General features: G+C 44.0%; 1 protein-coding gene across 2 annotated transcripts; it reads left to right on the forward strand.

Moving 5' to 3' along the window:
• The first annotated feature begins 21,750 nt into the window (after positions 1-21,750).
• Positions 21,751-81,994, forward strand: LOC139575982 (inhibitory synaptic factor 1-like). 2 transcript variants are annotated; one of them, XM_071401516.1, is made up of 3 exons: positions 21,751-22,409; positions 23,005-24,889; positions 80,599-81,994. In XM_071401516.1, the coding sequence occupies exons 2-3, from the start codon at positions 24,740-24,742 to the stop codon at positions 81,448-81,450; spliced, it is 1,002 nt and encodes a 333-aa protein (XP_071257617.1). In that variant the 5' UTR covers positions 21,751-22,409; positions 23,005-24,739; the 3' UTR covers positions 81,451-81,994. The 2 variants fall into 2 exon arrangements, with proteins under 2 accessions (XP_071257617.1, XP_071257619.1); XM_071401518.1 differs by having other exon boundaries at positions 23,102-24,889.
• The last annotated feature ends 62,185 nt before the right edge of the window (positions 81,995-144,179 follow it).

A 144,179-nucleotide genomic window follows, 5' to 3' on the forward strand; every position in this document is an offset into this window, starting at 1 on the left:
GAGAGAGTGTGTGTGTGTACAGTATGCAGTAACGTCAACATGCTACCTCTGCCCACTCTCTCTCCCTAGGGAGAGTAATACCCCGCTAACACACACATGTTACATATTTAAACCTTGTGCCTTTTGCCCAGTCTGTGTGTGTCCCCAAACCATGGGAGGTCTCAGAGTGACATGACTCTTTGCCAATAAAAGAGAGAGAGAAAGATAGAGAGAAGAAAGAGAGAAAACAAAACGGAGAGGGTGAGAAGACAGAGAGAAACAGCGATAGAGAGAGTAGATTGCACAGGGAGCATCGCAGCTCTGATTGGGTTGTTAACGAAACACACCAATCTGCTTGCCCTCTTCACTCTCAGAACAACACAACACAGAGAGGAGGAAAACAGACAAAGTGATTATTCGTGTTCTGCCAGCTCCATGTGGTTTTCTTTCACAGCTCATGGAGAGACAGCAGGACGTACATTCTAATTTTCTCTCCCCCATTTGAGCAGCGAGATGGATATATCCATCCACTGACTGACAAGCAAGTGGATGTGTCAGTGAAAAACGAGCTCTCTAGATTCAAATCTCAAACATGACTATTACTCCAATAGCGATCTGATTATGCACATCTCTTGTGCACATCTCTCATCTTTTCTGACATCTCAGACAAGACATTACCAAGCTTCCAAATACAGCTGACAGGAAACAAACACATTACCCCGTCCTTGAAGTTCATTATCATGCTCCTCGATAGATTGATTGGTGCAATGTCCTCTCCCTATAACGTAATGCTATAGGAATGCAGAGTTTGCTAAGCATGTTCTGCTCCTGTGGTGTACATTTACATCCATCTCTGAGAGACCGGGGGTGTCTGGGGGTTTGGCAGTCCAGAACTGTCTCCAGACGGAACAGGCTGATTGGTTACCCTGGCTGAAGCTAGCCCGGTGGAAGGCTTTGAGGAGGTAGACTAGAGCTGCCTTGGTGTACAGCCCCGTGGGCCTCACAGCCGGAGTACCCAGGCCAAGCATAGAGACCACAATTGTGTGTGTGTGTGTGTGTGTGTATGTGTGTGTGTGTGTGTGTGTGTGTGTGTGTGTGTGTGTGTGTGTGTGTGTGTGTGTGTGTGTGTGTGTGTGTGTGTGTGTGTGTGTGTGTGTGTGTGTGTGTGTGTGTGTGTGTGTGTGTGTGTGTGTGTGTCCACTGCCTGACCAAGGGAACAAACCACTGCAAGAACTGCGCTGGTACCCAGTTCAGGCACGGCATCCAGCCTTGCTCCATGGCCGGAGCCTTCTTCTGCGCCGATGCTCAGTCCAGGCACGGCGTCCAGTCCAGCTCCAAAGCCGGAGCGTTCCTCTGCGCCGGTGACCAGTCCAGGCACGGCGTCCAACCCAGCTCCATGGCCAGAGTCCTCCTTTGCGCCGGTGCCCAGTCCAGGCACGGCGTCCAACCCAGCTCCATTGCCAGAGTCCTCCTTTGCGCCGGTGCCCAGTCCAGGCACGGCGTCCAACCCAGCTCCATTGCCAGAGTCCTTCTTTGTGCCGATGCCCAGTCCAGGCACGGCGTTCAGCCCGGCGCGATGGCAGGATCCGGGGTCTGGATGGCAGGATCCGGGGTCCCCCCTACCCTCCCCATTTGGTTTCAGGTTTTGCGGCCGGAGTCCGCACCTTTGGGGGGGTACTGTCACGCCCTGACCATAGAGAACCCTTGTTTCTCTATGGTGTAGTAGGTCAGGGCGTGACTAGGGGGTATTCTAGTTTATAATTTCTATGTTGTGTTCTAGTTTATATTTTCTATGTTGGTGTTTTGTATGATTCCCAATTAGAGGCAGCTGGTATCGTTGTCTCTAATTGGGGATCATATTTAAGTAGCTATTTTTCCCACGTGTTTGTGGGATATTGTTTTGTGTTTGTGCCTGTGCACCACGTAGTCATGTTTAGTTGTTTGTTTATTGATATATTTGATTTTTGCTTTAGTTTCACTTTTCAATAAATATGTGGAACTCAACATCCGCTGCACCGTGGTCCCGTTCTTACGACAACCGTGACAATCTCTAACCACATATTCAAGCTGATCAACAGCTGATCATGAAGGAAAATCAATCAAATACGTACATGTAATGTACAGTGGTGGTATCCAAAACCCCATCCTGTGTGTTCAGTGTCATTTGGATGTAACTACAGTAGTATGTCCTTTGGCTAATCCTGCAGTAGCTGTATGCATGACTTCTCTGAGTGCCTCAGTAAAGCTTAAATTATTCTTCACTATACTCCTGAGGTACCGCAAAGATTTTTTTCTGTCAAATGCATAACAATCCTCAACACCAATTCCCCTGGCTTTTCCAATTGTGCTAGCTTTTATAAATGCACTTATCCTACAAGAAAAAAACGCCACATATAATTCAACCATAAAACTGACCTTTCAATTCACTCCCAGAAACCCAATTATATTAAAAGTGTATTAATTATAACTTTTCTTTTATGGATTTTTAAATCCAACCCACAATCCACTCTGTTCTGACACCTGTTGTTTGCTCCAAACTGTACAAACAAGGAGCTTGTTTTGTTTTTGGGATCACTTCAATGTGATTTTATCAGGTATCAAGGTAAGACCCAAGTGCAGACTGTGTGAAGTAACAATGTTTATTGTAACAACAGGGGCAGGCAAACGACAGGTCAAGGCAGGCAGGGGTCGATAATCCAGAGTAGGAGCAAAGGTACAGGACGGCAGGCAGGCTCAGGGTCAGGGACAGGCAGTGTAGTCAGGCGGGCAGGTACAGGGTCAGGACAAGCAAGGGTCAAAAACCAGGAGGACGAGAAAAAGAGAGGCTGGGAAAAGACAGGAGCTGACAGGAAAAACGCTGGTAAGCTTGACAAACAAGACGAACTGGCAACAGACAAACAGAAAACACAGGTATAAGTACACATGGGATAATGGGGAAGATGGGCCTGGAGGGGGTGGAGACAAGCACAAGGACAGGTGAAACAGATCAGGGTGTGTCAGATCTATGTGGTCTTTAATAATATATAGTCTTGCAGTTTACAAACGCCTCACTCTACGGCTATTTTCACCAAAAAAGCTTTTATATAACCAAGCAGGACAAAACGTTGCCTTTTTAAGGCCCAGAGTGCCATTAACAAGATGTCCGTTTATTTTGGCACATGAGGAGAAAAAGGCTCATCTCTCTTCATGGCCCGGGGACATTAGAAGAGCCATCTCTGATCAACATTGGGACATCAAGTTGGGAGTAGGGCAGCTGCCCAGTTTATTTCAATAAACTGTAGACACACACATAGAAGTTTGCCCTTGTTACAAGACTCATACAGATAATATATTTCTTAGGTTTCTGCACATTTGTCACACTTAAATGTTTCAGATCATCAAACAAATGTCAATATTACACAAAGATAACCCAAGTAAACACAAAATGCAGTTTTTAAGTGATGATTTTATGTATTAAGGGAAAAAAACTATCAGTAATTGCCCCCCCCCCCCTTGGTAAATCATGAATTTACTGTGGTTAATCACATTTTTTGGAAAGCTGAGTTCAATTTCACTAGCCACACCCAGGCCTGATTACTGCCAGACCTGTTGAATCAAGAAATCACTTAAATAGAACCTGTCTGACAAGGTGAAGTAGGCCAAAAGATCTCAAAAAGCAAGACATTATCCCGCGATCCAAAGAAATTCAGGAACAGATGAGAAACAAAGTAATTGACATCTATCAGTCTGGAAAGAGTTACAAAGCCATGTCTAAAGCTTTGAGACTCCAGCGAACCACGGTGAGAGCCATTATCCACAAATGGAGAAAATTTGGAACAGTGGTGAACCTTCCCAGGAGTGGCCGGCCTACCAAAATTACCCCAAGAGCGCAGCGACGACTCATCCAAGAGGTCACAAAAGAACCCACAACAACATCTAAAGAACTGCAGGCCTCACTTGCCTCAGTTAAGGTCAGTGTTCATGACTCAACCATAAGAAAGAGACTGGGCAAAAATGGCATCCATGGCAGAGTTCAAAGGTGAAAACCACTGCTGACCAAAAAGAACATAAAGGCTTGTCTCACTTTTGGCAAAAAACATCTTGATGATCCCCAAGACTTTTGGGAAAATATTCTATGGACTGACGAGACAAAAGTTGAACTTTTTGGAAGGTGTGCGTCCCGTTACATCTGGTGTAAAAGTAACACAGCATTTCAGAAAAAGAGCATCATACCAACAGTCAAATATGGTGGTGGTAGTGTGATGGTCTGGGACTGCTTTGCTGCTTCAGGACCTGGACGACTTGCTGTGATTGATGGAACCATGAATTCTGCTCTCTACCAAAAAATCCTGAAGGAGAATGTCCGGCCATCAGTTCGTGACCTCAAGCTGAAGCGCACTTGGGTTCTGCAGCAGGACAATGATCCAAAACACACCAGCAAGTCCACCTCTGAATGGCTTAAAAAACCCAAAATGAAGGTATTGGAGTGGCCTAGTCAAAGTCTGGACTTGAATCCAATTGCTGTGGCCTTAAAAAGGCGGTTTATGCTCGAAAACCCTCCAATGTGGCTGAATTAAAACAATTCTGCAAAGAAGAGTGGCCCAAAATTCCTCCACAGCAATGTGAAAGACTCATTGCCAGTTATCGCAAACGCTTGATTGCAGTTGTTGCTGCTGAGGGTGGCACAACCAGTTATTAGGTTTAGGAGGCAATTACTTTTTCAAGGTTCGGATAGCTTTTTTTCCCTTAATAAATAAAACCAACACTTAAAAACTGCATTTTGTGTTTACTTGGGTTATCTTTGTGTAATATTTAAATTTGTTTGATGATCTGAAACATTTAAGTGTGACAAATGTGCAAAAAAATAAGAAATCAGGAAGGGGGCGAATATTTTTTCAGAGCACTGTATACTCATTGCATGTCTATTCAGGGCACATCAAGAGATGCTTGTGTTGTTCTCACTGTCCTTTGTGATTGTGTAGCCTGTCTCTGTGTGTTGTATGTTATGTTGGTTCTCTGTGTCTGTGACCCGTCTGCAAGTGTGTTACACAGTGCATGGTGACTTAATTCCAGGGCAGTGGCAATGGGAAGGGCGCATGGCAGTCCTGACCTGTCACTTCTGATCAGGCCGGTGCCATTGAGATGGACAAGAAGAGGGCAGTGTGTGAGCAGTGAGGAGACAGTCTAGCAGCCCTGGCATTGACAGACAGACATTCCACGTCTGCCCCCTGTTAGAGCCCTGTTGACATCATGGGGAGCCAAGCCTACCAGTGCTGCATAGCCTAGCCCACCAGTGCTGTGTCTGTCGTTACAGACACACAGGAACACAGCCACTGCTGCTGCCTGCCATCAATTGATACTGCTGTGGCCTTGATGCATTTACAAGTCATCATAGGCAGCATTCAGCTACCATGTATAATGGAAAGCTGTACTCTCATTCTCTCCTCCTACTCGCTCTCTATATTTTTCATATTTCACACACACACACACACACACACACACACACACACACACACACACACACACACACACACACACACACACACACACACACACACACACACACACACACACACACACACACACACACACACACACACACACACACACACACACACACCATTACAGTTACAAACAGCCATACTTCACCTGAAATGGATGCCCAGGAGTAAAAAAAAAAAAAAAGTACCATAAACTGAACATGAACTGAGAATAGCTCCAACCTTGATAAATGCAAAGCACATACAGTATAAAGTCAGTGTTATATAATATATGGGCCCTCCCTGGGATTATTAGACATAAGGAAAACTGATTTTACACTGGGTGTCAGCAAGATTCCTTCTAGCCAAATCTCTCACTGCAGAAAAACCCTCAGCATCATCACTAGCTGTAATATACAGAGAACACAGGAGGGGAGAGGAGAGGAGAGGAGAGGAGAGGAGAGGAGAGGAGAGGAGAGGAGAGGAGAGGAGAGGAGAGGAGAGGAGAGGAGAGGAGAGGTAGAGGAGAGGAGATGTAGAGGAGAGGAGATGTAGAGGAGAGGAGATGTAGAGGAGAGGAGATGTAGAGGAGAGGAGATGTAGAGGAGAGAAGATGTAGAGCCTGCCTGGGAGTCCACTGTTAGTTTAGGAAACTGGCGACAATCAAATATGCACCAAATGTAAAGGTTTTCCTATAAACTGCATGATCTAGTTTCGGATGTCCCAGTAACGTAATGCTGCACTTAAATCATTTCCAAATGGTGAGCATCTCTGTGCTGTGTGGGAGAATACCAATGGCTTCCAGTCACAATGAGAGGGATTCACAAAATGAAAAAATAGACATTCACAAAATAGACATTCCCATTCTCTTCTTCTCACTTGTGTAATCCATAACGAGGGGAGCCAGGGAAGTGAAATGTTCACCAACAACCCTCAGCCTGCTTAACTTACATAACTATCAAAGGAAATGACTAAATGAAGACATCCATAGTAACAATGGGTACAATAGTCTATAAGGAGCAGGTACAGTGGCCATCTCTAAAGAGGATACGTGGGAGAGAAAAGGACAAGGTAAGGGACAAGGGTTAGTTGAGGTGGTGAGGTAATCTGTCTCATCAGTCAGCCTTTAGAGCCAACTCCATCCACGCTTCCCCCTTCGACCCTTCATAACCATCAGAGGTGAAACAGGCTCTATCCCCAGAATCTCCAGAAGTGACATTCACCAGGCATACTAGTAACAAACGGCCCCAATCTTCTCCACCATATCATAGTCCTAGTAATTCTGGAAGCATTACTGTCTATTTTCACACATTTAGATATTTTACAGTGGAACACTGAGGTGCAGCAGAATACTAAGGTTGATAATCTGTTGATAAAAACAAACAGATTCTAATATATTGTGTGTGTGTGTGTGAGTGTGTGTGTGTGTGAGTGTGTGTGTGTGTGTGTGTGTGTGTGTGTGTGTGTGTGTGTGTGTGTGTGTGTGTGTGTGTGTGTGTGTGTGTGTGTGTGTGTGTGTGTGTGTGTGTGTGTGTGTGTGTGTGTGTGTGTGTGTGTGTGTGTGTGTGTGTGTGTGTGTGTGCGCATGTGGGAGTGCTTGTTTGTTTTTGTTTAGGGAGCCCAGTAACATCCTGTCAAAGCACGGGTCAGGATGACAAATCTCTCCTCTCCATCTACAGCCATGCATCTCCCTGCTGTTCAGTCATGGCCATGTTTCCAGCTCTGCTCTGACACCTGAGCAGCCAGAGCCTGTTAAACTGCCCTGGCCCCAAATGGAGTTCTCATTTTCAAGGGGAACGGCTCCATGGCATAATGTACTTTGTCTTGGGAATGACTTTTTCTGGGACGTGCTTGGCTCTCTCCAGGATGGACATGGCTGGCTGGCTCCAGGGGAGACAGATAGAGGCTGATGGCAAGGCTGACACATGTTGAGAGGCTGTGATGAGTCAATGACTGAGGCAGGCTCTGCACAGCTCTGTCTGGTTGATGGGTGGAGGGGACAGGACAGGGTGGGGTGGCTCCCCTGCATAGGTCCTGCTCTGCCCCGAAACCACCAAGCATAGGTTACCTATACACCTTGCACTCCCTAGACTAGAGAGCTGTAATCATCCACCACTACAGTACCAATCCCCTGTATCTCAGCATATTACAAGGACATGATTACAACTTTAAAAGAGCCGAAGGGATAATGTCAGGACCTGGGCACAATGCAGACTCAACCCTAGAGGGGAGGTCCCCTCACGCCCCAGTGTCTCACTCCTAAACCCTGGCCTGAGCACTATCGCGACTAGCCCAGCTTTGTTTTTGTGTGAGTGTGTGTGTGTGTGTGTGTGTGTGTGTGTGTGTGTGTGTGTGTGTGTGTGTGTGTGTGTGTGTGTGTGTGGGGAAGGGGGGGGGGGGGTGATCAGCTTAAATATTGCAGATATGTGGCTTCTGTCAATGTAATTATCGGCATCATTTCCAATTCCCCATATATTTTTGGGTAAATATCATGTATATATATTTATTTTATACATTTCCTTTCCTTCTATATTATTTTTCTAACCCTACCAGCTCACCCATAATTGGAGTAAACTAATGGACAACAACACTTAGGCTTCTACTTCCAGCTTATACATACTATATACATTTTATGGACAGAGTATATTATACATTAGTTATCTTGTTTTTTTTGTGTTATTTTTAGTCCCACCCTTCAGCTCCCATAAACCCTTTCTCGGCTTAATAATTTAGCCTATGGATCAAGGCTCCAGCTCGTATGTATATTCATCTTTTGACTGGGAACATTTCTCCACACCTCTGCTGTAATCCCTCCCTTCGCTGTCTCAACACACCTTCCACTTCAAACCCAGTGCATATCTGAGTAAAGTAATGACTCCTCTTGAGGAATTAAAAAGGCATCATTAGCCAGCACCTGAAGGCCACATCTGATGTGCTGCTAGAAGAATGTTCTAGCTGACGCTGAGAGGGGGGAGAAAATCCATCCACATTAGTTTTAACTGTGGCAACACTATTTGTTGAATTGAACTGTGGTACCCCTGTCTGTCACTTAAATAGCAATCCATCACCCAATCAATCCATGCATGTTACCGAATTTCATGTTGAATTTCATGTTGTATAATTGAACAGTTCAAACACCTGTTATTAGGGGCTTTCCTTTTGTTGTTGTAAGTGCCGTTTTTAATGTCGCACACTTCCTTCTCCTTCTGCGTTCTCCCTCATAAATGTATACATCTGGTGTATACATCTGGCCCTTCTTTGGACACTGTGCTAACAAACCTCCAAACGAGCCTCAACGCCATACAACACTCCTTCCGTGGCCTCCAAGTGCTTTTAAATGCTAGTAAAACTAAGTGCATGCTCTTCAACCGATTGCTGCCCGCACCCTCACGCCCAACTAGCATCACTACTCTGGACGGTTCTGACCTAGAATATGTGGACAACTACAAATACCTAGGTGTCTGGTTAGACTGTAAACTCTCCTTCCAGACTCATATTAAGCATCTCCAATCCAAAATTAAATCTATAATCGGCTTCCTATTTCGCAACAAAGCCTCCTTCACTCATACTGCCAAACATACCCTCGTAAAACTGACTATCCTACCGATCCTTGACTTCGGCGATGTCATTTACAAAATAGCCCCCAACACTCTACTCAGCAAACTGGATGTAGTCTATCACAGTGCCATCCGTTTTGTCATTAAAGCCCCATATACTACCCACCACTGCGACCTGTATGCTCTCGTTGGCTGGCCCTCACTACATATCCGTCGCCAAACCCACTGGCTCCAGGTCATCTATACGTCTTTGCTAGGTTAACTTTTACTGCCTCAGAAACCCGGATCCGGGAGCACCCCCCACCCCCCCCCCACCCACTGACTAGCATAGCTAGCATAGCGTCACAAGTAAATTGTAGCATCTAAATATCATTAAATCACAAGTTCAAGACACCAGATGAAAGATACACTTCTTGTGAATCTAGCCACCATTTCTGATTTTTAAAATGTTTTACAGGGAAGACACAATATGTAAATCTATTAGCTAACCACGTTAGCAAAAGACACCATTTTTCTTTGTCCACCATTTTTTCTTTCCACCAGTAGCTATCACCAATTCGGCCAAATAAAGATATTGATAGCCACTAACCAAGAAAAAACCTGATAACATATTTATTGTATAGGATAGGTTTTGTTAGAAAAATGTGCATATTTCAGGTAGAAATCATAGTTTACAATTGCACCCACCATCACAACTCGACTAGAATAAATACAGAGAGCAACGTGTATTACCAATTTACTCATCATAAAACATTTCATAAAAATAGACAAAGCATAGCAATGGAAAGACACAGATCTTGTGAATTCAGACAATATTTCAGATTTTCTAAGCGTTTTACAGCGAAAACACAATAAATCGTTATATTAGCATACCACATGTGCAAACGTTACCCCAGCATGAATTCAAGGCAACGGGAGCGATAACGTTATCATCACCAAAATATATTAATTTTTTCACTAACCTTCTCAGAATTCTTCCGATGACACTCCTGTAACATCATATTACAACATACATATAGAGTTTGTTCAAAAATGTGCATATTTAGCCACAAAAAAACGTGGTTATACAATGAGAATAGTAGAAAAACTGGCCTGAAAATGTCGGGCGCCATCTTTGAGAGTGATCTAGTCTAATCGATAACTAATCATAAACTTGACAAAAAAATACAGGGTTGACAGGAATCGAAAGACAAATTAGTTCTTAATGCAATCGCTGACTTACATTTCTAAAATTATCCTTACTGTGCAATACCGGGTCCGCCAAAGCGAAGCTACACAAAACAAAATGGCGATATATGCGTTTCAAATTTTTCAACAGAACAGCGATTTATCATCATAAATAGTTCTTACTATGAGCTGTTCTTCCATCAGAATCTTGGGCAATGTATCCTTTCTCCGGTCTAATCGTCTTTTGGTCGAAAGATGTCCTCTTGTCCCGTCGAAATGGCCACTAACGTTCGGTATGTACAGGAAACGTGCCCAGCTCATGGAAGGGCGTCACAAATAAATGCCTCAAAATCGCACTAAACGGATATAAATTGCTATAAAACGGTTTAAATTAACTACCTTATGATGTTTTTAACACCTATAACAAGTAAAAACATGACCGGCGATATATTACTGGCTAAACCAAGGCTTGGAAAGAGGTCGGTCCAACGTCCATCGTGCGTCGAGCGCAGGGTCCAAAAGAAAGCTACTTCCGGTCTTTGGTGTTTTATACAGGCCCTGATTGCGCAATCGACTCCATTCAAATTGTCACCACTTACTGACATCTAGAGGAAGGTGTAGGCAGTGTTTGTATCCTCATAGCATTCACAGGGACATTAAAACTGACCTGGGACCAGAGGCCAAGATTTCTGAAATCTCACTCCCTGTCAGGAAAAGTGCTGTAGATAGAGTTCTGTTCCACTCAGAGACATAATTCCAACGGTTATAGAAACTAGAGTGTTTTCTATCCAATAATAACAATAATATGCATATTGTACGAGCAAGAATTGAGTACTAGGCAGTTTAATTTGGCAAAGTCAACAAAAAAAAAGTGCTAACAGCTCCCCCTATTGACAAAAGGTTAAGCCCCGCCTTATCTCAGTTCACTGGTCACCATAGCAACACCCACCCGTAACACGCGCTCCAGCAGGTATATTTCACGGATCATCCCCAAAGCCAACCCTTCCTTTGGCCGCCTCTCCTTCCAGTTCTCTGCTGTCAATAACTGGAACGAATTGCAAAAATCTCTGAAGCTGGAGTCTTATATCTTCCTCTCTAACTTTAAGCATCAGCTGTCAGAGCAGCTTACCGATCACTGTACCTGTACACAGCCAATCTGTAAATAGCACACCCAACTACCTCATCCCCATATTATTACTCACCCTCTTGCTCTTTTGCACCCCAGTATCTCTACTTGCACATCCTCATCTGCACATCTATCGCTCCAGTATTAATGCTAAGTTGTAATTATTTAGCATCTATGGCCTATTTATTGCCTACCTCCCTACTCTTCTACATTTGCACACACTGTACATAGATTTTTCATTTTTTCCCCCTATTGTGTTATTGACTGTACGTTTGTTAATGTGTTGTTGTTTTTGTCGCACTGCTTTGCCTTGGCCAGCTCGCAGTTGTAAATGAGAACTTGTTCTCAACTGGCCTACCTGGTTAAATAAAGGTGAAATTTAAAAAAAACTTACCTCATCCTTTTCTACTGTTCCCATGTGGAAGAGGTAGGTTAATGAAATATTGTTCCATGAAATCATGTTAAAACACTTAGAATGAGTTTATATGGTCACTGACAGTGTTTTATAATGGTCTCCCACCAATATATTGTATTTCAGTCATTTATTAACTTTTTATCTGTTGATTTGTGAATGCTGTACATGCTAGCTAGCTTCTGCACTTTCTGATGTAGGCTACATGTTGTCATTGGGCTAGCATGACTATTCATGTCCCCTTACTTTGTTAATTTGTACTTTGCAGAGGAGTTTGGCATGTTAGGGCAGCACAGTATTTGTTCATGGAGGTTATTTATGTTGATTATCAGGTGTGCCATATGTTGATGATATTTTACTGTTAGTTTGCAAGAACACATCATGTACTGTACCTAACGGCTGTTAATTATGAAAGTTGGCTAGCCAAGGCCCATAGGCTATACTGTACATTAGCTACATTTTATACTGTACACAGTATTTGTTCATGGACGCTTTACCTGTCATTAGAGAATAAAAGATCAACACCAACTGTCACGATCGTGTTGACGTGAAAGAGAGGACCAAGGCGCAACATGACTTGAATACATCTTCTTTAATTATAACGACGAAGAATGAACACGTAACACTTAACACACTAACCAAACAACAAACGATCGTGAAACCTAAAACGCAAGTGCACACACAAACTACTTACGTCGACATATACATATACAATGACCCACAAACAGCTAAAGCCTATGGCAGCCTTAAATATGGTTCCCAATTAGAGACAACAGAAACCAGCTGTCTCTAATTGAGAACCCATTCAGGCCACCATAGACTTTCCTAGAAAACTACACACACCCATAGACACAGCTAGATACATACACTCAACACAAACCCATACACTACAACCAACACCCCGCTCTACCATATAATACCCCAAAATACACACATAACCCATGTCACACCCTGACCTAACTAAAATAATAAATAAAACAAATAATACTAAGGCCAGGGCGTGACATAACCCCCCCCTTAAGGTGCGAACCAGCACATAGTCTAGGGGAGGGTCTGGGTGGGCTTCCTTCCACGGCGGCGGCTCCGGCACTGGTCGTGGTCCCCACCCCACCATAGTCATAAGGGGCAGCACCGGGATAAGGGGCAGCACCGGGATAAGGGGCAGCACCGGGATAAGGGGCAGCACCGGGATAAGGGGCAGGTCCTGGCTGAGGGGCAGGTCCTGGCTGAGGGGCAGGTCCTGGCTGAGGGACTCTGGCAGGTCCTGGCTGAGGGACTCTGGCAGGTCCTGGCTGAGGGACTCTGGCAGGTCCTGGCTGAGGGACTCTGGCAGGTCCTGGCTGAGGGACTCTGGCAGGTCCTGGCTGAGGGACTCTGGCAGGTCCTGGCTGAGGGACTCTGGCAGGTCCTGGCTGAGGGACTCTGGCAGGTCCTGGCTGAGGGACTCTGGCAGGTCCTGGCTGAGGGACTCTGGCAGGTCCTGGCTGAGGGACTCTGGCAGGTCCTGGCTGGACGGCTCTGGCAGGTCCTGGCTGGACGGCTCTGGCAGGTCCTGGCTGGACGGCTCTGGCAGGTCCTGGCTGGACGGCTCTGGCAGGTCCTGGCTGGACGGCTCTGGCAGGTCCTGGCTGGACGGCTCTGGCTGGTCCTGGCTGGACGGCTCTGGCTGGTCCTGGCTGGACGGCTCTGGCTGATCCGGTCTGGCGGAAGGCTCTGGCTGATCCGGTCTGGCGGAAGGCTCTGGCTGATCCGGTCTGGCGGAAGGCTCTGGCTGATCCGGTCTGGCGGAAGGCTCTGGCTGATCCGGTCTGGCGGAAGGCTCTGGCTGATCCGGTCTGGCGGAAGGCTCTGGCTGATCCGGTCTGGCGGAAGGCTCTGGCTGATCCGGTCTGGCGGAAGGCTCTGGCAGATCCGGTCTGGCGGAAGGCTCTGGCTGATCCGGTCTGGCGGAAGGCTCTGGCTGATCCGGTCTGGCGGAAGGCTCTGGCTGATCCGGTCTGGCGGAAGGCTCTGGCTGATCCGGTCTGGCGGAAGGCTCTGGCTGATCCGGTCTGGCGGAAGGCTCTGGCTGACCCGGTCTGGCGGAAGGCTCTGGCTGACCCGGTCTGGCGGAAGGCTCTGGCTGATCCGGTCTGGCGGAAGGCTCTGGCTGATCCGGTCTGGCGGAAGGCTCTGTAGGCTCTTGGCAGACGGGCGGCTTTGCAGGCTCATGGCAGACGGGCAGCTTTGCAGGCTCATGGCAGACGGGCAGTTCAGGCGCCGTTGGGCAGACGGGCAGTTCAGGCGCCGCTGGGCAGACGGGCAGTTCAGGCGCCGCTGGGCAGACGGGCAGTTCAGGCGCCGCTGGGCTGACGGGCAGTTCAGGCGCCGCTGGGCAGACGGGCTCAGACAGCGCTGGGCAGACAGATGGCTCCGACGGCGCTGGGCAGACAGATGGCTCCGACGGCGCTGGGCAGACAGATGGCTCCGACGGCGCTGGGCAGACAGGCAGTGCAGAAGGCGTTGGGCAGACGGCCGACTCTGCCCTGCTGAGGCGCACAGTAGGCCTGGTGCGTGGTATAGGCACTGGCTGCGCTGGAGAGGAGGAAAGCTCTGACAGCGCTGGACAGGTGGGAGCAGCTGGAGAGAGAACCCGGAGAGACAGCCTGGTGCGGGGGGCTGCCACCGGTGGACTGGTACTTGGAGGTGGCACCGGGTATACCGGACCGTGAAGGAGGACACGTGCTCTTGAGCACCGAGCCTGCCCAACCTTACCAGGTTGAATGGTGCCCGTAGCCCTGCCAGTGCGGCGAGGTGGAATAGCCCGCACTGGGCTATGCTGGCGAACCGGGGACACCATTCGTAAGGCTGGTGCCATGTATGCCGGCCCGAGGAGACGTACTGGAGACCAGATACGTTGGGCCGGCTTCATGACATCTGGCTCGATGCCCAACCTAGCCCTCCCAGTGCGGCAAGGTGGAATAGCCCGCACTGGGCTAAGCACGCGTACTGGGGACACCGTGCGCTTTACCGCATAACACGGTGTCTGACCAGTACGACGCTCTCTCACTCCACGGTAAGCACGGGGAGTTGGCTCAGGTATCCTACCCGGCTTTGCCACACTCCTCGTGTGCCCCCCCCCCAAGAAATTTTTGGGTCTGACTCTCGGGCTCCCAACCGCGTCGCCGCGCTGCCTCCTCATACCAGCGCCTCTCTGCCTTCGCTGCCTCCAGCTCCGCCTTGGGACGGCGATATTCCCCTGGCTGAGCCCAGGGTCCTTTACCGTCCAGGATCTCCTCCCAAGTCCATTTCTCCTTGCGCTGCTCCTGTTGCCGCTGGTCATGTTGCTTGGTCGTAGATTGGTGGGTCATTCTGTCACGATCGTGTTGACGTGAAAGAGAGGACCAAGGCGCAACATGACTTGAATACATCTTCTTTAATTATAACGACGAAGAATGAACACGTAACACTTAACACACTAACCAAACAACAAACGTGAAACCTAAAACGCAAGTGCACACACAAACTACTTACGTCGACATATACATATACAATGACCCACAAACAGCTAAAGCCTATGGCAGCCTTAAATATGGTTCCCAATTAGAGACAACAGAAACCAGCTGTCTCTAATTGAGAACCCATTCAGGCCACCATAGACTTTCCTAGAAAACTACACACACCCATAGACACAGCTAGATACATACACTCAACACAAACCCATACACTACAACCAACACCCCGCTCTACCATATAATACCCCAAAATACACACATAACCCATGTCACACCCTGACCTAACTAAAATAATAAATAAAACAAATAATACTAAGGCCAGGGCGTGACACCAACCCTGATCCTTTGGTTAAATTCTTTCTGTTAGAGGATCTGATCTGGAAAACCATCAGGTGAACAGTGGGAAACATACCACTCATCTGTAAGTGAAGAAGACAACGTTTTATCTTGACAGAAGACGAATGAAGTCTGCCATCAACAAATAGGCTAAAGAGTATGGCCTATGTATAAAGGTGAATAGAGTAAGTGTCTAATGGTTTTTCATTGAAGTACTAAAGAACGTAGAGATATGTGTGAAGATAAAGTGCACAGTAGAACTACATGTGATCGAATTGACATCTTCCTATTACATTGAATCTCACCTAAATCTCACCTGGCTGTCACTATTCCCTGGGCTCAACAAAGTCACCCAAGTAACCAACAACAACACAACTGTAGTTTAAAGCAGGACTTTTATTCATACATGTTATTTCATCAGAGACACAAGGAAAGAACAGCCAAGAGTATAATGCCAGCTAGCCCAGGGGAAGGGAATAGGTGTGTCTGAGAGAGAGAGTGAGAAAGAGAGAGAGGAGAGCGATATAACGGCAGGGCCGATGAACCACATTGGCACGCCTCCCTCTCTATGAATGCACAATGAAGCCACTGGGCTTGTTAGCACTCGTCTGGGAAGCCAGGAGCCAGGGGTGAGGGGCTATCTCGGCTAACCCCTCTGCAATTCTATTACACTAGTTTATAGCTCTTGGCAAGCGCACGGTGCACCAAAGATACTGAGAGAAGGGTGGGATTAAAGGGGGACTGCTACGTAGCATCCCACAAGGAGAAAGAGAGGGCACACAGGGTAAAGAGTAGAAAAGGAAAGACAGGGAGAGAAAGAGAACATGACCTACGTACACACACTATTGTGCGACCAAGAAGCTTGACACGGCATGACACAGATGTAATAAGTATAAGCGGGGAACGGACAGTTTTATATAGCCTGTTAAACTGCACACTCATATACAAATCACACACAAGTACAACAGGTGGAGAGGACAACCTTTATATTCTGCCTTCTTACTACAGAGAGAGAGAGAGAGAGAGAGATGTGCAAAACACATGGTTGTGGTTCCATTTGTACCTGGCCTTAAAATAAACGAGGCTAGTCTGCAGGGAGGTAACCCCCAATGTAGTGTTAGCAGTGATCCATCACACTGTGTCCTGTGTGCGTGTGTGACTTGCCCTGCTCGTTGCTCTCGTTGCTTTCCAACACACACATGCAAACACACACACTCAGCCTCAACCAAAAGGTAATTGAGGAACAGAATAGGCTACAGTGTGATTGCAAGAAAGGCGTTTGGGTTCGTGTTCCTCTGTGGGTGTGTGGTGTGGGAGGTCTGGAGTAAAGAACAGGGCAGGCAGAGCACAGTAAACAGGTCATGACTGAGTGTGGCCAAGCGTAGTGTAGCAGCCAGATGCGCCATCCCATCCTGTCCCCCGGCAGGCGCCTGAAAGAGAGCTGTCCCTGAGGTACAGAAACAAACAGACCAAACTGGGCCGGGAAATCAAACCTCAGACTCATTTTAACTCCCATACATAAAAACAGACAGACCCAACATGACAGAGACTCAACAAAACACATTAATACCTGGGTCTGGGAAAAGGCCGTAGACACTTTATAGCACTGCGTCTTCACAAACTGGTATGATATTACAGGAGATGATTGGTGCCGCCACAATAGAGTATAGACCCTTTACTCATATGCCTCTAATGTAGACATAACCCTCTGCTTCTCCAAAATAGCACATTATTTTATCAATGTCTTCCAAGAGATTTGTGAATTCATGTATCCTGTAATACTAAATGATGAATCCTTGTACACGCGTATCATAAGCATATTATTGTTGCCTATGATTATATCCACTGCTTTGTAATGCTATTTTAACAACATGTTCAAATATCCTTTTTTTGTGAACTTCTGATGTTTCTCTCAAGCCACCATTTTGCTATTGACAGACAAAAGTGAAAAAAAAGCTACCCACGTCACAACTACACCACAGTGCCACACAGTGGAGAAGAGAGGAACAACAAACCCCTCTGTAAATAAAATCAATTAATGACTGTTAGATTATGCCACAGAGGGATTTTTATGGGCATGTCCTTTTCCTGTTAAAGTTTGATCACTCTCCAAAGGGATTCATGATTAGTTCAATCTATGTGGTGCTTGATACTCTACAACACTCACAAATCATTCTGCTCAGACATCCAAGTAACTGTCCAGTGTTTCCAGATTTCTATTAAATATGACCTATAATTAATTACAATATGAGTTTAAATCGTTTTCCTTCCAAAAAATGGTTATTAAGCATTTTAAAAAGCAGCTTTTCTGTGTAGGAATGGTGTGGGAGTACCCCAACAACAGAATGGTTTTGGTATATACCGGTCATGCGAGCAGACCGCTGATTGGCCAGCTCATCCTCCTCAGGAGAATGACATCATCCTCTCTGAGGAAATAGCAAGCATTTTCCAAACAGTCTGTTTGAGATACAAGTTTGAGGTGTTTAAAAAAAAAGAAGTTTTTACTCTAATTTATGCTTTTACCACAATATGATTATAGGATGAGTCAACAACATTATTTGGGTGTGAGTTAACAGAATGTGAACTTTTAAAAGTGAGCTTTTTACTGGACAGATACTTTAACATGGAGAAGGAGGATAGACTACCTTCATTGATCCTCTGTGTTCACCTCTCTCAGGTTTATTAGGAAGAATAAATCCTACTGCACGCGTCCTGAGCAGAGCCAGCCAGGGGGCTGTGGGGTAGACAGCAGCCACGGAAGGAACTGTAATAAAAAGAGCCTTGATCCTTGAAGTATCATATTAGTAGACTATGAGTGAGGTAAACAGAGGCAGTCAAGACAACCCACCCAGACCCAGACTCGTTATAGGTCTACATTAACAGGCTGATTTCCCCTGGACCAACGGCCACTCAGCACGCCCCTCAAGTAAAATATTGGCTTCTATAAAACTTCTCCATAAATGGCCAGGCACAATAAATCCAGGGTAGAAATATTACGTGGAACCAATATTTCTCTGGACTCGCTCCAGATTCATAGTAAAACCAAATAGTCGGGATGACCTTACCGTTAAAATATATATTGCAGCAGGAAATAATGGCATTTCTTTCCAATGAAGGCATCCCTGAGAGGGAACAGTTTTCAACCCACTGGAATTCCACTGGTGACAAATCCAATAAAATAGACTATGAATACACTTGCAATAGATGTGGTCACTGTTCATAACAAATGCAATTATGTATTTTTTAAAATATTGAAACAGTTATTGCGTTTAAGAGTAAACCCATCCAAGTCAAATACTGTACATGTTTAAGGACACCTGTTTTTTAAAAAGAGAGCTACTTGTGAAAATTCTGGCTCTGCGCAAACACACACACACACACACACACACACACACACACACACACACACACACACACACACACACACACACACACACACACACACACACACACACACACACACACACACACACACACACACACACACACACACACACACACACACACACACACATTCTTCCGTATACATATACAGTGGAGTCCAAAATTAATGACACCCTCGATAAAGAAGAGCAGTCATGACTGTATAAGATAAATTGTACAAATACTGAGCTATAGTGAGGTCCAAAAGTATGTGTCCCAAAACTTTTGCAGCTCAACTGTAGCTCGGAATTTGAATGATTTATTTTATACTTTCTATTTTCATGTCATTTGACCAAAGCACCGGTTCCAATCCAAGTGCCAATGCCGTTTAGCAAACTCCAAGCGATTACATTTGTCAGACGACATGAAAATACAGCTCTTTGGCCACGCACAACACTGGTGGGTTTGATGTTGAAATAAGAATGCTTAAGCAGAAAAGAACCCCATACCTACTGTAAAATATGGTGGTGGATCTTTTGAGTCTATAGGGCTATTTTGCTTCCGCTGGTCCTGGGGGCCTTGTTCCGGTCAACACCATCGTGAACTTTATCCAGTACCAGGACATGTTAGTCAAAACCTGGCTGCCTCTGCCAGGACCCACTGGGCACAGACGTCAATTCAACATCTATTCCCCTTTGGTTCAACGTAATTTCATTGAAATGACGTGGAAACAACGTTGATTCAACCAGTGTGTGCCGAGTGGGGAGGCTGAAACTTGGCAGCAAGTGAATCTTCCAGTAAGATAATAACCACAAGCATACATCAAAATGGTTTACTTCGTATGGCTGCAATCCCGGTAACGGGATGATATGACAACAGCCAGTGAAAGTGCAGGGCGCCAAATTCAAAACAACAGAAATCTCATAATTAAAATTCCTCAGACATACATGTTTCTTATACCATTTTAAAGGTAATCTTGTTGTTAATCCCACCAAAGTGTCCGATTTCAAATATGCTTTTCAGCGAAAGCACTACAAACGATTATGTTAGGTCACACCAAACCACAATAAGCACAGCCATTTTCCAGCGAAAGATAGCAGTCACAAAAAGCAGAAATATAGCTAAAATTAATCACTAACCTTTGATGATCGTCATCAGATGACACTCATAGGACTTCTTGTTACACAATACATGCATGTTTTGTTTAATAAAGCTCATATTTATGTAAAAAAATCTGAGTTTACATTGGCGCGTTACATTCACTAGTTCCAAAAACATCCAGTGATAGTGCATAGCCACATCGTTTCAACAGAAATACTCATCATAAATGTAGATGATAATACAAGTTATACACATGGAATTATAGATATACCTCTCCTTAATGCAACCGCTGTGTCAGATTTCAAAAAAACTTTACGGAAAAAGCAAACCATGCAATAATCTGAGACGGAGCTCAGAACAAGAAGATTATTTAAGATACTGTTTAAAGGTTTCAGGTAAGAGGTAAGTGGTAAGGAAGGGTTAGAGGTAAGGTTTCAGATGTTTTCAGAAGATGGGCAGTGACTCTGTTGTACCAGCTTCAGGGGGAAGCTGTTTCCACCATTGGGGTCCCATGACAGAGAAGAGCTTGGACTGGGCCGAGTGGGAGCTGCCCTCCCGTATGAGTAGGAGGGCCAAGAGACCTGAGGTGACAGAACAGAGTTGGGTTGGGGTGTAGGGTTTGAGCATAGCCTAAAGGTACGGAGGAGCAGTTCCTCTTGCTGTTCCATAGGTAAGCGCCATTGTCTTGTAGTGGACGCAAACATCGACGGGAAGCCAGTGGAGTGTTTGGATGAGCAGAGGAGCGGGGTGACATGAGAGAACTTGGGAAGGTTGTAAACCAGGCGGGCTGCAGCGTTCTGGATAAATTGGAGGGGTTTGATGGCACAAGCGGGGAGCCCAGAAAACAGCGAGTTGAAGTAGTCCAGACGGGAGAGGACAAGTGCTTGGATTAGGACCTGCGCTGCTTCCTGTGTGAGGTAGGGTCGTACTCTACGGATATTGTTGAGCATGAACAAGCAGGAGTGAGTCAATGCTTTGATAAACATATGTAAATTAAGAATTGATCTAAGAGATATACCATTACAGGAACACAGAGACATATTTCAATATGGTATAGTATTTATCACTGATGTTTTCAAAAGGAGAAAGAGAACATGCAAACCTGATGTTATATTAATCAAAGCAAATGTACAAAGGGAATACATGTTCTACTGTAGAATCCTCCCAATTAGCCCTTCAAATAAGTGGTACACTGTCTGTGATGCTGGCAGCCCAAACCACACTGGTCCTCACTACAAACTCATCTGGACCTGGATCCACAGCAAATCTCCCTTAACAATTATGCAAAAGAATGCAAAGGCCTCTTAGCACACTTACCCACACTTACCCACAGGAAACCTACATTCACTACCTGCTGACAACTGCCGCTAAAACATGCCATTGTTGCTTTGCTAAAAGACACACAACGTGTGTTACAAATTTCACGTTAAGATAATTGCCTCTGGAGGGGTTAGATAGATGCTATGATCAAAACATCCTAATGAGGAGAGCAGGGAGAGGGAAGTTAATGCAGTCCCTCCCTGATGAGGTCATAACCACCCCAACCTGCTTTATGTGTTAATGATGCAACAGCCAGCAATTTTTGGACACTCGTTCCCTTAGTGAAGGGTCGCTTGTCTGTGAGTGGAGGAATAGTCCATTATGAGAAAAGAGAGATAGAGTGATACATAGAGGGGAAAGAGAGAGGGGAGAGAGGATCCAGGCAGAGGACACTGTAGCTACCTAGCTAGTGCTGTGTCTTTAAAACGCCAGGCCCCTCCTCCCTCCACACAGTCAGAGCGGAGCAGCAGAGCAAGTTGTGCTGGCAATAGCCTGAGCCCCACGATAAACCCTGGCATCAGCCTGCCTTCATCCGGCAGTCAGCGAGGACACTTCAGGGCGCAGGGGCAGAGAGACGGGACGGAGAGAGAGTGAGACAGAGAGAGAGAGAGAGAGAGAGAGGCGTCAGGAGCAGCCTCCAGAGGGCTCTGACTGATACAGATCCTCTCCACAGCTCTGTACGCAGTAGCTCTTTCTGCTGTTTCCCGACGCCGGCAGGGTTGATGAGGATGGCGGGTGGCTTCTTCCTTTCCACAGTATCGTCACTAGAGCAACGGTAGCATCAGCATCTACAGCAGCAACAGCTTCAGCCTCAGCATCATCAGTAGCAGCAGCAGCCGGATCTATACTCTGCTGCTGGTCCCTATTCTTCAGCCGCATCCTCTCTCCTGTGTCTAAGAGTGCTGCTGTCAGGGCCGTTCAGCCCACCTCCTCTTCCAACTCCTCCTGTCTCCTCCTCCAGCCTGCCTCCTCCTCCATCCCGCCTCTTCCTCCACATCTCCATCCTCCACATGCTCTCCTTTCTTCCTTCCGTTGAGACACGGCACTGAATGAATTCTTCACCCTCTGACTGGAGCTGCTTTCTCTGGGAAGACAGTAAGTGATGTAGGGAGAGTGAAAGATACAAAGAGAACAAGTGGGGGAGCATGTGCGTGTGTGCGTGCATGTGAGTGTGTGACTGAAAGAGAGAGGAGGGTGTCAGTGTGTGTTTTGATAGAGAGATTGAGACTGCAAGAGAACTAGCAGGATGTGTGTGGCTTGGATGATCCTCCTGTGCATTTAATCAGTCAGTATCACCGAGGAGCATAGACTGTAAGCCCTGGACACAGCTACAGCTGCTGATGTAGAGTGAAGGTAAGTGTGTGTGTGTGTGTGTGTGTGTGTGTGTGTGTGTGTGTGTGTGTGTGTGTGTGTGTGTGTGTGTGTGTGTGTGTGTGTGTGTGTGTGTGTGTGTGTGTGTGTGTGTGTGTGTGTGTGTGTGTGTGTGTGTGTGTGTGTGCGTGTGCGTGTGCGTGTGTTAATGAGAGGAAGGTGGGAGAGTCCTGCTGAGACTAGATGTGTATTTTCATAGCAGCTAAAAAAATCGTAAAGTTCCAGCACCGCAGTTAATTCCTGTCTATCTCCCTGCCTTCCTCCCTCTTCCTCTCTCTTCTCTCTTCCTTGCTCTATTGCTGTTGTGTTCTATTTGCAGTGCTGCTGAGTCTAGAGAGGAGAAAAGAGAGAGGGAACGAGACAGAAAAAGAGAGAGAGGAAGAAAAAAACAACTGCTTTCCTTCCCGTCTCTCCAGGTGTCATGTGTGATTGGCCAGCTTGACCTCTGGCAGTAGCATCAGCCTGGATTCAGTGTGTGTCTCGCACCCCTGCCTGTGCCTGGGCTCCGGCTGTCCCTGGGGACGCGCTACTGGGATTTACCTCTTCCTGCTGGATGGAGATGGCGCAGGGCTTTCTGCCTTTTTGAAAACTGTTCACAGAAGGAGAAATACACAGATAAAAAGAAGGAGGAAATATAATGAATCAATCAGCAGCACAACCAGGCAGACTGCTGGTCTCCCTTAGCAACAACTCAGGGAGACTAAGAGAGAAGTGAATTGTCTCTTCCTATCTTCTCTGGTGTCTGGTTTCTGGGCGCACCCCTGCAGACCAGAGTGGACCAACAGTCGGATCTGAAAGGGCAGGACAAGGGGCACTGCAAGGGCACGAAGGACACGCAAGTCACCCTAACGCCAGGGGAAGGACCCTCCTCTTCCTCCTTTTTCACCGCCTCCTGTTCATCACCATGTTGGTTTGTCATTCTTCCCCTGCACATTCTATTCATTAGTCACATTTTACTCGCTAAGACATCCGTTTATCCTCATTCCTGCCAACTGGAATAAGCCCTGCCACTGAAGAAAATATTGGACATTCTTCACACACACACACCAACAAGCACAGAGAGACTCTCACCCCTCCTCCTACCTTCCTTCATCCTCTCTTTGACGAGAAATGAACAACACATGTCGGTCATCATCTGAGCATAAAATGGATGTGTGCAGAAGTTGCTTTTGATGTGGGCTATTTCTTTATTCCTTCAAGATTAGTTTATTCTCCCGTCACTTCTGAGAGAAAGGGAACACTGCACAGCAGAGGACACAGGAGGAATATCTCTTGTTTTCAAAAGGATTTGTCCTCCTCTCTCCCTAAAAAAGACAGAAGCCAAACTGAGGGAGTATACTTAGATGGCAAAGCTTGTCCCTACTGCCTACCAATAATGTAGACCAAGATCATGAACAAAAAAATAGCAACTGCTGGGAGTTCTACTTTTCTATTATGCTTGGATATTCTGATCTACAGGGGAGGTTGAACATGAACCCCTTGTTCAGCTTGACAACCTGGGATGCACTCTTTTACAGTAACCTGGCTGACACCAAGTCACTGCATCGTACCCGCTAAATAAGATTGTAAAGGGAGGTGAGTGGGAGGGGAAAAGAGCAACTCCCTCATACAGACGATCTAAATAAATATCCTCCTCAGAGACCGATGCAAACGTATACACTGACACATGAGATGAGTACGCTCTCTGGCTCAACACTATTATATAAGGTGTTTTCACAGACACCATCTTAGCTCCTGTTCTTTTCTTCTTCCTCCTGTTCCGTGGATCTAACTTGAGTTTTTTCATGTTTCTTTTGGCTTCATTTTTGATACTATCCATCCTGGAGCCATGGATGGCGGAGGGTAACGCCAGGGGGTTGAGCGCTCAGGCCAGGCAAGGTCTTTTGGCTGTCCAGGGGCTTTTAAGATGTTGAGGTCTCCCTACGTGGCCGGGGCCCCTGTTCGGATCAGTAGCACTGAGGCTCCTCGCGGCCAGAGACATGGACCCCGACTCGGCTCCCCCCCGCCCCTGCCCTCAGCCCGCCAGCCCCTGGCCCCAAGTCGCCCTGTGAAGGATGTCCCTCAGCAGAGCTCCGGCCCGGGACACCTCTGAGACCCCCAGCCAGACCCCCAGAGAACGGATCCGCAGCCACATGAAGATGGTGATCAACCAGCTGGACGGCATTCTCAAAGAGCTCAAGGATGTGGCCAAGGAACTCCGGGAGGTGAGGCACTATAGCGGGCAGCATGCGCCACTGTCTCACCTTACTGGAGACTAGGTTCCGGGGATGGGGGTGGGGGGCTGCGGGGGGGGGATGGGGGGGTAGATGGGGGAGTTACTCCTTGAGAGGATTGCATTGAATGAAGTGTATAGAATGCATTTCACAGAATAGAGATGCTTTAAATTAGGATTTGAACGAGATGACAACACTTTGGCTTTGGTGCAGGTGGCAGGAGAACATCGGTTTCTGCTTCCGTAATTAGAAATACCATCTTCCTTTTGGCATTCAAGGGCTAATTCCGATATCATCAAGTACACAACAATACGTGTCGTTCAGATGTATTCGGCGTCCTATGAAACCCTCTTTAAATAGTGGCTGCAGAAGAAGCAGGGCAGAGCCAGAAATAGGGCTGCAACAGAAACACAGGGGAGAGAAGAGGTGTGCTTAGGTAAGACACAGGACTTGGCACTGCACTAGTTATGTAACCATTTTGTTGTCAGCTGGATTTCTACTGTATTTTCACAACTGCCATGGTAACGCGATGAAAAGATCAGTGCGTGTCTGCATCAAAAAGGGATGAACAAACAGGAAGAATATGTGTGTGGAACGTATAGTGGGTGACTGTGTGGGTCTCTATGGAATGTCTACTGTACTTTCGAAAATTCATTGATATTAGAATGCAGAGTAGATGTGTGTGTATGTGTGTATATTTTTGTGCGTGTCCATGTGTATATACCTGTGTGTGCAATGTGCATACACATGTGTAAATTCAATTAATCTGTACCAGCCCATCACTGGTACAGTAGGTTCAATAGGTTCCTGTAAATCTCGTCAAAAAAGGAAAAAGAGCAAAGGGTTCTTATTAAACCCCTCCTCCATAGGATGTCCTCCCCCCTCTCCCTCCCCCCTCTCCCGCTCTCCCTCCCCCCTCTCCCCCTCTTTCTCCCTCCCCCTCCCCATCTCTCTATCTCTATCTCTCTCAAGAGTAAGTAGTGGCTCTCTGACACATCCCCACTCCAACCCCACCCTGTCTGTAATCAGCTGCCTCCCAACCTCCATCTGATCAGGGGGCCAGGAGTGGGGGGCCGGAGGCACACCCAGTGACCTGGAGACCCAGGGAAGGATAGAGTCCGACCAGAGCAAGGGGAGGGTTGGAGGGCGAGGGGTCATAACTCACTCCATCACCACCACCTTCCCCTGACTTCCCCAGTCTTTCGCCCACTCACCTCACCTCTCCCTCCTTCATGTACTCACATGGGGAGAGGTGCAAAGGCACGGCTCACATCGCTCCGCACCGCTCACACACAGCTCACGCACAGCTCACACACAGCTCACACACAGCTCACACACAGCTCACACACAGCTCACACACAGCTCACACACAGCTCACGCTTCCCTCTGAGCCCAGAAAAACACAACGGGGGCTCTAGTGATTGATGATTATGGGACGCCTGCAAGTGGAATAATGCTGGCTGGAGCTATTTATAAACAAAAACACTAGCTACCTCTGTCTAGCTCTGCCAGCACTAACATATACAGTATTATGGTTCTTATTTCAGAGCCCCAAAAAGGCTTCAATACAGCAGCCGATGTATCATCCGTTCTGAAGGGAACACAAATTGAAATATTGAAATTGGTAGCAAGAAATTGCATTATCCACAACACCAGTAGTGGCGGCAGTATCAATATTTTTCAATTTGCTAATTTATTCCATTGTGGACTGTATTAAATGCAAAACGTTAAAAAACGTTTTTTTAAATGCATTAGTGCTCAATGTACCGGCAGATGCATGGCTGCCTAATGTTCTGGAAAATCTCTCATTCTTGGCCACATGAAATGAATAACATAATAGATAACATCTGTCACATAAATAAATTATGAATTACTGGATCTGTTAAAAAAACGAATAAATAACGGAAGTCAGGGTTGACATGGTGAGTGAAAGTGAACTGGACTGACTGGGTGGTGGATCATCACTCCATGTTGGAGTGTTGAAGCCTGATGGCTTATGGCAGTAGATGTAAAGATCGGATTATCTCTAGAGGTCCGTAGGGAGCTGGGCTGATTTCAGAGCTCCCAGGGTTATAACCAAGCAGAGCTCCCGTCAGTCCACATACTGTATCAACAGCTCATAAGTGACTGTCTCCACAGCCAGGCCTGAACCCTGGTCATACAGGACCAGGACAGTACGTGGCCCTGGGCCCAGCCCTGCATTCAGTATGTGAGTTATCTCAGACATGCTCCATGGCCACAGCAGGGAAGGCTATCGTACCGTCACCCCATGCCTTCACAGAGTTTAGGAGAAGGGGGTTAAGGTAGCGGCACCACGGCAGAGCCAACAGAGAGTGTTTTTGGAAGTGGATCTAAAACGGTCAATTATAGTATAGCTAGACCCACAGCCTTTCCTCATCTCACTTCAGCCATTGGTCTGTGCTGGAGGTGTGAAGACAGGAGAGGAGATGGAGGCATGATACAACAACGTTACATACTATACATAAAACGAAACCAAGCCGTAGAGAAGAAGTCATCATAACAACTGTCAGTTTAGAAGGCAGCGCAATCACATAGAGAGATGCCATTCATCTTATTTACATCCCATTGAGAAATGTATTACAGCAGCTATATACTCGCCGCGCTTCAAGATGTGATGTTTCAAGCATTACCATTCAATTGTGTCACATTTTTGAATCCCATTATGCAATATCACAGAATGAATAAAACAGAATCTAAATGAAGACTCCAAAATGAAATACACTGATAATATAGTCTTCACACATCAACAGCAATAGCAAAGGAATGTTTAAAATCGGGTATCATGTCAACATTACCCTTACAATCTCTGACAGCCCAAAAAATGGAACCAAATGAAAATCACAGCATCCTCTGCTATTTTCAGTGTGAAATATAATGTTTGCTAAAACTGAATCCCAAAGAATAAAAAGCTATTTCAAATAGCTGAGGAACAGCAAATGTAAGAAAACATCCATATTGGGTATTAGAGAGATACAAGACTGGTAAATTGAAAGCATTAAATGAGGCGGTAAGGACAGAACAATTGGAGAGTGGAGGGGAAGAGCAGGCACACTGCAATACAGAGAGAGACGAGTGGTAGGCACGTCTTTAGATGGAACCAAAAGGGAATAGGGAACTGTTATTATGTGGAGCTAGTCATTATGTAGAATCATACGAAGAGCAGAGGACGGAAGATGTCCATGCTCAGTGAGAGGAAAATGCAAATAGGGCGGCCATGAAAACCAGTAGCGAGAATTAACGTAGCTAAAGAGAGGGGTGAAGAAAGAAAGACCGAGAGCAATTATCACTGGAAGAGCAATGTGCACCATTTCCAAGAACTCGGAGTCTGACTGCCCAATCATTGATCTGGGAGAGCAGGACAGCCGTCTCTATCAGTGGTAAGCAGAGGGTCCATGGTAGGGTAGCTAGCTCGCCTAACAGCAGATCCATTTCATAAGCGTGGCTGTGGAGATTGGCTGTTACTGTGCAGTTCCAGTTTGTTCTAGAGACAGGGCATGATTGCATCAGCAGCGTCACTATCCATCTTCTCCCCCAAGCTGTGTCTGTTTCTCTAACAAATGGACAGTTAAGCTAAGCTCGCTATATTGGACTATGCTCATTCACATGCACTGGGTCTGAATATGAATATTGCATTATACAGGCTGGTGATAGAAGCTACCAATTCTCACCGTGGCTCAATGATCCCCGAGCAGCTAGGGCCCCCTCTGATTCATTATTAACAATCAAGGGATCATTGCAAAAATGAAAACGGTCAAAGGAAAATGATCTGATTAGAAAGCAGTTTCCAGGGGAGCACTTTTATGTTTTGTGGCATACTATAAACGGTGCATTGTTTGGGCCCAGTATGATGTGGTGGGAGGAATACAACACATAAACAGCTGGCTGAAGATCAGTCAGAGAGCCACTGAGCCTCCGTCCTGATCCAGTCTGGACTGGGCCCCAGCACCACGTTGGGGGACGGCAAGGGAGTCGGCACACTCGGCGAACTGCCACAGAGCTCAGCACCACTCACATTTGGTCAGGGAGTCACAGGAGTGCCCTAAATCCAAATCAAAGGCTGCTGTTTCTGCATGGGACGTCTATCCTCTCCTCTGTTTGCACCGACGGTGCCACCATGGCAGGCCAGCCAGGGACGAGGCCACCTGACAGCTGTAGTGTCAAAGGTTGGACACTAGGTGTGCAGTCACAGTGACACTGCTTGCCTAGCAGCACAATTATGACAATTGTAAATTGGTGCACCAACCCAACCTCTCAGGTCTGAAAAAAAGATGATCAGTGTGAGAACAGGTGCCTTAATTGGAAAGGTCTTTGTTGAATAAAAAAGAAAATATACAGTGTATGTGTTAAAAAGATGCCCCTGTGGCCACAAACTAATCATGTGTTAGCGCTGCAGGTGGTGATGCTGGTTTCCTTTAGTTTACCTGAGCCCACTTATCACAAATTACAATCAGTCTCTGTGCCCTGGTGGACCGTTTCCCAGAAAGCAACTGTTTCCATTTCCCTGCCAGTTCCCTACTGTAGGTTGACTGCCCAGTCTACCCTGGCCTGCTCTAGTGCTCTCCAGTGAGGGTGCCCCAGTCCAGCACCCTGGTAGCGACTAGCGAGGCAATTTACTGCAGATTAACGGCAGGATTTGGCCAAGCTAAGGGGCTGGAGAAACGCTCACCAGCCGCCCTGCGGGCACGTGGATTTCACTGGGCAATGCTGAAGGCTTACCGTCACCTCTGAGAGGGGATAGGATCATTAAACCTGCCACAACTGGGCCAAAGGGTTTCCTATAGATAGCTTCACGTCCAACCAGAGATAAAACAGCAGTGATGCAATACTAGGTCAATTTGTTCCTCCTTGTTTGACCTCCTATGTGTGCTGAAATTAAATTCTCAAATTTAACTTGGTGATATTATGCCTCCAGCAAAGTTCCTTAAATTCCACACATGAACAACACGACAGAGTCACTTCAATATCTTCTGTATTGACTTCAGTCAGCAACCCCCCCCCCCCCCACCCTCCATCTCCATACCTGTGTTCCTCAGTCAGTGTCACGTGACCCGGAAGTGACCTTTGGATGGACCTCATTGACCAGTAGCCAGGCTAGTTCCTCCTCAGAATGACCCATAACGCTCCTATAATAAAACAGAGAGACACTTTAGCAGTGGGACATAAAGAGTTAAAGCTTTAGTGGCTTCTAACCTTGAGAGGGAGCTGTGGAGAGGAGAGAGAAAAGAAAACTGCACCAGGCTGGCATACCGTTCCCCTGAGCCAAGCACCGCTGTGGTGCTATAGCTACTTTAAGATGCAGGGCCAGTGTGTTGACCAGCCCAGCATGCCTGTAAAACCCAGTGGATTAGCTGGCTCTTTGAGCTCTCCTTTTCTGTGGACCCTGCACTCAGCATAGATGATAATGAAAGTTCCTGGTTATAGCCCAGGCGAGGTACGAAATTGGCCCTTATATCAAAGCAGTCATCATACCAAATCAACCTGGTAAGCCACATATCTTTTCTACAATGCCAGCTATCTGTGACTAGATACCATTACATGAGGTAGAGGATTGAGGGGGCTTGCTATGCATCTTTGTACATAATGTGAGGCTGCAACCCTTCCCCTTCCTCCAGGGGAGGATAAAGGAGAGAGAGGGGAGGGAGAGAGCGAGAGAGAGAGATAATGGTTCCTCCTGCTGTACAGGCTGGCGACAGACCGGTTGAAACAGCTTATATCAATTGTTGCAATTGTGCTTGTGGGCGTTTTTAGGATTGTTTTTGGCCTATCTTTGAGCTGTGAATAAAACCAGTGGGCTGTAGTTAATGGTGTGAAAAATGGCATCCATTGAAGTGGACAAGCAAGCCCCAGGAATAGAATAGCTACATTACTTGATTGTCTCTGAGCATATTGTACATACGCTGACAAAACCATTTTCATTGGACTTCCAGTGAAATTTCTGTAAGGTTGAATGTCACTGCACTGAAAGGGCACAAATACCCAAGAAGAAATTGGAGACATGTAGGTTATGAATGTGTCTAAAAGAATAGCAACCCAAATTAATACAGTAGGTGACCTACTTCTCAAGAGAACAATTTTTCTCTCCATCGGCTGTACCAGGAAAACGCTAAGGGCAGCTAGATCACTATTACATTATGGTTCATTGTGACAGACTGAGGAACCTACAGTATTCACGTGGTTTTGGCCAAACTATTAATATCTGCTTTGCTCTGATTGGGTATCATGCATCGACCCAGTTTAGAATGAGCCTATAATGTGATTGTTCTGAGAAGCCCAACGTCATATCAAAAGCTTTAACAGCAGGCAACCAAGCATCTGCGGCCTCAAACATTTAAAAACCTTTCAATCAGGCATTTGATTCATTTGATCAATTCTGGCAATTCTGTTATAGGCCTACCAGACAGGGCATGCATTGTCTGGTTCTTTTCCGGTTTTATGAATGTTTTTGATGATTCACACTGGAGTGCCCTTTAAGTGAGACATTCCACTCCATTCATATCCTCTCATCTGGCGCCAAACTCAGCATATTCCTTTTTTTGTTTTCAAGCACATTGCTTTTACTAAAATGTTTGTAGACTAATATGCATTGCAGTTGTTATACAGAATAGATTATGTCCTGATACAGTGGAAGTCGAAAGTTTACATACACTTAGGTTGGAGCCATTAAAACTCATTTCTCAACCACTCCACAAACTTCTTGTTAACAAACTATAGTTTTGGCAATTTGGTTAGGACATCTACTTCATGCATGACATAAGTAATTTTCCCAACAATTGTTTACAGACAGATTATTTCACTTATAACTCACTGTATCACAATTCCAGTGGGTCAGAAGTTTACATACACTAAGTTGACTGTGCCTTTAAACAGCTTGGAAAATTCAGAAAATTATGTCATGGCTTTAGAAGCTTCTGATAGGCTAATTTACATTATTTGAGTCAATTGGAGGTGTTACTGTGGATGTATTTCAAGGCCTACCTTCAAACTCAGTGCCTCTCTGCTTGACATCAAAAGAAATCAGCCAAGACCTCAGAAAATAAATTGTGGACCTCCACAAGTCTGGTTCATCCTTGGGAGCAATTTCCAAACGCCTGAAGGTACCATGTTCATCTGTAAAAACAATAGTACTCAAGTATAAACACCATGGGACCATGCAGCCGTCATACCTCTCAGGAAGGAGACGCGTTCTGTCTCCTAGAGATGAACGTACTTTGGGGACGAAAGGTGCAAATCAATCCCAGAACAACAGCAAAGGACCTTGTGAAGATGCTGGAGGAAACAGGTACAAAAGTATCTATATCCACAGTAAAATGAGTCCTATATCGACATAACCTGAAAGGCCGCTCAGCAAGGAAGAAGCCACTGCTCCAAAACCGCCATAAAAAAAGCCAGACTACGGTTTGCAACTGCACATGGGGACAAAAATCGTACTTTTTGGAGAAATGTCCTCTGGTCTGATGAAACAAAAATAGAACTGTTTGGCCATAACGACCATAGTTATGTTTGGAGGGAAAAAGGGGGAGGCTTGCAAGCCGAAGAACACCATCCCAACCGTGAAGCATGGGGGTGGCAGCATCATGTTGTGGTGGTGCTTTGCTACAGGAGGGACTGGTGCACGTCACAAAATAGATGGCTTCATGAGTAAGGAAAATTATGTCGATATATTGAAGCAACATTTCAAGACATCAGTCAGGAAGTTAAAGCTTGGTCGCAAATGGGTCTTCCAAATGGACAATGGCCCCAAGCATACTTCCAAAGTTGTAGCAAAATGGCTTAAGGACAACAAAGTCAAGGTATTGGAGTGGCCATCACAAAGCCCTGACCTCAATCCTATAGAAAATTTGAAGGCAGAACTGAAAAAGCGTGTGCGAGCAAGGAGGCCTACAAACCAGACTCAGTTACACCAGCTCTGTCAGGAGGAATGGGCCAAAATGCACCCACGTTATTGTGGGAAGCTTGTGAAAGGTTACCCGAAACGTTTGTCCCAAGTTAAACAATTTAAAGGTAATTCTACCAAATACTAATTGAGTGTATGTAAACTTCTGACCCACTGGGAATGTGATGAAAGAAATAGAAGCTGAAATAAATCATTCTTTCTACTATTATTCTGACATTTCACATTCTTAAAATAAAGTGGTGATCCTTTACTGACCTAAGACAGGGAATTTTTACTAGGATTAAGTGTCAGGAATTGTGAAAAATTGAGTTTAAATGTATTTGGCTAAGGTGTATGTAAATTTCCGACTTCAGCTGTATGTTGTAATGTATTATGTATTGGTCATTAATATGACAACTATTGAGAACTATTCATTGTGAAGGGAATTGTTAATTGATTAAATACCTGTTTAGGGCTTTTAACATGTTCAGGTGCTCATTTTCAACCCCTTGAGTTGATGTCAGCATGGAAATCAAATTAGCATAATAAAGAAATCCCCATCAAACTCTGTCTGTTTAAGCTAGAGATATATTTTTTGCATGAGTTGCGTCTCAATCCACCCCATCCGCCAATGTCCGCTTCTGTGGTGGAAGGTGGCAGGGCTACAGCGCTGTTCGCCAGACCAGGACACATCCCGAAAATCGGTCTTCTCACAAAAACTTTTGCGGAGTCCGAACGGTTTGGGCTTGAAAGTTGAGACTGTCACAAACGTGATGGTATTCTCCGTTTTGCTCTAGGACCCCCACAAGCTTCACGGGACTCGTCTGAAGTTGGTACTGGCAATGTGCCAACTTCTGTCTGCAGTGTCCGAACAGTTTGGGCTACAAACTAATGTGACCCCACCATCAGAAGTTGAGCCCCTTACGAACACGCACACGGCGGACAAAAAATTGGACGAATTGGATAGGACATTTCCACGTCAACGGTATATGGGTCATTCCACGCAAAAAAAAATATCCGAAAAGCTTTTTTAAATCTCTCAGATATAGGACAGACACTTCAAATCATACTTCCTTTTTTTAATGTTCTTGTTTGCTTTGTTATTTTTTGTTGTTGAGGGGGTTACAGGTACAGTATTCATGTTAATTTACACACTTTATACCAAACTGTATGTACTCATAGGCTGCCACATTAAATAATAAAAAGGTAAGAAATACATACAGAGAAATTATCATATTGATCACACAGGATTTTGTACTAATAAAATTGGTATGTAAAGAAAAATAAACAAAAAGAGGTGGGCTTACACCCCCAACCCCCCCCCCCCCCCAGTCCAACATGTCTCCATCCAATCCCCCACATCCAACGAAATCCCCCCCACGCTAAATATCCTTTAGATTAATTTTTAGACTGTTTTGCCATGTAGAATGTGGTTTGTAAAGCATTTCTGTGGGCTAATAGTACTAGAGGGTTTTTAAGAGAGTTTAGGCTGGAGTGACATGTTGTCCCAGGGTTCTGCTAAACTCAGCTGTGGAAGCAATTTTTTCTGCCTCATCTACAGGTGCTGAACCTAATTTGAAGGCACAATGCCTTAGCTTCAGTGAATGGGCAGTTTTGTTTATCTGTTTGTTATTAAGTGTACGTCTATGTCAGTGTTTGTCAACGTCTTGTACATATTTTTGGAAGCAGCTTTTTTCACCTTCTGTAACGTTCGTCGTTAAGGGTAGACCAAGGCGCAGCGTGATTTGGGTTCATCATACTTTATTTAAATGTGAACCAGCGAAAATAAAATATAAACACAACGAACGAAAAGCTTCGTCGTGCAAAATACATGCAACCAAACAAAGACAAGATCCCACAACTGAAGGTGGGAAAAAGGGCTGCCTAAGTATGATCCCCAATCAGAGACAACGATGGACAGCTACCTCTGATTGGGAACCATACTAAGAAAAAGAAAACATAGATATACAAAAACTAGAGTACCCACCCTAGTCACACCCTGACCTAACCAAAATATAGAGAATAAACAGGGATCTCTAAGGTCAGGGCGTGACACCTTCTCCACCTGTAAATACGCAGCCATAATTATTGTCACCCTTGGTAAAGATTAGCAAAAAAGACCATGTAAAATAAAATAATACAAATACTGAGCTATATTGTATGCTCCAAAACATTTGGGAATTCTATTATTTTATGTTAATACAATTGCTCAGATAAAATGATTTTGTTTATAAATTAATTTAAAGAAAAAAAAATAGAGGTCAAAATTATTGTCACCCCAATTTTCAATACTCTAGCACCCTTGCAAGGATAAGGACACTGAGCCTTAAATGTTTTATGAGATTGGAGAAGACATTGGGAGGGATCTTAAACCTCCTTCCTTCTTACTGAATCTTTCCAGATCCTTGATATCCTACGTCTGTTCTTATGGGCTACTTTCTTCAATTCAAACCACTAGTTTTCAATAGGGTTTAAGTCTGGAGACTGCAAAATGTTGATATTGTGGTCAATTAACCATTTCTTTGTGATTTTGATTCATGCTTGGGGTTATTGTCTTGCTGGAAGATCCACTTGTGGCCAACTGCCTCCTGGCAGAGACAACCAGGTTTTTGGCTAAAATGTCCAAGTACTTTGTAAAGTTCATGATGCCATTGACCTTAACTCCATTGGTCCCTTTTTGAGTGAAGAAAAAGCTCACATTGAAGAAAAAGCTCACATTTTCTTTTAAGGGCTACAAGTAGAACACAAAACGATTTGACATAAACAGTTGCATTCATGAGTTATATTGAAAAATGTCAAAAAACATATCAGGTCCGCCGAGCTTCAAATGATCTCCAACTAGTCAGTGACAACTGTGTAGAGTTTGGAGTTTGTGACAGCATCTACGTGAGCGTATTACAGTATTATAGACACTTTGTCCTGGGATTTCCTATGATCTTCTATGTAGACGAACCGTTTACATTCTAACGATTCTTGTGTGGCTCTGTGTCGTTATCCTCACAAGGGTAGGGTGCTGGTGTACTGAAAACAGGCGTGCCAATAATTATGTGTTGTTTATTTTACACAGTATTTTTTGCTCATCTTCATCAAGGGTGCCAATAGTTATGGACCTGACTGTATACCACCATTTTGCACCTGAATCCTAATGCTTCACACCCTCCTGACAACACCATATGGTCCACTATTCTACAATGTTTCAGTAACATTTTAGCAGGCCAACAATACTGTTATACCTTTTTATAATGTCGTTCACAACATCTCGTAAAATCCCCTTGAACGCCCCTCCAACCGGTGATTATTAGTAACCTCTGAAGTCATTTGTCAATAAGACAGCAAGCATGGCAGCAGCTTCAGCAGTTTTTGTTAGTAGTAAGAACAAAATACAAATTGTTAATACACAATTGATTCCGTTCATCTTCCTATTGATTTAAAAAGTGAAAGCAGGTTTTTATGAGCGGAAAATATTTAAAAAAAATCACAAGCCTTTCAATGACCTCCATGTTTGATGGCATTTCCAAGTACAAGCACGTGAATGCACCCAACTCAATAATTATGACTTCACAACTGAAATTTATCACAGTTGGTTATGAACGCAACATTATTCCCAGAATCCCCAAACTTAAATGTCATTCATTACCTAATTTCTATTCTTGAGTAGCCTGTGTGCATATTTAGTCTAAGTAGGGTCTTAGAAGGCAGGGGGGAGTTTCCTAAAACCTCTGAAGCACTAAAATCATTTGAAATCTATTGGTAGGCAAACTTAGTCTTAGTTCACAAACGTTTTGAGAAACCCACCTCAGATCAGTTGATAGAGATAGGTGTACAATTGTTGACTGACTGCAGGAGCATGGGCCTGGAACTTCAGCCAGACATTTCCTTCCACCCAGAGAGAGAGAGAGAGATCCAAGCCTCCTCTCTCTCTGACTATTTATATGCTGCTGTAACCTTGTGGTAGCAGTCACACTCCGCCTGCCACCTGGCTCCGCATGGATGACTGCCACCACTGTCATTGTCAATAGTGTTCAGATGCAGGCGTCAGCTGCGTGCGGGCAGGCAGGAGACCAGGCGGGACGGTGGGGAGGGAGATGAAAGATGCACAGACAGACGAGGGGACAGATTAATTATTCAGGGACACAGGTAAGAGCAGACAGCGGGGAAGGATGTGTCAACAAGCTGTTTTGATGATTCATATTTGTGTCCCGGATCATTTGACAGTGGTGGTGAGGGTATGAAAGGGCATTAGGGTTTCGTGTGTACTCAGTCACCCTCTAACAGTCACCTGCTCACCTCCACCTTCAGTGAACCTAGACTCACCCCAACCCGCGACAGGGCCACGAGCACAGCCTTCATACCAAGTCCCTCTCTGCCTACACTCTTACATCTGCAGGCTGGAAGTGAATATTTGGTTATATTGTATCTGTGTTGTTAATAGTCTAGGGTGAGTTGAGCTGACTTCCAGGTGGCATGGCAGAATTTATGCAGGATCTCTAGGGGGTGCACACACACCCCCTGCTAAAGTGACATGCCATTTTATATGTAAAGCTACAGAGGCTGACAAGAGACTGACAAGAAAAGCAGCTCCACTGTCCTCATTTCAACAATGACTCACGTCTTCCTTGCCTTGCTCTTGGTTCTGGTGCAGAGATTATTCAGTGGAAATTATATAGCTAGCTGATGGAGATATTGCAAGAATGACTTAATGTGTTCTGATTTTGGGGGTGAAACAAATAATAAGTCGCTCACTTTGCAGCTGTGTCAGCAAGTAAAGCGGAGGTACAGTAATATTTTTAGCGCGCCAACCGTTTCCCATTCTTCCTGTACTATCACTGATCATGTTCTTACACGTAAAACGTCCATCCGTGGCATTAGGTTGCCTGAGTCGTTAATCAATACAGTGGGAGTAGAGAGGGATATGGATAGATGTAGAAGCACACGGTGGCGAGGGTGGGGAATGATGGAGGTTTAGGGGTATCATGACTACAATGACCCTCACAGAGCTAAATCTTCTCCCCCTGTCAAATAAATCTCAGCCCCTGACCCAGAGCTTTCACTTGATTATTCATTCTGTGTGCTCTTGTCACTTGCCAAAAGGCAAACTACATGACTCATTGGCAGAGCGTTTAAAGTCTAGCTGTCCTTGTTTGGCTGAGAGCTGCTGCAATTGACATGGGATGAAATAAAGGATGGAGGGATGGGGGTTGGGGCAGGCCACAACAATGCAATGGACATCTCCACTGTGCTAATGTCATGGGTTGAATTATAAACCCCAGAATCAGCTGTTACTGTTGGCAGAGCAGAAAGTCCAGGGTGATGAAGTGCTTTGCCCAAAGTCAGGATTTTTGGCTTGGGTGAAGAGACCCAGGTCAACACATTGTTGTGTTTGGGGGTCGGTTTGTATCAGCATAAAAAACAAAGAGCAGGCTACATGGGGACAATGGCACAGCATCAGATCATATGTACTGAACGAGGCTGCAAGTGTGCAGACAGTAGACATGTGAAAAACTGTGAAAAACAGAGAAAGGACAAGATAATGTGTGTGTGTGTGAGAGAGAGAGAGAGAGAGAGAGAGAGAGAGAGAGAGAGAGAGAGAGAGAGAGAGAGAGAGAGAGAGAGAGAGAGAGAGAGAGAGAGAGAGAGAGAGAGAGAGAGAGAGAAGCTTATCTCTGGCTGCAGGCAGCAGTTACTCCCAGAACCATGCCTGGGACCAGGAGGGGGGGTCAGCATGTTTCAGTCTACAGTTCTATGGATGTGTCAGTGGCAGACGCATGACAATAAAAACTGGGCCTGACTATTAAACACCTGTTATTCCTGAATCCACACTGGGAATTCACAGCAGTCGCTGCCTTCCTGATACAGGATTTAGTAGACAAAAATAATCTCACTGTTGATGCTGACAAAACTAAGGTCTTTATGAATGTACTCACGTATTTGAAACTGCAAAAGCATGATTGTTTTTCATGTTAAGTAGAGCTGTTCAAGTATTGAGGGCAGATATACTTTTTTATGCCTTTAACATGCATACGTTACATTCACTTTTACAGCGCACCAAATCCATATCCACCCATCCATTTAGTCTCAACCTCACTTGTGTGTGCCATGGTTGACTTTGCAAAAATAGCATAACTCTATCCTTTCCCATCTGCCATGGACCATAAGAAAAGCAGGTTAATTGATTTGTTAGGGAACAATCGAGTGGTGACATAAATGCGAGTTACCCAATCAACAATCAGTCTGCGTCTGTAGTCATGCTAATCAGGTAAATCCGGACGTGGTCATGAACTGCAGGTTAGTTTGGGTTGTTGACTTGTCCTGCATGCTCAACTCATGGAGCATTATGCATTCAGTGAAGTGCCCACATTCCCCAATTAATTTCCTTAACGAGCCTTGATGTGAGCAGCAATGTTATCTTTTCCCATTTGCTATGTAAATGACATCCTCATCTTTCTACTTATCATACCATGTTGGTAAGATCAATGAGAGATTTATTGGGAGCTCGGTCCTGCAGAGTGATGAATGAACAGCAAAGCTGCCATTTTGGTCTCGCATCTTTGATTCATCCAAAAAGGCAAACGGATGCCATCTGTATAGTGCATCAAATATGTTCATGTTCTTTCTTTGAATTGAATCAAGTTATTAGGTAAAGAAGAGTTGTAGAGAGAGTTAAAATGACATATAGCCTTTTTAAGAATTGTGGTGCAGTGCAGAGCAGTATTTGGGGTATTTTTATAAAGGCGTTGGTCTTTGGTTAGGACTTAGAAGAAAATGGTGTGTGAAGAACAAAAGACAGTGGTGCTGATGTAGGGATGATGTAAATCTGCACAACGGGAAAAACACAACGTGAGAGACAGTCAGGAGTGGTGTCTGTTTTAAAAGCTTGTTTGACAGGGCTTTACCTTGACACCAACAGGAGACACTGTGTCCTTTGCACGCACGCTAGCTGTAAATGTCTCTGTAAATGTCTCACACACTCCTTTCCAGCAACACTAATTGATGCCTGTGGCAAAAAGAATCTTCAGCGTTGTAGGCTATGACACCTTTGCAGAAGGTTTTCACTGGCACGCAATTCACACACCGTCAAAAACTTTCTCCAACTGCCTGGACCAGCGGCAGAAGGCAGGACGGCCAGCCAGACAACTGGACCAGGTTGACCATTACTTCTTCTGACTGCTGATTGCTAGGACAGAACTTTGCCTCCTTTCAAAAGTGTCCTGAGCCCCAAATGCTGCAGAAAAGGTGGCAGAGAGACTATGGCAGGAAGTGTCTTAAGACTCTCTAAATCTCAGCCCAGTTCAACACAAACTGTTCTTAACTTAAATTCTGCAGAAAAATTGGCAGAGAGACTATGGCAGCCATGCTCTCAGACTTGTTAAAGTGAAGGGCATATCTCTGGATGATTGACTAGATGATACTGTATACGGTCTCACTCTGGCCTCTCCTAGCTGCAGAAGGGAGGGATGAAGGGGCCGTGTGGGGCTTTCCCTCCCCAGGGCTCCGGAGGTTAAGAGCTCTGGGTTCTGGTTTGAAGAGTGGAGCAGAGCTCTGGAGACATGGTGTCTAGTTAGAACGAGGCCTAGTGTGGAGAGTGTCTAGGTAGAATGAGGCCTAGTGTGGCGACAGAGTATCTAGTTGCCCAGGTAGCACATTTGGTTTCTTGAACGTTGTGGGAATGTACATTTTTGGTTTCCCATTGGTTCTGGGAACGAAGCCATAAGTTACCTGATGGTTAAAACGAAACGTTTTTAAACGTTCTGAGAACGGATGTGAAATTTTGGTCTGTTCTGGGAATGTACATTTTTAGGTTGCAGGGAGGGTTTGATAACGCTATTCTGTGGTTCCTTGAAAGATTTCCTGGGATGTTTTATTAACTTTATGAGAACAAAAATGATAGGTTATTTGAAGGTAATTAAATAACGTTCTGAACATGTTTCAAGAAGAATTTACAAAGCTGTTCATTTTAGACTATTCAAACAGACCCTATTTAAAAAGAAAACAAGCACTCATTGAGATCAGGTGTGGCCAGTTAGTTGGTGCGGCCAACACACCTGAACAAACTTAACATGAGAGGATAGAGAGAGTTTTGTTGATAATGAGAATGGAATGTAGATGTTTTTAAATAACAATCTTACAAAGGTTATTTAGGCGCATTAACACTGCACATTAGCACAGGGTAAAGAGCCTCCTTAGCCCTGGGCTAAGCGAGTGTTCACATTTACACATTCTAAAGTGGGCTAGCACCAGCCTTAGCTCAGGGCTAGCGGACCCTGCTCCGGAGGAGGGTTAGCACCGACTTTTCGTGGTTAGCCCCAGAAACACAGTGCCAAAATAGCCAGTGTGAAACAGGGTCAAGAACAATACCTATAAAGCTCACTGTCCAATCACAAAAGCTGCACTATCACTTAATGTACATATGCTCGTGATGCCTGTAATGCATTTTGATAAATAAATTCATATTATTTCATCCTTCCATCTGAAGACAAAAACAAAAACTTTCATCCGTACAAAAAATTGGTTGCTATGCCTTAAAAAAATGGTTGCTATGCAGGCTGGCTAATGTCTTCTCATCTAGCCAACTAAAGTTACAAACTCTATAGTTGGAAAGGCAGCAAACCCTCCATTTTTGTCATTTTTCATAGCTTTCTATTGTCATTCAATTGGATTTATCCATGATAATAATATTGTTGCATGTTTTCGCCTGGATCAGAAATGTTAATGTCTCGTTCATGCACAGCATTTTCCGTACAAGGGCGAGATCGAATTTTAAAAGTGAAACATTGTTTCCGGGGTCTGACAAGCAGACAGCAAGGTTTATACAAACCATCACTGTTGGAAATAAAATGCTAGGCTAGAAGCAAGAAGAAACAATGTGTTAAATTGCTTATAACATTGGTCGCGTGTCAGAGACAGAATGTTGGTCGCATGTTGTGTTTGTCCGTTAACCCAAGGCTTTGGAATACAAGTTTGAATGCTTAGCCCAGGGTTAACAAATGCTTGTGTGAACAGGCAAAGCTAGCCCGGATCCAATCTAGCCCGGGGCTAAGAACAATGCAGTGTTAAAATGCATTTTGTAAAAAGACCCCTGTAGATATAAATATATGTAAAAATGATTTGATTAAACATTGAATTTGGCCTCACTGCTATTATCCCATACAAACACATTTAATAACATATTCATACACGGAGTCAAAATAATTATCAAAATAAAGTTTGTTTTGAAGTGTCTGTCCTATATCTGAGAGATCAGGAAATTATTTTCATTATTTTTACCCATATTGAACCCCTTTTTTTGGGCACTAAATTACTTCCATATATTCTTCCATCCATTGGGGTGGCAGGTAGCCTAGTGGTTAGAGTGTTGGACTTGTAACCGAAAGCTGACAATGTTGTTCTGCCCCTGAGCAAGGCAGTTAACCCACTGTTCCTAGACCGTCATTGAAAATAAGAATTTGTTCTTTAACTGACTTGCCTAGTTGAATAAAGGTAAAATTAAAAAATGTATTTCTTTAACTGGTACCAGCTACCATCAGATGAGAATTATGAGGCTTGTGGGCATCCTAGAGCAAAACAACATATTAATATGGCTGAGATCCCGTTAACGGGATCGACTTGACAACAGCCAGTGAAAGTGCAGGGCGCCAAATTCAAACAACAGAAATCTCATAATTAAAATTCCTCAAACATACAAGTATTTCACACCATTTTAAAGATAAACGTGTTGTAAATCCAGCCACAGTGTCCGATTTCAAAAAGGCTTTACGACGAAAGCACACCAAATGATTATGTTAGGTCAGTACCTAGTCACAGAAAAACACAGCCATTTTTCCAGCCGAAGAGAGGAGTCACAAAAAGCAGGAATAGAGATAAAATTAATCACTAACCTTTGATGATCTTCATCAGATGACACTCATAGGACTTTATGTTACACAATACATGTATGTTTTGTTCGATAAAGTTCATATTTACAGTGAGGGAAAAAAGTATTTGATCCCCTGCTGATTTTGTACGTTTGCCCACTGACAAAGAAATGATCAGTCTATAATTTTAATGGTAGGTTTATTTGAACAGTGAGAGACAGAATATCAACAAAAAAATCCAGAAAAACGCATGTCAAAAATGTTATGAATTGATTTGCATTTTAATGAGGGAAATAAGTATTTGACCCCTCTGCAAAACATGACTTAGTACTTGGTGGCAAAACCCTTGTTGGCAATCACAGAGGTCAGACGTTTCTTGTAGTTGGCCACCAGGTTTGCACACATTTCAGGAGGGATTTTGTCCCACTCCTCTTTGCAGATCTTCTTCAAGTCATTAAGGTTTCGAGGCTGACGTTTGGCAACTCGAACCTTCAGCTCCCTACACAGATTTTCTATGGGATTAAGGTCTGGAGACTGGCTAGGTCACTCCAGGACCTTAATGTGCTTCTTCTTGAGCCACTCCTTTGTTGCCTTGGCCGTGTGTTTTGGGTCATTGTCATGCTGGAATACCCATCCACGACCCATTTTCAATACCCTGGCTGAGGGAAGGAGGTTTTCACCCAAGATTTGACGGTACATGGCCCCGTCCATCGTCCCTTTGATGCGGTGAAGTTGTCCTGTCCCTTTAGCAGAAAAACACCCCCAAAGCATAATGTTTCCACCTCCATGTTTGACGGTGGGGATGGTTTCTTGGGGTCATAGGCAGCATTCCTCCTCCTCCAAACACGGCAAGTTGGGTTGATGCCAAAGAACTCCATTTTGGTCTCATCTGACCACAACACGTTCACCCAGTTGTCCTCTGAATCATTCAGATGTTCATTGGCAAACTTCAGACGGGCATGTATATGTGCTTTCTTGAGCAGGGGGACCTTGCGGGCGCTGCAGGATTTCAGTCCTTCACGGCATAGTGTGTTACCAATTGTTTTCTTGATGACTATGGTCCCAGCTGCCTTGAGATCATTGACAAGATCCTCCTGTGTAGTTCTGGGCTGATTCCTCACCGTTCTCATGATCATTGCAACTCCACGAGGTGAGATCTTGCATGGAGCCCCAGGCTGAGGGAGATTGACAGTTCTTTTGTGTTTCTTCCATTTGCGAATAATCACAGAAACTGTTGTCACCTTCTCACCAAGCTGCTTGGCGATGGTCTTGTAGCCCATTCCAGCCTTGTGTAGGTCTACAATCTTGTCCCTGACATCCTTGGAGAGCTCTTTGGTCTTGGCCATGGTGGAGAGTTTGGAATCTGATTGATTGATTGCTTCTGTGGACAGGTATCTTTTATACAGGTAAGAAACTGAGATTAGGAGCACTCCCTTTAAGAGTGTGCTCCTAATCTCCGTTCGTTACCTGTATGAAAGACACCTGGGAGCCAGAAATCTTTCTGATTGAGAGGGGGTCAAATACTTATTTCCCTCATTAAAATGCAAATCAATTTATAACATTTTTGACATGCATTTTTCTGGATATTTTTGTTGGTATTCTGTCTCTCACTGTTCAAATAAACCTACCATTAAAATTATAGACTGATAATTTTTTTGTCAGTGGGCAAACGTACAAAATCAGCAGGGGATCAAATACTTTTTTCCCTCACTGTATATGCAAAAATCTTAGTTTACATTGGCGCGTTATGTTCAGTAATGTTTTGCCTCCAAAACATCCGGTGATTTTGCAGAGAGCCACATCAATTTACAGAAATACTCATAATAAATATTGATAAAAGATACAAGTATTATACATGGAACTTGAGATAAACTTCTCCTTAATGCAACCGCTGTGTCAGATTTCATTTTTTTTTAACGGAAAATGCACACCATGCTATAAAGCCCAAACAAGCCATACAGATATCCACCATGTTGTGGAGTCAACAGAAGTCAGAAATAGTATTATAAATATTCACTTACCTTTGATGATCTTCATCAGAATGCACTCCCAGGAATCCCAGTTCCACAATAAATGTTTGTTTTGTTCGATAATGTCCATAATTTATGTCCAAATACCTCCTTTTTGTTTGCGCGTTTAGTTCCAAAATCCGAAAAGTAAAAAAATTCCATTACAGTTTGTAGAAACATGTCAAACGATGTATAGAATCAATCTTTAGGATGTTTTTAACATAAATCTTCAATAATGTTTCAACCAGAGAATTCCTTTGTCTTCAGAAATGCGATGGAACGCAGGTCACTCTCACAGGAGCACGCGTGATCAGCTCATACCAGACACCTGACTCAAAGAGCTCTCCTTCCCTCATTCTTCACAGTAGAAGCATCAAACAAGGTTTTAAAGACTGTTGACATCTAGTGGAAGCTTTAGGAAGTGTGACCCCAATATGGGGTCCCAAAGACACTGTATATTGGATAGGCAATCCTACAAACCTCAGATTTCCCACTTCCTGGTTGGATTATTTCTCAGGTTTTTGCCTGCCATATGAGTTCTGTTATACTCACAGACATCATTCAAACAGTTTTAGAAAATTCAGAGTGTTTTCTATCCAAACCTACTAATAATATGCATATCTTAGCTTCTGGGACTGAGTAGCAGGCAGTTTACTCTGGGCACCTTATTCATCCAAGCTACTCAATACTGGCCCCAGCCATAAGAAGTTAATGTGTAGCCCAAACTGTTCGGACGCTACAGACAGAAGCTGGCAGATCGGCGGTACCGACTTTTGACGAGTCCCGTGATGCTTGTGGGGGTCGTAGAGCAAAACGGAGAGTCTCCTCTTTCCACAGAGGGCTATTATTAGTTTGTAGCCCAAACGGTTCCGACATTACAGACGTTTTTGTGAGAAGACCAGTGTTCGGGATGTCTATTGGTTTGACAATCACCGCTGTAGCTCTGCCAGCTTTCACCGCAGAATCGGAAGGCCGGCATTGGCGGATGCAGTGGATTGAGACACAGCCCAGAAAACAGAGATATCTCTACCTGCAACAGACAGATTTTGTTGTTCTTTTATTATAATTCTAATTAGACATCGACTCTAGGGGTTAATGTTCTCTGAACACTCTGAGAACATGACTTTAAATAGAATCATGAAGAAACCTGTAGAAAACGGTATGATGAAGTACTGAAATTCCCACAGAAAATTTTTGTTTCTTAACATTCTCTGAACAATTTGAGGACATTACTTTAAATATAACCATGAGGAAACCTGTAGGAAACATTATAGGAAGGTTGCATGCAAAACAACCATAATACAACCAAACTCTCACCAAGCTCTAAGAAACATATGGTTCTCAGAATGTTATGTGCTAGCTGGGTAGAATGGAGCCTAGTGTGGAGACACAGAGTATCTGGTTACAACTAGGCCTAGTGTGGAGACTGTATCTGGTTAGAAAGAGGCCTTACTGTAGCTACTGTTGGTCAGGCAATTAGATAGACACTGTGCGAAACACTACCTCACGCTGTTCTCAACCCATTGCTGCATGCCTGCCTGCCTGCCTCAGCACAATAAATATGTATGAGTTAAAGCTGAAATGTAGGGAGGGACTAAATAAACCATCCAAATGCCAAACTATTGTCATACCCATATATGTTGCTGCGGAGTCAGTCTTTTGTGACAAAACTGGCCTAATGGGTTATAATGTACAACAGAGGATGTCTATAACTTGAGTGCCCCTGAGTCTCTATCCAAAATCACTCTGCATACCAATCTTTCATCTTCAGCTTGACTTTTTAATGACTCAATGGCTCTCAGCAAGCTTGTTTTATTCTGATGCTGTACTAGCTCTTCTGATTTCCAGGCAATGTCAAACACACACACACACACACACACACACACACACACACACACACACACACACACACACACACACACACACACACACACACACACACACACACACACACACACACACACACACACACACACACACACACACACACACACACACACACACACACACACTGATCTGAACTAACCTTTGGAATAGGCATAGCTTGCATTTAGATAGGCATAGATGCATTTAGAGCCAATCTTAACATAGAAATAAGGATAACAAGATCAATATACCCTACTTTTCTATTCACAAAGATGTTATTTTTTTATCTGGGAGGCTAGTTCAGACAGAATAAACTTTATTGATCTCTGACTCCAGGACACCACAGAGTATCCTTGAAGAATAACAAACTTAGTTAGTTACATTCAACCCTTAACTTTGCACACTGTCTAATAGTCTAACAACCATGTTTGGAAACAGTAGTGGATCATTGAATTGCAAATCAAGACCAGACAGCATCCACCCGCTGTGTGAAGCCTTTAAAAACATGCAATAAAACTTTACACAGACCACAGACAGTATTTAACACTACAATAAACCCAGCTAGCACATTTGATTCCTTGGAAGTTGTGGGAACGTACGTTGTGGGTTTCCCATTGGTTCTGGGAACGAAGCCATATGTTTCCTGACCGGTAAAATGTAACGCTTTTTTTTTTTAAACGTTCTGGGAACCGAAGTGAACATTTTGCCTGTTCTGGGAAGGTTTATTTTTAGGTTGCAGGGAGGTTTTACTCTGGGAGGTTTTACTGCTCTGAGGATGGAAATTATAGGTTATTTTGAGTTTTTTTTATAACTTCCTTAAAAAATTCACTGAATGTTTCACTAAGACTTTTAATAAAGCTGCTAGCTCATTTAGGGTTAACTTTTTTGAACTCCAAACTCCAAAAGCACAGATAGGGCATAGGGAAATGAATGTCCTTAGGCACTAATCATGCAAACACATTTTTATTGTGGCATGGCATCAGTGAGATTCAAAACTATAATCGTCTGTTTTCTATCCATGAAATTAGTTCACCGTGCCACCACGAGGGAGCTAGCGTGCATTGTTTTTTTATGCATACAAAGCTGTTCAATTTTGTCTATTTAAACAGACCCCATTTCAAAGGAAACAAGCACTCCTTAACATCAGGAGTGGTCAATTAGATAGAACACACTTTACAAAATAGAGGACAGAGAGAGTTATTAAATATGCTGCAAATGTTCCAAAGCCAAGCAACTATCCTGCACCATTCCAAGAAAGTTGTGGGAAGGTTGTATTCTTTTCGTGATCAGTACACATCAACGGATCATGAATTTTCAGATATGTGAGGCAATCCTTTTTATTTAAAAAACCCCTGAAATATCACACTTACATAAGTATTCAGACCCTTTGCTATGAGACTCAAAATTGAGTTCAGGTGCATCTTGCTTCCATTGATCATCCTTGAGATGTTTCCACAACTTGATTGGAGTCCACCTGTGGTAGATTCAATTGATTGGACATGATTTGAAAAGGCACACACCTGTCTATATAAGTTCCCACAGTTGACAATGCATGTCAGAGGAAAAACCAAGCCATTAGGTCGAAAGAAATGTCCGTAGAGTTCTGAGACAGGATTGTGTCGAGGCACCGATCTGGGGAAGGTCACCAAAAAATGTCTGCAGCATTGAAGGTCCCCAAGAACACAGTGGCCTCCATCATTCTTAAATGGAAGAAGTTTGCCACCACCTAGACTCTTCCTAGAGCTGTCAGCCCGGCCAAACTGAGCAATCGGGGGAGAAGGGCCTTGGTCAGGGAGGTGGCCAAGAACCCGGTGGTCACTCTGACAGTGCTCTAGAGTTCCTCTGTGGAGATGGCAGAACCTTCCAGAAGGGAAACAATCTCTGCAGCACTCCACCAATCAGGCATTTATGTTGGAGTGGCCAGACGAAAGCCAATCCTCAGTAAAAGGCACATGACAGCCCGCTTGGAGTTTGCCAAAAGGCACCTAAAGACTCCCAGACCATGAGAAACAAGATGCTCTGGTCTGATGAAACCAAGATGCAATTATTTGGCCTGATTGCCAAGTGTCACGTCTGGAGGACACCTGGCACGGTCCCTACGGTGAAGCATGGTGGTGGCGTCATCATGCTGTCGGGGTGTTTTCAGCGGCAGGGACTGGGAGACTAGGCAGGATTGAGGGAAAGATGAACGGAGCAAAGTACAGGGAGATCCTTAATGAAAACCTGCTCCAGAGCGCTCAGGACCTCAGACTGGGGCGAAGGTTCACCATCCAACAGGTAAACGACCCTAAGCACACAGCCAAGAGAAGGCAGGAGTGGCTTCGGGACAAGTCTCTGAGTGTCCTTGAGTGGCCCAGCCAGAGCCCGGACTTGAACCCAATCGAACATCTCTGGAGAGACCTTAAAATATCTGAGTTTCCAAAGGCACTGTATATCTCAATACTGGCCAACATTAATTGGATATTTGAGTGACATAAAATAAAAGTGAACTATACCTGACAAATATAAGTAGATTAGGTTAATGTCCCATCATTTGTGGGCTCTTCCTGTCAAGCAGCAGAAGGCCAATGTACTGTTAGCTGATAATGTTTACTTTGCAAGCTATCGGTAGAAACTGTGTACAGTTGGCTAAACATAGTGGTAAGTAGACCTAATGTACTTTTTCTCCAACCAATGTTGGCCTACCTAGCGAAATTAGCGAACATTATCACCTGTCAATTGTTTTTTAAGAGTCTTTAGTCACGATTGCTGCTGACAGACATGGGCTACATTGATTGATTGACCAAATCAAATTGACTAGCTAGCAAATAGCAGATCATGTCAATATTGATAGTTAACAAATCAAATCAAATTTCATTGGTCACATAAAAATGGTTAGCAGATGTTATTGCGAGTGTAGTGAAATGCTTCTGCTTCTAGATCCAACAGTGTAGCAGTTTCTAACAGGTAATATGTAACGATTCCACAACAAAACCTAATATCTAACAAATTCCACAACAAAACCTAATACACACAATCTAGTAAAGGAATGGGATGAGAATATATAAGTATAAAATATGTGGATGAGCAGTGACAGAGCGGCTAAGATGCAATAGATAGTAAATAATAGATAGTGAAGGATACAGATACATATGAGATCAGTAATGTGAGATATGTAAACATTCTTAAAGTGGCATTATTAAAGTTACTAGTGTTCCATTTATTAAAGTGACCGATGATGTCAAGTCTGTAGGTAGGCAGCCACCTCTCTGTGCTAGTGGTGGCTGTTAACAATCTGATGGCCTTGAGATGGAAGCTGTTTTCAATCTTTCTGTCTCAGCTTTGATGCACCTGCACTGACCTCACCTTCTGGATGGAAGCGGGGTGAAAAGGTAGTGCCTCGGGTGGTTGTTGTCCTTGATTATCTTTTTGGCCTTCCTGTGTCATTGGGTGTTGTAGGTGTCCTGGAGGGCAGGTAGTTTGCCCCCAGTGATGCGTTGTGCAGACTGCACCACCCTCTGGAGAGCCCTGCGGTTGTGGGTGGTGCAGTTGCCATACCAGGCGGTGAAACAGACCGACAGGATCCACTCAATTGTGCACATGTAAAAGTTAGTGAGGGTTTTTGGTGACAAGCCACATTTTTTCAGCCCCCTGAGGTTGAAGAGGCGCCTTGCGCCTTCTTCACCACACTGTCTGTGTGCGTGGACCATTTCAATTTGTCGGTGATATGTACTTTCCACCTTCTCCACTGCTGTCCCGTCGATGTGGATAGGTGGGTGCTCACATTGCTGTTTCCTGAAGTCCACAATCATCTCTTTTGTTTTGCTGACATAGAGTGAGAGGGTATTTTCCAGACACCACACTCCGGGGGCCCTCACTCTTCCCTGTAGGCTGTCGCGTCGTTATTGGTAATCAAGCCTACCATTGTAGTGTTGTCTGCAAACTTGGAGACGCGCATGGCCACGCAGTCGTAGGTGACCAGGGAGTACAGTATAGGGCTGAGAACGCACCCTTGTGGGGCACCAGTGTTGAGGATCAGTGGAGTGGAGATGTTGTTTCCTTCCTTCACCACCTGAGGGCGTCAGGAAGTCCAGTTGCACAGGGTCTCAAGCTTAATGATGAGTTTGGAGGGTACTATGGTGTTAAATGCTGAGCTGTAGTCAATGAACCGTGTTGGTTTTGTCCTCAAAGTGCACAAATAAGTTATTTAATATGTCTGGGAGCAAGACGTCGATGTCCGCTGGTTTTCTTTTTGTAATCCGTGATTGTCTGTAGACCCTGCTGTTGAATTGCGACTCCACTTCGTCTCTATACTGACACTTTGCTTGTTTGTTTGCCTTGCGGAGGGAATAAATACACTGTTTGTATTTGGCCATGTTTCCAGTCACCTTGCCATGATTAAATGCGGTGGTACGTGCTTTCAGTTTTGCTCGAATACTGCCATCAATTCACGGTTTCTGGTTAGGGAAGGTTTTAATAGTCACAGTGGGTACAACATCTCCTATACACTTCCTTATAAACTCGCACACCAAGTCAGCGTATACGTCAATGTTATTGTCTGAGGCTACCCAGAACATATCCCAGTCCACGTGATCGAAGCAATCTTGAAGTGTGGAATACGATTGGTCAGACCAGCGTTGGTTAGACCTAAGCACGGGCGCTTCCTGTTTTAGTTTCTGCCTATAGGAGCGGAGCAACTAATGAATTCATGGTCAGATTTGCCAAAAGGAGGGCGGGGGAGGGCCTTGTATGCATCGCAGAAGTTAGAGTAGCAGTGGTCGAGTGTTTTACTCGCTCATGTACTGCAATCGATATGCTGATATATTTTAGGTAGCCTTGTTCTCAGATTAGCTTTGTTAAAATCCCCAGCTACAATAAATGCAGCCTCAGGATATATTGTTTCCAGTTAATCATGAAACTTACACCCCCGCCCTTCTTCTTACCAGAGAGATGTTTGTTTCTGTCGGCGCAATACACTGAAAATCCCGTTGGCTGTACAGACTCCGACAGCATGTCCCCAGCTAGCCATGTATCCATGAAACAGAGTATGAAAGCAACTCTTGCCCTATTTTCGTTGACTTTGTTAACTAGGGACTGGACATTAGCGAGTAATATACTCGGAAGCGGTGGGTGGTGTGTTCGCATCCGAAGCCTCACTAGAAGACCGCTACTGCACCCTCTCCTCCTCCAGCGGCGTTGTTTTGTGTCGGCCTCTGGAATCGGTTCAAATTCCCTGGGAGGTGCAGACAAAGGATCCGCTTTGTGAAGGTCGTATTCCTGGTCGTAGTGCTGGTTGTGCTGGTAAGTTGACGTCTCTCTGATATCCAATAGTTCTTCCCGGCTGTATGTAATAACACTTAAGGTTTTCTGGGCTATCAACGTAAGAAAAAATACATAGAAAAACAAAATACTGCACAGTTTCCTAAGGACTTGAAGCCAAGCTGCCATCTCTATCGGCACCATCTTGCATCTTGCTAATAAGATAACTTTCAAGGGATAAACTAGAAGGCTAGTTTATCAAATATTGTTTGATTTGCCTGCCATCTATAGTGGTGATGACAGTAGTCTGACTGACAACTTTTCTAGGATGAGGACTTGCCGATATCAATCTCTTTCTTGAAGTCTAGTCTCTGATGAAGCAATCTAAATGACACATGTTGTTTGCTTAGCTAGCTACATGCCAAATGGATAGCCTACGCTCACCTATCTGAAAATACGTGATCAATTGATGTTTACTAATTGTGAAAAGCATGCAGTTACTTGCTGTATAATCAAAAATGTGTTGTTCTGACTATGCTCTTCAAGATGTGATGATATTAAAACCAAATAGTTCCAACATTTATTTAACAATCCCCTGAAAACGGCACATTATCAATGGTTTTATCTGAGCTGTGGGTCTCCTTGCCCCCCAGCAGCCAAATGGAACGCTCTGCACTGTATTGTGACGTTTTGTTGATAAAGACCTATCCAAACAGCTTCAAAATTGGGATTGTGTTCTGTTTATATCACAAGGCAAATATTGATCTTTCCTTATTTGATTTGGTTTTGAATTGACAAACAAACCAACAGCCAACAGATGTCAGAGCAGTCATCAGCCAGAGGACAGAGTGGGGACACTGCCCCAGGCAACGTCTCTGGAAGGGGCATTAGGCCATTAAGCCAGCTTTAAAAGGGCAATCTGCAGTTGCTATCTATTTTTGGACTTTAATTCATTATATTTATCCATTGATTTTTGAATAATATTACTTATACAGTAAATGCCTCATGAGCTTAGTTCAACTGTTGTACCCCATCAGAACCCAAAATATAAGCTTGCTCTACTCCAATGATTGATAAACATTGTAAATGTAAACACACACTGTATAACCTGAAAACTATACATTTGATATCTTCGATAGGCTGTTATTTCATCCATAGCTCTGTCTATCATTTGAGAGTAGTTACATTTATCCAGGCCCATCCCTCAGTGATCTGCAATGAGAGAAGAACAGTGCATTCGGAAAGTATTCAGACACGTTGATTTTTTAAAACATTTTGTTAGGTTACAGCCTTAATCTAAAATTGATTAAATTGTTTTTTCCCTCATCAATCTACACACAATACCCTATAATGACAAAGCAAAAACAGGTTTTAGAAATGTTTGCAAATTTATAACACAAAACAAACTTAAATATCACATTTACATAAGTATTCAGACCCTTTACTCAGTACTTTGCTGAAGCACCTTTGGCAGCGGATAGAGCCTTGAGTCTTCTTGGGTATGAGGCTACAAGCTACAAGCTTGGCACAACTGTATTTGGGGTGCCAAATACAGAGAATCTTCTCTGCAGATACTCTCATGCTCTGTTAGGTTGGATGGGGAGCGTCACTGCACAGCTATTTTCAGGTCTCTCCAGAGATGTTTGATCGGATTCAAGTCCGGGCTCTGGCTGGGCCACTCAAGGACATTCAGAGACTTGTCCCAAAGCCACTCCTGCCTTGTTTTGGCGGTGTGTTTAGGGTCGTTATCCTGCTGGAACGTGAACATAGTGAACCTTTGCCCCAGTCTGAGGTCATGAGCGCTCTGGAGCAGGTTTTCATCAAGAATCTCTCTGTACTTTGCTTCGTTCATATTTCCCTCGATCCTGACTAGTCTCCCAGTCCCTGCAGCTGAAAAACATCCCCTCAGTATGATGCTGCCACCATCATGCTTCACTGTAGGTATGGTGCCAGGTTTCCTCCAGACGTGACGCCTGACACTCAGGCTAAAGAGTTTAATCTTGGTTTCATCAGACCAGACAATCTTGTTTCTCATTGTCTGAGTCCTTTAGGTGCCTTTTGGCAACTCCAAGCGGGCTGTCATGTGCCATTTACTGAGGAGTGGCTTCTGTCTGGCCACTCTACCATAAAGGCCTGATTGGTGGAGTGCTGCAGAGATGCTTGTTCTTCTGGAAGGTTCTACCATCTCCACAGAGGAACTGTGGAGCTCTGTCAGAGTTACCATCAGGTTCTTGGTCACGTCCCTGACCAAGGCCCTTCTCCCCCGAATGCTTAGTTTGGCCAGGAAGATCTTGGTGGTTCCAAACTTCTTCCATTTAAGAACGATGGAGGCCACTGCGTTCTTGGGGACCTTCAATGCTGCAGAATATTTTTTCTACCCTTCCCCAGATCTGTGCCTCGAAACAATCCTGTCTCGGAGCTTTACAGACCTCATGACTTTGTTTTTGCTCTGACATGCACTGTCAACTGTGGGACCTTATACAGTGGGGAGAACAAGTATTTGATACACTGCCGATTATGCAGGTTTTCCTACTTACAAAGCATGTAGAGGTCTGTAATGCAAATTAATTACTTAAAAATCATACAATGTGATTTTCTGGATATTTGTTTTAGATTCCGTCTCTCACAGTTGAAGTGTACCTATGATAAAAAATTACAGACCTCTACATGCTTTATAAGTAGGAATACCTGCAAAATCGGCAGTGTATCAAATACTTGTTCTCCCCACTGTATATACAAGTGTCTTTCCAAATCATGTCCAATCAATTGAATTTACCACAGGTGGACTCCAATCAAGTTTCATCAATGAAAACAGGATGCACCTGTGCTCAATTTCGAGTCTCGTAGCAAAGGGTCTGAATACTTATGCAAATAAGGTATTTATATTTTTATAATAAATTTGCCGAAATGTCTGAAAACCTGTTTTGGCTTTGTCATTATGGGGTAGTGTGTGTAGATGGATGAGAATAAGAATAAGAATAATAGAATAAGGCTGTAACGTAACAAGATGTGGAAAAAGTCAAGGGGTCTGGATACTTTCCGAATGCATTGTAACTATTCTACTTGTTTTTATTGGGGGAGTTGTTTCTGAAATAGCTATCCATTTGTATCCACTTCATTAGTAGGAACAGAGTGTTGCTGTTGTCTGCTGTGATGTGGTGGATGATGAGTATCTTGAGGCGAGTAAATGGCTTCTAGTGTGTAGGAGCATCTGCCTGTTACTGTACCCCTGAACTTCTACCACATCATCATCATCATCACCTTCCACACTGAGGACAGAGCGATGATGGACTGCACCTTCCACTTCCTGGTCATGTATTACAAATCCCAGATAGACAGGCTGCCTGCCTGCCATCCTCCCCTTGCTCTCCACAGCCCTGGGACTGCTAGCAGTAAAGTTTGTTCTCCCTTTTGTTGTTGTTTACTCTCGTGGAACCATTTCCAAGTCACCTCTAAGTGTATGATTAACCAACTGTTTGTTCAAGACTGAAGGGCACGATTTGATGCACATCCTAGTAGTTAATAGGGACCATGTTGAATCAATCAAGAGGCTTCTGCACCCAGCGTAAGAGTCCTTTACGTGATCTCATTGTTCACCGGGTGTGGAGTCCATTTTACCTTACTGATTAAAGTGCTACTTATTGTCATAGTGAACTAGAGGGAGAAGTGTCCTTCACAAGGAGGATGGCCTGAGATGAGCCTGTGTCCCCACCCCAGCAGCATAGCAGTAGGGAGGCTGTTCTAGTGTCTGTGTGTGAGTGTGGGCTTCCAGCCCCCTGCCGGCAGCACTGAGGCACATCATTAGGAGGGTCTAATCAAGGCCAGACACAGCAGCACAGAACAGTCACGGTCCACTCTGTCTAAGTGCCAAGCTAGCTAGCTGCCCGCCAGAGGCATGAAACAAAAACATGATCCACCAGCAGGTAGGCCCACTTTAGGGTCCAGTCTGCACGGCCTCCCCCTTCTCCATCATCGGCAGGCTGGATGGTGAGGCTGGTTCTCTGTTTTTATTGGCTATATTTAGACTAGTCTGCTTCTCTGCAGATAGAGTGCTAATCAGGCCACTGCAACACCAGAGAGAGAGGAGAGAAGAGAGAGAGAGAGAGTGAGATGGAGAGAGAGAGAAGGAGAGAGAGAGAGGAGAGAGAGAGAGAGGGAGAGAGAGGGAGAGAGAGAGAGAGAGGAGAGAGAGAGGAGAGAGGAAAGAGAGAGAGAGAGAGAGAGAGAGAGAGAGAGAGAGAGAGAGAGAGAGAGAGAGAGAGAGAGAGAGAGAGAGAGAGAGAGAGAGAGAGAGAGAGAAGGAGAGAGAGAGAGAGAGAGAGAGAGAGAGAGAGAGAGGAGAGTTCCTGGCCATCTCTCTCTGATACGTTATTCTGCCGTTTCTCACACGTGTATTTGATATATATTCTATATCTAATGCAGTACTGCTCTTCATATATAATGCTATGAAGGAAAACAATATGGATGCAGTGATATCACAGACAAGGAGCATAAAGTATAGAGCATGAAACAATTATTCAATATGCATACCAATGATATCACTTAAAGTGATGCCTCCGAACGGGATGGATCTATAATAGTATCTATAATTAATAATACAAGCCTCCTCTGCAAGCATTGCCTATTATTTATTAGCATACTGTCATCATTACTCTCCATTATGTATTAGAGTGAGTAAATACTTTAATAACACGTCAAATGGATAATTCATGGTAACTTGAGCAGCTTGCAGGGGGAATGTGAACTCAAACGGCAGGCAAGGTGAAATGGGTTGCATCTTTAGCACCTGGCTTTCCTGCCTTCTGACCACCGTTGAACAGGGATAACACAGTTTCTCTCTCAGCTTACAGTGCTGGCCAACTCTCTCTCTTCTTCATTCTCTCCCTCTACCTCTCTCCTTCTCCCCCCCCCCCCCCTCTCTCTCTCAAAATGAATCCAGATGCCAAATGAAAGCACTAGGCAGAGCAGTGCTGAATTAAGAACGAGGCTGCATCAGGGACATTCTGAGTGAATTTTTAGGGCAACTTACGCATTTTATCATGTCATTCCAGGTCATAGTTTATTATTACAGAGGAGAATGTCTCCTGGTTCCAGGGAAGAAGAAGGCTTAGTGCTGGAGTGAGAGGTGCAGTGTAGTAGTGACAGGATGTGTTGTTGGCAATTGTGCATCTTCCCCTGTCTGCCTGCCTGCCTGCCGGGGGGATTCAGACATATGGTAGGCAGGTAGAAGAAGTTATCACAAGAGAGCACATCCCGGCCTCTTCCACTGTCTCACAGTCCTTGAATTCCCTTGACTCCATTTAATAAACAGGCACTCTCCTCCGGAGTCAGCAGAGATGCTCCCTCCCTCAATTTCAACACTACCATTACACTGGCCATGGGGAGAGGAGGGTTAGAGAGAGGATGAGAGAGGAAGCAAAAGATGGAGAGGGACAGAGGGAGAGAGAGAGAAAGAGAGACAGAGAGAGAGAGAGGGAGAGAGAGCAAGGGGAGTGTCAGGGTGCTTCATCATCCCCAGTGACAAGCGTAGCACACAGAGAGGGAAGCGGAGCACATGTCCATGTGCAATCTGCACCCTCATACAGCAAGCAGCATGCTGCCAGGCTGCCAGCGGTCACCTCGCTCCACTCAGACGTCTGGCCAAGACCATCTATCCTGTCCTCTATCCCACCAACAGCTGCTGGCCCACATCCAGGGGAGGCTACGGCACTTTTAATTGCGTTTGTGTTCTGGAGGGCCTGCTTCGATTACATTTACATTTTGATCATGAGTGAAGAGCCTCATCTCCAGAGAGAGGGGAAGCTCCAGAGTTATTGTTGATAAATAACAACCACTGCAACCTTGGTGGTGAAAAGCCCACCGTCGTTAAAGCATCGTAATTCTAAGTGAAAGCAACAATGCAAAACATAAATGGATTGCCTTTTCGAGGTTTCATCAAAAACCAAGTAATATATATTATGTCATCCCCTTTCTAATTGAATATCTTATCCTCCCCACACTCCTTCCTCTCGCTCCCAGCTCCTCGCAGGATCTTGGCGATGGTGCAAAATGTATCAACCTCTGCATAATACAACAAAAATAATTTCCTTGTCGCCTGCTGTTCCAGAGAGGATGAAAATGCTCATTGCTCTCCTCCTGAACACAGAATAATCATCTAGGATTTATGCCCCCAGCTTGTATCAAACTAATTGTGCGTAGAGAGGGGAGGGTCAAGCCAATATCTCATAGACATGGATTTCACCTTGTCATCATAAAATTGCATTAAAATAAAAATCGTCTCACTCTGTTTTTTTCTCTCACTTCCTCTCAGCAGATAGTCCACAGTGAAATAAAATGTGCAAGAAATGCAGAAATATAGTGTGGGTGAACAGTACATTGACTTATCAACCTGAGTTCCACAGCATAGCTGTACATGGGAAATTATCACATGTCATTGATGTGGACAGTGTTCAGAACACAGTGCAGTAGATGGGTAATGATCACGTCATTGATGTGGACAGTGTTCAGAACACAGTGCAGTAGATGGGTAATGATCACGTCATTGATGTGGACAGTGTTCAGAACACAGTGCAGTAGATGGGTAATGATCACGTCATTGATGTGGACAGTGTTCAGAACACAGTGCAGTAGATGGGTAATGATCACGTCATTGATGTGGACAGTGTTCAGAACACGGTGCAGTAGATGGGTAATGATCACGTCATTGATGTGGACAGTGTTCAGAACACAGTGCAGTAGATGGGTAATGATCACGTCATTGATGTGGACAGTGTTCAGAACACAGTGCAGTAGATGGGTAATGATCACGTCATTGATGTGGACAGTGTTCAGAACACAGTGCAGTAGATGGGTAATTGTGCAATTGTGTAAGTCGGCCATACTGTTTTTCAGAATTGATGTGCACCTGCAGCATTGACCTGATGTTTTCTGCAGGGTTCAACAATAAGAACTGAAATCCTCTACAGAAGAATGCTTTGCATTGCCTACATGAAGGTGTACTCAGCTACCATACACAGAGCTAATATGTTTCCCCATGTTTCCCCTGACAAAAGATTCAGCAAATAATGTAGAAGCAATGTCAATCAAGTCAACCTGCCTATTAATGCGTTGCATTTACCCTATTTTACATGGGGAAAACGCTGTTGCTTTTCTTTACAGAACTTTCGTCTTTTCAGTTGTCAAATATAATATTTTACTTTGCAGTATTGACTATTCCCTTTGTGGAATTGTAGGTACTTCAGTTGAAACACACAACCTTCCCTGATTGTCATATCAAAAAGCTCTGCAATTGACTTTGTGTTTTCCCAAAATATGACTTTGGTGCGATGTTCCTGCATTGTTAATTTTAACCTGCTTGGGTTCTGTTGGTTTTTAAGTGCAAATGAATCCACCACTAACTGAAATTCCATGAGTGTTCCTGCTGCCTTTTTGCAGATACCTCCCCAGACAGGCAGTGTGTTTGTACAGTGTGTGTTTGTACAGTGTGTGTGTGTACAGTGTGTGTGTGTGTACAGTGTGTGATGTGTACAGCGATGTAGTGTACAGTATGTGAGTGAGAGTTTCTTAGTGTGTGTGTATGTGTATGTGTGTTTGCGTGTCTAAGGCTTGGGAGTCACCTCCGTGAGGACGGGGAATGGTATGTCACATTTCATAGACCACTGTACCATTAGTTTGAGGGTTGTATTGACAGTTACTGTACAGCTGCACAATTGAAATGTAGAGAGAACCACATGCTCCACACTTGATTTCAGGTTGATGCATCTTTTCAATAGCCTACATAGTCATTTCTTTATACGAGGCCTTGCATCTCCGGGTGGAGGCATCATCTCCACACGTTGGAGGATTTAGAACACCAACACATTCCCTTAGTTCTATTACGGAACTGAGATATGGCACACTCTACTGTTCCGCTTTTTTACTCTAGTGAGCAGAGACATTCATCTGTAAATCAGTAACTTGTTGGTTTGACAATACACAAATGAACTCTTAACTAAGTGCGCTCTCCAGCAGGTGAATATGAGTCACGGGGTGTTAAAGGAGAGCCAGCTTACACAGTCGGTAGGGCTTTGAGGAATCAGTACGGTTGAGTGGTGGATCACAGTTCGTCTCTGGAGGAGCTGCCCGAGCCTGTCTAAAGCAGCTCCGTAGAGCTAAGTTCAGCTCAGAGGAAGATCAGACAGTATGTTCAATTCTGCTTTCTGTCTCTTAACACAATGCAGCATGACCATCCAACACACACCAGCAGTATAGTGCCATGCAGTTGTTGCATGCACACACACACACACGCGCACACACACACACACTCACACACACACACACTTTAGACAGAGACACAGCCACCATGGCAGAGCCCCATAATGATAATAATGACAATGTCACCATGAGGAGGAAGTGGCGTGGAAATAAAGAGAGGAAATAGATGAGGCACGCTAGATTCATAGAGCCACGCAACGGGAAGAAGGGTTGACAGTAAACCCTGTAAATCCATTGGGTTTTTCCGACATGGAGGGAGAATGGAACTGACAACGGCTTCAGGGGCCAGAGCTCCATGGAGTGAATACCAGAGCGGAGGAGAGAGAGAAAATAAATAAAGAATGTGTCACCTAGTGGGAGGAGGCAGGGAGCGGAGGCAGAAGCTGTCAGAACTCTGCTGCTGTCTGCAGATTAGATCTGGGGCTATTTAAAGAGGGAGAGCACGCCAAGCCCCCCGTACAACGCCATACACCGACGACCACTGTCCACACACACACACCACAACCCCTCCTACATCATGACATCATCAGCGGCCATCAGCTTTTGATTGAAAAACAAGAGGCATAAATGACTGGAAGGGAAGTGAGGGGGAATAATTCCACCACAGGCATGAGTAACCTGATCATATTGCAGGGCATGATGCATCAATGTCTGCTGTGTACAGTCAGTGGATAAAAGCCAAGGTCAAACATGTGGGTTTGGCTGGTGACTAAGATGGAGCAGAGCAGAGAAGAACTGCACATGTGCATTTTCAATGGGCAGGACAAAAGGGTTTTGTTGACTTATTTGTTGACTTTTGTTGACTTATTAATTAATAGCTGGAATTTACTGACACTAGAATAATCTCTAGCTACCTCACACCAGGATTAGACCAGGGATAGCCAAGCAGCCAGGCAGGGAGGCAGTGTGGGAGGCCGGTGGGCAAACAGGAAGGGAGGCAGATAAACAGGCATACAAGCAGGTAGGCAAGCAGACAGACAGGCAGTGTCTGGCCCATACTGTCTATAAAATGTATCCATATTGTGTGTGTTCATGACAGTGCACATGTGTGTTTATACTGTATGTGTGAGAAAAAGAGAGCAAGTTGATTGATGATTGAGATGTGTGGGTGTATGTGTACCTGCCAGAGTGAGAGAGTGGCGCCAACAGAGAGGGTCACCTCGCTTCAAGTTCTTAGAAAACTATTCAGTATTTTGTTTTTTAATGTATTATTTCAACAACAAAAAATTGCCCAGAAATCTTAAGTGTTATTACATACAGCAGGGAAGAACTATTGGATATCAGAGTTCATTTACCAGCACTACGACCAGGAATACGACTTTCCCGAAGTGGATCCTTTGTTCGAAGCACCCAAGAAATTCAAACTGATTCCAGAGGCTGACCCAAAACAACGTCGCCGCAGAAGAGGTGTCTACCTCTTGACAGAGTGGCCTTCTGGTCAGACTTCGGAGGCACGCACACCACCCACCGCTTCTGAGTATATTACTAGCTAAAGTCCAGTCTCTAGATAACAAGGAGGACGAAATTAGGGCTAGGGTTGCTTTACAAAGAGACATCCGGGATTGTAACATACTCTTGTTTCACAGGAACATGGCTCTCTGGGGACATGCTGTCGGAGTCAGTATAGCCACCGGAATTCTTTGTGCGTCGCGCCGACAGGAACAAACATCTTTCAGGGAAGAAGAAGGGCGGGGGTGTATGTTTCATGATTAACGACTCATGGTGTCCAGTGCCTTGCAAAAGTATTCACCACCGTTGGCATTTTTCCTATTTTGTTGTATTACCCACCTGTAATTTAAATTGATTTTTATTTGGATTTCATGTAATGGACATACACAAAATAGTCAAAGTTGGTGAAGTGAAATGAAAAAAATGACTTGTTCCAAAAAATTTCAAATAACTAAAATGGTGCGTGCATACTGTATGTATTCACCCCTTTTGCTAGGAAGCCCCTAAATAAGATCTGGTGCAACCAATTACCTTCATAAATCACATAATTAGTTAAATTAAGTCCACCTGCGTGCAATCTAAGTGTCACATGATCTGTCACATGATCTCAGTACATATACACCTGTTCTGAAAGGCCCCAGAGTCTGCAACACCACTAAGCAAGGGGCACCAGCAAGCAACCTTGAAAACTAAGGAGCTCTCCAAACAAGTTGTGGGGAGGTACAGATCAGGGTTGGGTTATGAAAAATATCAGAACCTTTGAACATCCCACAGAGCACCATTAAATGCATTATAAAAAAATGGAAAGAATATGGCACCACAACAAACCTGCCAAGAGAGGGCCGCCCACCAAAACTCACAGACCAGGCAAGGAGGGCATTAATCAGAGAGGCAACAAAGAGACCAAAGATAACCCTGAAGGAGCTTCAAAGCTCCACAGCGGAGATTGGAGTATCTGTTCATAGGACCACTTTAAGCCGTACACTCCACAGAGCTGGGCTTCATGGAAGAGTGGCCAGAAAAAAGCCATTGCTTAATGAAAAATATAGCAAACACATTTGGTGTTCGCCAAAAGGCATGTGGGAGACTCCCCAAACATATGGAAGAAGGTACTCTGGTTAGATGAGACTAAAACTGAGCTTTTTGGCCATCAAGGAAAACACTATGTCTGGCGCAAACCCAACACCTCACATCACCCAGAGAACACCATCCCCACAGTGAAGCATGGTGGCGGCAGCATCATGCTGTGGGTATGTTTTTCATTGGCAGGGACTGGGAAACTGGTCAGAATTGAAGGAATGATGGATGGCGCTAAATACAGGGAAATTCTTGAGGGAAACCTGTTTCTGTCTTCAAAAGATTTGAGACTGGGACGGAGGTGCACCGTCCAGCAGGACAATAACCCTAAGCATACTGTTAAAGCAACACTCGAGTGGTTTATTAAGGGGAAACATTTAAATGTCTTGGAATGGCCTAGTATGACTTAAAGATTGCTGTACACCAGCGGAACCCATCCAACTTTAAGGAGCTGGAGCAGTTTTGCCTTGAAGAATGGCCAAAAATCTCAGTGGCTAGATATGCCAAGCTTATAGAGACATACCCCAAGATACTTGAAGCTGTAATTGCTGCAAAAGGTGGCTCTACAAAGTATCAACTTGGGGGGGTGAATAGTTATGCATGCTCAAGTTTTCCGTTTTTTTGTCTTATTTCTTGTTTGTTTCGCAATAAAAAAATATTTTGCATCTTCAAAGTGGTAGGCATGTTGTGTAAATCAAATGATACAACCCCCTCAAAATATCTATTTTAATTCCAGGTTGTAAGGCAACAAAATAGGAAAAATGCCAAGGGGGTGAATACTTTCCCAAGCCACTGTAATTGTAACAACATACAGGAACTTAAAACTTATTCTGGCTGCAAGCCCGACGTCGGTACACTTATGACAACAGCCAGCTCAAGTGCAGGGCGCGAAATTCAAAATATATTTTTTAGAAATATTTAACTTTCACACATTAACAAGTCCAATACAGCATTTGAAAGATAAACATCTTGTGAATCCAGCCAACATGTCTGATTTTTAAAATGTTTTACAGCGAAAACACCACGTATATTTATGTTAGCTCACCACCAAATACAAAAAAGGACAGACATTTTTCACAGCACAGGTAGCATGCACAAAACCAACCTAACTAACCAAGAACCAACCAAACTAACCAAGAAACAACTTCATCAGATGACAGCAGTCTTATAACATGTTATTCAATAAATCTATGTTTTGTTTGAAAAATGTGCATATTTGAGCTATAAATCAGTTTTACATTGCAGCTACCATCACAGCTACCATCAGAAATAGCACCGAAGCAGCCAGAGTAATTACAGACACCAACGTCAAATACCTAAATACTCATCATAAAACATTTCTGAAAAATACATGGTGTACAGCAAATGAAAGACAGGCATCTTGTGATTCCAGCCAATATTTCCGATTTATTAAGTGTTTTACAGCGAAAACACAATATAGCATTATATTAGCTTACCACAATAGCCAGAAACACAAGACATTTACCAGCAGCGAAAGTTAGCGATCGTAACAAACCAGCAAAAGATATATAATTTTTGACTAACCTTGATAAGCTTCATCAGATGACAGTCCTATAACATCAGGTTATACATACACTTATGTTTTGTTCGAAAATGTGCATATTTAGAGCTGAAATCAGTGGTTATACATTGTGCTAACGTAGCATATTTTTCCCACAATGTCCGGATATTTTTCTGCCACTCACATATTCTGACCAAATAACTATACATAAACGTTACTAAAAAATACATGTTGTATAGGAAATGATAGATACACTAGTTCTTAATGCAATCGCAGTGTTAGAATTCTAAAAATAACTTCATTACAACATCCAGCTTAGTTATAGCGAGAGAGTGCCCAAAATCTGGGGGCAAACTACTAGTACAACATGTTCGACAGATATATGAAATAGCATCATAAAATGGGTCCTACTTTTGATGAGCTTCCATCAGAATGTTGTACAAGGGGTCCTTTGTCCAGAACAATCGTTGTTTGGTTTTAGAACGTCCTTTTCCCCTCTTGAATTAGCAAGCACACTAGCCAAGTGGCGCGAAGCTCTCCTTCCTGAACAAAGGCACACAACGCAACACGCCTAACGTCCCGAATAAATTTCAATAATCTAATAAAACTATATTGAAAAAACATACTTTACGATGATATTGTCACATTTATCAAATAACATCAAAGCCGGAGATAGTAGCCGTCTATAACGACAGCTTTCCAGAAGGCAATACCAGGTCCCTTCTCGCACGTTCCAGAAAACAGGAAATGGGTGACACGTCATGCCAAGAGCATTTATTCCACCTCAGACCAAGATAAACACTCCATTTCTTCTCTCACTGCCTCTTGACATCTAGTGGAAGGTGTATGACGTGCATGTATACTAATACGTATCATGCCCATTTATAGGCAGGCCCTAGAACAGAGCATCGTTTTCAGACTTTCCACTTCCTGGTCAGGAAGTTTGCTGCCAAATGAGTTCTGTTTTACTCACAGATATAATTCAAACGGTTTTAGAAACTAGAGAGTGTTTTCTATCCAATAGTAATAATAATATGCATATTGTACGAGCAAGAATTGAGTACGAGGCCGTTTGAAATGGGCACCTTTTATCAGAGCTACTCAATACTGCCCCTGCAGCCCAAACAGGTTAAGTCCTTTTGTTCACCTGACCTAGAATTCCTCACAATCAAATGCCGACCATATTATCTGCCAAGAGAATTCTCGTTGGTTATTGTCAAAGCCTTATATATCCCCTCTCAAGCCGATACCACAACAACCCTCAAGGAATTTCATTGGACTCTATGCAAACTGGAAACCATATTTCCTAAGGCTGCATTTGTTTTACCTGGGGATTTTAACAAAGCAAATTTGAGAACAAAGCTACCTAAATTCTATCAGCATATTGATTGTAGTACCCGGGCTGGCAAAACACTGGATCATGGCTACTCTAACTCCCGCAATGCATACAATGCCCTCCCCCACCCTCCGTTCGGCAAATCTGACCACGACTCCATTTTGCTTCTACCCTCCTATAGGCTGAAACTCAAACAGGATATACACGTGACAAGGACTATTCAATGCTGGTCTGACACATCGGAATCCGCGCTTCAAGATTGTTTTGATCATGTTGACTGGGACATGTTCAGGGTAGCCTCAGAGAATAATATAGATTTATACGCTGATTTAGTGAGTGAGTTTATAAGTAAGTGCATAGGAGATGTTGTACCCACTGTGGTTTGCGCAAAACTGAAAGCGCGCACCACCGCATTTAACCATGGAAAGATGACCTGGAATATGGCTGAACACAAGCAGTGTGGTTATTCCCTCCGCAAGGCAATCAAACAAGCGAAATGTCAGTATAGGCACAAAGTGGAGTTGCAATTCAACGGCTCAGACACAAGACATATGTGGCAGCGTCTACAGACAATCACTGACTACAAAAAGAAAATCAGCCACGTCACAGTACACTGACGTCTTGCTTATAGACAAACATAACACCTTCTTTGCCCGCTTTGAGGATAATAGAGTGCCACCGACGCGGCCCGCTACCAAGGACTGTGGGCTCTCCTTCTCCATGGCCGACGTGAGTAAGACATTTAAACGTGTTAACCCTCGCAAGGCTGCTGGCCCAGACGGCATCCCTAGCCACGTCCTCAGAGCATGCGCAGACAAGCTGGCTGGTGTGTTGACAGACATATTCAATCTCTCCCTATCCCAGTCTGCTGTCCCCACATGCTTCAAGATGGCCACCATTGTTCCTGTACCCAAGAAAGCAAAGGTAACTGAACTGAATGACTATCGCCCCGTAGCACTCACTTCTGTCATCATGAAGTACTTTGAAAGACTAGTCAAGGATCATATCACCTCCACCTTACTGGCCACCCTAGACCCACCTCAGTTTGCATACCGCCCCAATAGGTCCACAGACGATGCAATCGCCATCACACTGCACACGGCCCTATCCCATCTGGACAAGAGGAATACCTATGTAAGAATGCTGTTTAATAACTACAGCTCAGCATTCAACACCATAGTACCCTCCAAGCTCATCATTAAGCTTGAGGCCCTGGGTCTCGACCTGGATCCCGACCAAAACAGCCATTTCCTGCTACAATATTAATTTACAACATTAACAATGTCTACTCTGTATTTCAGATCAATTTGATGTTATTATAATGTACAATTTTTTTTGATTTTCTTTCAAAAACAAGGACATTTCTAAGTGACCCCAAACTTTTGAATGGTAGTGTACATATTCTTATTCCATCTCTTTACTTAGATTTGTGTGTATTGGGTAGTTGTTGTGGAATTGTTAGATGACTTGTTCGATATTGCTGCACTGTCGGAACTAGAAGCACAATCATTTCGCTACACTCGCAATAACATCTGCTAACCATGTGTATGTGACCAATAACATTTGATTTGATTTTGAGTGCCTGGGTGTACGGTGTGCGTACATGCGTACGTTAGTAATTTCTCCATCCAGCCCCCAGAATGCTCCCTCCAATAGTTGTCATCAATCGGAGACAAGGCTGCCAGAGTGGGAGACGAGAGCTCCACACACTAAGAGGAGTCAAAACAACAGGCCGACTGCAGAACCATGCAGCATTGGGGAGGTCTGGTTACTCTCCTTTCTACATAAAGCATGGACATGGATTCCATTGGTTATTAATGCAGCCTTTTCAAATATTTCTAGAAACATTCTGCAGAGCAGTGTATGTTAAGTGAGTGAGGATGTTGCATCAGTGTAGGCGTTGCATCACCTGGACTGATAGTGGAGCAGCACGGGTTTAGAGAGAGGCGTTTTCATTGGCAGGCTGAGTACAGGCCAGGGTCACGGAGGACAGGCCAGAGTCAGGGAGAAAGGAGAGATGATAAAGAGATCTTCATCAGAAAGAATGTAAGGAAGGCTCATCCAAGAGTGACTCACAGAAACCTCCAACACGCAGATGGCATAGTGAAGCCTCGTAGCTAGCTAGCTTCTACCTGCTAATTAGCTGCAGGCCCGGCTTCACACTTTTCCCCGTGCCAACACTGACTTTATTGAAAAGCTGAATACGCTTTAACATGGAACAATACATCTCCATTCCCTCCAATTTGGGTCAACAGCACGGCAACAATAGCCCCACTGTTTATGGACTGTACTGGCAATTTAAAGAGAAAAGATGGAGTGAGAGAGAAGAGACAGAAAATGACTTCTCCTGTCTTTTCTCCCCCCACAGTACTGTATGTTGCTTATCTCTCTCTGTTAATTGCCCACTTTAAATACATTCCTACAGAATACACATACAGGCTAAGGGCGGAGGACTCCTTATCTGTAATGAGGGGAGAGAAACATACAATGTAGCAGGCTTTAGACAGCAAATCTGATGAATGCACACAAGGTTGCCTCACTATAAGTTGATGTGTTCATGTGTTTTAGACTGCTAGCTAGGCTACTTTACTCACCATAGAGGCAGGGTTGCCTGGTCCACTCTGTCATATCAGACCAGAGTTATTGATGTGCACTGGAGAAGAAGTCAATGTGCTGGTGTCCTTCCCACACACTCTAGCAAGCAGACATCACAACCACTTCTCCCTCCCCCTTCACCCCCTCTATTCTATTATAACTCCATGCCAACCGCTGTAACCTGTAATTACCAAGGGACACACACACATGCACGTGCGCGCACACATACACACACATACACACACATACACACACATGCACACACACACACACACACACACAACTCACACACAAAACATACACACTGAACAAAACAAATCAGGAGGATTGTTGGGAGAAAAATGCCAAAAGGGAGCTATGTAATTAAGATGTTTTCTCTGTGAATGAGCATGTATATATCCTCAAAAGATTTTAAGTCTGCATGCGATTAATATGTATCAGGTCATAGCATCCGCATATTTCAACACGTAATTAAAGGAGTATGACTGGATCCATACACATTGACTAACGACTCCCACCAGGAGAGGTCTCCAGTAAAAGACATACAAAGCATGGGAGAAAAAAACGGCCCACAGTGGAGCCCTGTGCCAGCACACCTGGGCATCACTAACGACTCATTCTCACATTGGAAGGCTAACGTTTTACATCCAGCAAATATTTGTTGAAATAAGTGTTTTTTTTCTTGTTCCAAGTGTTAAACCTTGGATACAGAGAGAGACACAAAGAGAAATGGGAAAACGTTTCAATGTTGCTAACACAAACTGAAATAGGCATCTGGTTCTGACTGGCTGTGATGATATCAGCTACTGCAGTGGTAGTACTCATATTCACATCTGACTTTCCAAATGCTTCAATGCAGTTCATGGGTGATGTTTTGACTCCGCAACTAAAGTAATGCTGTTGTCAAGCAAGAATGCAACTCTTGCAATTCTCAGCGTAGCTCGTATTTCGAAAACATATTTGAAATGTCACAGACAACATAAATGGCTATATTGAGTACATCACGCATCACGAATCTCCAGTTTAATTTTAAACCCAGACACAATAAATTCCCCCTCTGTAGGTTGGCATACAATTAAATAAATGTTGCTATAATTATTTGGAGTGATGCAGTCTATTTTGCCCCACTTTTGTGTATTGTCAAAATTTCCTTGATGGCAAAGGTTATCTTGTTCTACAACATAATCCCTAATAACCTAGTTAAACCCCCTGGAGATGATACATTGAGTGCATATTGATATTTCTGACATCCCACTGATGGCTTACACAACTGCTTTCACTGTGACACCTCACCTGCAGCGCCAACCTTTCTTATTATGCATAAAGCAAGAGCACCCTTGTTGTTCTGATGCTGAGAGTCATCAATCTATCTCAATGTTCATTTGTTTGCAGTACCTCTGGGAGAGGTTCCTGAGAACACATGAGAACATTTAGAAAGGACCAAGTAGGTTGTTGATTGGCTGACAGGTCCTCTACCTCTCCAAGGAGTTGATTGGGGAAGAGTTGTCTAAAGCTGGTAATGACATACAGTGCGGTATTGGAAATCAGCTGTTTGAGTGTTTCACCTGACATGTTAAAATTGGTCGTCATGGAGTTTCATTGTTCAAATGAGATCCTACCTACGTACAGTATGTGGCTATAGGACTTCATTTAATCCAGGCGCAGTGTGTGGTGTGAGTGGGGAGTGACAGGCTCCCTGTATAGTAGAAATCAGTTATTGTGTGGAGGTGAGACAGGTATGTGGTGGCCAGATGGTGCCTCGCGGGGGACGGCAGGATGTCTCCTACTGATTTTGTTTGTAAATAGCCCTCTGTAAAATCTCCAGCTTCTCCCCTCCAGTTTAACCCTGTATTATAGGGAGGGAGAGTTTTAGGAACTGCCATGTCTGATAAAGGTGTTGCAGCTTCAAAGACATCCTACTGCTTGTAGGAGAGAGAACGTGAAGGAGATGCGTTGTGACAGGTTTTGTCACTAGTTGGGAAGAACGCCCTACGGATTGTCACATATAGAAATGGCGGAAAGCTGGAAGCAAAGACAAATTGTTTAGTCATTTCAATATATCCATTTTCTACTTCACTATGGTGAGGAGTGCACCATCTAGCAAAGCACTGAATTCCCTATGCAGAGTACCCATCATGCCCCATTTTCTGGTTTCATGACCTCTTGGACATCCTGTTATCTACAGTACACTTTGTTGAACGTTCAAATCTACCTATCAAATCTATCCACTAATAAGTCAATTGCTGTCCATGCAGGGATACTCATGTTCATAGGCTAGTAAAGAACTTTCTGAACTGAGGGAAAAGGCACCGGGGCATTGTAAACATAAGCGGATTTGCCTAGATGGAAACTCATATCTGATTAGTATGGGAACCATGCCATGCTACTCTGACTAGTAACATATCATTGATTGTAGGATGTTCCTGTAAGTGTTTCCGTGGAAATGACTACAGAGACCTTTACTTGAGTGAACACAACAAAGACAAACAAGATGGAATAGAAATGGATTCGCCACAGATATGTAGTAGTGCACAGTGAAACAAAAAAGAAATTGCATAAGTAGTATTTCTCTAGGCTGCAATATTTCTACTTCGGTATGGTCGAGCAGGCTACATTTGTTGGGTAATGATATATATTCTAGGAAACCTAGAAATGCCAGTAGCATATTGATCGTGTGCCCTGTATTTAGAGGACAGTGCATACTGCTTTTCTTTCTCCTGGGCATTTCTCCTAGAGCCCCCTGTGCCCCCAGAACAATGAGAACACACACAGACCAGGGTCTCATTGAGGAATAGGGTTAGGGCCGCTCAATGTATGGATCAGATGTTATCTATGGTGACACTGTTGTACTGTAAACAGAAACGATCATGTAAAAATAGTGCCCAATACCCACCACCACAGACACTCAAACACCCATTCGTGGACACGCACACAAACCACACAGGCACTCTCTCTCATCCAAATACTTCATTAAACTGAGCTGGTTTTGAGATAATCTTGACTGGGGGAATTGTCTGCTCACTGGGTTGTTGTTTTCAGTGAGACTTCCACTCTCTCTGTCAGCGAGGTTGGAAGATTTACCGCTGGATTGGGCTGAGCTTCTTCCTGTGGTGCAACGTCCTCTCTACCAACAACACCCTGCCCTATCCCTATGTCCCTACTCGCCCCCTCCCTAGTCCAACACACCCCAAACTATCACTGACAGCCAGGCCTTTACTGTCCCTCCCACAGAAAGAGAGTGTCTAGGATGTGTCTGCCTGGTACAGTAGAAACTGCTCGGCAACCAAGTCATTAAAAGGGTCAGCTTGGCCTGGCTGCTTCTCACAGCACACTCATTTCCTAGGCTGCTCCCAGCGTGACCTGATGCCACACGAGCTGCCTGGTGCTTAATCCAAGAGCTATCTCTGGGAAGCAGACACAGTGAGAAGCCCAGTAGCGTGGCGCTTCCATCTATTTCAGGTCATTACAAGCGCTGGGGCTCCTCAAAGATAGAACCAATGAAGGAGAACCTCTATAAATGTCCAGCATGCATTGCTACAGTACACAGCCATGCCTTGGTCGGTGGAACACACTCTGTGGTACTACTAAAAGCATGGTCTGTTCCTCCACAGAGTGTTTCAGTATTTACGCCTTACATCTCTGGTCCCTACAATCTCCCACTATGTTTATACAGAAACATCCCAATTAGTTACAGTATATATCAAACGGCAGGTGGGGGGAGTCAGTCGGCCAAAATAATGACCTGGATTGAGCTATTGAGAGCAGTGGAGTAAAAAGAGTGGTTGATGTGATGTATCAGCCCTCCAGGACTGCACTCTGGCTGCAGTCGGAATCCTAAACTTGCTTCTGTCCTGTCTTGATTGATGTCCATTATGCAGTGAGATTGTGATGCTGCTTTTGATTAGCGAGTTGTCAGGGAGTGTCACCGGCTCTGCTCTCATCCTCATCACGGCGACCGTGTTGTTTGTGAATATGCACAGCCCCTTTAAGGCTTCCATAAAGATGAGTGTTTTGGAGGGAAAGATTAAAAAGTGTAATGAGGGAGGGAGGGATGCATGTGAACTACCAGGCTTATAGTCCTCTCTCATGACAGGATAATTACAGCTTGCAGGGAGCATTTCAAAGACATCGTTTATCCCGCCGGTGCCAACACCGAGAAACATCACAGTCTCACCAATCAGGTTGACCTAAATCAGGCAGGTCCTTCTAACATGGCTGTTGTGACTTCTTCCTCCCTTATCAAGCCTCACACTTTGCAGGGTCAATTATGGAATTTTGCTGACAGAAAACTTTACCAGAGAAAAGTGATTATTCAGATTGAATAGATTGTGAGTAAGGTGCCCTTTAGGATTAAAAAAAAATGAAATACAGAACTATTTATGTTTCAGAAGCACGGCAGACCTACGATTTTCATTGGACACTAAAAAGCAATTTTTCAAGGGAAATCAGTAAACATGTCCTTTCAGATTGGAGCTAGGATGATGAATTAGTTTCAGTGGGATGTGATAAACAGTATCTCAGAGATACTCCAACAACAGGACGCTCTGCTATCCTTGTATTGAGGAGAGCTAAATTATGTGGAAACAGGCATGGGGCACTGGGTGAGGAGGAGCTGGGAAGCTGCAGGAACTAAATACATTAAAACTATATTTGCAAACGTTTCACTTCAGAGTCAGCATGCTAGGCCATTTTGGTAATTGCTGAGGCTTTCTAATTGGCATGAACTGCTTCCCAACACTAGAAGTGCTGCACAAGGACAGGCTGGGAATCCATTGTGACATGTTGAGAATAAAATGACATTGAGATGCTTTAATTACGCTATTGAACACATTTCACATTTTCGCTCTGAAAAATAAAATCGATGCCAGACGCTTGATGTAACATAATTAACGAGTTAGCGCTGCAAACTTTTCGAAGTAAACTTGAAAAATGACAGGGGGAAATACAGAGAGAGAGACACAGGAACAGATGGAGGGTCACATAAATATTGTTTAATGGTTTTAAATCAGATAGTCTGCATCACAGAGGAAGGATTCACTAATACAGCATGTGTATCTGTCTCATGAAAACTCAGAGACGGTTATTACATTTAATGTGTTTTGCATGTCTCATTAAAATAATGCTACATTGATTGCATAGCAGCAATTGTAGTACAGTAGTAGTAGTAGTAGTAGTAGTAGATTATAGAAGTGGTAGTGTAGTGATAAATGAATAGAGGAATGATGACAGTGGTTAAAAGCATGGCAGTAGCTGGCAGCCACTATTCTTTTTTCCCCAGACTCCGACCTCTGTAAGTCATTCTACACTGCTACTACCAACAATCATACAAAATGGTCTGTAGACATTAGGTTGGAATGATTCATATTGGTCTGTGAATTACAAAACAAATACATATAACCTATTTAGATTACATGTATTCAAAGTATTTTCAAGAGATGAGGGATTTCCTTTGTTTACTAGACAGACAGCTAGCTGGAATGTTTTCCTACATTAAAACCACCAATGCATACCGAAGCAAACGTACCACATTAAACATCTGTTTATACATCAATGGAGTGATAAGAGCATGCGGTAAATATCAGCCTCCTTGTCAACAGGCAATTCAAACACTCATTATCACATTTGCTGGTTTTGACCTCAACAGCATTGTCATGTTGCTGCTTCAAATACAATGACCGGAACAACAAGACAAACTGTATAAAAGGAGCACAACTACGAGACAGGACATTACACACAGACAGATAGTAGTAATAAAGCTTCAACACCCCTCATATATAATTGGCTACATTACCATTTCATGTAGCGGGGAACGTTAGGAAAGCAGGGGGGGTTTAAATGAGCAATCTGCAGTAGCTACATCAATTTTTTTGTCTTAGAAATCAAGGATATATACACATTGATTCTTGAAGAATATAACTTATAAATGCCTCATGAACTTAGTTCCTGTCACACCCAGTTAAAACCCAAAAGATAAGCTGGTTTTACTCAACTGTTTGTAAACATTGTAAATGTAAACAAACACTGCATAGATTCAAAACATGGTTAAAACTATAATTTTGATATCATGGCTGGTTGGTCCATGCTTCCATAGTTCTGTCTATAAATCCCTCAGCTTTTTACCAAAACAGAGGCGGGGTGTCCACTTTGTTAATTGTTTCAACTGAAGAATGGCCCTTTAATAGAGAACACTGCACTGTCTCAGACAGCTCTCTGCAGAACAGAGCAGAGCTAAGGCTTTAACAGAGAATCACAGCATCAACCATCACTCCATGTTCCAATACTTCCCTCCTGGTTCCCCCTCCTCACTGTAAGGCTCTGTCACAGGCTGTGCTCCAAGTGCCCTTCTTCAGCCTGACCATCAATTACCCAGCAGGCCAATCATGGCAGATGGAGAGTTGGGGGTGGTAAACCTCAGCTGACATTCACACACAGCCTTTCTCACAAAGCCACCTTTGAGCACTCCAAAATGACGAGGCTCAGTTTTGAGTACTTGGCCCAATTATGATCATGTGCTTCGAGCCGAGCTGGGATTGTTTTGAGTCAGTCACAGTCACAGGCTGCCACAATCATGCCGGCACAGACAATGGATAAATAGAGAGTGTGGATGTATCTCCCGAAATAAGAAAGAAAACAACTAATCTATCTTCTCTGTAGTCATTATCAATCAAATTCAATCAAATGTATTTATATAGCCCTTCTTACATCAGCTGATATCTCAAAGTGCTGTACAGAAACCCAGCCTAAAACCCCAAATGGCAAGCAATGCAGGTGTAGAAGCACGGTGGCTAGGAAAAACTCCCTAGAAAGGCCAAAACCTAGGAAGAAACCTAGAGAGGAACCAGGCTATGAGGGGTGGCCAGTCCTCTTCTGGCTGTGCCGGGTGGAGATTAAAACAGAACAAGGCCAAGATGTTCAAATGTTCATAAATGACTACCATGGTCAGATAATAATAATCACAGTAGTTGTCGAGGGTGCAACAGGTCAGCACCTCAGGAGTAAATGTCAGTTGGCTTTTCATAGCCGATCATTCAGAGTATCTCTACCACTCCTGCTGTCTCTAGAGAGTTGAAAACAGCAGGTCTGGGACAGGTAGCACGTCCGATGAACAGTTCAGGGTTCCATAGTCACAGGCAGAACAGTTGAAACTGGAGCAGCAGCACGGCCAGGTGGACTGGGGACAGCAAGGAGTCATCATGCCAGGTAGTCCTGAGGCATGGTCCTAGGGCTCAGGTCCTCCGAGAGAGAGAAAGAAAGAAAGAGAGAAAGAGAGAATTAGAGAGAGCATACTTAAATTCACACAGGACACCGGATAAGACAGGAGAAATACTCCAGATATAACAGACTGACCCCCCGACACATAAACTACTGCAGCATAAATACTGGAGGCTGAGACAGGAGGGGTCAGGAGACACTGTGGCCCCATCCGATGATACCCCCGGACAGGGCCAAACAGGCAGGATATAACCCCACCCACTTTGCCAAAGCACAGCCCCCACACCACTAGAGGGATATCTTCAACCACCAATTTACCATCCTGAGACAAGGCCGAGTATAGCCCACAAAGATCTCCGCCACGGCACAACCCAAGGGGAGGCGCCAACCCAGACAGGAAGACCACTCAAGTGACTCAACCCACTCAAGTGACACACCCCTCCTAGGGAAGGCATGGAAGAGCACCAGTAAGCCAGTTACTCAGCCCCTGTAATAGGGTTAGAGGCAGAGAATCCCAGTGGAGAGAGGGGAACCGGCCAGGCAGAGAAAGCAAGGGTGATTCGTTGCTCCAGTGCCTTTCCGTTCACCTTCACACTCCTGGGCCAGACTACACTCAATCATAGGACCTACTGAAGAGATTAGTCTTCAATAAAGACTTAAAGGTTGAGACCGAGTCTGCGTCTCTCACATGGGTAGGCAGACCATTCCATAAAAATGGAGCTCTATAGGAGAAAGCCCTGCCTCCAGCTGTTTGCTTAGAAATTATAGGGACAATTAGGAGGCCTGCTCTTGTGACCGTAGCGTACGTGTAGGTATGTACGGCAGGACCAAATCGGAAAGATAGGTAGGAGCAAGCCCATGTAATGCTTTGTAAGTTAGCAGTAAAACCTTGATGTTGTTACTGAAACAGTAATAAGTGGACTGGATAGGTCACTGTAGCTACAACTGTATTGCAGTTGAGCTACAAAGGACCAAATAACAATTCCATAGAAAATGGCGAGGGGTGGATGGAAACCAGTGGCCTTGCACCCTGAGGTCCAACAATTGTGCCACAGGGTTGCCTGTTATATTCTACTTGTCAGCATTTGTAAATATGAAAAGTGTTTAGCTCTATTCAAAAGAAAAAGTGTTCTTTTACAAGTCAGGTGTGAAGCCAAACAATGTTTCAAAGCCGATTCTGTGTCGTGGTCCAGCTGCAATCTGCTGTGACATCATGAGCTATGGAACCCATCAAAAAGATGTGATTTTACTCTAAAGCTTGTAATTACTGTTGCTGGTCCTCATTGTGCTCTCTCCATTCCAAACACAGTGTGTCCCTCGCTAATGACTTGTTCCTGATGTGTTCATTCATCCTTTACGCTTATGCAATCTGTTTACCCAATAATTCACTCTATAGCTCACTCATGCCACATTTTTCTTTCTTCCTGGAAGAAAAGACTGAGATTACTGATCACTGTTGCTGCATTGAGCCCATATGTGACCTAGACTGTTATCAAGCTAAATTAGCGTACATGCTGGAAGCTGATGACGGTGTAACAGTGCCTGGGAGAGAGGGCTCACGGTGGGTTAATCCTGGGGAGAATATCTCATGATAGGATGTGAGCTGGGCCACCAATGTTGTTTAACGACTATAAACATAATTTGTAGCATTTAAATATCTTATCTTAGCGGATGTGTCAGTCAAAAAGGCTTTGGTTGGTAGTCAGTGTTTGCCATTCTTTTGTATTCAAATCCATTTTGTTTTTTACAAAAGGGAGTTGTTTAACATATTATGACTGGAAATTATATGCCTCTGTTCTTGGGTGCTTTATTAATTGATATCCAATTAAGGCAGTTAAATTAGGTCAGCGTCAGGCGTTCAGGCGGACTCGTGAAATGATTCTGACAGACCATACTTTTCTAAACACACTGATTAAATTAAATCCCTTTTTTTTTCAGGATGAGTAATCAACTAAACAAAGCCATTCCATTCCCTCTGGGTGTGAGAATCATCCCGCATTAGTTTAAAGTCTGCAAATCATTCAACAGACAGGTTGGTTTACCCATTCAGCTCACCGCTTAGTGCCCCCACAGAGGATCTGCTCCCACAGGGCTGACTGTCAATGGAGGAAAACATAGCCCTGGTACTGAAGCTCCTGTGGCATGCAAAGCTGCTCAGCCAGGCCTGGCACACCCACACAGAAACCTATGCACGCCATACACAAACCTGACAATCTGTTTACCCAAAGCCTTATACAGATACACACGTCACATGCCTGCATTAGATATACTACAAAGAAACAGAATGATTGAAATCAGGAAAATGAGGATGGGCTGTTCCAAGACTGGTTCAAATGCAGATGGTTGAATTCACTACCATGATATGGACTATGATAAGAACAGGACGCTTTGGGTTTGTAAATAATACAAATCGGTACGTTTTGGACAAATATTGCATGATAATACCCTCCATTGCTCCTCTGTTGTATGATGTACTGTAGCCTCCCTATAGTCCCTGTGAGTCCTTCAAAAATGGTTTCCTCCATCTGTGAACAGTTGTTGGTGGGCAATGCAAGGCATTGTTCTTTTTCTATTTTCTAAATAGACACTCTATATATTTATGTAAGATTCTGTCCTGTTGCGATCTATCAGAGATTATGAAGCTCGTTGATGCCAAAAGGCTGTGTTTGCACTAGATATCACCTGAGCAGTCAGTTAGCACACCAGCTGAATGATACTGGGGTTTTAATCAGGGTATTTGTGTAGTCAGGTCTTTGGGACTGTTAATTGCTCCTTTAAAGTCATTGTGCTGAAATAATGAATGAGGGTTTTAATACCTCGTGCAGACAGGGGATGGTTTTTCTGATACTGCTCAGTTGATGTCACAATGACCATTTGAAAGCACAGAGGCAAATAGCAGATTTGGGTGGAAAAAAGATCAGCATGTCTCAGCTCTTCAACAAAAATATTGCTCCATTTCCATATGCACATGTTCTGAGAAACACTAGTATTAATTGTGGAATGGTTTAGAGAAATGTATCACTTACAAACTACATGAATGCTGAGCATTTTTCCATTTTACAATAGATTGCTTACGAGAGCGCGATGTGTTGATTAAGGTGCTCAAATGTCAAGTGTTTGAGGCTCGAATTTTATGTGCCATCAGCAAATCAACAAAATCAATGGTGTTGTGGGCTCAAGTGCTTTCTATTCATGAGACCATAAACACTCATACAGCATGGGTGGTGCTGATGAGGAGTATTGAGGTTGATTTTGCCAAGCCAGGTTGATAAACTACCCTGCTAGTTTGACTCCCTGTACAGTGGGTGAAAGTCAAGCTTCATTACGGCTTGATTTAGTGTGAAGTACATTTTCTTCATACTAGTAGAATGTATAGGTATCTTAAATCGAATCGTGTAAAGAATGAAGATGACTGTACAAATTAAATAATTCAAATAATGAACTATATTGTAGACCTATGCTTAAAAAAAAATGAAATTATGTTATTTTAAACTAATACAATTTCTCAGAGAAAGAGATTTTGTTTTACACCAAATGATCATTTTCTTTCTCAAAAAAGGTAGGGGTCAAAATTATTGACACCCCTGTTTTTAACACCTTTTAATACCTCACCTTGCGAGGTTAACGGCATTGAGCCTTTTAAAAAAATGTTGGAGAACACATTGGGAGGGATCTTAGACCATTCCTCCACATAGAATCCTTCCAGACCTTTCCAGGTCTGTGCTTATGGACTGCCCTCTTCAATTCAAACCTCAGGTTTTCAATGGGTTTAAAGTCCGGAGACTGAGATGGCCATTGTAAAATGTTGATTTTGTGGCCAATTAACCATTTCTTTGTGGATTTCGATGTGTGTTTAAGGTTATTGTCTTACTAAAAGATCTTCTTGTGGCCAAATTTCAGCCTCCTGGTAGCCTCCTGGTACTGAATAAAGTTCATGATGCTGTTAACAATGGCCCTAGGACCAGTGGAAGCAAATAGCCCCATAACATCAAAGATCCACCACCGTATTTTATATTTTACCTACTGTAAAATATGGTGTTAGATCAAATCTAAATCGAATCAAAGTTTATTAGTCGCGGACACAGTTTTATTGTTGTTATCGCAGGTGCAGTGAATGGATTATGTTTCTAGCTCAAACAATGCATCAATATCTAGCAATACAATAACAATACACACCTAATCCCAATTTTTTTATTTTGTAAAAAAGAACAATAGATTAAGACATCAGAATGAGCATTATCAAAACGAGCAATGTCAGAGTCCGGAATATAAATAAAGATGTACATGTATGTATATGAATGGTGTGTATAGACAGTATAGACAGTATATGAATCGAAAAGGTGTGTACAGCAGTAGTTATATAGTATGAGCCATGACTAGAATACAGTATAAAGTGGGTAAAACAGTATGTAAGCATGATTAAAGTGACCATTGTTCAATGATTTTATGTACATATGGCAGTAGCCTCTAAGGTGCAGGGTATAGTACCAGGTGGTAGACAGCTAGTGACAGTGTCTTACAATTCAGGGCAGATCTTTGATGTTATGCTTCCACTGTTCCTAGGGCCATTGTTAAGGTCAACGGCATCACGAAATTTACCCAGTATAGGACATTTTAGCAAAAAACCCGGTTGTCTCTGCCAGGAGGCTGTATCTTGGCCACAAGTGAATCTTCCAGCAAGACAATAACCCCAAGCATACAACAAAATCCATAAACAATTGGTGAATTGGCCACAAAATCAACATTTTGCAATGGCCATCTGTCTCCGGACTTGAACCCCATTGAAAACCTATGGTTTGAATTGGCAGTCCGTAAGTGCAGACGAAGGATATCAAGGATCTGGAAGGATTCTGTATGGAGGAATGGTGTAGGATCCCTCCCACTGCGTTCACAAACTCATAAAACATTTTAGAAAAAGGCATTATCCCCGCAAGGTGAAGTATCGAAAGGTTGTCAATAATTTTTAACCCTACCTTTTTGAGATTTGTTTTATTACTATCTAAACAAAATCTCTTTCTCTGAGCATTTCTAGTAAAATACTAGAAATGACAATACAATATAGCTCAGTATTTGAATTATTGATTTTAAACATGTCATTTTTGCTCATATTTATCAAGGGTTTCAATCATTTCAGACCCCACTGCATGTCTTCATAGTGGACGTTAAATTATCATATTATTGTAAAGTAGTGTTTAAAAACATGTCTATACCTTCAAATCATCCGCCCCCCCCGCCTCGCCTCCCTCCTTGCTATCCCAGGTGGTGTGTGAAGTACTTGCCTTCATAGTGGAAAGCATATTCATGTGTAGTTAACAACATATTAGGTCAAGAACATAATGTATAATAATGTAGACCATATCTTCTAAACATCTATTCTACTCTCTCTCTACTCTTCTAGGTGGTGGGTCAGATCGACAAGCTGACGTCAGACTTTGACTTTGACCTGGAGCCGGATGACTGGACGGTGGCCACAGCGAGCAGCACGTCCAGCAGTGAGAGGGGCCTGGGCGAGGCCTTCAGGCTGGACTTCCTCAATCCTGACGTGCTCTCAGACAGCTGGGAGTTCTGCAGCTATCTGGAGGCTTCCGTCGCTGCAGCAAACGCCGCCCACAAAGCAGCGCCAACAGAGCAGCCCACGGATGCAGGGCTGGAGCCGGGGGCGGGGCGTGGGTGCATCCCTACCCAGACCCAGACCCCAACCCCACCCCCCACAACCGCATCAGCCTACTCCCAAATGAATGGGGGGCTGCCCATTCCTAACGGACCTCTCATAGTCACCCCAGACTCGTCCAGCGCCAGCGAAGAGGCCTCCAGCTCCACACACAGCCACAAGACCTCTCGCACGTCCGGCACCAGAGAGAGAGTCCGCTTCAGTGACAAGATCCTATACCACGCGCTGTGCTGTGATGATGACGAGGAGGATGAAGAGGAGGGAGATGAGGAGAAGGGCGGCTGTGCGACCCCAGACACTGACGACAGTGAGCCCAGTCCTAGTCAAGCCGGCTCGCCCACACCACCGCTCTCCTCCTCAGAGCACTCCGTCCTCCATAACTGTCTGGACCCTTCTTATGTCTCGTTCCCAGTGAACGTGGCAGCGGGGACTCACACGCTGCTCAGAAAGGGTCTTCTCAATCCCGCAAGCTGCCGGAAAAAACTGCTACGGAACAGCAGCACACAGACTGTTTCAGATAAAAGCACCCAAACAGTACTGCCCTATATTCCAGCCAAACAGAAAACAAAGGACCACTGAGAAACAGTACTGCCCTATATTCCAGCCAAACAGAAAACAAAGGACCACTGAGAAACAGTAACTTTACAACCGAACTAATGAAAAAGGACTGTGTACTATTTAATATTAAATACATAGATCATAGATTAATACACAAATAAATACGTATTAATTACTAAATAAATACATGATATGGGAAATTACTCGACTACCTAAAGTCATTCTGAGGCTCAGGGAAATAAAGGATAAAGGCAGTTCCTTATGGCAGTAACAGAGAGAAAAGGGATATTGACGGACCAAAAGGCTAGTGCCTGCTAATGTTAAGAAATGGACCGAATGGATTCCCTATTTATAACCATTTGCAACACTTATTGAGATTACTAAAGCAATCTTTTTTCTAGGAAGTTGAAATTGTTCTGAAATCGGAAAGTAAATGTGAAGAGGTAGTTTCCCTCCTCGTACACCAGTATAAATCACGAGAAAATATAATGCTTGTTCTTTAAGATGTGGTTAAAAAACACTGCACATTCTGTACACTGAGAATCTGTATAAACATTGTCTTTTTCATCTTCCAATTATTTCAAATGTCAAGGGGGTTCCTGGTGTAACAACAGGGAGTGTATCTAGATGCACAAGTCAAGCCTTCTCTCTTTGATGTCATCATAAGTGAGTCAAGGCCCAGAAAAACACGGTTTGACCTGCCCTTGATTTTATTAATAATTTCAATAATTTATCTCTTGGTCTGCTGCTGAAACTGTAGTTGTGGAAAGTAAGAAGAAAAACAGGTATTTTTGCGAGATTCTGTGCTCCAACTCCACATTGCGACACATTTCCACTTTATCTATCCGTTCCTCTCTGCAAGGGAGCAAGGTTGTTACTGGTGAGGACTTGAATAGAAGTGCACAAAGCCAAGATGCAAAAGGTTATGTCTCTCCATTCTGAATCCCAGTAGGGATTTGGACTCAATAGAGCAGCATTTTATTCACAGGGATTATGCCAATAGCAGTGCTGATCAATAAGGCTGATTGAGAGAGTGCTGTGAGAGGTCTCTCTGCTGAGCAGGCAGACCCTGCTCCTGGGGGCCCACAACAAAAACTCACAGTTAGACCTCCATCTATTTCCTCTGCTATTAGTGGCAGACATGGACAGACACAGCCTTCAAGAAAGAGATTGGCATTTAAGAAATGTGTGGCCGGACGTGAAAGAGTGGGTGTAGACAGAGAGAAAGAGAGAGATGGAGAGAGAGAGAAAGGGGCGAGGAGAGAGAGGAAGAAAGAGAGGTGGGAGAGTGAATGCATTGGAGAATGCAGGAGAGGGTAAAGGGCTGACCTCACAAAGAAAATGTGCTGCTAGATTGTTGTTAATCAACCCTCGGAACACAATCATTTCCCCTCTAATCACCAGGTGCTGACTCATGTCTCTGAGGATGGTCAGAGAGAACTCTCCTCCCAGATACAGATCTATTACTGTCCATAGGCCCCCAACTGCCCTGGGCCCCAGGTTATAGTACAGAAGAGAACACACACATAATCAGGATTGGACTCTTTCAAGGACTATCCTTGACTACACATTCCATATATTTATCACATATTTTACATCTGAATATCTTTTTGTAAAGGGATTTTGTTAAAACACACATAATGAACACATCTATAATGTTTTCAAATCAAATAAAATCAAATGTTATTGGTCACATACACATGGTTAGCAGATGTTATTGTGAGTGTAGCGAAATGTTTATGCTTCTAGATATGAAAGTGCAGCAGTGTCTAACAGGTAATATCTAACAATTCCACAACAAAACCTAATATCTAAGAAATTTCACAACAAAACAGTGACAGAGTGGCTAAGATGCAATAGATAGGATAGAATAGATAGTGTAGTATACAAAATACTGTATAGACATATGAGATCAGTAATGCGAGATATGTAAACATACTTAAAGTGGCATTATTAAAGTGACAGGTGTTCCATTTATTAAAGTGGCCAATGATATCAAGTCTGTAGGTAGGCAGCTGTCTCTCTGTGCTAGTGGTGGCTGTTCAACAATCTGATGGCCTTGAGATAAAACTTGTTTTTCAATTTTTCTGTCCCAGCTTTGATGCAGTTGTACCGACCCCGCTGGAAGCGGGGGGAACAGGTAGTGGCTCGGGTGGTTGTTGTCCTTTGCCTTCCTGTGACATCGGGTGTTGTAGGTGTCCTGGAGGGCAGGTAGTTTGCAGACTGCACCACCCTCTGGTGAGCCCTGTGGTTGAGGGCGGTGCAGTTGCGATACCAGGCGGGAAAAAACAGCCCGACAGGATTACATTTTACATTTAAGTCATTTAGCAGACGCTCTTATGCAGAGCGACTTACAAATTGGTGCATTCACCTTATGATATCCAGTGGAACAACCACTTTACAATAGTGCATCTAACTCTTTTAAGGGGGGGGGGGGGTTAGAAGGATTACTTTATCCTATCCTAGGTATTCCTTAAAGAGGTGGGGTTTCAGGTGTCTCCGGAAGGTGGTGATTGACTCCGCTGACCTGGCGTCGTGAGGGAGTTTGTTCCACCATTGGGGTGCCAGAGCAGCGAACAGTTTTGACTGGGCTGAGCGGGAACTGTACTTCCTCAGAGGTAGGGAGGCGAGCAGGCCAGAGGTGGATGATGCTCTCAATTGTGCACCTGTAAAGGTTAGTGAGGGTTTTTGGTGACAAGCCACATTTTTTCAGCCTCCTGAGGCAACTGCACCGCCCACAGTCGCTGTTGCGCGTTCTTCACCACACTGTCTGTGTGCGTGGACCATTTCAGTTTGTCGGTGATATGTACATTGAGGAACTTAAAACGTTCCACCTTCTCCACTGCTGTCCCGTCGATGTTGATGAGGGGTGCTCCCTTTGCTGTTTCCTGAAGTCCACGATCATCTCTTTTGTTTTGCTGAGATTGAGTGAGAGGTTATTTTCCTGACACCACACTCCGAGGGCCCTCACCTCCTCCCTGTAGGCTATCTCGTCGTTGTTGGTAATCAAGCCTGCCACTGTAGTGTCATCTGCAAACTTGATGATTGAGTTGGAGGCGTGCATGGCCATGCAGTCTTGGGTGAACAGGGAGTACAGGAGAGGACTGAGAATGCACCCTTGTGGGGCCCCAGTGTTTAGGATCAGAGGAGTGGAGATGTTGTTTCCTACCTTCACCACCTGGGGGCGGCCCGTCAGGAAGTCCAGGATCCAGTTGCACAGGACGGGGTCGAGACCCAGGGTCTCAAGCTTAATGATGAGCTTGTAGGGTACTATGGTGTTGAATGCGGAGCTGTAGTCAATGAACAGCATTCTTACATAGATATTCCACTTGTCCAGATGGGATAGGGCAGTGTTCAGTGTGATGGCGATTGCATCGTCTGTGGACCTATTGGGGCGGTAAGCAAATTGGAGTGGGTCTAGGGTGACAAGTAGGATGGAGGTGATATGATCCTTGACTAGTCTCTCAAAGCACTTCATGATGACAGAAGTGAATGCTACGGGGCGATAGTCATTTAGTTCAATTACCTTAGCTTTCTTGGTAACATTAACAATGGTGGCCATCTTGAAGCATGTGGGGACAGCAGACTGGAATAGGGATTGACTGAACATGTCCGTAAACACACCAGCCAGCTGGTCTGCGCATGCTCAGAGGACGCGGCTCGTGATTCCGTCTGGGCTGGCGGCCTTGCGAGGATTAAAAAGTTTTTATGTTTTACTCACATCGGCCACGGAGAAGGAGAGCCCACAGTCTTTGGTAGCAGGACTTGTCGGTGGCACTGTATTGTCCACAAAGTGTGCAAAGAAGTTATTTAATTTCTCTGGGAGCAAGATGTCGATGTCTGCGATGGGGCTGGTTTTCTTTTTGTTATCCGTGATTGTCTGTAGACCCTGCCACATACGTCTCGTGTTTGAGCCGTTGAATTGCGACTCCACTTTGTCTCTATACTGATGCTTTGCTTGTTTGATTGAATAACTACACTGTTTGTATTCGGCCATGTTTCCAGTCGCCTTGCCATGATTAAATGTGGTGGTACGTGCTTTCAGTTTTGCGTGAATGCTGCCATCAATCCACGGTTTCTGGTTAGGGAAGGTTTTAATAGTCACAGTGGGTACAACATCTCCTATACACTTCCTTATAAACTCGCACACCAAGTCAGCGTATACGTCAATGTTATTGTCTGAGGCTACCCAGAACATATCCCGGTCCACGTGATTGAAGCAATCTTGGAGCGTGGAATCCGATTGGTCAGACCAGCGTTGGATAGACCTAAGCATGGGTGCTTCCTGTTTTAGTCTCTGCCTATAGGAGGGGAGCAGCAAGATGGAGTCATGGTCAGATTTGACAAAAGGAGGGCGGGGCAGGGCCTTGTATGCATCCTGGAAGTTGGAGTAGCAGTGGTCGAGTGTGTTACTCGCTCGCATACTGCAATCGATATGCTGATAGAATTTAGTTTGCCTTGTTCTCAGATTAGCTTTGTTAAAATCCCCAGCTACAATAAATGCAGCCTCAGGATATATGGTTTCCCGTTTGCATAAAGTCCAGTGAAGTTCCTTGATGGCCGTCTTGGTTTCCACTTGCGGGGGGATATACACGGCTGTGACGATAACCGAGGAGAGTTCTCTTGGGAGATAATATGGTTGGCTTTGATTGTGTGGAATTCCCATTGTACTGAAAATCCAGTTGGCTGTATGGACTCTGACAGCATGTCCCCAGCTAGCCATGTCTCCGTGAAACAGAGTATGCTACAATCCCGAATATCTCTTTGGAAAGCATCTCTTGCCCTAGTTTCGTCAACTTTGGAAACTAGGGACTGGACATTAGCGAATAATATACTCGGAAGCGGTGGGTGGTGTGTTCGCATCCGAAGCCTCACTAGAAGACCGCTACTGCACCCTCTCCTCTTCCAACGGAGTTGTTTTTGGTCGGCCTCTGGAATCAGTTCAAATGCCCGGGGAGGTGCAGACAAAGGATGCGCTTTGGGAAGGTCGTATTCCTGGTCGTAGTGCTGGTTGTGCTGGCAAGTTGACGTCTCTCTGATATCCAATAGTTCTTCCCGGCTGTATGTAATAGCACTTCAGGTTTTCTGGGCTATCAACGTAAGAAAAAATACATAAAAAAACGAAATACTGCACAGTTTCCTAAGGACTTGAAGTGAAGTTGCCATCTCTATCGGCGCCATCTTGGTTTCCTAATAAAGAAAGGCAGATTATTGATCTGTAGGCTGGAGTAAAGGAAGCATAGCCTGAGACAAAACCAAATATTTTGCTCTGTGAAGCACAGTATCTGGACTGGTCCCCTGTGTAATGGGTCCTATGTGCAGCTGGTGTAGAGAGTCAGGCGCAGGACAGCAGATATCAATCAACATACTTTTACTCAAAATGTCAAACATACAAAGTAACAAATACACGCACACAATGACAGACCGAAAATACAATAAACCATCACTCACAAAAGAACATGGGGGGAACAGAGGGTAAAAAAATGAACAAGTAATTGTAGGATTGAAATCAGGTGTGTAAAACAAAGACAAAACAAATGGAAATGAAAAGTGGATCGGCGGTGGCTAGAAGGCCGGTGACGTCGACCGCCGAACGCTGCCCGAACAAGGAGAGGGACCGACTTCGGCAGAAGCCGTGACACCCTGATATGAGAAACATGGTCATGCCTCTAGTCTCAGTGGTGTGCTGGTGAACAAGTGAAAGTTGAACTTTAGTTTGCAACAAGAAACAGACTGAGTAATGCAGCGTAATAATCAAAGATAAGGGAAACAATATCATGCTATTTTAAAATGGTTACCCATTATAATACACTATGACAAAAAGTTAATTTAAATAATTATCTATTAATTCATTATATTGCATACAAGTGCCCTCCCTGTATTTGGTGAATCAGCTGAGAAAACTTTGAGTGACTGCAAGGTAAGGTCAAAAATGAGCAATTGATTAACGCAACGCAAAAATATTTATCAGTTAGTCTGAGTCCAGCAAGAATGCATATTGTCCAAGCTTACACACGTACAGCGATTTTGGTTGTGGCTTTTGACTGAGAAAATTAGAGCTGTATACAATAGTAGTCCTATGTCTTTACTCTAAACCCAATATCAGCTGATAAGCACTGCACTAAAGGAAGGTGATAACCACAGCATACAGTATAAACACAGCAGTTTCTCTCAATGGAAAACCTCTCCTTCAGGTCAGGATACATTTCAAACCCACATGGCAACGGGCATAGACATCTTGGTGATGAGTGAGAAATGAAATTAGCCTCTTTAATCGGTGAAACGATCATTTCAAATGTGATGCTGAGACAAAATGGAGAGGATGGAATCATGTATAAATTATCTAAGCAGCAGGGACGCACTTGTCTTGTGGCACGCTTTCACATTCTCATTCCGTCTTGCTCTGTTAATCCAGGAAACAGTCTGTGTCTGTCTATGAGAAAGATGCATTGAACAGAGATCAATGGATGACTCCCTCAGCATTGGCTGCCATTTCACTGCTAGACGGAACACCAACAGGTCATCACACTCATTAGCATAAACAAACAAAGCTGGAGCGGTACGCAGAAAAAGCATCAATCAGTCCAAAACAAACTAAGTCCTTATTGTGATGCCTATACAGCCCCAAGGCATTTCATTTATATGGAGGGAATTTGAACTTCCAGTCTTTTATTAATCATATCCATGATAAAATCACCCCTGGCTGCAAGTATATAGTCGGTTGGCACTGGAGCGGAATACATTATCATTGACGATGAATGCTAGATATTTGGACAAAACATTAGGAATGTTTCTCTTGCCAGTAGGCTCATTATTTATTTGTAATAGGGCATTTCATCGTTCCTGGTCCTCTGTAGGACAAACTGGAGAGGCATCCAAAGGTTAAAGAATGTAAGCACACTGATGCCAATGCTTACTGGACAAGCAGGTGAGGTTGTTTTATGGTGGTGTTTAATGAATGTGAGGAGTTATAGCAATACTATGTGTGTGTGCGTGTGTGTGTGTGTGTGTGTGCGCGCGAGTCATAGGATTTGATTTGACGTCACCAGCAGATCAATCTTAGAGCCAGGCAGCACCCTGATCAATGCTCTAATCACTGCCCAGAGGGCACTGTTTCTGTTTCAATGATCACCACAAGCTCACAAATTAGCACTGTTACACTGATGTAAGACAAATGTACTCCATGTATCACTATGCAAATAGTTGACGTGACCATTTTACGACAATCTGAATATGTTGTGATACTTTTGTGATTACCGTAGATCTTAAAAATACAAATTTAGTGGGTGCTTATATTTGTCCTATTTCACATGTAGAAGTGTGTATTATAGATGTGTCAATTGGAAAGGTGTTTTTTTCCTATTCCAACACGCCCTGAGACACCCTCAAAATGTGGGGACACAGCCAGCCATTATCAACAGTAACCCTGGAGCAATTAGGGTTAAGTATCTTGCTGAAGGGCATATCGACAGATTTTTCACCTTGTCAGCTCGGAGATGCAAACTAGCGACCTTTTCGTTACTGGCCCAATGCTCTAACCGCTAGGCTACCTTGCCACCCTAGTAACATTACACACACACACACACACACACACACACACACACACACACACACACACACACACACACACACACACACACACACACACACACACACACACACACACACACACACACACACACACACACACACACACACACACACACACACACACACACACACACACACACACACACACACACACACACACACACACACACACACACACACACTTTCTCTCTCTCTAAAGATCCCTTGAAGAAAATGGATGACAGATCTGTGTTTTCTTTGCTGATTGGTAAGGGTCTATGAAGTGGAGAACTCAATACAGTCACACTGATTACTATAGATTGGCTAACGGCTGGGGATACTGAGGGTCGATTTGTTTAATCTCTGTGTCATAACTTTCCTGCTGCTTCCAGAACAAACTATTTATGTTCCGTCCTCCCTCCATCCTCCATCCTCCTCTGCCGCCCACCCATTCCAATTTGTGACATCTTTGAATTTGGCACTCAGTCACCGCACGACTCACGTCTTCCCTCCTCACCAGTGAGAAGACAATTATTGAGACTGCAATGTTGGTCCAACAAGAACAAAGACACTGCAATGTGTCAGCGAGCAGCCATCAAATTCAGAGCCCCTTAACTATATCCAATTCATATATCATTGTATGATATTGCCTACAGTTTGGAAGAAAAGCCTTGGAAAGAGGGAAAGCTTTCAACTTAAGACCTCTTACTATCAGACAGCTGCCCGTGTGGCAGGTAATTTTCCTATATAAAGTGGCATAGGCCCGTATCTTGGAAAATACTACATACTGATCGGATAAGGGCTGCAGCGGCGCATTAAATGGAACCAAGGAAGGGTCTTTGGATTGATAACCACAGGCACAGGGTTGGCATACAGAGAACCCATATCGGGGAGAAACCAGGTGGGGAGGTGGGCATGTGTCCGACAGGCACAATGGGGCACTGGATCCATACATGGAGGGCTCCCTCCAACCAGCCCAGTCAGAGCTTATATGGGGATGGGGAGCTGGACAAGGCCACGTGCTCTCGGAGTGATTAATGAACAGCCATGGAGCAGCCACAGATAAGATTAGACCTTCACAGGTGATGAAGGACATGGAGCGGGGCTGTGGTGGTAGTGGTGGTGGCGATGGGGGAGAGATTACAATTCTACTAAATTGGCACACAATCACTTAAACCCTGTCCATAAAAAAAATGATAAAGATTTAAATTGTGACTTATGCAGAACAAACAACAAAATAGAAAAATAAGTGAAGAAGGTTACTAAGTGTTATTTCAGCTCAGTGGTGGAATGGTAGAAAAATTGTTGGCATTGGGGAGTGGAGAGACTGAGCTCCAAATAACAAGGTTCCCCAACCATGCTTCTCTCAGCCTCATCACTACAGTATGTTGGACCCAGAACCTAAAACCCATCCAACAGAACTCAATCAGATGGACTGCATCAGCAGAGCAGTAGAGCCACAAAACAAAGGACCGAACAAATACACCTCAGAAACGGAACTATGTAGGTGTCACTGTATAACCAGCCATAAAATAATGCAGTATATGTCACAACAGGTATACATATATGTGTCAGGACAGTGTTGTGGCCATATTATGACAGGTTATGACAGTTAAGTCAGCTGTTATGACACATTATGACATGATTATGACCGCGTCATAGCATGTTATGACGCTATAGGTGTCAAGTAAAGTGTTACCCCAAAATCAACTTAATACTGTATAATACCCAATGAAATGGGCTCAAAGCAATCACAATATGCAATTCATTTCTACTAGGTACTGACTTCAGTTTCTTTCTGAATAGTACATCTGCAAGTAATCAATTGATTGTCATAAATACATTTACTGTACCGGTATAATTTCTTTCTTGTTGGAAGTTAATAGTACCTTTTTCTGACTGACGATTCCAAAAAATCACATACAGTGCATTTACGATTCAGGATAAGCAAGTAAGAGAGAAAAGTGGGGAGTCATTTGCAGAAGCCATTTCCTGTAGAGGGAGAAAGACGATTGCAACTGATGAAAACCCAGCACCTGCTCAAATGATCCAGCCATACAAGTTATATATTGCATGAAATTGCTCAGAAATCAGGCATAATGTTATATTCAGCAGCCGGGCGACAGTTTCATGATGACATCATAAAAAAACAGTACAACTGCAACAAAGAACAGACACACAGTCCCCATGGAACGTCCTTGACTTTAAATAACATACTGTAGGAGATGGAGAAATGGATGACACTCAAACAAATATATGGTGGTCTGGTAATGTGTTCCAGTAACTTCATGTATTAGGCCTGAATGAGAAAGAGTGGAACCTGGATGACCTAAATACACAGTCAATTTCACTAACAGAAAACCACTACTAAATTAATTTTCAATAGGCCCATGGTTATAGATGACTCCAGAATATAAATGCCCAGACCAGCTAAGTGCAGCAGCAGCTATAGTAAGTGCAGGTAGGCAACTCTAATTCTGACAAAGCACTGTAGAATTCTAAGAAGACGCAGGCAGCAGTTCTTTCCTGGGAGCTCTGCTTTGGCAGACTGTCAGCATTTTCATGGCATTTACAGGTAAAGGCCAGGAGGCCAGAGCGTTGTTGACAGTTTTGTAAAACCAGCAAACAACAGTTAAATGATGATGAAGACAGATGCTATGTACAAGGCACTCCCCAAGTGGCCCTTATGTTCACCTTCAAGGAGAGGGCTTTCCCCATCTCTTACTTGAAATGTTTTCCTGTACCCCCCTCTTTGTAGTACATCATTTATTTTATTGCCTCCTCTAACTTTAATGTGTCCTCCATTCCAGTTCTGGAGGCCCATCATTGAGGTCTTCATCAAACATAACGTGATCGACAGGGGGCCAAGGACAGGTAAGAGTCACTCAAACAGGGCTAGGACAGAGAAGGAGAGAAAGAAGGGTGATGGTATAACTGAGTATTCTGCAATAGCAGGTGTTACAGGGAGATGAATGATTGTTGTATGGATTAGCCTTGCCCTTCATTGATACACAGAGACAATGCAGGGCTCCAATGAGAATCTCCCTGAAATAACCAATGATTGCAATAATTACTGCCAACCTGGGGGGCCACCAGCAGGGCCCCCTTCCATTCTATTAACCTCTTCTGCTCTTTTCCTATCTAATTAATGCAGTTTTTTATTGGTGTAATTTGGTGGTTTTAGCCGTTTCTCCTGTATTCAGGGAGTGAAGCAGGTCACCAGCCTGACAGGGGATCCTTCCTGTGTGTTGTGTTGTCGCTGCTGTGCATCGCCAATACATCAGAGCAGTGATTATTCTCAAATGAGAGCAATTAGTCAAATGTCAGGTTCCGGCTCGCACTCTCTGGGTGGCTTGCTGACAAAGTCGCTCAGAGGTATGTCTAAAGATGAATAGCTGTGGGATGTCATTAAGTCATCTTGCTTCAATAGAACGGAACGAATAAACAAATAAATAATATATCCTATGTTTCTTTCATAATTAGCCACTGAGCACCAGTGACATTTGAACACTCAGAGGCATCGACCTATCCTGAGTCAGCAGCCAGACAATACTGATACAGCCATATACCCGTCTAGTTCAGAGTAGTTGTGACATGCTAATAGTATCATAAAATACACTATGAAATGCCGCTGATTTTAATACGATCAACATGGTCTCCCCTCCCAGCACTGTACTATAGTACTTTAGCCTGAATGCCACCTTAGGGAAAGGCCTTCAGAGAGCAGCTGTAAGTTATGGCGTTTTGGCACCCTTTCAAAAGTGTGTTCTAGTGAATTGGTCAATCAATGCCCTCTTTTGCTTGTGTCCTCGCTCAGTGCGGCGCCCCAGCATCAGTCTCAGCCTGAGCCTGATGCACCTATAAAACCTGTCAAACACAGCAGTTAAATTGCTCTGTGGGTCTGGGTAGGCCTGGTGTTTGGCATCAAGCCCTCTGCCACCCTCAGTGTTAGGCCAGGGGGTTTAAGAGCATGTCAGGTGTAAATCTCCAGGCTGACTGATCTCCCATGTCTCCAGCTAGGATTTACCAGCTGCACAGAGAGAGGCAGTGAGAGGCCAACCTCGCTAGATGCCAAGCAACACTGAGTGATTAGATCAATAATTGTTTTACGTGCAATAGACACTTAACAATCAAGCATTGATCATTCAAACAAGACTTACAATCCTTCATATTCTACATAAGTTCGCCGTATATAGTGGCTTTAAAACCGACGTGGAACATTCAGTTTTGGTAATGGTTTACTGTGCCATTTAAAGCTTTATTCCTCTGTGAATGTGTCACAAAACTGTCACTGGCAGTTTGTGGGAATAAAAGGGAATATTTAAGGCAGAGTTTACCACATATACAAATAAAGTATGAAAAAAGACCAAAGGCGAGGAGTGTGAGGCTGAAGAAACTGCAAGGTCAACAACAACACCACAAGAACAAAAACAGAGCTTGCACTAAAATTCTCCTAAAGTGCTTCACTGCAAGGATAAAGACTATAGACTAAAATCAAATCACAAAACGAATGAAAGACTGGCAGGAACTTTAGGCAGAGTAAAATTTAATTAGCCTTTTAGCAAGAAGTTCTGAGTTTGAGTAATGACAAATACCCAATTTAAATCAACTGGCACAAGTGCTGTCCAGACCTTGTCCATTTTTGTCTCCCCAGCTAGCACATTTGGCTCCTTGGAAGTTGTGGGAACGCACGTTTTTGGTTTCCCATTGGTTCTGGGAACTGTCATGACGGGGCCCTTTCTGGGTATAGAGCATGGCATTCCCCTCTCTCTCCCTCCTATACCCAGGTTCTGTTATCTCAGGTTGTAAATTCCTGGAGGAGACTCTCTCCTCCTGGCCATGCAGTATAGAGAGAGAGAGTTTCACAGTAGAACAAAGGGAACTTCTTCTACATCACAGAACTTGAGAACTGAACAATATCCATGTTTTGGAGAATGTGTAAACGGTTGGTGGAGAAGCTAGCTACGACCCGGTCCGTTTTGTTTCATGTTTGTGACCTCATGGAAGACAATACAGCCACATTACCATAACTCTGTTTATACAGGTGCCTCCGTTATGAGGTTTGCGTCTAATTACTGTATAAAATGAACGAGTAAAAATGAAACTATTTGTGAAATGATGTAATGATGTTAATGTGAGAGAATTGTATTCCCTTTAAAGTTTAACTAAGTCATTGGCCCGCCCCCATGAGCACAGACATGATCTGGCTCATGGAACAGCCCTTTTCTACTGTTACGAATAAAACCCCCAACTGAAGAAATCCTCTTCAGACAACGCATACCTCAGTCAGCTGAGGGGGCACAGGTTGAGTTAAAACCACAAAAACCTCAGTATAAGCTAAGGTTATAATGGTTGTTGAATTCCTTACCATACCATGTGGAGCATTGGCTACACGGCTGGAAATGGTTAAACTCTGAGACTATCGATCCTGACAGAATAAGAGCAAATCTTAGATACTAATTGCTAGTCTGCAGCTAGAAATTATTTCAACCAGAGATGCAAAGACCGACAACCGCCGAAACATCTATTCTATAAGTACATTTCTGAATGGTACTCTGAAGTATCTATTCTAACCTCGAAAGACTTCAGGCAAGCAGAGAGACGCTCGGATGAACTTTCCAACAGAAGGACTGACGATTCCAACAGAGATCACAACGACACACTGGGCGTATATATATTTTGATTGCAATTATTCCCGATTGAGTGAGCATTCATGTGCAAAGGATTAACATTTCATTAATATAATTATCAACTGTGTAGTGACTCATTTTTGTCTTTCCCGCTCTTCTCAGTCCACACCCACTTCCCTTTGTCCGCCAAGCCGTCATATCGGCTTAGCCCACTAGGGAACCTCCCCTATCATTTCCTTGTAACCATATCTACTGTGTTGTTTGTTTATGCATTTCTGTGATTATTTAGTTAGTTAGTAAATAAATGATTAAGACAATTGATGTATGGATGATTCATAGCAAAGGCTGGGTTCGTGCAGATAACCAACCATTTATGATGTTTGGAATGAGACTAACGTGAGGTAAAGAATAATTGATTAATTAGAAGACTAACTGATCAGATATTAAAATATCTGAAAAGTTATATTAGGAAAATTATAACTTTGTAATGTGAAGATTTTCCTTGGAGCCCCGACTTCCTAGTTAATTGCATTTACATGATTAGTTTAATCACGTAATAATAATTACAGAGATTTAATAAAATAAGTCTTCAATTAAATGATGCCAAAGACACGACAGAACGAAGCCATATGTTTCCTGACCGGTAAAACGTAAAGTTTTTATTAACGTTCTGAGAACGAAATTATAAGTTATTTGAAGGTAATTGTCACGGATCCCCCCGGTACTGCTGCTCATTCTGTTCACCAGTTCCGGAGGTCTACGTCACCGGCTTTCTAGGCTTCACTGAACGGGATTCATTATCATCACCCCGGACTGTCTTGTCTGATAACACAAACCTGGTTCCCATTTCCCCTGATTAGTATGTTATATATGTGCCCTCTGTTCCCTCTGTCTTTGTCGGTTATTGTTTCCATGTCTTTTGGTCGTGTGAGTACCTATGCGTTGGTTCAGCTGTTATGCTGCGTGCTTTATGTATTGTGTATTACACGTATTGTCCCGTGTGACGTTCAACAACGTTTACCCTCACTCTTTTGTTAGGGTACAGCCCAATGTTTTTGTATATGTGTTTGTTTTGGGTGTATTAAAAACCCCTATTGTGTATTCCTGCACCTGTCTCCAAATCCTTTAGATCAGAGCGACAGAATAACCGACCCGAAAAATGGAGACAGCAGGAAAGGCCGAGCTGCCGACCAGTGTAGGGACAGTACAGCACCACGAGGACTGTCTCTCCAGACTCTGTATCGCCATGGACAGTGTGCTGGCAACCATCCTGCGCTTGTAGGGGAGTGTGCAGTCCCTCCAGTCTCCTGCACCGGGCCCGGTACCAGCTCCCACGCCACGAACTCTTTCTTTCTCTTTCTCTATTTTTCTCTCTTTCTTTCTCTCGTTCTTTCTTTCTTTCTCTATTTCTTTCTCTCTCTCCCTCGGAGGACCTGAGCCCTAGGACCCTGCCTCAGGGCTAACTGGCCTGATGACCCCTTGCTGTCCCCAGTCCACCTGGCCGTGCTGCTGCTCCAGTTTCAACTGTTCTGCCTGCGGCTATGGAACCCTGACCTGTTCACCAGACGTGCTACCTGTCCCAGATCTGCTGTTTTCAATTCTCTAGAGACAGCAGAAGCAGTAGAGATACTCTGAATGATCGGCTATGAAAAGCCAACTGACATTTACTCCTGAGGTGCTGACCTGTTGCACCCTCGACAACTACTGTGATTATTATTAGTTGACCATGCTAGTCATTTATGAACATTTGAACATCTTGGCCATGTTCTGTTATAATCTCCACCCGGGTCACAGCCAGAAGAGGACTGGCCACCCCTCATAGCCTGGTTCCTCTCTAGGTTTCTTCCTAGGTTCTGGCCTTTCTAGGGAGTTTTTCCTAGCCACCGTGCCTCTACACCTGCATTGCTTGCTGTTTGGGTTTTTAGGCTTGGTTTCTGTACAGCACTTTGTGACATCCGCTGATGTAAGAAGGGCTTTATAAATAAATTTGATTTGATTTGACCTACCTCCATTCCATCGGAGCCGGTCCATGGAATACCCCTGTCCCAGCCGGAGCGCTTTGACGGCGCACAAGCAAGATGCAAGGGGTTCATTCTACAATACGACCAGCAGCATACCACCCTGCATACCACTGCTGGCTTGCTTCTGAAGCTAAGCAGGGTTGGTCCTGGTCAGTCCCTGGATGGGAGACCAGATGCTGCTGGAAGTGGTGTTGGAGGGCCAGTAGGAGGCACTCTTTCCTCTGGTCTGAACAAAGATCCCAATGCCCCAGGGCAGTGATTGGGGACACTGCTCTGTGTAGGGTGCCGTCTTTCGGATGGGATGTTAAACGGGTGTCCTGACTCTCTGAGGTCATTAAAGATCCCATGGCACTTGTCGTAAGAGTAGGGGTGTTAACCCCGGTGTCCTGGCTAAATTCCCAATCTGGCCCTCAACCATCACGGTCACCTAATAATCCCCAGTTCACAATTGGCTCATTCATCCCCCTCCTCTCCCCTGTAACTGTCCCCAGGTCGTTGCTGCAAATGAGAACGTGTTCTCAGTCAACTTACCTGGTAAAATAACGAAAAAATAAATAAAAATACCTCACTTGCTACGCCGGGGCTGTTTCCGGAAGAGACAGGGTTGCCACCGTCATCTCGGCACTGACTGGACAGGCTCTGGACTGGGGTGCCACGGTCTGGGAGACGGGCGGACCTGAGATCGAGTCCTATGAGCGCTTCACCCTCCTCTTCCGCTCAGTGTTTGATCATCCTGTGGAGGGCCAAGAGGAAGGGGAGCCTCTACTCCAACTACGCCAGGGATCTAGGACCACCTCGGAGTTCACCCTGGAGTTCCGGATCATCGCGGCCTCCACTGGATGGAATGAGTTGGCTCTGGTCACTGTTTTCCGCAGCGGACTGCGGGAGGAGGTACAGCTGGAGTTAGCCTGTCGTGATGACAATCTGTCATTCGATGGTGATCCGGTTGGACAACCTCCTGCAGTCCCAAAGAAGAGCTGCGTGGAATTCGGAGCCCATGGCTATCCCTGCTACGTGGCAAAAGCCGATGGAGGTGGGCTCGGCACGTTTGCCCGAGGCAGAGCATAGGAGAAGGAGGAATCTGGGCCTCTGCTTCTATTGTAGAGAAAGGGGTCATTTCTCCCCGACCTGCTCTCTATCCACTAGGAGGCGAGGAGGTGACAAGCCAGGGAATTCCCCTGCGCCAACCCAGGTAGGAGGCAAGGTCTCCTTGTCTGTCAAATCAATCAGTGTGTTTTCCCGTTAAATTCCCTGAGTACCCTAGCCCTTCACTCCAATTAGCTCTGATTGACTCTGGAGCTACCAGGAATCTCTTAGCGCACTGGCCACTGCATTACGCATTCCTTTGGTTCCCCTACAGTCACCCATTCCAGTTCGAGCCCTTGATAATCGTCCAGTAGGGACAGGGCTCGTACATCACATTACTGTTCCTGTTAATTTGCTGACCCATGACACTCATTCAGAACAGATCACTTTCTTGAATATAGACACCCCCACGCACCCCATTGTTTTAGGTCTCCCCTGGTTGAGTTTGCATAACCCGGTTATTTCCTGGTCCAAGAGACTGCTGGGTTGGTCGCAGGAGTGTCAGGGGAGGTGTCTCGCGGTGTCTGTCAACACTACTACGGTGGAAAGTTCGGACTGTGCTCCTCAAGTGGATTTACCGGAGGAGTACAAGGATCTGCACCAGGTTTTCGCAAAGACCCAGGCTACACGCCTGACTCCCCATCACCCCTGGGACTGTGCCATTGACCTGTTGTCTGACACAGCCCTCCTGAGAGGGCATGTCTATCCTCCTATGCGGAGACCGAGGCCATGGAGACCTAAGTACAGGAGAGTCTCCAGCAGAGTTTCATCCGCCCCTCTAAGTCACCAGCCTCCTCAAGCTTATTTTTTGTCAAGAATAAAGATGGGGGACTGCGCCACTGCATTGATTATCGAACACTGAACAAGGCCACCATCAAGTTCAGCTATCCTTTACCCCTCATCCCAACCATCATCGAACAAATGCACAGAGCGCAGTACTTCACGAAGCTGGACTTGAGGAGCGCCTACAATCTGGTGTGCATTCGTGCAGGCAATGAATGGAAGACTGCTTTTTCCATGACCACGGGTCATTACGAGTATCTCGTAATGCCCTTTGGCCTGTCAAATGCTCCTTCAGTCTTCCAGGCCTTCACCACAAAGTATTTCGGGACTTGCTGGGATGGGGAGTAGTGGTCTATATAGATGAAATTTTGATCTATTCTGCTGACCGTGTCCAGCATGTATCGTTAGTCAGGTCTGTGCTGAGAAGACTGTTGGAGCATGATCTATATGTTAGACATGAGAAATGTTTGTTTTTCCAGCGGTCCGTGTCCTTTTTGGGCTATCTCATCTCCACAGAGGGAGTGTAGATGGAGGAGCAACGCGTCAGCGATGTCAGGTCATGGCCCATCCCCAACTCCGTGAAAGGAGTCCAGCGATTCCTGGGGTTCGCCAACTATTTCCGGAGGTTCATCCGGGGCTTCAGCACGGTGGTCGCGCCTCTTACCTCCCTGATGAGAGGAGGTCCCCAGCGGCTTCGTTGGACGGCGGAGGCGGAGAGGGCGTTCGAGACGCTGAAGGCACGTTTCACCACTGCTCCCGTGTTGGCACATCCCAACCACTCACTCCCCTTCATCGTCGAGGTGGATGCCTCCGAAGTTGGAGTCGGGGCAGTGCTGTCCCAGCCTACCAGAACCCCTCCAAAGCTGCAGCCCTGTGCTTTTTACTCTAAGTAGCTGAGCCCCACCCAGAGGAACTACGACGTAGGGGACCGAGAACTCTTGGCGGTCAAGAAGGCTCTGAAGGCGTGGAGGCACTGGCTGAAGGGGTCCAAACACCCTTCCCTGTTGTGGACAGCCCACCGCAACCTAGAGTACATCAGGACAGGTGGGCGGTATTCTTCATCAGGTTCCAATTCACGATTTCCAATAGGCCAGGTTCGAAGAATGTGAAGGCGGATGCCCTGTCTCACCTCTATGACACAGAGGAGAGGCAGGGAGAGGAGACCCCCGTCATCCCTCCGTTCCACATCATCGCGCCAGTGGGATGGGACGTGGACGCCGACATACGGCAGGCCCTGTGTACGGAACCCGCACATGCACAGTGCCCGGAGATCCGCGCTTATGTGCCCACAGGGGTGCGGGACCGCCTCCTTTGTTGGGCCCACACGGTGCATGTGTCGGGTCATCCTGGGATAGGCTGTCACATTGCCTGCCTAATGGTCAGTCTCACCTCTGGGTATCGGCATCAAGCAAATGGGCAGTTGGAGAGGGTCAACCAAGAGGTGGGCAGGTCCCTGCGGTGTTAATGTCAGGATTGGCCGGGGGAGTGGACGGATTTTCTACCTTGGGCGCAGTATCAGCCGGCCCTGGCACCTTGGCATCCGAGCTAGACCGAGGCTCCTGCAGTAAAGACAAGTGGTTTTGGTGCACTGAGGAGATCTGGAACGCTGCGCACACTTGTCTCCAGCGCGCCGTGCGTCGGCACGAGGAACAGGCCGACCGCAACTGCGATGAGGAGTTTTCTCCCCAGGTGACCGGGTCTGGCTCTCCACCCGGAATCTGCCCCTCCACCTGCCTTCCCGGAAGCTGACCCCACAAACGACAGACCCCACAAAGGCCGTTTAAAGTGCTGAGGAGGGTTAATGAAGTAACGTACCGGGGGGGGCTGCTCATTCCGGAGGTCTACGTCACCGGCTTTCTAGGCTTCACTGAACGGGATTCATTATCATCACCCCTGACTGTCTTGTCTGATTACACACACCTGGTTCCCATTTCCACCGATTAGTACGTTATATATGTGCCCTCTGTCTTTGTCGGTTATTGTTCCCATGTCCGTTGGTCATGTGAGTACCTATGCGTTGGTGCAGCTGTTATGCTGCGTGCTTTATATATTGTGTATTACGGGTATCGTCCCGTGTCGTTCAACGAGGTTTACCCTCACTCTTTTGTCTGTGTACAGCCCAGTGTTTTTGTATACGTGTTTGATTTGGGGGTATTAAAAACACCTATTGTGTATTCCTGCGCCTGTCTCCAAATCCTTTATACCAGTGTGACCGTAATTAAATAACCTTCTGAGAACATGTTTCAATAAGACTGCTAGCTTACGATAACTGTTTTGCACTCCAAGCACAGATAGGACACATGGAAATTAGTTTGCTTAGTCATTAATCATGCAAGCATATTTCTTTTTACAGCACAAGTGAGATTCAAACCTGTGATTTTCTGGTCCCTAATAATGTAATTAGTCCACTGCGTCACAAAAAATGTGCAAGCATGTCATTTTTTTAAACTCATACAAAGCTATTAATTTTTGTCCATTCAAATAGACCCGATTTCAAAGAAAACAAGCACTCATTAAGATCACACTTAACAAGATAGAGGATAGAGAGTTTTGTTCACACTGAGAATGTAATCTATAGTTCTAAGAATGTTATTAAAAAATATATAACTCTTTGAATGTTACACACTTTTTCTTGGGGTTTTTATGGACATTTTTCTTAATGTTCTGAGATCATGACTTTAAATAGATACCCACTCTCTCATGATCAGATACCCACTCCTTCATGAGGAAACCTGAAGAAAATATTATGCTGAAGTACTAAAATTCCCACAAGAACATTGTTTCTTAACGTTCTCTGAACGTTCTGAGAACATGACTTGAAATAGAACCATGAGGAAACCTGTAGAAAACGTTATGCTGAAGTATTGAAATACCCAACAAGAAAGATTCTAACCATTATGTTCTGACCTGGGTTTAATGCCAAATAATCTATTTCCTCAAAATACTCATATACTCTACAATAGCCTAGTTGTCCAGTGTTCATTTTTACATGCTATACAAAAGCTATTCTAAGACGTCACATTTTCATTTCAGTCTCTTTGAAGCAGTTCTGTGTGTCATGTTCTCTTTTCTCTCCTATCAAAATGAATGGATTATGATTATAGGGAACAGGAACAGGATAGTAATATATCCTACATCCTTCGCTTCCACTTTCATTTTCTGCTTCCTCTACCTTTTTAGTGTCAGTGGCTCATGTACTTATTGCCCTCATTCAACCCCTCACTCTGACTGGACTGGTGAATTGAGAGTGGAGATCCATTCTCAGACCATTACCAGCTATTTCCCCAAGGTCCAGTCTGAGTCCCATCACACAGTGTTTTTAGATAGTGTAGAGAAAGGTACTTGGCAGGCTAGAAGAATACATTTCTGCTTAATTAATCCCATTCCTTATTTTAGGTATTAAAAGCCAATGGTCTGTTTAACAACTTTCCGCGACACTAAATGGGCAATTAGTCACAGCCTAATAATTTTTCATACATTTTATGGATATGTCCAGGGCGGGGGGTGCTCCCTGGAGGGGCATCTCACTACTGACCATCTGACTTTAGTCCCCCTAACCCCCCCCCCCCCCCCCAACCGCAAGATTAAGTCACTTCCTCTATGCTTCTTGGCCCCACTCCTCAACAATTTTATCTTTAACCGTGTCATGCTCCATGATCAGATACACACTCCCGGATAGCCCTCTTCTCTCAGCCTCCCAACCTAGGCTAGCTGCCTGATTTGATAGCATGTTGGGGAGACAAATGTGCTGCCTATTTCAGAGATGGGATGTGGGGGGAACCATCCTTTCCAAAAAATTTGAAAAAGGCAAGAGGAGATCGACGGAGGCCCGGGCGTAATCAGCTGTGGCACATTGATAAGCACTCTGTGCCAGCTGTTACAGCTAGGCAGACATTTCATTCCTGGAGAATAGTGTTATGCAGTGAGCTTTTCTGACATTCATTCAAATCGCAGGGAAATTAAGACCACTTAAATGGAGAGGGCCACCCACTGCCCAGGTGGGCTCTCTGTTCTCTGAACAAGCACAGCTGTTCATCTACACCGCCAGCATTGTGACTCCACACAGGCCCAGGGTCAGGTTGTTCCTCAAGAGAACAACGGTCACAAACATTAATAAAAGAATGAGCCTTATCTCTCTCACTCTCTCTCTCTGATAATATGTTTTAACACCCACGGAGCCACAGGCTATAAATAAAATCAATTAAACACAATTGCACGTCTTTGTAGCCCGGTTCCAAAATCCATCTGAAAATGTAAATCTGCTAAGCATCCTATATTCGAAGCCTCCATGCAAAACATCATTAATGCCCTTTTATCATAAAGCGTTTTTTTCTCCTCTCTCTCCTTTTTTTAATCTGATACTCCCAACGTTTGCCGAATGGAGTTTTAGATTAGACATATTCTTCGTCCTTCACAAAGCCATTATCAGTTTGGAAGGGTTGGTGTGACTCACAGCACATCCATTTCCAACCTCCAGCCAGTCATCAGTGGAAGTTGATGTAATCCTCCATTGGGTAGCTTGGGCGGACGCCCCATTTCATCTGTAATCAGCACTTCGTTTCCAAGGGTCAGCAAACACAGGTCTCCATGTTAAATTTTCATGAGCTATTCACTGTCAATAACTAAACTGCCCAAAATCATTGAAATCAGTCCATGTCATTATGCTAACTAATGCAAAATCAACATATCAATCAGCTTTGAACAAGCAGGAAAGCACCAGGCTCTGGCCTGGACTATTAACCCCTCGAATGCGGAGGTCACCTCTCAGTGGAACATACAGCTAAGGTCTCAAATGTCAGCCCCAGCATAGCCCCCCAAGCATCTGTCACTGTGGGGAACTTCCTTTAGCCATGACATCATGAGTGAGAGAGGCAGCCGCAATGGAATAGGTCATTTGTTACAGTGGGTCGTCTATTGCACAATTCATCTCTGGTAATGTCAGGTAGATACCATTTCAATCTGTTTTTATCCCTCCATGTAGTACATGTACGGTATGTTAGTAAAGTATGGACAGTCATGTCAGGTGATACAAAGCTACAGAAAGGGATCGAGAAGGCAATATACTGTAATGACTGACACCAACGTATGACACACGTACAGTGCCTTCAGAAAGTATTCACACCTCTTGACTTATTACACATTTTGTTATGTTACAGCCTGAATTCAAAATGTATTAAATACAGTGCATTCAGAAAGTATTCAGACCCCTTCCCTTTTCCACATTTTGTTACATTACAACCTTATTCTAAAATGGATTAAATAAAAATATTTCCTCATCAATCTGCACGCAAAGTAAAAACAGGTTTTTAGAAATGTTTGCACATTTATTGCAAATAAAAACAGATATAGCACATTTAAATAAGTATTCAGTTTCCATTGATCATCCTTGAGATGTTTCTACAACTTGATTGGAGTCCACCTGTGGGAGATTCAATTGATTGGACATGATTTGGAAAGGCACACACCTGTCTATATAAGGTCCCACAGTTGACCAAGCCATTAAAGGAAGGAAGGAATTGTCTGTAGAGATCCGAGACAGGATTGTGTTGAGGCACAGATCTGGGGAAGAATACCAAAACATTTCTGCAGCATTGAAGGTTGCCAAGAACACAGTGGCCTCCAACATTCTTCAATGGAAGAAGTTTGGAACTACAAAGACTATTCCTAGAGCTGGCCGCCCGACCAAACTGAGCAATCGGGGGAGTAGTGCCTTGGTCAGGGAGGTGACCAAGAACCCGATGGTCAATCTGACAGAGCTCCAGAGTTCCTCTGTCGAGATGGGAGAACCTTCCAGGACCACCATCTCTGCACAGCACTCCACCAATCAGGCCTTATGGTAGAGTGGCCAGACGGAAGTCACTCCTCAGTGAAAGGCACATGACAGCCTGCTTGGAGTTTGCCAAAAGGCACCTAAAGGACTCTCAGACCATGAGAAACAAGATTCTGGTCTGATGAAACCAAGATTGAACTCTTTGGCCTGAATGCCAAGCGTTACGTCTGGAGGAAACCTGGCACAATCCCTACGGTGAAGCATGGTGGTGGCAGCATCATGCTGTGGGGATGTTTTTCAACAGCAAGGACTAGGAGGCTAGTTATGAACAAGGGAAAAATGAACAGAGCAAAGTACAGAGGGATCCTTGATGAAAACCTGCTTCAGGGTGCTCAGGACCTCAGACTGGACTGAAGGTTCACCTTCCAACAGGACAACGACCCTAAGCACTCAGTCAAGACAACTCTGGAGTGGCTTCGCGACAAGTCTTTGAAAGTCCATGAGTGGCCCAGCCAGAGCCCGGACATGAAACGGATCAAACATCTCTGGAGACCCAAAAATAGCTGTGCAGCAAGTTCCCCCTCCAACCTGACAGAGCTTACAGGTGTGTCATGCTTGTAGCTTCATACCCAATAAGACTCAAGGCTGTAATTGCTGCCAAAGGTGCTTCAACAAAGTACTGAGTAAACGGTCTGAATACTTATGTAAATGTGATCAAATCAAATCAAATGTATTCATATAGCCCTTCGTACATCAGCTGATATCTCAAAGTGCTGTACAGAAACCCAGCCTAAAACCCCAAACAGCAAGCAATGCAGGTGTAGAAGCACGGTGGCTAGGAAAAACTCCCTAGAAAAGGCCAAAACCTAGGAAGAAACCTGGAGAGGAACCAGGCTATGAGGGTGATGTTTCATTTCTTTATTTTTTCCTGTTTTGGCTTTAAAATTACGGGGTATTGTGTGTAGATTGATGAGGGGGGAAAACAATTGAATACATTTTAGAATAAGGCTGTAATGTAACAAAATGTGGAAAAAGTCAAGGAGTCTGAATACTTTCCGAATGCACTGTAATTGTTTTTTCTCACTGTTGTGGAAAACGTATCCAAAGAGTAGGCAAATACTATGAGTATAATAGTAAACCTTTAATCAAGCACTTGCTAGGGAGGTCTGTCTGTGGGAGTAGCCAGGAAATAACTCAGAGTACAGATAGTTGCATGTCCCTCATATAAAGAGAGAGGTGATAATACAATCATATTAGTTACACAACAGTTTTTTTATGCAAGCAACAGTTAGTTACAGAAAACATTGGCCTTGTTCTTCTGCATTAGTAGCTATGCATACTATGGTGTTACAAAACAGAATGGCTCTAGATATTCTCTTAGCATCTAAAGCAGGGACTTGTGCGGTGGTGGGTCAAGAATGCCGTACTTACGTCCCTGACCCCTCCACTAGGGTGGCTGAGGCAGTTGCTACTATCAGAAAGGAAGTTGCTACTGTGGCAAAGAGAGATCAAGAATGAGGCTGGGACCTGTTTGCATGGGTAAAAACTAGCATGGGGAACTTTGGAACCCTCGCGTTGCAGTGTCTCCTGGTGCTGGTTGGATTCCTTTTGCTGTCCTTCTGTCTGTTCTCATGCCTGGCCTTGGTGAGGATATTGTGTCAAACAGCAATATCTCCTTCCCACCAGATGGTCATGACAGTGGTGAATTTAAATGACTTGATTGATCTCGCCACCTTCTCCCCCTTCATTGGGGATCCAAATTTCCCTATGGGAGATGATAGTGCCTATTGTCATCGAAATGAGCCTGATCCCTACGCCCCTCCTTCTTTCCCAGATTATTATTATTATGTTATCCTTCAGGAGTTCCATTTAGATTACCCCCTTTTGTGTAAAAATACAAATTTCCCAGAAACCAGAGGGTTTTAAGTTCTGTCTGACAACAGCTCAGATATCATGTACTGTGATGCTTATGGTTTCCATAGCATCAAAGGGAATTGTGGTGGCAGAATTTGGGGGTAAGCTAAGTTGAAACTCTTGAAAGTTGTATTCTGTCCTTGCATGAACTGCATTTCATAGACTCCTACGCCAGTTATCTGTCTGCACCCAGCAGTCAGCACCTCTATATCTTTAGCAGTATCCTTACCCATCCTCTCTACTGCTCTAGCCAGTTCTCGAATGGAGTCAAGCACAGTTGCCATGCCATAATCGGGAATTAATGCAGAGAAGAAAAAAAACACGTTTTACAGGTCCGGCTACAATGGTCCTCCTGTACAAGTGGGAGAAAGGATGATTTGGGTGTTCTGGGGTAGCACGTACAGCAGGAACAACATAGGCAGCATAGCATGATCCTGACCAGGGTGTAGGTAGATAATGATAAGCTTTCCCCCCACACACATTGTTCCATTTACTGAGGAAGTTGGTTTAGCATACACATTGGTATTCTTAAGCTTATAATGTATTCCCAATGACATGATAGGGTGGAATGTAACATTTTTCAACAGCAGGGGTAAGGTAAGATTATTGTAGACGGAAAGATTATACTTATGGAGCGGTTCTATTTGCTATATAACACAAATAACCTGGGGGCAAATAGGCCATGATGATTGGTTGTTTAGGCAGGGAGGTGTGATTAGTCAATCAAATCTTCTCATATAAAAAAACTCATCTTCTACCCAACCAAGCTCTCGGTCTGTTAGGTTACCTTCTTTGGTCCACATCAATATTTCATAAGCATTAAGGAGCATTGCGAGCAATGGTATAGTCTCGGCACTATCTGATAATAACCCACAAACCCAACAATCTGATACATTTTGTAGTACAGAGACATTGCTAGCTAATTGTAAGAAAGTGTTTGACCCAGGGAAACCCCCATAATGTCCATGTCCTCTTTTCCTTCTTTTTAGGTCAGCGGGGTCATTGGAGGTCAGGTCACTTTCATCTGCTTCTGGGCTTCTCCATGTGTAAGCCAGGACTTACTGGAGCGAGGAGGTCGAGGAGAGTTTACTAGCACGTTACTAGCACGTACAGAAATATCTCATTTACATAAGTATTCACATACCTGAGGCAATACATGTTAGAATCACCTTTGGCAGTGATTACAGCTGTGAGTCTTTCTGGGTAAGTCTCTAAGAGCTTTGCACACCTGGATTGTACAATATGTGCACATTATTATTTTAAAAATTCTTCAACCTCTGTCAAATTGGTTGTTGATTATTGCTAGACAGTGATTTTCAAGCTGATTTAAGTCCAAACTGTAACTAGGCCACTCGGGAACATTCAATGTCCTCTTGGTAAGCAATTCCAGCAGTGGAGGCTGCTGAAGGGAGAACGGCTCATAATAATGGCCAGAACAGAGCAAATGGAATGGCACCAAACACCTGGAAACCATGTATTTGATACCATTCCATTGATTCCGCTCCAGTCATTACCACGAGCCTATCCTCCCCAATTAAGGTGCCACCAACCTCCTATGAATTCCAGTTTATATTTGGCCTTGTGTTTTAGGATATTATCCTGCTGAAAGGGGAATTTGCCTCCCAGTGTCTGTTGGAAAGCTAAGAAAAGCTCCCTAGTTCTTCCCGATGAAAAGCACACCCATAACATGATGCAGCCACCACCATGCTTGAAAATATAAAGAGTGGTACTCAGTGATGTTGTCACGTTCCTGACCTTATTTCCTTTGTTTTGTCTTTGTTTAGTATGGTCAGGGCGTGAGTTGGGGTGGGCAGTCTATGTTATTTGTTTCTATGTTTAGGGTTGTTAACTAGCCTGATATGGTTCTCAATCAGGGGCAGGTGTTTTACGTTTCCTCTGATTGAGAACCATATTTAGGTAGGCTGTTCACACTGTTTGTTTGTGGGTGATTGTTCCTGTGTCAGTGTTTGTGCCACACAGGACTGTTTTCGTTCGTTTCGTTCATTTCATTTCGTGTGTTCCTTCCTGTTCGTGCGTTCATGCTATATGTTGACAAGTTCAGGTCTGTTAACGCCGTTTATTGTTTTGTAGTTTATCAAGTGTTTTTTCGTGTTCGTCTTTCTTTAATAAAACAAGTATGTATTCAAACTACGCTGCATATTGGTCCGATCCATGCTCCTCTTCAGACGAGGAGGAAAACGACCGTTACAGAAACACCCACCAACCAAGGACCAAGCAGCGTGGGAGAAAGCAGCGGCAGAAATCTCAGGACTCCTGGACATGGGAGGAGATTTTGAACGGAGAAGGACCCTGGGCACAGGCTGGGGAATATCGCCGCCCCAAAGCTGAGCTGGAGGAAGCGAAAGCTGAGCGGCGGCGATATGAGGAGGCAGCACGGCAGCGCAACAGGTACGAGAGGCAGCCCCAGATTTTTTTGGGAGGGGGCTAAAGAGGAGTGTGGCTAAGCCAGGTAGCAGACCTGAGCGCACTCCTCGTGCTTATCATAAGCAGCGGCTTACTGGTCAGGCACAGTGTTATGCGGTTAAGCGCACGGTGTCGCCAGTGCGTGCCCATAGCCCGGTGCGCTATAGGGCAGCCCCCCGAAAGTGTCATGTGAGTGTGGGCATCCAGCCAGGGCGTATTGTGCCTGCTCAGCGCGTCTGGTCTCCGGTACGCAGTTTCGGTCCAGGGTATCCTGCGCCGGCTCTGTGTGCTGTGTCTCCGGGGCGCTGGGAGGGTGCAGTGCGTCCTATGCCTACGCTCCGCTCGTACTGGGCAAATGTGGGAGTGGAGCCTAAGGGAGAGGTGCGCGTAGTAGGCACTAGATCTCCAGTGCTCACCCACAGCCCGGTTCAACCTGTGCCTGCACTCTGGAGGGTCCGGGCTGGAGTAGTATTCCAGCCTGGGGGAGTGGTGCCAAGGCTGCGCACCAGAGCTCCAGTGCTCCCCCACAGCCCGGTCCTTCAGGTGCCTCCTCTTAACACCAAGCCTCCTGTAGGTCTCTCCAGCCTGGTGGGTCCTGTGGCAGCCCCACGCACCAGGCTGTCTCTCCGTCTCCTCCCTACAGGTGTGCCCGTCTGCCCAGTGCCGCCTGCACTGCCCGTCTGCCTAGTGCCGCCTGCACTGCTCGTCTGCCCAGAGCCGCCTGCACTATCCGTCTGCCCAGAGCCGCCTGCACTATCCGTCTGCCCAGAGCCGCCTGCACTATCCGTCTGCCCAGTGCCGCCTGCGCTATCCATCTGCCCAGTGCCGCCTGCGCTATCCGTCTGCCCAGTGCCGCCTGCGCTATCCGTCTGCCCAGCGCCGTCTGAACTGCCCGTCTGTCCTGAGCCTTCACAGCCGCCCGTCTGTCCTGAGCCTTCAAAGCCGCCCGTCTGTCCTGAGCCTTCAAAACCGCACGTCTGTCCTGAGCCTTCAGAGCCGTCCGTTAGTCAGGAGCCGCTAGAGCCGTCCGTCAGTCAGGAGCCGCTCGAGCCATCCGCTAGGCAGGAGCCGCTAGAGCCGTCCGCCAGACAGGAGCAGCCAGAGCCGCCCGCCAGCTATGACCTGCCAGTGCCGTCAGCCAGCCATGACCTGCCAGTGCCGTCAGCCAGCCATGACCTGCCAGTGCCGTCAGCCAGCCATGACCTGCCAGAGCCGTCAGCCAGCCATGACCTGCCAGAGCCGTCAGCCAGCCATGACCTGCCAGAGCCGTCAGCCAGCCATGACCTGCCAGAGCAGTCAGCCAGCCATGACCTGCCAGAGCCGTCAGCCAGTCATGACCTGCCAGAGCCGTCAGCCAGCCATGACCTGCCAGAGCCGTCAGCCAGCCATGACCTCCCAGAGCCGTCAGCCAGCCATGACCTGCCAGAGCCATCAGCCAGCCATGACCTGCCAGAGCCGTCAGCCAGCCATGACCTGCCAGAGCCGTCACTCAGTCCGGTGCTGCCCCTCAGTCCGGTGCTGCCCCTCAGTCCGGTGCTGCCCCTCAGTCCGGTGCTGCCCCTCAGTCCGGTGCTGCCCCTTAATCCAGTGGGGTTTATATGGAGGGTCGACATTAAAAGGAGGCCACGGAAGCGGGGATTAACTATGGTGGGGTGGGGACCACGTCCAGAGCCAGAGCCGCCACCGTGGACAGATGCCCACCCAAACCCTCCCCTATAGGTTAAGGTTTTGCGGCCGGAGTCCGCACCTTGGGGGGGGGGGGGGGTACTGTCACGTTCCTGACCTTATTTCCTTTGTTTTGTCTTTGTTTAGTATGGTCAGGGCGTGAGTTGGGGTCGGCAGTCTATGTTATTTGTTTCTATGTTTAGGGTTGTTAACTAGCCTGATATGGTTCTCAATCAGGGGCAGGTGTTTTACGTTTCCTCTGATTGAGAACCATATTTAGGTAGGCTGTTCACACTGTTTGTTTGTGGGTGATTGTTCCTGTGTCAGTGTTTGTGCCACACGGGACTGTTTTCGTTCGTTTCGTTCATTTCATTTCGTGTGTTCCTTCCTGTTCGTGCGTTCATGTTATATGTTCACAAGTTCAGGTCTGTTAACGCCGTTTATTGTTTTGTAGTTTATCAAGTGTTTTTTCGTGTTCGTCTTTCTTTAATAAAACAAGTATGTATTCAAACCACGCTGCATATTGGTCCGATCCATGCTCATCCTCAGACGAGGAGGAGGACGAGCGTTACAGATGTGTTGTGTTGGATTTTGTGTATTCAAAACATAAAGTTCCTTTTTCTTTTCTTTTTTGCAGTTTTACTTTAGTGCCTTACAGGATGCATGTTTTGGAATATTTTTTATTCTGTACAGGCTTTCTTCTTTTCACTCTTTTCATAATTTATGTTAGTATTGTGGAGCAACTACAATACAATGTTAGTTTTCTTGTATCACAGCCATTAAACTAAATAACAGTTTTAAAGTCACCATTGGCCTCATGGTGAAATCTCTGAGTGGTTTCCTTCCTCTCCGGAAACTGAGATAGAATGGACACCTGTATCTTTGTGGTGACTGGGTGTATTGATAGACACTTGATACACTGCTCAAAGGGATATTCAATATCTGGTTTCTTTTTTTTGACCCTTCTTTGCGAGGACTTGGAAAACCTCCATTGTCTTTGTGGTTGAATCTGTGTTTGAAATTCCCTGCTCGACTGAGGGACCTTACATAAATTGTATGTGTGGGGTACACAGATGAGGTAGTCATTATTTTTTTTTACTCCTGGCCTCCTGAGTGGTGCAGCGGTCTAAGGTACTGCATTGTAGTGCTAGAGGCATTACTACACAACCGGCCGTGGCCGGGAGTCCCATAGGATGGCGCACAATTGGCCCAGCGTCGTCCGGGTTAGGGGAGGGTTTGGCAGGTGGGGCTTTACTTGGCTCATCGCGCTCTAGCGACTCCTTGTGGCGGGCCGGGTTGAATGACATTTCCTCCGACACATTGGTGCGGCTGGTTTCCGGGGTAAGCTGGCGGGTGTTAAGGAGAGCGGTTAGGACGCATGACTCCACCTTTGCCTCTCCCGAGCCTGTTGGGGAGTTGCAGCAATGAGACAATATCAAAAATTGAGGAGAAAGGGGGTAAAATATTTCACTTTTTTTATAATAAAAATATATATTTTTAAAATATTTTTACTCCTGAACTTATTTAGGAATGACATAACAAAGGGGTTAAATACTTATTGACTCAAGACATTTTAGCTTTTCATTTCTTATTAATTTGTAAACATTTCTAAAAACATAATTTCACTTTGACATTATAGGGTATTGTATGTAGGTCAGTGACACAAAAACTGAATTGAATCCATTTTAAATTCAGGCTATGACACAACAAAATGTGGAAAAAGTCAAGGGGTGTGAATACTTTCTGAAGGCACTGTATGTGTCCATCGCTCTGACCGTATAATTTAATCTTTCACATCCAGTACTATCTGGGGTTACCAAAACACAGAGCCCTGTTAGCCACCACTAGTACCCCTTCGTGTGTGTTGCTACACCATTGCTTTGTGATGGCAGGTCACATTGAGGTCGAGGCAGTGTCAAAGCCACTCTCTCATCTCAAGATGGGAGAGAAAAGGAGAGGGTAGAGAGAGAGAGAACAAGAGGAGAGGGAAGAAGCGATAATGATGAGGAGGAGGAGTAGTCATTGTTAGGCTGCCCTCTGATTGGGCCAGAGTACAGTAAGAGAGACATCACACACCTCCTCGACACAGTAGTAACCCCAGAGGATCATTGTAATGGTTTACATGAACAGGCTGCTCTAAATCCCTCACATTAGAATCTGTCATGGAGATGAAATGTAGAGGTGTTACATGGACCTATTGCACATTCCGGTTGCATTAGAAATAGCTCCATTCCACATTGATCCTCAGATTTTACACATCAGACACCAACCATTTACTTCATACATCCTGATACAATAACCCCCTTCAAATGGAAGCCATTTTAAAAGTATAATACTCTAATACCAGCTCCAGCCCCTCTCTGGCAGGAACAAAGCATAATATACAGGGTACAGAAGTGTGAGTTTCACGCCATTCAGCTCTCCCTCTCTCTCAGAGTGGCTGCCTTACAGCAATCCCACAACTAGGTTGCTGGCATAGTCCTGATGCTGAAGATGAGGAGTCATCATTGGCCAGCCTGTTAATGTGAATGTTATTTATCCACAGTATTTATAGCGCACATTCCATCATCTCTGTGACGCACAGAGCAGAGCAGAGAGAGAGAGAGAGAGAGAGAGAGAGAGAGACCCCACACTCTGAAAGGCTATGTGCATGGCTTCCTACAGCAGCATCACACGAGTGGGATTAGGAGTGAGTTTTAATGAGATGATACATATTCTAATCACCAGCCTCTCTCTCCCTGCAACATGGAGTAGATCAATTTCTGGGGCCCTAAGCCTGCAATCAAGCGAATGCCACAATGGTACACCATTTTCCTGCCCATTCAACCGAACAGATAAAGAGGACGGTTAGACAATATTATTTGATGAAGTAACAAGGGCACATTCTGTGCACTGACTGTACTTGCTCTGAGATTCTGGAATTCTAACTTACACTTGTGGAATGAGAATCTTAGTTTTTTTGGCTCCCAGATGAACTTGTTTGATCACAGCAGAGACTGAAGGCACGTTTTATTAATGGCTCTGAAACATTATCGTAGCCTTAGCCTGCCTGTTTGTTGCCCTACATGTTGTTTCTGCGTTGTTACTAATCCTCTTGCCTTTAATTAACGGAACAAAAAATTATTAATGGTTCCTTCTTATCTTTATTATCGTGTCTTAAATCCCTTTAGCAGCTGAGAAGCTTGCATAATCCCACGGAAATGGCTTGTGATTGTACGTGTCATAGTTATTATATTTTTCATTGGCAAAAATAAGCAAATAACTAAATATGCTGAGAGAATTAGATGTGTTGCATGTGTTTTTAGGGGTAAGAAAAGAACAATGGAATGACACAGTGAATAATATCTGCCTGTTATCCTCTGCCAGAGGTGGGTGGCATGATTCTGTGTGTTTATGAACACATCTGACAACTGTTGCAACAAATTACCTCCATAGAGTAACAACTGCACAGGGAGCAGCCATTACGGCCATATGTTGACATACAGCACTGTATGTATAGGTCATGCTCAGATCATCTCCTATTGGCTGTCAGACTCCATCAGTAATGAACATGGTTCCACTTGTGTGGAAAACCAATAGCAACAGTAGAAAAGGCCTTGGTTAAGTCTATGGAAATCATGACAATATTCAGTATGAATTCATTATTGGATGTAAACTGAAATAAATGCATTAATAATGAATGCATACATAAATGATTCAATCGAAAACAGTTTGTTTACAGTTGTGCCAGTATTTCATATGCAACACAACACTGCTTTGAGCAAAAATACACACAAAAAAAGACACACAAAAAATATTCAAATAGGCTAACAATAACAGAGCAAGGACATCATCATCAAGGTCCCACAAACCAGGTAATTGGCTACTTTGCTGAATGTGTACCAATTGCTTAAAACTTTGAGGATTCCTCCGTATTCATAAAGAAATCAATTTCCATTCTTTGTGTTATGCAGTCTGCATTTACCATATAGCTCTCCAAGAAAAGTACAATGTGGTTCATTTCCATGTGTTTGTCATTCAGTGCATTTCTTGGGGTTGTGTGACATAGACGTGATCTCTTTATGCTGCATACAGCAGCTGCACCATGACTCAACTCAACTCCCTGTTATAAGGCCATGACCCAGCAGTATATTGAACTGCATTCCATAATATTGCTCTAGCAATATGCGTGTGTAAGTGGTTGGGGGGAGGGCTGGTGGGGGAAATCACATAGCTTTGTACATGCATATACTGTATATCACAGGCTTTACATCCCAACTGTAACTTCACACCAGCTCAATTCATCAGGCATGGGGATGCATGGTGTGATTTTCAGTATCAGCACAGTGTCTACAGAGCAGTAAATCAGATGGGCTGAGAGAGAGAGAGAGAGAGAGAGAGAGAGAGAGAGAGAGAGAGAGAGAGAGAGAGAGAGAGAGAGAGAGAGAGAGAGAGAGAGAGAGAGAGAGAGAGAGAGAGAGAGAGAGAGAGAGAGAGAGGTATGTGCACACTGCCCTGGCGCTGTCAGGAGCAGCGGCAGACGTTAAGTTGAGAGCGAGGAAGCGATTATAATTGATTAAACGCTGCCTTGTCATTTAATTCTTTAGCGCATACTAATGGTATTACTTTACAAAGAGTGCACTTCATAATAGAGTTGGAATGCTCTAAAAACGTCTCTGAGACAAAGGAAGCAGTGACTGAGGAGGAGGTGCTTCTGCTGCAGCTGATGTGTGTTTGTGCAACTGAGGCAGGACGGGATATGATATAAGAGCCTTTTTCCCCATTACAACCCATCACAGTATAAATTATATTTGATTAGATCGCATGGCACAATGAGCTGAAAGCATGCGAAACCACATTCCATTTTCCCGTCTCTGTATACTGGGTTAAATATCATTGGGTCCTGACGCTCCATCCATTCACACTGCTCTGTTGTGAATTCTACATACTAAATTCAGAATAGCTCATCAGGAATAAACACAAACGTCAATCCCAGTGACATGAGGCTCTTCATTATAATAGTTTTCTGAGAAATTGACTATTTCTGATTGGATTCAAATCCCCAAATGTAAAACAAAATAAGATTATGTATTTGATGTACATTTGGCGTGGCATGTAATTTTCATGTCATTCCACATTTGTGTCTTTACAACCTGAATTAATGATGTAATACCGTAGGGGTACAGCTCTCCAATGTTCTTGTCACGGATCCCTCCGGAACTGTCATTACGCACACCTGGTCCCTATTCCCATTCATTAGTAATTGTATAAGTGTGCCCTTTGTTCACCATTGTCCTGTCGATTATTGTTCCAACGTCCGTTGGTCGTGTGAGTAGCTATGCTGTGTTGTTTTGGCTTTCGTGCCACTTGTATTGTGCAGATGATTACGGGTTTTGTCCCATGTGGAATTATTGTGTGCGTGTATGTTACGGGTCTCGCCCCGGTGTATTTATTCGAGGTACTCCTCTCTCTTTTGTTTGTGTTTCAACCCTATGTTTTGTGTACGTGTTTGTTTGGTCTTCGTCCCCGTGCCTTTACATGGCACGCTGAAATTTGGGTAAATAACAACCCCTATTACGCATTCCTGCGCCTGTCTCCCGATCCCTTTTTATCAACGTGACAGTTCTCACATTTCACTCTATATTTCACTCTTTATAACTGAGTTATGGGTCGTAACTGAGTTACGAGGCTTTACAGTAAATATTGGCTTGAGTGTTTGAAACATGATAGCTAGCTTTGATTGTGTTTCCAGACATCTCGTGGCCTGTGTGTTGGTGGAGATGATTGTGATTCTATATCAGAGTTGTCAGTCCCTGTGGAATGGACTGGGATGCTTAGAAGACTAGTAATCCACTTCCAGTCTTTCTTAAATTACAGCTACTGCCCTGGTGATACACTTTACCACAGACAATGGCTGACTACAGACATCTAACACTAAATCCCGACTTGCTACTCTGAAAACCCTGTATTCATTTTCTAAAATAAATTACAATGATGCCAGTTCCTTTGATTTCCACTCTGTCATCACTTTTCTCTTCTGGCTACTTTGATGGGTATAAAATATTCAAAAGACAGGTCCTTGCAAAAAATAGCATTGATCGTGTCTTACAAGATGATATATGACTTGGTTTTATGGTTAATTCATTACCAAACACAGGTCTGCACTAAGCCATTCTCCTTAATGGTATATCCAATCTGAGCTCTGAAACATCCCACTGGATAATTGGCCATGTACACTACACAACAAACATGATACATTAAAACAAGCAGGGGCGCAACTTTGGTTTTGGAAGTGGGGGGGACATACATTTTTTAAATGTAACTGAAATTGATTTTTTTTCTGTGGGATGAACACTCCAAACAGCCTACCCGAACGCTCGGTGACGTCCTAGAGCACACCGTTGGCTCGTTTTTGCAACACATTCCAATGATAAAACTGCAATTTCAGAATGTGGGGGGGACATGAAAACAAGTGTACTAAAATATTCAGGTCTACTACTGAGGACTACATTATTCCCTTATTGTATGGTTGGCTTGCTTCATTTAACTTTTACTTATGCACCATTGAGTGGAATTAGCTTGCTTTTAGCCAAAGAAGCATGAATCATTTTCTGTGAGAGCCAGTGGCCAGGAAGTCGATACAAGGTATTGTATTACATGCTGGCAATGATGAGGTGAACAGTCTGAGGGGGATCCTATGGGCTGAAATGCTGCATACCGCCGAGACCTGGACTGAAGTGTGCGCTGTGCAGTATTACATGGGGAAGGAAGGATTGGTGAAATAACCGCACTACTCCATGGAATGGAACTGGAGGATAGAGCACAGATCACATGGATAAGCCACTTTAGAACTTCCGTTTCAGTGCATGAGAGCACTCTGTTTTATCAGTTCTATCATTCTACTGATTCTATCCTATCCCTGCTACCCTCAAATTTCTTCTCAAGCTATGCGTGAAGCGCCACGATTGCATCGTGAGCTCCAGATCCAACCCCAGTGCTTAATTAAAATCTTAATTATTCAATTGACCCTGCAGCTGGTGATCAGTGAATAACCAAGCAGCACATCTTTCTCCCAGTTAAAATGAAGTATGAAGAGGAGGTTTTATTAAAAGCTGTGATGGTAAATTATACAACCGATGTCAACCCAAATCTGCATTAGTTAGACTACGGCATTATGCTAATTAGAACAAGTGCAAAGTACACATCTTATTAGACAAACACAAGGTGCATGTGCAGATGTATAGCACAGACAGCACAGTGTGAGAGGAGAACGTTGAGAACGGTAATATTGCTAAGTAAATACACATGCTTAGGAACAGTAATGAAATTACAGACAGGAAGACTATTTCTGTCCCTGCTTCAATGAAAGCAGAGAAAAATTAACCCATGCATGCTCTCCCACACGCTTCACCCTCTGGTGGAGACGGATGGATGGCGAGAGGGAGAGCAACACTAACAACTCATGGCAGTCCCGCTCAGAGCACGCCACACCAGGGAGAGACGGGTTAGCGAAAATTCTATTTAGCGTTTTTAGACCGAATCACAGCAACCCGCCACCCTCCCCAATCTCCGTTCCGCATTTCTAGTTATTGGATGATGGGAGTGGGAATTCATAATATGAATATATCAATTTCTCTTTTTAATCTAACCTTATTTTAAATGAAATTGGAACGAAAACTCTGATTGTAGGAGAAAAGTGACCTTTCTGCCCTAATAAAGGAACTAGAGTTTGCTAAGCTCTGTTCACTTCACAGTATAAAATACTACTCATATACTCATATCAGCTTCATGTGCTTGATACATGTGGGAGGCTGAGATACAAGGCAGACAGGTGCTATCTGGGGCGAGAGTGACTTCTATCACATAGACATAAATAAATTAATCCGCACATGAATCCCACACCCACCCACGTTTACTGTACATTCTGTCCTATTCACGTCAGATCACCTGGACGAGCAGAGGTTGATACATACTGTTCCTACTGTTCCCAGGTGACATCAGTATTTGTGAAGTGACAGTCACATGATGAAGCCCAGATGTTTCAGATACAGTAGAACACGCTTCAGCACAACTCAGCCTGGGAGGACAACACCCTCATCTCCTGACAACAGGCTACTCATTATACCAATCTGATTGGCCAACGTTCTGACACCAAGGTCCAATAAGCCTTTGAATTCTCTCCGATCCATCTGTCGTAATTGCTGCAAGCGGCAGTGAGAGAGGAAATTAGCAGAATTACCCATATTGTCTAAAGAAATCAAACAGACAGAGTTGCAGAGTTGAAGCGCTGTCATTTCTTGACTTTCTGAACTCTTCCTCCAACTCATCAAGGGATTGCCTCTAACTTGGATGGGTTTTCAATGAAACACTTGTAATTGTTTTGTTCGGGGGACATAGCTATGTGATCATCTGTAAATCTTTAAAGGGGTTACGTGCCGGTCATGAGACTGAACAGCAGGATAAAGAAATTAATTTCACTGAGGTCAAAAGCTGAAAATAAGGGTCTGATGCACAGCCTTTGGGGAAATGTATGACACAATTACTTTAAAAGGCACACGCTGCCTTCTTACCAGAACATCTCTGTGATTTGTCGGACATGCTGTTTTCACACTTTCCCCTCAGATATCCCCTTTCCCCTCTCCTTTACTTGGGACTTGAGGCATTGATGTTTGGCAGATAAGCACAGTTGCTCAACCTCACAAGGCTGCCCAGCCATGTCCCCTACCTTGAACGCCCAGTCACGATGTCGCCCAGCTGCACCTTGCTGAGTGACAACAGATGGAAACAAATCCAAATGGTGGGAAATAAAGGACATGTATTAAAGTATTGTGGGCAGACAAGACTGGGACTGAGCCAGACCATACAGTATGTTCTGGTGGGAGGGATACGCAACATGGCGTATGTGTTGCTATTTCAGGGTGTTCCAGAAGGGTGCTTGTGTCATGAACCACGTTGCTCAGCCTTGGCAGCGTGTGTCTGACTGGGGACCCGACTGCCACCATCATCTCCCTGGCACAATGACAGACACAAAGCTAATTTCTGTTAGCAAAAATACCACTTCACAAAGCCCTCCACAAGCAACTTCATTCATCTGTATTCTAGCATATATCTTCATCATCTGGCTATTTGTGCATGCAGTGAGAAATGTATTCATATCCAATGGAGGAAACAGATTCAGCTAACAGGAAAACAACAAAAGGGTATGCACTCTTGATCTTTCCTAACTCTAGTAGAATCCAAGGACTACTCCCCTACTCTACTTACCAGTTTAACGCAAAGGCAGGCACAGAGCTTGTTAATCTGAACACATCCCTCAAGTGTTCTGTCGTTTTGTCTTGAGACTGAAGGCTTTTTGGCCATGGAGTGAGGAAAGCCTCGGGTTGACTCCTGAATCTATATTATAGGCTCCTGGTTCTGTGAAGAAGGGTAGGTTGGAGAGAGAGATCGATAGTACTCATTATAATAATTGATTGGAGTTATATATAGCTCTTTTCCAAGTTATCAAAGTGCTTTACAGTACATTGTATAAGGGGAACTCACCTTTCACGCGTACAAGATATGAGGGAACAAATCAAATCAAATGTTATTTGTCACATGCGCCAAATACAACAGATGTAGTAGACCTTACCATGAAATGCTTACGTACAAGCCCTTAACCAACAAGGCAGTTTAAAAAATATGAATAAGAATAAGAAATAGAAGGAACAAGCAATTAAAGAGCTGCAGTAAAATAACAATAGCGAGACTATATACAGGAGCTACTGGTACAGAGTCAATGTGCGGGGGCACCGGTTAGTTGAGGTAATTGATGTAATATGTACATGTAGGTAGAGTTATTAAATGTAGGTAGGGGTAAAGTGACTATGCATAGATAATAAACAGCGAGTAGCAGCAGCGTAAAAACAAAAGGGTGGGTTTTCAATGTAAATAGTCCGGGTGGCCATTTGATTAATTGTTCAGCAGTCTTATGGCTTGGGGTTAGAAGCTGTTAAGGAGCCTTTTGGAAATGAATCCCAGGATTCAGGACCAGCCCTCCTGGGACGTCACAGAGCGCCCCCCAACCCCCTCTGTCTCAGAGGGATGATTTGTGAAGAGAACAGCCTGGTTAGGGAGCAGTCCCCCCCCCAAAGGTCTCACACAGTTACTGCATGCTAATCTCAGAAAGGAGACCAGGGGCAACATAACTGGACTAAGTATTAATGCACCACCATATAAATATATACATTCTGATCATAATCAGCAACTGGTATCCACTTTTCAAATGACATTGTGTAATTACTATCTAATAGCTATGTACTAAACTAAATAATGCAATATTTAATTGGGGAAATAGATCTGTAGAGAACATTCTCAGCTCTTAATTATGGCTTTTGAATAGCAAAAATAGCAAAAAACACCTAGGCTACATTTATCTTCTGGCTGGCACAATGCCCAAAGCTTACTACTGTTTCTACACCTCCCTCTACTGAACTCTTTCTGACACACATTCTGCAAATGCAACCACAACATTTATTTTTCTTAAAACCCTGGAACTTTTACGTAATACCAAAATGTACAGTTCTCTTCCCTTAGCAAAAAAATGAAATTAGAAGTGCAGCTTTTACAGTTTCCTCAGCCCTTTTTGGAAGGGATACAAGTGCAGTAATGCTAGCATTAAAAAAGTATGCAGGTGCTGCTGGGATTAATCAGAGGGGAACTCAGTGGCTGAGAGGCAGTGGTAAGAGGTTACAGTACCTGGCAGTGTGGAGTCAGTGAACAGGGTTTAGGAGTTGGACTTCTCTAGTCTGTACCATACAGAGATACAGTACGTACAGTACATGCCTGGACATAGCCTGCTTCCTGCTCCTCCTGTGGGGCCAGATAAATTAATAAGCAGATTACAGGCTCATAAATTATCACTGGTCCCTCTTAGCCCAGCTCTGAGGAAAGGAGCCAAGGCGTCCTATGAATAAAACACAGAGAGTAGCCTACTTGATTCCTTCTCAACTCTGGGAGTTCATTAAATGTATCACAATTCTCTATAGTGTACATTTACAGCTAGCTCCCTGCGGCAATGCATTCAATAGTGAACAGCAGAGGTTATTTTTTGGCTCAAGACCCAAATGACAAATTTACTGTCGTCGCATGACCCAAATTAAGAAGAAATAGTGTGTGATTATAAATGTTTACTCATAACTCACGATCCACCTCTCACATGCTCAGGGCCCACTTTCCCAAACCATAGTTTAGGAAACCCTGGCGTACAGTATAAACAAAGTAACGTTATAAATAACGTTATAAAGAAAGAGGCAAAGACTTTCCACTGAGGAATGAGGGGCACACTAACCCAGGTGTTAAAATCTTTAAAGGGTGACTGCACTTCCTGATTTGCCCTCGTTTTAGACTAAATTCAAATGTGAGTTGGTTCGGGGTGTGGTTTGCTGTGGGTGTCACTTGTGTGTGTTCGCAGGTGGTAAGAGTTAGCCAAATCATTTAGCAAATTGGCTTCAGCCGGCTGATGTGCGACCATGGCAAAGTTGGTTTAACTTTGGATAGCCTATCTCTGGGGATAGTTAGGGACCATGAATAAATTACACAACATAAATGGTGACATTTTATCTGGTGTCATTAAATGCTTTCAATATTTGTATATGAATTTCAACAAATGTAGAGTTGGTTTGAGGTTTTAAGTCAAACTAAATTGACAATGGGCATTACGATCAGGTCACGTGCAGCTGCACTCCGAATTAATGTTTACTTGGGTGCTGCCAGCTGTGGGCATGTGGGCAAGATTAAAATAAACCCAAGGAAAACTGTTACGGTACCCTTCATTCTGTGACATACCATTTTATCCTATCATCTCACAAATCTCTGTTTTGGACGAGACTGACTTTATGACCAAAATTATCCTATTTACACTTTGTAGTCAATTTTGACACTAGAATAAATGTTGTTGACTCATATCGAAGCCAAAATGGCCATTTTCAAAACAGGAAGTTGCTTTATTAGGGGCAGTCGCTCTTTAACCTAACCCACTGAGGAAGTCTTCTAAGAGTCTGGAAGTGTATGCAGTCATTTAGTGCTGGTGTGAAGTCATTCGGATATTGAGTGGGATGTGTGTGGTCAGAGATCTGGATGTGTTTTGACAGTTAGTTTGGGGGGGGCATGAGCCTATCCACCATACACTGATGAGAATAAGCAGGTTCAGGGCATGAGGCATGTGATGAGGTAGCAGGCTAGCATCTGCTTGATAACGCTTTTGCTCTGACACTTTAACCACAACATTCTGTTGTTCTGGACAATCATGCAGTGTCTTTTGCTCCCTCACCACACAGACCCTCATACACACGCTTGACCAGGAAATCCAATGTCCATTTGAGCATGTGGTATATTATCCTCGTTACATTTGCAGATTACCCACATTGGCCAGTTCACGCAGAGGACAGCTGCATTAATCCATGGATTAATAACGTCTCTCCCAAGGAGCCTTCCTTCCTCCTTTTTTTTGCCAAATATTGACCATCACGCTCTATTTCCCAGAGAATGACATACTCTATCCTGCTTCATGGTGATTTCAACAGATTAAACACACGAGAACAGAAGATGTCAGAGGTTCAGCTAGCTAGCTGCCTGAAGCAAACTTAGCTCTGCATTGTGGGGATACCAGTGTTTGTACACATGCATATACACACACTCTCATTCAAATAAACACATACAAGAACACACACATACATGTAACAGCACCCGTCGAAAACCAGCCACAACGTACCGAATGAACATAAAAACAATCATGCACGAAAACATGGGGGAAACAGAGGGTTAAATGAACATGTAATTGGGGAATGAAACCAGGTGTGTAGAAAACAAAGACAAAACAAATGGAAAATGAAAGCTGGATCAGCGATGGCTAGAAGACCGGTGACGTCGACCGACGAACGCCGCCCGAACAAGGAGAGGGACCAACTTCGGCGGAAGTCGTGACACAACCCCGATGAAAAAAAGATACCTTCAAAAGAAAATGGCTACCATAGTTAAAGATGATCGTTAGTGGTGGCTCCTCCTTCACCCCAATACATTTACGGTGCATTTTGGGAGAGAGACAGAGAGAATATTAATGCCTAGTGTTATACAATCGAAGAAACCTCTCAAATTGCCTGAAGGGACTTTTATATTAGCTCCCTGAGAGATTTATATTCACTTCACGATTGCATTAATAAATAGACAGCAGAGAATTCAGAATGGACCTCAGAAGTGAATCACTACTCTAATCACCATCAAAAGCCTAAATTCTGACGGTGTTGGTCCAAGTCTCCACAGACAAGATTGTCTTTCATTCACAGTTCCACAGTTGGGGATCCCCAAGCGAATCAAAAGAAACACAATGATAACGTCATTTAGAGAATAGTTTAATGCATACTTTTACCAATCTAAAGGCCGTAATGAAGAGAAGATCATTTTTTGCTTTCCGTCAGTTTGCTTTCTTAAATGGAAAGCCCTACCACCATTTCACCACCTAGTCCTCTCTTCATTTGGTTCACTGTCATTTCTTTTCTCAATCACAGAGGTGACAAACGGAACAGGCAGGCCAAAGACCCCGCTGAGACTGCAAATAGTGATGAGAATCAGTATTGACACGAGGCCTAAGAGGTCCAGTTAGTCCCCTGTTTACCCTCCGCAAGGCCTGAGGATGTGGGACTATTCATCTAAAAACAGCCAGTCAGAGAAAGTGCCTCAGTCACAGCCGGCTCTCTAACTCTCTGCTGATCTCCGAGAGAAAATACAAGGAACACTAATGCCTCTTACAATTCTGACATCACCTTTCCACAGGAGAGGAGGACACACTCGATTTGATGGGCTAATTGTGTGTGGCATAATTAATCAATGTCTCCTGAACGACAAATTCCCACTCGCATGCTCCCAATGTCGCATTGAATGCCGTCTTGAGCACAGGGGGTAATTTCCTTTTCATTTATTTATTCTCTTTTATCGAGTGATTTAGTTGTTATTGGCAGACACCTGTCACTTGTGCTCTGGGAGAGACAAGACGCCCAGAGACCTAGACGGGTGGGAGTCTTCACCTCACTTCAATATACAGCGGCTGGACAGTGCAGTAGAAGATAGAGTGACTGAGTCAACACTACTTCACCTGGTCAGCACTACTCTACTGCAGTGCAGTCCGACTCTCTGTCTCTCTCCTTCTCGCATGACTCACATCATTAGAGCCTGGCCCTTTCTTAATCAGGAGCTAATTAAACACGATGGACTCTGCAGCAGCACGATGCTCAGCACTAAGTTACACTGCCACCTCAGCTCTGGGAGTTAGTTAGCCCACAGGGAGAGACAAAGTACAGAGGAGAGCAGGAAAACACAAACAAGCTAACATAAAGCCCTGCAAAATTAGGCTGGTTTTAATAGCCAGACATGAAATTGGCCTCTGCCGCCCATTCGTTGCAAAGAGGCTCTAAGGAGGAAACATCTCCATTAAACAAGTCCAATAACAACCTTTATGCTTCATATTTCACATAGAAACAGTTCGCAGGCTAAAAAAAAAACAATGTTATGACCAAAAAGCCAGTCAGTCATACATTAATGATAAGAATCTCATTGTATATTTTATGACAATACAACACCATTGAAATAGATACAAGAGGACCATAATGCCAACCAGACAGACAACAAATCTCTGAAATAATGGCAACATTAAGACTAAACAGAATGTATAATGCACCAAAGAGTATAAAAGCAGTAGTTTACAGGATACCAGAAAGAGGTTGAAGAGAAGAAATAAGCAATCTCCTCACTTGAGTGTCAATAAAAATACATTATTAATTGTCAGCTATAAACTGGCTTCGGACAGCTTGTCGGTGAGACTTATAAAGTTTAGGCATAGTTCTGCCTCGTTACTGCTCACAGGACAACCAACTTTGGGCCCTGTTCATTGCAAGTTAGCGCATACATGACTGACTTCAGATAGTGGGCATTTACACTTTGCCAACACCCTGTGATCTTTCGGGAACCAACATTAGGCTGGAATAGATTTCCTGTCTGAGATAATGGCTTAATACAGGAAACATCCACAATATAATGAAGCCCAGGATATTTCAACAGACAAAGGGGAGGATTGAGATTCAAACCACAGCAATTAGATTCAGCCGTCATCATCATACTAAGGAAACAGCCCACCCATCCCATCCCTTACCACTGTGGGTTGGATTTCCATTGCTCAGCATCCGGATCAATTTCAAGTGTGTCTTGACTCAGTCGACTCATCCCCATTATGGCATAAACAAGCAATTACTGTCTACATGTATGATTACCAACGGGCCGTGACCGATTTCCTGGAATGGTGGTGTGAGATCATTTAAATAAATCTCACAAATAGAAGTCGGGTCGATGTGCAGAGTGGTTGCAGAGAGAGAGACAACATTGTTTATGTTGAACTTCACGGTGGTAAACGACAATTTAGACTGTCACACTACGGTGACGAGTTGCCCTTTTTCTCATTAAAATTCCATTGATTGGCAGAGATGGATTTAAGTCGCTTAAATTAAGATTGGCATAAGAGGCTACACTTGGTGAAGGAAGATTAATTCCATCACACTGCATATCTTCAAGGTCCTCCTCACAGAACTTGTACTCCTCAGGTTTGCACAGGAAGGCCGCATGGTTAATCTAGACTAGTTATATCACCCTCTATCTAAATTAGAGTCAAAATTATTCAAGCTATTAGTGTGGAGAAGAGAGTAAATGTAGATGTAAACGTCAAATAAAAAGATGCATTATGTCAGACACTTTTAGCCAGCACTACCTTATTGGATAAAATGAGCCACAGCTGCATGAATTATATTCCTCTATGTCCTCCAGTCCATTAAATTCTTGATCTTTATACGTACCATATTTTCTAAATGGTATTGGTCCTCTCGACAACTTTGGCATTGTACATGAGTGAGAGAGGCCAGTGACTAGTCTGGCTGATCTGAGGCTGGGACATTGTTTCTGATAGGGATTACTGACTGAGGACAGAAGAGAAGAGATGCTGTCTGACGCTCTTCTCTCAAGGAATATGAAATGCATCACTTTCGGGAGACTGGATGGATCCCTTTGATGGCTGCCACGATCAAAGGAAGGAGATTTGCTACTATCTGCAGTAATTTCGTAGTCTTTCCCCCTTAATCTGTTTCACATTTCCCCACAGAAAACAAGTTTAATAGCAAACTACACAGTGGGATTCCTTATCGAAAGATAAATAAAGTGATGTTGCTGATAAGGCAGGTTTCACTTTATGATGATGTCTAGAATCTCTAAATAACACAGCCACTATCTTTGTTGTTTGATCTACAGTTTCAATCACAGTTTCAATCACGCAGACACCATCTCTATACTGTACATAGTTTTTCCTACCAGCATGGCTTGTGTTTACTATTCACCGTCCTTATTAAACTTTAAGGGACGACAGGCAGCTTTCCGACATGACGGGAAGTCATCTTCGGGGACTGGCAATAGAAGAGAGGCAAACACGGAAATGGCCAGATGTCATTGTACTGTCATGCACAGCACTAAAACATTTACGAGCCATTAGGCTCCGGTGCCAAAGGACAATAGCATGTGAGGTCTAGGAACCAGTCACGGATGGGCGGCTTCACAACAGGTGCATCGAGCCAATCATGCTACTCTACAAGCCGCCTGCGGTTCTTTCTTTCTATTCATCTTTCATTAGTTCAACAGTTCTTCGGGCAAATGCACACACCTCCCCCGTCGCTCCACCATCACCGACCACAGTATCAGGTTTTAGAGATTTGCTAAGCCACGCATTGACCTGTAATAAAACACACTCAACACACAGACAGACACACATTGAGTGATGAAGCATTTTCAACAGTGTCCTTTCATCTGAAAACATTTACAGCGAATGAAAACCACACAGCCTTCCTACTGCATCATTGCAACAGAAAGGGCCAGTAGATATCGAAGCCAAAATACCCATTCTAAGGGATTGCTAGGTAAGATGATTGTGTTTTCTGGGTGTCCGTTTGTAATTTTACTTTAAGACGAGATCTCATTTCACCATCATGCCTGAGAAAGGCTTAGAGGAGATGACAGGCCTCTGTCAGAGGAGCCACAGCTCCAGCCAGGAAAATTAGGGTTACACAATTACATCGACTTCCACACACGCCACCAAAAACCCTCCCCATAATTGGATCCATTTTAGGGGGTTTAAGGACCGCTTGCCTGAGATACAGAGGCAGGGAAGAAGCCAAATTCATCCCCTTCTCCCACCATCCGTCCCTTTCTTACTCCCTCTCTGTTGCAGTTGTATCACTACAAAGAACAACCAAACAGCAGTGGTCTAAAGAATCCTGTTATATACAATCGTCTCAATTATGAGTAGAAATGAAACTACACCCCAACAAATAAATAGTTATCCTTTGCCTTACCATGACGTCACATTTTACATCCAGCCGGGTTCGATTGTGGTCCTAAATAAGAAACCCTTCTGCTGACGGTCGACAAACTCAGCTTTTTCCTTTCCCCAAAGTAATAATATTCACAATGAAAAGGGCCCAATCCTCGTCAGGTGTATCATTAATCTGCGAGATGTTTCCCAGGACTATCATAGCTATCGTTGCATAATGAATATTAACTAATAAGTGCTTCTTGTGACATATGGCTACTGACTCACTGTACTCAAGCATCCAGCTCTAAGGACAAATATTTAAGACATTATGCTACCCTTGCTTTAGTTGGCTGGTATGAATGTCCATTTTCCACTGTGCTGTTTTTCTACAGGAATTGAAATATTAAATGTTGATGCATCATCTTGTACTGGTTTGACTCAGCAACTTAAGTAGCTTTGACCTGCAATTAATTAATTCTCCAGGTAGTTTGTCGGTATTTCAAAGCGGATTAGGGTGATGTATTACTGTATTTCTAGATTTCTGTACAGTCTGCATTTCAGGACTATTCCTGCCCTCCACCTTCTCCTCTCAAAGAATATTCCGGAGTAATATTCCAGAGGGCCGGTCATCGTCAGTGCAAAGCGATTTTAATGAGCAGTCTTGTAACCCTGATGAAATTTGTAAGGTTAAGAAGGATATTTAAAACGCTATCTGATTGATTCAAAGAGCTTAAAGGAATCATGTCACTGGCCCTTATTTGACCCTTTTTCAGAGCCAGAGAGGCTGTGGAGAGAGAGAGAGAGTGGACTTTACTTGACATCTCCAACTATGGTTTCCATCAGCCGACGGCAAAGACATGGTCTGGTTTTCCAAAAACTGTAATACTGTATTTCACACATTTTGCATTGATCAGGGAATCATGTACCTGTCCAATCTACAGTACATATCTCAGGTCTATACTGGTTATTCCAAGTGACAAATCTCGAGCTAATTATTTGACATTTATATTTGAAAACCTTAGGAAAAAAGCTAACGAAACAAGCCTTTTCCCCATTTACAGTGTGACTAAGAGTGTTTATGTTCAGATTTGAAAATACCTGGAAATATTATCAACCTTATCCATATGGCTGTGGCTGCAGACACTTTCACACATCCACTCTGAATGAAATAATAATAAAGAAATAATTAGAATTTATTTAATGCCAATTGCCTACCTGAAGTAACTCACTAATTGCCAGAAAGCCTTTGAGATGAACAGTGAGAATGTCAGCTTATGGAAAATACAAGGAAATAAGCTTAATTACAGAATGGCACTTTTCTCTTACATTGCTTAATGGGTTGTTCCATGTCATCACACATTCCCCAGGGTGTTTGTCACTAACGTCTCTCTGCCCTTAAAGATCCAATAAACCACTGAAGGAAACGACAAAGGTGATTGCAATGTTTATGAGGGCAGATTAGCAATCAGCCAAACACAGCTAAGATACTTTTTTCACGAGAACAATTCACATCTTTGTCATACTGAATGATAAATGCAGCTCATCTGAAAAGGCCCCTTTCTTTTCTCCTCCAGGTGAGTCTATGCCTTGTGTTCACCGAAAACCTCCCTCTGTACAGATGAGCCTTTTTACATGACTCATAAAAGGTGTTAGACAAAATGAGAAGATATTAGAGTACAACACTGTATGCCCTCCAGGAAGGGTAAATTCAACTTTTCGGGAAAGCTAAATAGGGTGAATGTAAAACAGGGATTGTGTAATTTGTAGGTAAATTATGTCTAGGCCCAAGCATAGTTGAAAGATCTACTGTGGTATTGTGTCTGGGGGGGAGATAACTTGGATCCTATAATGAATTGGTTATAGACCTTCTATTGTAAATAATGTTAAGAGTATACAGGAGACGAACCAGGCCAAAGTGGGTCATAATATTTCATCCAGAGCATTATCTTTGATTTGATGTTGCTTCTACACACACAAGTAGACACACGTACACACACACACACACAAATACACAAACTAACACAAACTAACAAGTTGGCTTTCAGCTTCATTAGAGTGCCTTGCCACCCACCCCCTCTTCTCTTCCAGCTCAACCCTTCTTCCTCTCTTCATTTTCATCAAAACATTGCAGATGAGGTCCTGAGCCCAATTAATCACTTTCCAGCCCTGCTACACGGCACCTTTATTAATCACACAGCCCACCACGCTGCTGCCTGACTGCATGCATGCCTCACACCAACAGCCTCCTCAATGGGAGTGGAAGCCCTGTCACACACACAGACACAACAACAGCAGCCACAGCATACAAATGCACTGCAGGCACTGCAGGTGCTCACACACATTGACTGGACTTTATATTCCAGGTTTTGCCATGATAATGGGAAGTGGCTGAACGTGAGGATTTCATATTTATTTTCTTTATGCTGTCATCAGGGGAGTGGATAGTAAACTTAATATGGTCTTCTGAAACACTTAACAATAGATGTGAAAATGGGTGGGAAGGAGCTGTACTTCAATCACATTGTAATTTACACCAGGTCATGTGGCTCTAACCCAAACGAAAAAAATAATAAAGTATACTTATATATACCAAACGTTTTAATAATATACTTCAAATATGAGATGTACTTTTCTAGTATATCTTAATTATACAATAATTACACTTCAACACACTTATTAAAAGAGTACTTTATATTCATTGTTTTTTCAGTCTTTTAATATACTATAAATGCTATAATCACACTTCAATACACTTATTAAAAGTGTACTTTAAATTAATTATGTTTCATCCTTTAAGTGTACTATCTGTTCACTATCATTAAAACTTTACTTACATTTTTAACTCTTTAATTGTAATTTAGTATATTTGTTCAAAATACACTTATTTTAAAGATGAATCATTTATATTTTTTTATGAAACTCTTATGTGTGATCAAGTACACTATAAGTATACAGTGCATTCAGAAAGTATTCAGACCCCTTCCCTTTGAGCTCAGTTGCATCCTCTTTCCATTGATCATCCTTGAGATGTTTCTACAACTTGTATGGAGTCCACCCCTTACAACTTGTTTGGAGTCCACCTCTGGAGCTCTGTCAGAGTTACCATCGGGTTCTTGGTCACCTCCCTGACCAAGGCCCTACTCCCCCGAGTGCTCAGTTTGGCCTGGTCGGCCAGCTCTAGGAAGGGTCTGAATATTTATGTAAATGTGATATTAGTTTTTTATTTGTAGTAGTGACTCCACAATAATGAACTAACCGAGTTGAAAAGAAGAATACAAATATACAGAACATGCATGTTGTATGCAACAAGGCACTAAATAAATAGTGCAAAAAAAAACACAGTAAAGGAATACACTTTTTGACCTGAATGCAAAGCCTTATGATTGGGGCAAATCCAACACATCACTGAAACCTCTCTGGGATATGTGGGACGGTAGCGTCCCACTTGGCCAATAGCCAGGGAAAATGTAGAGCACCAAATTAAAAAATGATATAAAATCAGACTTTCATTAAATCACACATGTAAGATACCAAATTAAAGCTACACTCGTTGTGAATCCAGCCACCATGTCAGATTTCAAAAAGGCTTTTCGGCGAAAGCATAAGATGCTATTATCTGATGATAGCACAACAGTAAACAAAGAGAGTGTAGCATATTTCAACACTGCAGGCACGACACAAAACGCAGAAATAAAATATAAATCATGCCTTACCTTTGACGAGATTCTTTTGTTGGCACTCCAATATGTCCCATAAACATCAAAAATTGTCCTTTTGTTCGATTAATTCCGTCCATATATATCCAAATTGTCCATTTATTTGGCGCGGTTGATCCAGAAAAAAACAGCTTCCAATTTGCGCAAAGTCACTACAAAATATCAAAAAAATTACCTCTAAACTTTGCCAAAACATTTCAAACTACTTTTGTAATACAACTTAAGGTATTTGTAAACGTTAATAATCGATCAAATTGAAGACGGGTCTATCTGTTTTCAATACAGGAGATCAACAAACTAACGCTACTTTTCTAGTCTTGCGCAACTCTCAAACAGTACACATGACATTACACTGTTTCCAGGGTGGCCTTACTTCTTCATTCCACAAAGGAATAACCTCAACCTATTTTCAAAGAGTGGTGACATCCAGTGGAAGTGGTAGGAACTGAAAACAGGGTGATTAGTAATCGAGTATTCCAATGAAAACTTATTGAACAGACAGTGACTTAAAAAATATATAAAATTAATATTTAGTCCTCGGGGTTTTGCCTGCTACATAAGTTCTGTTATACTTAGACATGATTCAAACAGTTTTAGAAACTTCAGAATGTTTTCTATCCAAATCCACTAATACTATGCATATCTTATATTCTGGGGATGAGTAGAAGGAAGTTGAAATTGGGCACACTATTTATCCAATAGTGAATTTGCTGCCCCCAATCCTAGAGAAGTTATTAACTTCCTCCTTATTTTCAAGCATGGTGGTGGCTGCATCATGGTATGGGTATGCTTGACACCGGCAAATATTGGGGAGTTTTTCAGGATAAAAAGAAACGGGATGGAGGTAAACATAGGCAAAATCCTAGAGGAAAACCTGTTTCAGTGTGCTTTACACCAGACACTGGGAGAGGAATTCACCTTTCAGCAGCACAATAACCTACAACACAAAGCCACATCTACACGGGTTGCTTACCAAGAAGACAGTGAATGTTCCTGAGTGGCTACAGTTTTGACTTAAATCTGTTTGAAAATCTATAGCAAGACTTGAAAATTGCTGTCTAGACCTGACAGAGCTTGACAGAGCTTGAAGAATTATGAAAATAATAATTAGCTAACCCTTCTTGCACAATCTAGGTATGTAAAGCTCTTAGAGACTTACCCAAGAAGACTCACCGCTGCAATCGCTCCCAAAGGTATGTATTGACTCAGGGAGCTGAATACTTATGCAATGACTATGTTTTAATCATTTAATTTCAATCAATCTAGAAAATGTTTTATAAAATCTCACACCTTGACATTACAGAGAATTTTGTGTAGATTGTTGACCAAAAATTACTATTAAATCCATTTGAATCCCACTTTGTGACAATAAAATGTGAATACATCCAAGGGGTATGAATACTTTTGCAAGGCACTGTAGTTTCAGTGCCAATAATGAATTTTGTAGTACTTTCTGAATTCCTGTTCAGAAGAGTGCAGAGCCAGTTGATAATGATGACGATTGTTCATTCCACATAATGAAACATGCACAGCTGAGCAACATGCTTCTTGAGAGTATACTTTTTCACATCTCAAGAAAATATACTTAGGTAACCTTCAAAAGAGTATATTTAACTTAAATGTCCACAAAATATTTTTAAATATACTTTCAAAAACGCATGTGCCAAAAATTTGCAAATTACCCAGCCTCCCTTTCTGCAGCTGAGGTTTTGATTTATAATATGTTATTGTTCCTCATATTTAGCTTATTCAAATGCTTTGAACTTGATTTTCAAACTAAATAATGTACTTTTAATTACACATGACATACTACACATTTTATTGAAACGTTAATTTATCGCCGTAATATGAACAACTAAAGTGTGAAATCTGACTGGTGCACAGTTGTGAAACACAACACCTGTAAAATGCTGCACCAGTTACAACTTTTTGCATATAGTTTGTTAACATTGGCTGAGATGATGCCTTGGTTGGTCAAGGGAACCTTTACATTAAATAATTACAATATCAGATGTGGTTAATGAGTGGAAGTCCATTAGTAAAAGTATACTTGGAACACATTATGAATATACTTTAGTTGTGAAGAAAACACAGGAAATCTAATTCAAATAGCATTTTAGTATACTTAAAATGTATGAGAAATATACATAAAATGTACTTCAAATCAAATTGTATTGGTCACATACATGTGTTGAGCAGATGTTATTGCGAGTGTAGCGAAACTCTTGTGTTTCTAGCTCCAACGGTGCAGTAATATCTAACAAGTAATATCTAAAAATGTCATAACAATACACGCAATACACACAAATCTAAAGTAAAGGAATGGAATTAAGAAAATATAAATATATGGACGAGCAATGTCGGAGCGGCATACAGTAGAATAGAATAGAATACAGTATATACATAAGAGATGAGTAGTGGAAAATATAAGAACATTATTAAAGTAACTAGTGTTCCATTATTAAAGTGGCCAGACTGTCTGTGTGGGTGGACCATTTCGGAACATCAGTGATGTGTACGCCGAGGAACTTCAAGCTTTCCACCTTCTCCACTGCGGTCCCGTCGATCTGGATAGGGGCGTGCTCCATCTGCTGTGTCCTGAAGTCGACGATCAGCTCCTTTGTTTTGTTTACGTTGAGTGAGAGGTTATTTCCTGGCACCACACTCCCAGGGCTCTCACCTCCTCCTGTAGGCTGTCTCGTCATTGTTGGTAATCAGGCCTACTACTGTTGTATCGATTGCAAACTTGATGATTGAGTTGGAGGCGTGCGTGGCCACGCAGTCATGGGTGAACAGGGAGTACAGGAGGGGGCTGAGCACGCACTCTTGTGGGGCCCCTGTGTTGAGGATCAGCGAAGTGGATGTGTTGTTTCCTTCCTTCACCACCTGGGGCGGCCCATCAGGAAGACCAAGGCCCAGTTGCACAATGCGGATCAATTGGGGCGGTAGGGGCGGTCTGTGGATATATTGGGGGCGGTAATCAAATTGAAGTGGGTCTAGGTTGTCAGGTAAGGTAGAGGTGATATGATCCTTAACTAGCCTCTTAAAGCACTTCCTGATGACAGAAGTGAGTGCTACGGGGAGATAGTAATTTAGTTCAGTTACCTTTGCTTTTTTGGGCACAGGAACAATGGTGGACATCTTGAAGCATGTGTGGGCAGCAGACTGGGATAGGGAGAGATTGAATATGTCCGTAAACACTCCAGCCAACTGGTCTGCACATGCTCTGAGGACGCGGCTAGGGATGTCGTCTGGGCCGGCAGCCTTACGAGGGTTAACACGCGTAAATGTCTTACTCACGTCAGCCACGGAGAAGGAGAGCCCACAGTGGGCACTGTGTTATCCTCAAAGTGGCAAAGAAGGTGTTTAGCTTGTCCAGGAGCAAGACGTCGGTGTCCGCAACGTGGGTGGTTTTCCCTTTGTAGTCCGTAATTGTCTGTAGACCCTGCCACATACGTCTCGTGTCTGAGCCATTGAATTGTGACTCCACTTTGTCTCTATACTGACATTTTGCCTGTTTGATTGCCTTACGGAGGGAATAACTACACTGTTTGTATTCGGCCATATTCCCAGTCACCTTGTCATGGTTAAATGTAGTGGTTCGCGCTTTCAGTTTTGCGCCAATGCTGCCATCTATCCACACTTTCTGATTAGGGTAGGTTTTAATAGTGTCAGTGGGTATAACATCTCCTACAGTGTATACACTTCCTGATAAAACTCAGTCACCGTATCAGTGTATTCGTCAATGTTATTCATAGAGGCTTTTTTTAAATTGTATTTTTTTTTAAACCTTTATTTAACTAGGCAAGCCCGGTCAAATCCAGACGACGCTGGGGCAATTGTGCGCCACCCGATGGGACTCCCAATCACGGCCGGATGTGATACAGCCTGGATTTGAACCAGGGACTGTAGTGACGCCTCTTGTGCGGAGATGTAGTGCCTTAGACCACTGCGCCACTAAATCAAAACTAGATGTTGAACTGATGTCTATGCCTAGTGGGTTGCTTTGACTCCAAACACTGGGACACTCTTGCTGTCCTAATCAACAACAAAGGACAACAAATCATGTATTTCCTGAAATTTCTTTTTAGCTAGGTTATTATTATGTACTGACAGCAAGCACTAAGATTAGCCTTGCTGAGTTCTCAGACTCCTCTACTCCTTTGAATCATCCTTGAATTATTTAACAATTTATATTTATTTATTATTTTCTGCCATGCCTTCCTTTGCGCCAACTTCCTCTTTAATGCAGGAAACGTAGTATTGTATTCCTCCGGGTCCCGTTCCAAACACTAATTTTTATTTCAAAATGAGGAGGAGATAAAGAACAGCTTGAGCATGACCGCTTCCTTCATTATAATGCATTTGCAACTCTTATCTGTCCTCAGCCAACCTTGGCCAATTTTACACTACTCACCTATCGCACACACAGAAAACAAGCCATCTTTGCATCAAATATCTGCTTTAAAAACACAAGACGAAGCCTTATCTACGGGTGTTGGTGAGCATGCTGAGAGAGAGAGTGCGAGCAAGAGCGAGAAAGATGGAGGATGACTGGCTTCCTCTGCTCCTAGTAGAACAACTGTCCCCAGATGCTTGAGGATTACTCAGCATTCATGAAACCTTGCTTTTTATTTCAGAGAGATATTCCTTGCATCCACTCACAACAATCCTGACTGTCGTCCTCCCTCCGCATTCATCAAACTCTCTCTAATCTCAGTTCAATCAGAGAAAAGATTAACCATAGATAATCTAAACCAAATGAAAGTGTGGTAATAAAAGTGTCATGTCTGGATTTTTCTGGGAAGACTGTCAGACATTGCACCAATTCAGCCGACAGATATGACTCTTAGATGTGGAGCACAGTGTCTTGGCTTTGTCAGTGGCTACAGTACAACAACGCAGCTGAAAAACTTGGAGCAGCCCTCTGCCGATCCAGCTTTCAGATCAAACTCCACCAGAGCCGAGAAATACCCAAAAGCCCCCTGCAGCGATGGCAAAAGCACATGCGGTATGCAGTAAAAATAGGAAGAAAACGAAGCGTTTCAAACGAGGATGGGGGGGTAGCACATTATGCTAGAATATTGCAGACTACGGAGAATTCATTAGTCTCACATGTCCTCTTAGGCATTTTATAGTAGTGAAGTCAGAGGGGCTGTAAAGCAGGCCTTTTGGAGGCCACCGGACATGGCAGAAGGAGCATGACGCAACATATCGGTCACACTCTCTGACCCTCTTGCATGGTCTTAAATTAAAAGTAAATGTAGTTATTACTGCTTCATTGGACATTCTAGGTTTTCATATCCACATCAATTTATATGCATTAAGTTAGCATTAAATAAATAAAAGAAAACTATTAAATCAGTCATATGCATTAAATCTGTCATATCTCATGTCCTCCACATCAATCATCAGAATTCAAAGATAAAAGAGCCCAGTGTGTATTATGATCAACTATCACCACTATGAGAAAATATTAGATCACCCTATAAAGGATCTGAGTTTCTCACAGATATCAAACACTGGAAGGTCATGGTTCTTGTTTGTAAAGGTCATGAGTGTGGTGCCTGCTATGAAGGTGTTGCATACAATGGCCAGAGAGTAGTCTTCTTGGTGAATGTGCTTCTTTAAGATAGGTCTGATAAAAAATAGAGTAAGGTCAAAGTATTGTACATTTCTGGAGATCAACAACAAGTGCTCATTGCCAGAGCCCCTTCCCCCAACTATAACTCATGAGTTCTGAGATCACTGGATTCAGACATACCTCCCAGTGTATACGCCCCCTTGATAGAGTGCCAGTCTATTGCAATAGGGATTTTTTTTGCATTGTCAAAATGGGGTCGGTAAAATTACTGTAATTGAGTCACAGCCCACTGGGCACAGACGTCAGTTCAACGTCTAGTTTTGATTTACATTTGGTTGAGTTGTCAACTAAGGTGAATTCAACATGAAAAACCCCCAAAATATTCACCATGTCATTGGATTTAGGTGAACATTTTGGTGAAAAAAAGACAACATTTTGTGGAAATTATGTGGAAACAACATTGATTCAACCAGTTTTTGCCCAGTAGGGGAATGGCTCAGGTATTGTTGGATAATTTATTTCGCATGGGAATTCCTCTACATTTATATTACTCAGCATTACCAGGGAAATCTGTTTTGGTTGGAAATGAACCTGACAACAGAATAATTCAAATGCCACAGACGCCTGTAATGAGAACATGACCTTTCAAAGGTTTCCCTTTTATTTTCACATGACTGAGCGTAAATGTTGTGCAGCATGAGTAGGGACAGTTGTTTTGGTTGGTTTTTGTGTGGGTTTTCTTTTACTGGTATTTCCAGCATTATCCACTAGGTCTGATGCAGGTAGAAAATCCTAGGAAGTATTCTTTAACAAACCTTTTCCAATCAATTAATCAATATCTGGTTGTGTGAGAGTGTTTGGTTGGGGTGATTGCCTAAGCCAGGGGAGACGTAGCTCTATAAATCTTAATTGTACAAAGCCTAATATTTGACAGGGAATACTATATGTAGATCAGTGATTCTATAACTCACTTTGCTCAAGCAAACGGACTCAGAAGTTGCAGCTAAAAATGGGTCAATTAGGGGCAGTTTAAGGGGGATACCTAATCAGTTGCAAAACTGAATGCATTCAACTGAAATGTGTCTTTCGCATTTAAACCAACCCATCTGAATCAGAGAGGTGCTGGGGGCTGCCTTAAATCGACATCATCAGCACCCGGGAACAGTTGTTGCAGGGTGTTAACTGCCTTGATCAAGGGCAGAATAGCAGATTTTTTGAACCAGCAACCTTTTGATTCCTGGCCCAATGCTTTTAACCTGCCGCACCAGAATCAATGAGTATGTTTACTGTCACGAATCCCGTTTCCTGAGTCTGGGTTTTGCCTGTGTTCTGTCCTGGAGTGTTTTTCCGGTGTCCTGGAACGCACCCTGTCTGGTTGCCGGGCGATGTAGCTAGTTGGGAGATCTCTGATTACCCGCACCTGTATCCCATCAGCTATCTGCACACCTGGTCCTGATCATCATCTCTCCTCTTCATAAGCTCGGACCTGACATCCATTCCCTGCCGGATCGTTAGCCATGAACAGTATGTTGTGCCAGCGTATCAGCCTCCCGTTTGATAGAATTTGTTTTGTTGTTTTGTACGTCTTGCTTGCCTTAAGCTTACCTCCGTTTGTTCTGTTTACAGTTATTCACCCGGATTACTTACCCCATTCCTGCCTGGTCGTCGGTGGCTTCCGCTACTCCCTTGGATCTACCTATTCACTCCCATCAACTCACCGCCGCTGCCCGCTACGCCACCTGGATCTTTCTACCTCTACATATTCACTTGTAAATAAATACTCACCTTCTTCCTACTCTCCTTGTCCTGGTCTGCTTCTGGGTTCGATTTTGAAAGAACGTGACATTTACATGCACACTAATAATTCAATAAAATGATTATGGCAGTAGTCATGTAAACACCTTAGTCTGCTCATTTTAAGCAGCATACGCTGATTAAAATACCTGGTTTCATGTGCAATCTTTCAGATTATTACAGTAGGACAAGTAAACTACTAATCGGAGTTAATTCTAACTATTTTGAGGAAGTACCAGTCAAAACTTTGGCCACACCTATTCATTCAAGGATTTTTCTTTATTTTTACTAGCATAATAGTGAAGACATCAAAACTATGAAATAACACATATGGAATCATGTAACCAAAAACGTGTTAAACAAATCAAATTTGCCTTGACAGCTTTGCACACTCTTGGCATTCTCTCAAACAGCTTCATGAGGTAGTCACCTGGAATGCATTTCAATTGTAAATGAGAACTTGTTCTCAACTGGCCTACCTGGTTAAATAAAGGTTAAATAAATCAAATAAAAAAATTAACAGGTGTGCCTTGTTAAAAATACATTTTTTGAATTTATTTCCTTAATGCATTTGAGCCAATCAGTTGTGTCGTGACAAGGTAGGGGTGATATACAAAAGATAGCCTTATTTGGTAAAAGACCAAGTCCATATTATGGCAAGAACAGCTCAAATAAGCAAAGAGAAACGAGAGTCCATCATTACTTTAAGACATGAAGATCTGTCAATACGGAAAATTTCAAGAACTTTGAAAGTTTCTTCAAGTGCAGTCCCAACCATCAAGCGCTATGATGAAACTGGCTCTCATGAGGACCGCCACAGGGAAGGAAGACCTTTGCTGCAGAGGATAAGTTCATTAGAGTTACCAGCCTACCACTTCTAAATGACACCAATAATAAGAAGAGACTTTCTTGGGCCAAGAAACATGAGCAATGGACATTAGACCGGTGGAAATCTGTCCTTTGGTCTGATGAGTCCAAATTTGAGATTTTTGGTTCCAACCGCTGTGTCTTTGTGAGTTGAACGGATAATCTCTGCATGTGTGGTTCCCACAGTGAAGCATGGAGGAGGAGGTGGGATGGTGTGGGGGTGTTTTGCTGGTGACAGTACAGTGTCAGTGATTTATTTGGAATTCAATTCACACTTAACCAGCATTCTGCCGTGATACGCCATCCCATCTGGTTTGCGCTTTTATTTATTTATTTATTTATTTCACCTTTATTTAACCAGGTAGGCTAGTTGAGAACAAGTTCTCATTTGCAACTGCGACCTGGCCAAGATAAAGCATAGCAGTGTGAACAGACAACACAGAGTTACACATGGAGTAAACAATAAACAAGTCAATAACATGGTAGAAAAAAAAGAGAATCTATATACAATGTGTGCAAAAGGCATGAGAAGGTAGGCAATAAATCGAATAATTACAATTTAGCAGATTAACACTGGAGTGATAAATCATCAGATGATCATGTGCAAGTAGAGATACTGGTGTGCAAAAGAGCAGAAAAGTAAATAAATAAAAGCAGTATGGGGGGTGAGGTAGGTAAATTGGGTGGGCTATATACCGATGGACTATGTACAGCTGCAGCGATCGGTTAGCTGCTCGGATAGCAGATGTTTAAAGTTGTTGAGGGAGATAAAAGTCTCCAACTTCAGAGATTTTTGCAATTCGTTCCAGTCGCAGGCAGCAGAGAACTGGAAGGAAAGGCGTCCAAATGAGGTTTTGGCTTTAGGGATGATCAGTGAGATACACCTGCTGGGGCGCGTGCTACGGGTGGGTGTAGCCATCGTGACCAGTGAACTGAGATAAGGCGGCACTTTACCTAGCATAGCCTTGTAGATGACCTGGAGCCAGTGGGTCTGACGACGAACATGTAGCGAGGGCCAGCCGACTAGGGCATACAGGTCGCAGTGGTGGGTCGTATAAGGTGCTTTAGTAACAAAACGGATGGCACTGTGATAAACTGCATCCAGTTTGCTGAGTAGAGTGTTGGAAGCTATTTTGTAGATGACATCGCCGAAGTCGAGGATCGGTAGGATAGTCAGTTTTACTAGGGTAAGTTTGGCGGCGTGAGTGAAGGAGGCTTTGTTGCGAAATAGAAAGCCGACTCTAGATTTGATTTTGGATTGGAGATGTTTGATATGAGTCTGGAAGGAGAGTTTGCAGTCTAGCCAGACACCTAGGTACTTATAGATGTCCACATATTCTAGGTCGGAACCGTCCAGGGTGGTGATGCTAGTCGGGCGTGCGGGTGCAGGCAGCGAAAGGTTGAAAAGCATGCATTTGGTTTTACTAGCGTTTAAGAGCAGTTGGAGGCCACGGAAGGAGTGTTGTATGGCATTGAAGCTCGTTTGGAGGTTAGATAGCACAGTGTCCAAGGAAGGGCCAGAAGTATACAGAATGGTGTCGTCTGCGTAGAGGTGGATCAGGGAGTCGCCCGCAGCAAGAGCAACATCATTGATATATACAGAGAAAAGAGTCGGCCCGAGAATTGAACCCTGTGGTACCCCCATAGAGACTGCCAGAGGACCGGACAACATGCCCTCCGATTTGACACACTGAACTCTGTCTGCAAAGTAGTTGGTGAACCAAGCAAGGCAGTCATTAGAAAAACCGAGGCTACTGAGTCTGCCGATAAGAATATGGTGATTGACAGAGTCGAAAGCCTTGGCCAGGTCGATGAAGACGGCTGCACAGTACTGTCTTTTATCGATGCCGGTTATGATATCGTTTAGTACCTTGAGCGTGGCTGAGGTGCACCCGTGACCGGCTCGGAAACCAGATTGCACAGCGGAGAAGGTACGGTGGGATTCGAGATGGTCAGTGATCTGTTTGTTGACTTGGCTTTCGAAGACCTTAGATAGGCAGGGCAGGATGGATATAGGTCTGTAACAGTTTGGGTCCAGGGTGTCTCCCCCTTTGAAGAGGGGGATGACCGCGGCAGCTTTCCAATCCTTGGGGATCTCAGATGATACGAAGGAGAGGTTGAACAGGCTGGTAATAGGGGGTGCAACAATGGCGGTGGACAGTTTCAGAAATAGGGGGTCCAGATTGTCAAGCCCAGCTGATTTGTATGGGTCCAGGTTTTCCAGCTCTTTCAGAACATCTGCTATCTGGATTTGGGTAAAGGAGAAGCTGGGGAGGCTTGGGCGAGTAGCAGCGGGAGGGGCAGGGCTGTTGGCCAAGGTTGGAGTCGCCAGGAGGAAGGCATGGCCAGCCATTGAGAAATGCTTGTTGAAGTTTTCGATTATCACGGATTTATCGGTGGTGACCGTGTTACCTAGCCTCAGTGCAGTGGGCAGCTGGGAGGAGGTGCTCTTGTTCTCCATGGACTTTACAGTATCCCAGAACTTTTTGGAGTTAGAGCTACAGGATGCAAATTTCTGCTTGAAAAAGCTGGCCTTTGCTTTCCTGACTGACTGCGTGTATTGGTTCCTGACTTCCCTGAACAGTTGCATATCGCGGGGGCTCTTCGATGCTATTGCAGTTCGCCACAGGATGTTTTTGTGCTGGTCGAGGGCAGTCAGGTCTGGAGTGAACCAAGGGCTATACCCCGCTTAGCGGGCTATCATATGTTTTTCAACAAGATAATGACCCAACACACCTCCAGACTGTGTGAGCTCTATTTGACCAATAAGGAGAGTGATGGAGTGCTGCATCAGAGGACCTGGCCTCCACAATCACCCGACTTCAACCCAATCGAGATGGTTTGGGATGAGTTGGACCGCAGAGTGAAGGAAAAAGCAGCCAACAAATGCTCAGCATATGTGGAACCTTCTTCAAAACTGTTGGAAAAGCATTCCTCATTAAGCTGGTTGAGAGAATGCCAAGTGTGCAAAGCTGTCATCAAGGCAAAGGGTGGCTAATTTGAATAAATATATTTTGATTTGTTTAACACTTTTTTGGTTACTACATGATTCCATATGTGCTATTTCATAGTTTTGATGTCTTCATTTTTGTTCTATTAAGAAAAACCCTTGAATGAGTAGGTGTGTCCAAACTTTTGACTGGTATAGCTATATATATATATATATATATATATATATATATATATATACTGTACACTACATGAAAGGTACATCAAATAGACTTAAGTCCCATATCAATCAATCCGTTCTCGATGTGCTGGGGCAAAACAAACGATCGACCACATGGTATCCAGAAGTCCTGAACCAAAGATAAGAGTGGCTAGCCACACCCTTCCTTTTATGAACTCCAAACAGGAAATTGCATCAGAGTAGCCTAGCAGGTATATACTGCCATCTTGGGGTAGGGAGTGAGATTATGTGTTTGTGACAGTTGACAGATTCACAGTTAGTTTCAAGGGCTAAGAAGCTATGGGCTTGGACACAAACATCTACTATCCTTCACCTTGATTTCATCAAAGCCAGAATGGAATTCCCCTTGAGTCAGAACAGTCCCTTGGGGAATGATGTCATAGCTAAAATCAATCAATCAATCAAATGTATTTATAAAGACCTTTTTAAATCTGCAGATGTCACACAGTGCTATACAGAAACCCTGCCTAAAACCCCAAACAGCAAGCAATGCAGATGTAGAAGCACGGTGGCTAGGAAAAACTCCCTAGAAAGGCTGGAACCTAGGAAGAAACCTAGAGAGGAACCAGGCTCTGAGGGGTGGCCAGTCCTCTTCTGGCTCTGCCGAGACGAGATTATAAGAGTACATGGCCATTTAAGGCCAGATTGTTCTTAAAGATGTTCAAACATTCATAGATGACCAGCAGGATCAACTAATAATCACAGTGGTTGTAGAGGGTGCAGCAGGTCAGTACCTCAGGAGTAAATGTCAGTTGGCTTTTCATAACTGAGCATTCAGAGGTCGAGACAGCAGGTGCGGTAGAGAGTGAGAGAGTCGAAAACAGCATGTCTGGGACAAGATAGCACGTCCGGTGAACAGGTCAGGGTTTCCTAGCCGCTGGTAGAACAGTTGAAACTGGAGTAGCAGCACGACCAGGTGGACTGGGGACAGCCAGGAGTCATCAGGCCAGTTAGTCCTGAGGCATGATCCTAGGGTTCAGGTCCGCCGGGAGGGGAGGGAGAGAATTAGAGGGAGCATACTTAAATTCACACAGGACACCAGATAAGACAGGATAATTACACCAGAGATAACAGTGAGGCTTGCCCCCCGGCACATAGACTACTGCAGCATAGATTCTGGAGACTGAGACAGGGGTGGGTTGGCGAACACTGTGGCCCTGTCCGAGGATACCCCCGGACAGGGCCAACCAGGCAGGATATAACCCCAGCCACTTTGTCAAAGCACAACCCCCACACCACTAGAGGGATATCAACAGACCACCAACTTACTACCCTGAGACAAGGCTGAGTATAGCCCAAGAAGATCTCCTCCACCGCACAAGCCCAAGGTGAGGCAAAACCGGACAGGAAGATTATGTCTGTGACTCAATCCACTCAAGTGACA

The sequence above is a fragment of the Salvelinus alpinus genome, chromosome 5 (assembly GCF_045679555.1).
Source record: "Salvelinus alpinus chromosome 5, SLU_Salpinus.1, whole genome shotgun sequence".
NCBI lineage: Eukaryota > Metazoa > Chordata > Actinopteri > Salmoniformes > Salmonidae > Salvelinus > Salvelinus alpinus.

Coding starts and splice junctions, on each gene's coding strand:
- LOC139575982 (XM_071401516.1), top strand. CDS start 24,740: ATGTCCCTCAGCAGAGCTCCGGCCCGGGACACCTCTGAGACCCCCAGC. Junction 24,890..80,598: donor TGGCCAAGGAACTCCGGGAG/GTGAGGCACTAT, acceptor CTACTCTTCTAG/GTGGTGGGTCAGATCGACAA.